Source organism: Stegodyphus dumicola, chromosome 9, assembly GCF_044657685.1.
Source record: "Stegodyphus dumicola isolate Sdum_Otavi_A_Nest chromosome 9, ASM4465768v1".
NCBI lineage: Eukaryota > Metazoa > Arthropoda > Arachnida > Araneae > Eresidae > Stegodyphus > Stegodyphus dumicola.
The window spans coordinates 132,120,759-132,264,937 of NC_140776.1; the positions used below are offsets into that span (position 1 = coordinate 132,120,759).

Below are 144,179 nucleotides of genomic sequence, written 5' to 3' on the forward strand. Positions count from 1 at the left end.
TTAAAATTATGCCTACAAGTTTTATTTTCTACTTGAAGTACTTTTATCCCTGCCCGAATATTTTCATATTCATCTAGTTTTTCAGCTAACTCTTCAGGATTAATGAATTTAGACCAATCATCAATGAAATGGTCTCGGATAGCAGCGGGGACCCTCTTCTTTAATTGATCAGTAATAATAAGTTGTTTTAAAGAGTCAAAATCTGTTATATTTAATCCAGCAAGCCACTCTTCAAAATAATTTTTTAATTCAAACGTGAAGTCCTTCCACGTATTACGCAACGTTTTAATATGATCAACGAACTTTTGCCGAAACTCTTCAGGGCTTAACTTAAATTTTCTCAGTAGCAGTTGTTTAACGTACTTATAGTCGTTAGCTTTCTCTTCTGATTCACGGGCAATTAATTGAGTTATTTCATAAGGCAATAGACCCAACAGCTGAGAAACCCAGTTTTGTTCTTCTAACCCAATACGTCGTGCCTGTCTCTCAAATAAAACTAGATAAAAACTTATATCACCTTCATTCAAATCATACTTATGCATTAATTTATTCATATCATAAATATTACTTCTACTAACATTAGAAGGAACAGAATCATTTACATTACTACTTCTGATTTCCGCTTCTATTTTCAATTTTTCAAGTTCAAATGCTCTTTGCTTATCTTTTTCTAAAATTTCTAACTTTTCCCTGTCTAAACGATCATTCATAATTCTATCTAGCATTTGTTTAGTAAAGTCTTCATTATAATTCTTACTATTCAAAATCATATCTCTTAAGCCTACAATTTTAATATCAGAAGGGACATCTACATCAAGTTCCAAAGCAAGTTCTTTTAAGTCACATTTCTTGCCTCTTGCCAAATAAGCCATCTTAGACTTCAATTTTCAAATAATAATACAATAATTATACTTAAGTTCTTTCCGTTTAATACTTAGACATAACATAAACAGTTTACAAATTCACGTACCTTTCTACTTTCAGTTTTGGCGAGCTTCCGCATTCAGTTTAAGCTTAGCGTACGTTAAGGCAATATGTTGTTAAATCTAGATAATAATTCTAGTTTATCCCACTTCTGAAATGTTAGCAATTAATTAGTTCCTTTATTAAAAACACATTCCGTCAAACATTAATTGTTAGTTACTTGCTTTATTCAGAAACATTACCGTCAACATTGCTGCTCAAAAAACATTACATTTCAAATTATTATCGTTCTGAAAAAAAAAAAAAAAAAAAAAAAAAAAAAAAAAAACTGTTGTTGCCAATCGGGAAAATACATTTTAACTAAAATTAATACGTTGCGTTTACAGATGATAAATCATATGCGAATCAGCTGTGAGACTTAACTGTTAGATAAACTGGGAATCAGGGATTATTATGAGAATGATTTGAAGAAATTCACGATTTATTTCGTGTGCTAAAGTAGAAATTGCTAAATATTCCAGTTCTGAGTTATTACCAGCCATTATTAATTATTATGCTTTGTGTACTATTGCTTTTGCTTATTTTCCATATTAAATTCTTTAATTCTTCCTGCTGACCTGGACTCATTATTTAAAGAAACATCAATAATCCTGTTCCTCGCAACAATATTATATCCAAATATGTGTTATGTTTTACTGTTTATTGGTATGAAGTAGATCTGAATTTAAACTAATGAAACTGTTTATAAAAATAAATTAAACATATTATATTACTAATTTTAATTCAAACAGAGAAGCTGATGGCTGTAGACTTTTTAGAAAGAGAAAAAAATCCCATTTTCCTAATGATAAACTTGTCAATCCTGCAAAATTATTGTTTTCCTACGATTTATAATAACATTTGAATTATGCGAGAGCAAGCCTCACATTTTGCATATAGTATTTTGAACTCTGCATATTTATATATAAACAATGCGTAAATATTTAAACATAATGTTTACCAATAAACTAATTTTAATATTTATTTAAATAGTTTTCCTGAGTTAACATTTTATATAATAGTTTTGGAAAAGAAATGTCCTATAATATATTTTCAAATTTTCATTGGCATGATATTTTCAGTATTACTCCGTAATATAAGTTTCTGAAACATAACTGATTTTTTAAAATTTTTGTTTGAAATTGCTTCTGCAGTTCATAAAAAGTTTATGAACGCTCAGAGAAAAAAATTCAATTTTTGGAACTAAGCTTATATCTTTGAAAAATCTAATAAATAATAATATGGCTTTATTGAGGGTCGAAACAGAATTGCAACTATTGCATTCCACATTAATATTCTTGTTTTATGAGATTAAAAAATTATCGGGGGCTACTGACTATTTTTAACTTCGTACTTGGTATTTCCATATAATTGTTCCTATTTTTACTTGAAGTTCTGTAAATATCTTACTTCAAGTCCTACATATAGGCGCTGTGATTGTTTAAATCACATGCAATCAGAGATATTATAATTTGGTAAGGATATTCTTTGCATTTTATTGCATTGAACTCAAAACTATATACATTTTTGAAAAGGTTTTTTACATTTAATGTATGCATTTTATTCTAAAGAATAAATAAAAAAATTACTTCGAATGAACGTAGAAAAGTATTCTTTCTAATCAGCTAAACAACGAAATCCATGTGAAGTCATCTATTTTCAAGATCTTGAAATTTATCTTAGAGCTTAAAATTGCATTTAATTCATTCATATATATGTATTTCATCTCGTCATCTCTTAAAACGCAAGGCTGCTAATAAATAAGGTTAACTTTCTGGCTAAGAAATCCGCTGTTATCAGCAGTCACTTAATAGCTAAAAACATCGAACGAATTCAAAAATTTCGCCTATCTACGTTAGACTTTTCGAACCATTTAGTAAGTTATTTTTCAGTTTTATCTGATAATATAAAGATCAAATTTTTGATTATTAATTTTATTATTAATTAATCGTCAAACAACGATTTGTAAAAACAAATCAACGTTGAATAAAATAAAATCTACATAAAATTGTAATATATTTTCATTTAGGAAGATATCAAAAATCAAATTTCATTATTTGAACAACATATAAAACAGAAAAACCAGATGAAATTAACCCTTAAATTCTTAATTAAATTCATTATTTTTGAATCATTTAAAATGTACTATTTTCTGATAAAAGGGGCTTAAACTCGCAAAACAGGGAAAACGAACAGGAAATCTCCATAATATGTCCCTTTATCTAAACCACAATTTTTTATCAGCATGGAATCTCTAAGTGTTAGCTATAGTGCCACAATAATCTAGAAGTCCTTCAGCTCTTTTTCAAAATAATCGTAGTCATATTACGTTTCAAAGTAAAATTATTTAGATTAAATCAAATGACAATACTGAAAGCAATCCATGAACATTAAAATTAATTCTTTCAGGAAAGTCCCGCTCTCAAGGTTAGGGTATAATGATCTTTTAGGTAAAATATTAGAATAGAAAGTTTATTATCCCTGTCATTATACTGATAACACGTGGCAGATATTACGTAAAGTATTTAAATGTTGGAAAATTCGACCTAGTCGACATTTTTAACTCTTAAATTATTATTGAAACACAGCAGCCAATCGAATATTCTAGTTTTCCCTAAATTTATTTCACTCATAAAAACCAGTCATTTCATTGTTGAGTTATCTAGTATGTCTTCCAGCACTGGGAATACTTGTGCTTCCCCAATACGGAACTCCTTCAGACATCGAGACCGTGATCTTCATTTGTGATACATCAAGTTCTTTAAAAGCATTTCTTATGTTTAGAATATAGTTAAACAATATAAATTGTAATATCAGGATTCAAGCATTTGTTTCCTCAAGTGAATGCTGACATTATAGACATAATAAAATTAATGAAGAGCATTTTTTAATTATTACGTAAAATGCAGCTTAAAATTATTATTTTGTTTTATTTGATGATCTCTTGTCACGGAGCTGAATCTCAAAATAAACTGGATGAATTACCTGAAAATGAGATCGTTTACAAAAAATGGAATGAATTAGACAAAAAGGTTAAATCGTTTGTGAATTATGTCATGAAAATGGCTATGCCGACTGTAATCAGAGCCACAAGTGAAATGAATCTGACTTCAACATGCATGAAACAAGGTTTCGAATTCGCTATGGGTCTTCGGAATCTCAGAGAATGGGCCATTGAATGTAAGTACGATTTTCAATCTTCTATAAATTTCCAAATAATGGAATTTTTTATTTTGGGCTAAGGAAAACTAATGTATAAAAATAACACTTTAATTTTGAATCTACCAAATATTTAACAATAATATAAGTAAAAATATTAATAATAAATAATAAATCTTTTCCAAAGAAAAACCTTGCATATGCTTCAAAATAAAATTTGTCTATACATTGTTAATCTAAATACTAGAATTGGGATGAATCCCAATTTTTCTTGAATATGGATCCTAAATATCCTTCAAAGCTCTCGAATTTTAAAATCTCGAGACTCTCGATAAATCTTTCATATAAGAATAATAAAGTCACTGTTTAATGAAAATAAAATTTTAGAGAATTTAAGATCGAAACTCTTTGTGTTTTATAAATAAATAGCATTTTCTCCCTCTTTCCCGCATGCCTTCGTGGTATAATTGGAAGCAGGATCGAAGCGTGTTCGGGCGGTCAGTAGTTCCAATTACAGCGAGGGCACTGCACGTCATTGTTATAACCTAATAGCTCTAAAAGAGTGTAACTGAAATTTAGTGAATAATATACATTGTCAAATCTTGAGATTTATTCTTTCATAAAATTTACAAAATTACTTGAATAATATTTCAAATCTTATAGTTCTTCCTGATTCGTTTTTATCAAGAGTAAATGTAAGCAAGTATTTACATAATAGCGTTATTTTAAAACACAAACACTGATTTTAGAACTCTAAATTCTGATTGGAAAACCAGCACTTTTCTTCTTTTCCATGTACTCACTTATTAAGTTAAAATAAAATTAATAATTTCAAAATTTGTTTTAAATTGCTTAAGGAGTTTTAGGTTACGATTTGAAAGAGAACAAAAATTCATATTTCTTATGTTTCTGGAAATCTTTGGGATTCTAGGATACAAGTATCCCGTCCCTAAAATCATTCAAAATCTGCTCGAATGCGAACTCACAAGTAATAACATAAAGTTTCCTCCAGCATTTACAGCTTGAATATTTAATAAAGAAACAACCAGGTTTCTTGAGAAATTGCTGAATTAAAATTTTATCCGAAATTTAATTGAGTATTATGGTGAAACTGAAGCATACATTTACAAATAAGAATACTGCTTTATTGGACAGTTAGAAATTAAACAAAAAGGAGAATTTTATTTATTATTACATACAAATTATTGGACAATATACACTGTATAATAAATTTCTTATACCGTAAAATTTACTGAATATATTTTTGTTCAAATTACGTACGGAAAAATGATTGCCATTACATTTTATTAGGAGGTTCCTATCGACATTTGTGTGATCTGAGTGCTATTTAAGGAGTATTTCACAGAAACTTCTACCTTCTATTATGAAAGTTTATTTATTTTAGGGTAAGTGTGATTTACCTAATGATAGATATTTTATGCACTTAGCTTCGTCATCGCTTCCAAAGAATGAATAATATTTCTGATACTTACAAATTAATTCATCTCGAGTTTATTATGAAATTAAATGAAAATCAGATGAACGATAAAGCAGTTGATTTTGTGCAAAATCTTCCAGGTTATGTGTCATCAACATTTCCATTTAATTATCTTTAGTTACGAGACATTGAGTCATTTGAAGACAAGCTTGAAATAATTAATAACACCAAAGGATTAGCAGAACTGTTCATAATAAATCACAGTTCATTTTCCTCGATTTTTTTATATATGTGTTATCGGCAATGTATTAACCACCGGCATTCTACCATGATAAAGCTATTATTTAAAATTATTATTTTAGCCCAAAGAAGCGTTAGCTCAGAAGGGCTATTAGTCTGGGGGTATTTTTCGTTGAATCGCTGTAAAAGGCTGAATAGCGTTTCAAAGTGTTGACAACAAATATTACAAAGTGTTGACAACAATATTACTCTGTATTATTTTAAAAGAAATTAAATAAAAGAGAATGTGCATTAATGTAGGTACGTTTCTCGCATTGTGAATAAATGACTGTATCTAGAGCCATAAAATTTTGAACAACGTAAACCTCCACACGTACATGATCATCTGGAAACCCGAATTTTTAATTTCGAATATTTTTATTATCTGCTCCATATTTTGTAAAACTTTAACGAATTTTATTATTCAAACTCATCAATTATGAAGCGAGCAATGGCAACACTGTACAGCATCTTTATCTCCAGCGCGTTAGACTGTCTACTTGGAAACTTTTAAGATATGCTGTTTTAAAATGTTTTGTGACATTGTTGTTGAATTTAATTTTATGTAGTTTAAATGCAAAGAACGTGATATTTATACGTGATGCTGCAAAGAACGTGATATTTATAAATAAATGTAACGCAAAATTAAAAAAAAAAGCCTCTTTGGACGTAGTATAAAATCTGAACGCTTTCAGATTTTTTTTTTTTTATTAAATTGCATCCATTTCATCACCTCTAGTAACATGGCCGTGGAAGGCATAACATTTTTGACGAACTTGTGCATGCATGTGCCCCACTGATTTCTTTCAAACACACGCAGTAAGTAGCAGAAACAGAAATGTTTTCGGTAAGCATGTTGTCGCCATATTGCCATGTTGATTTAAACCATCATATATTATAATCTCTTGATTCAAAACGAATTAGTGATATTTGAAACGAATGGAATACTCATTTCACACTTCACCGATTTCTCATTTGGGAATTTGTCCTAGGAAATGTCTGAAATGTTAATCGTTTCATACACTGCTTGCCAGTTTACGGCGTTCTATTACATTAATTTTAAAATTAATAAACACAACTAAAAAAAATTTAAGACTGGGAGAGTTAATAGAGCAGAGGTCCGACAGTCCTATATGTGACTTACCTTGCAGTTTTCTGATGTCTTTGCTTTGTTGATAGCCACAACGATATTCAAAACAGTATTAGCGATTGGAAGGCAGTGACTTCGCCGATGACTAACTTTTGCACTGTCACAAAATCGCATTTTTATGCTTGAGAAGTTTTGTGGCGTGATTAAATCATTTATGACGTCTAACTGTGACTGATCATCTTCCGATCTATCAATGCTATCATTTCTTTGTGATACATGTAAGTACATTTTAACGCTTACTTTTAAAAAATGTAAGTAGATGCAGAAAGATTAGTAAATATTGAGATTCGTGTTTACCTTATACGCTAGTGTTGTCCTTATTTGTATATTCTCAGCATTAAGATAGATCCTGTTTTATATTTTGAGCTTCAGTAGTTTCAAATTAACATAGCATTTCGTTTAATAGAAATTTTAATAACTGTGCATTAAATACCATTTCGTAAACTATTCTTTTATTCTCAATTACAGTATATATAGGATAAACTATATGGGCTACACATTATGGAGAGTAATATATTTCATTGCAATTAATGGCTTGGATCCATCTAGGTTTACACGGAAAAAAATGCAAATCTCTGAATTTCTTATCTTATAAATGAATTCGCTAGAATCTTTTCAAATGTTAAACTCTAATACAAATGCAAAAATTAGATTTTACGTCTTTAAATTTAATTTTCTTTTGTTACCTTTTTCAGTTTTTTTATCTTAAATTTATTTTTGAAGTGTAAGCTGAAATTTGAAAATTTTAGGTTGCAGTCAGTTTTTGCGGTGCTCTCTCCATGAAACGTTTTCTGAGACGTAGACATTGCAAGCATCTGTGTTGTTTCTACACAAATTTTCAATTAATTTGAGCTACTGCTCTCCTCCGGTGGTAAATTAAGTGCCTGAAACAATAGTAATTTGTAATCGTTTTACATATCAGGTGACTTCCAGATCATCCATTTATCATTTTCCGTTCATTTTGATAAAAATTATGACTTGAATTTCGTTGTTATTTATTCACACCGAAGTTACATTGAAAAACAAACAAAAATTGAAATGGAAGATAAAAATCAAAACCTTTTTTACTTCCCTGTACGAAGTAAAAAGGAGGAATTGTAATCGCGAAAATTTTCAGGCAGCATATTTCAACGAAAATATCCATTTTGACCGCTTTCGAATACAATTTAACGATGTATTTGCGTGATATCTGTACGTAAGGACAGAATAAAAGACTCTTTTCCTCCGAAAAAATTATAAAACTGCTTTAAAATGAATTCTGAAGAGAATTTTTGGTGGCGTCTGTACGAACGTATGTACGTACTTACGTACGTACGTATCTCTAACTCAAAAACGAGTAGCCTCAGGACGCTGAAAGTTTGTATATAGGACTACTATAACATGTAGATGTGCACCTCGTATTTTGGTTTCAATCGGTCGCGCCAAACGTATATAAATATATTTATAAATATATCCACTCTTTTACCCAGCTCAGTGATCTCAGTTTCTTTACTCTTATATGTTTGTAAATTGTACATTTTTTTCTTTAAATATGATTGAATTATGTTGTTTTTATCTTCCGGTTAAGGGTTTTATGCCTTTAGTAAATCTGTATGCAATATTTTTAGAATTATCAACAATTTAAAAGTTGTTTAAGTGCCGCTAAGCCTATTTTGATGGCGGCCATTGCTTGTTTACATTTAAAACAGCTGAGTAGTGAATTTGTTGCCAACCTAGAGAAACGTAGCTTCGCAACAACAAAGATAAAAGCCTTCATTTATTATTGCGATTTAAATCATGCTTAATCCTTTATGGAATTTTTTCGAGGAAATTATGAAACCATTATTACATAATTATGAAACCATTATTACCCCAAAGGGCCGGTGCCGAGAAGGGCTATTAGTTTTGAAACGACATTTGCTTTACTGTGCCCTTTTCACTTTGTTGCCAACTAATATTATCGCCTTGTATTTTAACAAAAGAAATGAAATAATGAAGAATCTCCATGAATGCATGTATGTTTCTCGCACTGTGAAAAAACGATGATACATAATAGCCATCAAATTTTGAATACCGTAATCGTCCACCCGAACGTGGTCACGAGGACGCCCAAATTTCGAATTTGTTTTATTATCGGGGCAATGACAACACTGTACAGAAAATAACATTTTTATCTCCAGCCAGAGAAACTGTCGGAAATCCTTAAATATTTTGTGATGTTGCTTTGAATTGAATTTTATGTGGCTTAAGTGCAAAAAACGTGTTATTTAATAAATAAATGTAACACCCAAAATGTTAAAATAACGCCTCTTTGGGAGCAACATAAAATCTGAAAGCTTTCAGAATTTACTTTCTTTAACTCTTTGAATTCCTTTTATTTCTAATTTTTATTTAAACGATTTAATGACACTGTGTTTCTGTTGCAAAAATGTATTACATGTCCAAATAATAAAGTATCAGAGCAAAGAAACTGTACCATCAACAATATTACTTACAGAAATTTCAGGTTTACGCCATAATAAAAGAAAACTTATGACGATTCCTTAAGTAGTAATTGTATAAATTACTTGTTTTTATGAAACCGCAAACATCTTATGGCTAGAATGAATTTATTCTATGTTGTTGTTGAATGTTGAATGCAACTGTAAATACACCTTTCTTATTTGAGATTTTATGTGTAAAAAGCTGTTAATCTTAAATTGGTAAGAAATATTTTTGAAGTAAACCTGCAAGGAAAAAGAAATTACATAGGATTTTTGACTCAATCTTTAGAGTGCTTTGAACAAGTTTTAGAGGTATGCATAGTTCTTTAGTGCTTCATCAAGTAATATATATTATACGGATCTCTTATTTTATACCCAGAAACGTGAGTGAGGTCTACATAATTCACGGCACTGGAGATTGTCCTCCATATTTCTTTTTGACATTCTTTAAACTACAGAGTTAGTTTTGCTATTCTGTTTTAAATATTGCTTTCTAGCAGGACTACAGTACATGATAAGGATTTATAAGCTTGAAGAGGTCTCCTGCAATCTTTATTTGACATAGGCTTAACGGACACCAGTTAGGACATTTGGTCGACACGGACATTTAGCTGACACGGACAGTTAGCCGACAAGACGTTTAGCCGACAGAACATTTAGACGACACGGACAGTTAGCCAACAGGACATTTATCTGGCACTGATAGTTAGCCGACAAGACATTTAGTCGACAAGAACACTTAGCCGGCAGGACATTTAGCCTTCACGGACAGTTAGCCGATAGAACATTTAGGCGGCAGGACATTTAGGTTTCACGGACAGTTAGCTGACAGGTCATTTAGCCGACACGGACATTTAGCCGACAAGGACACGTAGCTGACAGAACATTTAGCCGACACAGAGAATTAGCCGTCAGGACATTTAGCTACGGGACACTTAACTGGCAAGACATTTAGTCAACAGGACACTAAGCCAACGCTGACATTTAGCTGACACGTACCCAATCATTATTTAAAGTTACTATCAATTACAAAATTTCTCGATTTCTCCATAAGTTCAGTATTCTCCATAAGTCATATTTTTCACGTATCAGTAAAATTCGTTTTTCGATTCTTCAAGATCTTATATGTGCTTTTAATTTCTTGTATAATTTAGCATTGTTTGATATGTAGTGTACTGTTTGGTGTATATTGGCCCAAATTGAAAAATCATTGAAATTTCTCGCCAGGGATTATGAATTAATTTTCGAGAGGAAAAAAGAATTTTTTAGCTAAGTATGACGGTCACTTAATTACATTTCAATATGGGATATTCAAAAATTATCCGTAAAGTGTTTTCATTTAATCAACTGGGTTCCTTTGAACACTTTTCACATCATTAATAATTTTTCTTGTTTACTGAATGATGTTAATTTTCCAATCTTGCTCCAAAGCTTTCAAATTTCTAATAACTTTACGTTTCATTACTATTTTACTCAACACATCATGTTTCATTCTTTACCTTATAAAGTCGTTTCGCTCCTCCCACTACTGAAATTTCCTTTCCCTGTCATGAAAAATCTGAATAATGCAGTAAAAAGTATTGTTATTCTTGAATCATACTTTTTATAGAAACATGGCATTGAAGGGTTAGAAGTCGGCTAAATGTCCTGTCGGCTAACTGTTGTCGGTTAAGTGTCTAGTCGGCTAAGAGGCTGTCGGCTAAGTGTCCGCGACCTATTTGACATATGTGTCTGAGAGGCTCGTGCATATGTCAAGATCGGAATATTTCTTCAAAGGCGAGTAAAACGAAATTATGTACGGTAATGTTACGAAATGTGCAGTGCCGGTACGATAGCTTCAATGCAAAGTAGGTTTAGGGTTGCCAGAAAATAGCAAAAGAAAGCAGGGTTGCCATATTTGGTGGAATATCGCCTATTTGGCGACAAAATTGGCGATATGCTATAGACGGAGGGAGAACCTTCTGGAACGAATCCTTATTGGTTTAACCCAGAATGTTCTCGAACACAAGCCGGAACCTACATAAACCCTGATGGTACGCGGAGAGATAGTGCGCAGTCCATCAAGCTGACAGTCAAGACAGTGAGCGAGTTAGTGCATCGTCGAGTTTTACCTTAGATTGTGTTGAGCTCCGGGAGCGACTGAACGGAGTCGGATATTGTACTGTAGTGTATCGTCGAGTGTAACGCGAGTTGTAACATGGAGAGTCTCAAGAGTACGGCGAGTTCTGAGAAAGACCGAGCAGAGTCGGGAGCTGTACTCTGGTGCTTTGCCGTGAAGCTGTCTCCACCGTTATAGCCTAATAACCTGAAGGTTGTGTCGCTGATTGTTCCAGCGTGTGTATAGTAGATCTTCGACGACTGTAAATGCGTTTTTGGAGCTGTGTTGAATAAAACTGGCCAGTAAACTGTGTTTCCATTCTTTATCAAGTGCTGTCGTCGTTATTCACTCGAAATCCACGAACCCGTACTGAAGGTGAAGAGAAATACGTAACAGTAAATATAAAAAGCTATTGTGACTATTTTAATTGACATAATTCTGTCATATAAGTGCATTGAATACATTTTGAAAACAAAGCACCAAATTGCTCATAACTTCAAATAAAAATTAAAGCGTCCTTCTTTATCCTTCTTTCAAATAAATTTTAATGTCGTCTTTTTGAATTCAGTTATAGATTCCTCTGGTAAAGGTATTGATGGTTTACTGGCTGGCACAATAGGGGCATTTGGAAATTATGATGGATGCCTTAATGCGGTTGCCACAAAATCAAATTCCAACGGAGGAAAAGAAGTCTTGTTTCGAGGGCAGTACTGCATTTTAGAAATCAAACCTGTTCTACCTATCACAGATAAGGTATACAGCTTTAACAACAGAATTGAAGGCCTTGTCGCTGCTACCCAGAATGGATCGGTAAGTCGAAACTGGATTTTATATCCACTTCAATTAATAATAGTAGAGCGAAAATAAACCAGCATCGTTAGTAAAATTAATAACTTAGTTCTTACGTTATAGATTAAAAATTTCATTATCTTCGCATTATTCGCAATTTCATTATCATAAATAATAGAATAAATATATTTGGTTTGTTAAAAAATATTAAAATAAAAATAATAAATAAAAAATATTTGTTTTTCTGAAACCATTTAAACTCGCTAATGCTGTATAATTCCTAACATTTTCAGTACAATGATAAAAGTTTGCTGAAGCATTTCAATAACGAGTATCTGACTCTTCTATGTAATAATCGTAGTCCTAAACACGCCATTTAGGGATGCTTCTAAAAGTAATAACTTTTAAAATTTCCTCCACAGTTATTTTTATAGAATATAAGTAAATGTACAGCCTTTCTGCAGACCAGGCATGTTAAATCGTGACTCTTGCTTCTGTTTTCTACCACCCTAGGTTCACTCCGAGAATATAATAAAAAGTATTTAATCGTAATATATTAATAAAATACGCAATTCTACTCATTATTATGGCATATGTACAATTTTGGAGGCTAAATAAGACTCTTGAGATCGTATATTAACAAAAATGCTTTCTCAACCAACATTTAGAAGTTCACAGCCCATTTAGAGATGAAATTAACAGAAATGCTTTGTGTCTCAAACTTATAGTTAAAACAAAGTGTGTATTTCCAAATTGCGCACATACCTGCCTACGTGGTTTGCAGAATTCCGAAATTTTGCATCGTATTTAATTTCCCTGTTCCTTAGTTATATTTAGCGTAAATAACGTTTCTCACGTATTCAGTGAAACGAATCCCCAACGAAACGCAAGTTCAGAGCCATTTATCTGACTTCAAAAAATTCCCAGTGCAAGCAATATATCTCCAGACATCTGAAAACTAGCTATAGAAAAAGGATATCAGGTATTCGCAATAGCGTTATCATTTTAGGTTTTTTAAGGCCACTAATAAGCCAATAAATTTCTCAATTTCTATTTTTCAAGCCACTTAAACTAAAATTGCATGTAACAATGCTGAAGGTATACCAAATGAAAGTACTGATGGCAACAAATTTAGGACTCGCCGATATTAGCATTCCTACCTGTCATGGGAACTTAATATTAAAAACCACGTTAACTGACTTAAATCTTACCGCTGCCACTAAGGTTCTCAGAAAACTACCTCCTCTTTGGCGTAAATCCTTTTAAAAAAGTCTACAATTTGAATAGACTTTGTTTTCGTTCTTTGAACTGCAGCTTATTTCCTTTCTTTTAATCATCACTGCGGTCCTGGAACTGATGTAATGAAGAACAGATCACAATGCTTTTAGTTTTTTTTTAAAACAAAAAACTTGTTTAAATATGATAACTATTTACAAGTCAAATACTCCTCCTGGGTCCGAGCCTATTCGTGTCTCAGCCGGATAAAAATCAGCTGACCCGTCACCTCGATCAGTCTTGAGAAACCTCCTCAACTTTCTTCAATCTCGATCACTCCTGAAGTTCCTGTGTTTCTCTTGTTTACCTCCACACAGGATGCAGCCGTATCATCCAGGTGTTCTCTTTCAACATCCAGTTCTCACGCAGCCCTTTCTCGGAACTCCAGAAACCGCCAGTGAGTTTCCAGTCTTTTTTCCACTGATGCGTGGGAACCTTTCTGGCTACGCTTTTTCCCCGCACCGAACACCTTTGTTGTTACACGATGGGCATGACAACAGATCGACTAAAACTTAGTGGTTAATCATAGGCAGCAGATCTGGTATATCAGAATAGAAACTTTCAGCCGAATTTTGATTCATAGTGTCCTTTTACCGTATGAGAGACAATAAAATCAGCATCTACCTGCTCTCGCCGATGCAGGCCAATTTTAAAAGAAAGATTACAGAGCACAGCATTTTAAAGCATCATTCAGCACAAACTGGCGTTGCTTGCAACAGGGATTATGCTGAACGTTTAAAAAACTTATGAACGGGTTGTAGAGACATTAGGTATTTTGGAAGCAGGAGAGATGAAAAATGAGCAACGCCTTCGCCGGCAATCGAACCACGGGCCTCTCGAATACTCGCGGAGCGTGTTGACCACTACATTACGAAGGCATACTAAGAAGGCTGGACAAATACCTTATATAATCCCTATTACGTAATGCTGTCAATAAACTTCGGGAGATATCCATGGGACTGTTTTATGAATAACTTTGTTGAATGAATCCATTTTTTGGATGGCATTAGTTTCCGGTGTCGCCATGCACGTTGTGATCCGTGTTTGCTTAGTGATAAAAGCGTTCTATGAATTTAATGTTGATATTAATTGAATTTATTCTGTTTTTTGAATAATATCCTAGTAGAGAATTCCTGCTTTAATTCAAGGAAAGTGTGAACTATTATGTCGCGAATTTTAATTATTAATACGTGTTTTAAGTGATCATTATTCTAGTATTTTTATTTGTACTCATGTGTATTTTAATCTGGAAAAAGTATTCTTAAATTATTAAAGCTTTATTTAACTCGTTATTCTTGAGTAGAAAGTGTAGTAAAGGCGAGAGACGGTTGCGAGGAAACATCTGGTTTATTGGTTTATGGCCTTTTACTAACAGTGCATGCAGTAGGGTGTTGTGTTGTCGCCTTTTACTAATGGCGTTTGAAATGAAAATCGTCTTGCTTTCGCTTTGTTATAGTTGCAATTTTTTTTTTTTTTTTTTTTTTTTTTTCTTCAAGACAGTGGGGATTGTTGTAAGCTTAGATAATTGGATTCTCGTAAAAACTAGTTTCCTCTTGTTAGTTGAGGGTTTAGTTCCCACGTTGTGTTTATAGATGTTTTTTGGAGTCCATTGTCAGATTTTCTTGCTTTTGATTCGTTGTAGGGATGTAATTTTCTCAGTACAGATAACGTAAAATTCTGGCATTGGTGTGATTTTAATTTTATGATTTTCTGTAAGCCAATGACATTTTTTTTGGGGGGGGCGAAGAAGAGAGTTTACTTCGGTGCTTTTTCCAGGCTAGATTTCATTCTGATTCTGATTTTTCAGCTAGAAAGTTAAAGGAGAAAAAGAGTGTGGGACTTGACCCCTTGCGGGTCTTGCTCTCGCTAGCGGCGTGTACTACAAATGCAAACAGAATTTCACTGAGAACTGATTACTACTTTAGTGCGAGATGTATGAGCTGCAAAGAGCATTTGACTGAGAGCTGTACCAGTGGGCTCCGGTTATGGTTTTTCTTTTGGAGTCTGATATGGAGTGATTTTGAGCACCGCGATGGGAAAAGAAAAGATCGAGGGGCGTTTTGCCCTGCTGCGCGTTTCCTGAGCAAGAGGGCTTCAGTCGCGTTCTTTTTTCCCTTGCTCTAGTGGATACATTCTTTTCTGTGAGATGTTTAAAAGTTTTGTGTGAGAGATGCAAGGAACATTTTCCTGCGAGATGTCTAGAAAAACGTGCGCTAACTGCAAAGAGCATTTTACTGAGAGCTGATTACTACTTAAGTGCGAGATGTATGAGCAAAGAGCATTTGACTGATGATGCAAAATGCGAGATGCAAAGAGCATTTGACTGAGAGCTGCTTACTACTTTAGTGCGAGATGTATGAGCTGCAAAGAACATTTGACTGAGAGCTTATTACTACTTTAGTGCGAGATATAGAGCAACCTACCAAGAACATTTAGCACAGATTTTCTCTCTTAACCCGAATAACAGGTTCATCTCCAAGAGCCTTTTTCCGAAATATTCAGCATAAAATGTTGATTCGCCGTTTTGATGATTCAAGTGATCGTGCTAAGAACTTGTATATATTCAGCTACCTGTTATTGAATTGAAATAAAGATCCTTCTAAATCGGATTATTGGTTCCCACCTAATGGACAGATAACGCGATTCCTGGCTGTTTGAAGAATTATTAGACTGTACTTTCCACTCGTGATTTCTAATAATTTTAGACGCTTACGAAAGGGTTGTGACAGAAAGAAAATAGGCTTGGCTCATTTCCCTGTGGATTGGACGCAAGGGATCCTGCTACACGGAAAAACTGTCGTCCATCTGCGAGTAAAAAAAAAATTAAGATTATTTTCTCTCTTTTTTTAGTTTTCCCAAACAGTTAATGATGATTTATCTGCCATGGTATATATTGTCGTTAATTACATAAGTTAAGTATTACAGTTAGTAAAATTGAGGGTGATTTATTATTTCATGTGATGGGCAGTTTTGGGATGTTTTAAATTTGTTTCACCTACTGAGTTTGTGAGTCAGAAAATGTTAGTTTCTAATTAATGGAAACCATTTATTTGGAGAATTAAAATATTTTACACCTTCTTAAATTGTGAAAAAGATGTTAATTATTAATTAAATGTTTTAATTATTGTAAGCTGAAATTTTGTGTTAGATGCGATATTTTCATTGTAAAGATATGTGGTAGGGGATACTGATCAGTTACTTAAGTATTTACTACTATATTATTATATTCAAGAATTTAATAAATGTGTTTGATTTAGAATTTTAATTGCACTTGTTTAATTTGTGTGTTAACTTACTTTGGTCTGTTTACCATTTGTTTGAGCCGGTAGGCTTTAAAGAAACATGGAGCTTAAACTGAATTTGGATTATTGATTTTCCTTTTGCATAGGTTACACACAACGCGAACCGAAAATTTAATTTGTACTACCACGTTTTTCGATATGATATATGAATGTTCTTAAGATGATTATATATATTTTTTTTGAGTTTTTTGCCCGGCACCATGAGTCAGTTTGAGTTCAAAGTTATAAAATATTAAAACACCTAATTTTCAGATATTTAACAGAAGCTGCAGATGTCAAGTGTTAAATAAATTTGTTATTCGTTATGCATTATTTGTTATGCATCAATTTGTTATTTAATTAATTATGTGCAGAATCCAAGTAGATAAAATTTATTTCTTTTTCTATAAATGTTGAAAGTATAAACAGATGCTATATTAGTAGACTCACTGTGTCTAATTATTTATATACGTAAATTAAGAACCTGTGCAGAACAAGCGTTGACAGGTAGTCTCGGCGTAGTTCTGATTTTGGTTTATGTTTCCGATACTAGTGGCATCCGCGACAGGACGCAGTGAGGTTACTATTAGAATTATTTATTTGAATGTTATTTTTGTGAATTAATTGATAGTTTTGTTATGGATCCTTTAACTGCAAAATGCGAGGGATTGCGTTCTTCCTTTACCAAGTCTGTTAATGTTTTTAAAAACGAAATTGCTAAGGATGATTTTTCAGCAGGTATAATTAAAGATAAATTTACAAAGTTGCAAATGTTGCAGAAAGATGTTGGGGAACTTAACAAGCAGATTTTGAATTCTATAATTTCGACTGATGTAACGCCTGAAAAAGTTAATGATGAAATGGAAAGCTGGGATATAGATGAAATGGATAAAGCTGGGAAAGGATGAATTTATTACCATTTCTCGTTTAGTTAGTGAGAATAAGTTAGGTGGCTTAGAACAGTAAATTTAGAAACTAGGTCACAATGTAGTGTTTCTAGTAATTCACCTCGTAACACTAGCACGAAAGTGACAAATTTCAGTATCTTGTTATCAGTATAAAGCATGAAACAAGGGACATTCTCCTGCGAAAAACTATTCAAAAGCTGTTAGTGCTCTTAAGGAACGTTTTGGGAATCATGATTGATTAATTGAGGTATACGTGAGAGAGCTTGTAAAGTTGATTATAATGAATGTTAAGACAGGTAGTAGTAAAAAATTACCATTGCCTCAAATTATTCGATAAGATTAAAGCACAGCTAAGAGCTCTCGAATACTTAGATATTAAAACGGAAAACAATACTTGTTGCCTATATCCCATAGTAAAATCATGCCTCTCGGAGGAAGTCCTCAGAACCTGAAAAAGAAGCCCGCTTTTTGGAGAAGTAAACAAAAGTCAGGATATTTTTCGCCTAACTAATTTGATGAAATTTTTAAGATGCGAAGTGAAAGGGAAGGAAAGATTTGAGTTAGCGCGGAGTGGTTTTGAAATTTTTGGGCAAAATGAGAAGTATTGCAATAAGTCGAAAAGGGATTTAAAAGGCAAATTTAAATCGAAACAGTTAACGAATGTCCCTACGGCGGCAGCTTTCTTTACAATGAAAGATAATAACTGTATTTTTTGCAACAAACTACATGATAGTAAGGACTGTTATGAAGTACGCTCTCTGTCGTTAGATGAGAAGAAGAATAAAATTAGGCTTAAGAGGTGTTACCTGAAGTGCCTTTCGCCTGGACATGTTGCTAAGTCGTGTAAACAGTCTGTACGTTGCTATGCGTGTGGTAAGGCTCACACAGTTCCTCTCTGCCGAGATCTCTAGACACACGGAACGCAGGAAAAGGCAACAGAGCTGGATACCGTTCAGGCAACTACGGCGGGACAGATGTGTTCCACGGAGGTAGCTCTCATGACAAAGTCAATGTGTTAGGAAAATCAGACACGAGAGAAGTACATGCCCTTCTCGATTGCGGATCACAATTCTCGATTGCTGATTTGTGCACTTTCAGAGGCAAATCGGTGGTTTTATGTGCCAAGCCAGATAAATCCAGCCTATATACCATCTCTGGGTTGTACCCCTCATTAAATTCTAAAGAATTCATGGTGGGAGGGTTCTAACTGGTTATAGATTCCGAAGAATAGTTGGCCACACCTTGAAATTAAACCCAACGAGACATTAATTCCTTTTGAAATCAGAAAGATAGCTGTAGTATTAAACGTTAGTGTAAGTATTGATACATTTAACTGGTATGAAAAATATTCTAAATTTTTAGCAATTGTAAGAATTTTAGCATGGGTTCTAAGATTCTTTAGAAGCTCTCAGGCAAAATTTGTAAATAGAGCAAAATTCTTATCTGCAGCCGAATTAAAGGATTCAAAAAACACTTTGAGTCTACTAATTCAGCGTGAAAGTTTTTCTCAGACTGTAGATGTAATAAATGGTCTTTCAGTCGTCAGAGACGAATTAGGACTGATAAGAGGGAAGACAATGATTCTCACAAGAGATGATAAATTTGAAATCCAATTCTGCTTCCGTTAAAGCATCATATTCTGCAAAGTCTAGTGCTCGAAAACCATAAAAAGAATTCTCATGGCGGTGTTCAAATACTCATGTCAATGATTAGACAAATTGGATTATTTCAGATAGACAGACAATTAGATCAATAATCAAGAAATGCATTACCAGCAAGAGATTCACAACAAAGTCATCTTCAACCATACCTATTCCTTTAGACAGAGTACGGGACGCTCGAACTTTCGAACACACCGGAATTGACTTGTGTGGTCTCCTTATTCTGAGGGGAAAAGGACGAAAGCCTGGGTAGCGCAGTCTACACATTTGGAAATCGTGACATCCTTAGTGCAGATTGCTGTGCACACGCGTTGAGAAGATTCATGGCTCGACGAGGCCATCTGACCGTCATCTATAGTGACAACTTCACGGACGTTATCGGTGTCTCTGGTGCATTGAACCAAATTGAGTGGTAAAAGGTAGCTGCTCTTGAAACTCTAAATCCGATTAAATGGAAATTCATTCCTTCCCAACCGCAGCATGGTGGAGCGGTTGGTAGGAGAGACTAATTCGCATAGTGAAAAATCTACTTGTTCGAGTTCTTGGTAAGTCGTCTGTTACGTATGATGAACTGCTCACAGTTCTTTGCGACGCATTAGGCACCCTTTAACAATCGCCCGTTAACATACGTCTCCAACCATGCAGATGAGTTGAGACATCTAACACCATCCAACTTTCTCCAAGATGTAAAAGAGATTGGAACGGCACTTGGATAGGAATAAACCGGTAAAGCGTTATTGCCAAGAACTGCGTGAACAATTCAGACGACGCTTCCTGAAAGGATACTTAGGTCTGTTAGCGCAAAAAGCTGGCACATCTGACAAAATTTTCAAAGTTGGAGACGTAGTCCTTGTTCGTTCTGAAAACCAGAAGAGACCTAATTGGCCACTTGCAGAGATTTAAGAACTGTATCCAGGTAGGCACGGTCATATGAGAGTTAAACTCCACTTGATCATCTCGTTCGTCCAATCCAAAAGATTTACCCTCTAGAAGTTAATTCTTCTGGGGATACCATTATACAGATCAACATCCTACTAATGACCCACCAGCAACATCACAGAATGACAGTCCAATTGAGAAGGATGTTTCAACGACTCCTCGGACGTCAACAATCGGTAGAGTAATCAAGATACCGAAGAGACTGGGCTGTTGAATTTTCGAACTTGATTTACCTCGAAGGTGGCAAATCAAGGTAGGAGATAATTACGTAATAGCATCAATAAACATCGGAAGATATACAGGAGACTTTGTTTCATGAATAACTTTGTTGAATGAACAAACGACTTTGTTCATGAATCCATTTTTGTGGATGGCATCAGTTTTTGGTGTTGCCATGCACGTTCTGATCCGTGTTTGCTCAGTGATATAAGCGTTCTATGAATTTAATGTTGGTATTAATTGATTTATATATTCTATTTTGTCCTGTTTATTGAATAATATCCTAGTAGAGAATTCCTGCTTTAATTCAAGAAAACTGTGAAGCTGCATATGTCAAATGTTAAATAAAATTGTTATTCTTCAAGAGACATGTGCAAAATCCAAGTAGATAAAATATATTTCTTTTTCTGTAAATATTGAAAGTATAAACAGATGCTCTAATAGTGTCTGTGTCTAATTATTATTAAGGTTTATATACGTATATTAATAACCTGTGCAGAACAACCGTTCATGGGTAGTTTCGGTGTAGTTTTGATTTTGGTTTTGATTTTCGTTACACACCCCTTTTTAAAGGGCAACTGGGGATTAGGGACCCAATCGCAAAATTCTGGTGGTGCAGAATCAGCGTTCACCACCTGTTAGTTCGGTCGCCACTAAACAGACATTAGGTTTTTTCGAAGCAGGAGAGATGAAAAAGGAGAAACGCCTTCGCTGGGAATCGAACCACGGACCTCTGGAATACGCGCTCAGCGTGCTGACCACTACGCTTACTACGAAGATATGCTAAGAAGGCGAGAGAAGTACCTTATAAGGTAACCAATTACTTTTTTCATTACTCTGATTTATTTTGTCTCCACTAATGAAATTATATGGTTAACTTGAAGCCTTTAGAATAGGAAGACTCCCAGATCTGACAATGTTATAACAAAATGCTTAAAATTCAAGAAAGGCAGACTATTGCTAGATAGCTGAATGAGCGTTATGCCTATATACACTTTACCAAAGATTGAAACTTTCGTCTTTCGCACATATCCGAAACCTCAAGGGCTTATAATCTAGTGAGGAACCGTTGTTCTATCAACGTCTTGCGCCGATAAGGCAAAACACTTGAAAAATAGATTTAAGCAATGCTTAAGCTTAAGCTTAACTTGCTTCCTAGTAAATAGTTTGATTTCAGAAAATAACTTTACATGAATATGCAATTAATCTAAATAAACTATTTCTTAAACTGCTAAATGCATAAATATCAGATGACAACAGATTTTATGATACATGTAATTAAAACTTTTGGGCAGATCTGATATAAGAGTTTCATATGCAGACTGTAATGAAGTTTTAAAGAAATCTCGCCATTTTTGAACGATCAACTAACTTTACTAGTCAAAATTTACAGAATAACTGAAAAACATTTTTAAGCGCATCGTCTGCGGATATTCTTTGCGGATAATCGTGTGCAGTAATTTACATTTCTTAGTGGAATTATGTTGGTAGCGTAGCAACGCAAATACGTTACAGTCTTAAATGCCTTCCCTCACGGGAAACTTTTTTGTTTCAAATTGATAGAACTTTCAAGAAAATTTTCAGTTTAAATGCCTTAATTTTATTTTATTTTATTTTATTTTATTTTTACAAGATGTAACAAGATCTGTAACAAATACAATTAGATACCTGACCAAATGAGTACAACTACTTCAAAGAAGCATTTTAAATAACCATATAAAATGTAATATTCTAATATTACAAAATTTAAACAATGAAGTTTTATACTTCCTAGAATGTATACTTTTAGTTGTGAGATGTTTGGATACAACGACTTAAACTGTCAGCATTTTGATGGCGCTTCCCCTTTCTATGCGCAACTTTATAGTTAAAAGTTTGTAAGATCAAAGTCCATCCTAGTCTGGGAGTAATCTCAGTGCTTTTATCCAACCATACTAGAGGATCATGATCAGTCTGAATAATGAACTTATGAGGTCCATCTAGGTAGAATTTTAACTTTTGCACTTCAAAGACAATGGCAGCACACTACTTTTTGATTTTACTGTACTTCTGTTCAATAGGTGACAATGTTTTGGCTAAGAAGCATTATTGGACGTTCGCCTTTAGCCTTCGCATGTGATAATACAACACCAATACAAATATTCGAAGCGTCGCACTGAACGATAAATGGTTGAGAAACGTTCGGAATGTATAAGACTAGATTTTGTGTTAATCGTTTCTTGAGTTAATGAAAAAGTGTTTTGGCAGTCATCAGTCCAATTTATAGTTGACTAGTAACATTTTCCTTTTAACAAATCTGTAAATGGTGCAGAAATCACAGAAAATTCAGAAATATACCTTCGATAATACCCCGCAAGTCTTAAAAATGACCGGAATTATGTTTCCGTCGTAGGTTTAGGGAAGTCCTTTATGGCTGGGATTTTTATTTCTGCTGGTTTTCTTTGACCTAGATATTTGACGGTTGTATGAGCAAACTGACATTTCGAAGGCTTAATATGCAGTTTAGAAATTTTCATCTTCTCCAAAATAATTTCTAAGTGCTTCAAATTTTCTTCCCAGATTTGCGAGAATACTGGAACATTGTCAATATAGGTTAGAGCAACTTCTTCACAGTTTCTTAATAATCCTGCCATCAAGCGGCTAAAATCATATGGTGCATTTTTTAGCCCGAAAGATAACCTAAAGGGTTTAAATATTCCAAAACTTGTCACAAAAGAAGCGTAACGCTGAGCTCTTTTAGTTAGTGGGATCTGCCTCGAGTAAGATCTAGAACAGTTATATATCTGTTGGATGACACCTTCTCCACTAAATGTTCAGTGTTTGGAAAAGGAAAATACTGTGTCCTAGTTCCTTGTTCAAACTACGGTAATCAATGCATGGTCTTGCCTCTTTTCGAGGAACTTCAACCAGTATGAGTGGAGAGGTAAAATCCGATTCACCTGGTTCTGTTACTTTGAGGTTTACCATTTTTTCTACTTCCGTTTTTAAAATCTCGGTTTGTCTGGCAGACATCCAATAAGGTTTTGAGCATATTGTTCTTTCTGCTTCTAATTCTATATCATGTTCGGTAAGGTCAGTACATCCTAGTTAATTAGAGACAATACTGGAATACTTGTATATTAACTGCTTTAAATCTTTTCTTTGGTCTTCAGATAATAGTGAATTCAACTGAATACCTTGCAAAGCTTCAGACATTTCAGTATCTGAGCTATAATTTAGACTCGGTATTTCATCTTCATAGCCGTTTATCCTGTCTTCTAAACAAAGCAAGTTTATATTTTCTGTTAGTTGAAATATGGTTTCAGAATATTAATGGGGTACACCTGAGTTTTATTTTTCTCAGGAAACTCGACTACATAATTTGTCTCTGATAACTGTTGAACTATTTTTTTCGAGGACCTACCCATTTAACTGATAGTTTGTTTGGTTTCGACGGAGCTACAACTGGTGTAGAGACATTACGTTAATTGGAAAAGCCGGAGAGATGAGAAATATGCAACGCCTTCGCCGGGAATCGTACCACGGACCTCTGAAATACCGGCTCAGTGTGCTGACCACTACAGACCGAAGGTAAGCTAGGAAAGCGGTAGATATACCTTATATACTCCCCTTTTTAAAGGGCGACTGGGGTTTTTAGGGGAACCAATCGCCAAATCCTGGGTGCGGAGAACCGCAACGCTTTTAGTTAGGGCGCCACTGTAGAGACATTCGATTATCTTTGAAGCAGACAAGATGACAATTTAGCAAACGGCTTCGCCCGGAATCGAATCACGGGCCTCTGGAAAACCGGCCCAGCGTGCAGAACCACTACACCACGAAGGCATGCCAGGAAGGCGGGAGAAATACCTTATATACTCCCCCTTTTAAAAGGCGACTGGGTGTTTTTAAAGAGGGGACCCAATCGCTAAATCCTGGGTGTGGAGAGTCATCATCCTGACATTAGTTATTTTTTTGAAGCAAGAGAGATTGAAAAATTAGCAAACCGCCTACGCCGGGAATCGAACCACAGACCTCTGAAATACCGGTTCAGTGTGCTGACGAAATTTACGTTCTACGGCTTTGTTCTGTATAAATATTTCTGGAGAGGCTTTTATCGGATCTAGTTCTGAATGTTCATAGTTCACAGGAGGCAGAATTTCATTTCCAGTCAATGTATCTTTGTCGTTAAGTTCAATTTCTGAATTTAACTCATTTGTTGAGAGCAGATTTTCCGTTTCTTTTAGTCGTAGCTGTTGAGCACGAGTTTGTATGGCGTTTATCTTATGAATTTTATCTAGTTTTGCTTCTTTAAATAATAAGCACACTGGATGTTCTTCCAGAGGTGTTCATATCCACACGGTCTCACCCGTATACATGGAAGGCTGCACATACTTTTGGCAAATTAAATCCAAATTTGCACCGGTATCTCTAAGTATGGACATTTTGTAGCCATTTACTTTACCTAGGCTGGTATATAGAGCCATAATATACTTAAAACTATTTTTGGAAAATTCATTTGAGAGTACAGTTTCATTTGATGTTACAGTTTCTAAATTCTTCTTAAGTTTATTACACTGAGGTCGAAGATGCGAGTAGGATTGGCATTCATAACAACGAGGTTACTCCGTTTCTCAAATTCCCTTTCATCAATTTGATTAGTACATTCTGTCCTAATTATAGGTTTAGGATTAAACTCTTTCGAGATTTCTTTAGGGTTATGTCTATTATGGTAACCAGCTTGCATTTTGTTCACGTTTTGATGACTTTCTTGAAGTTTCAAACCTTGTTTCCCTCCTAAAGCTCTGTTTAATACACTCGTCTAATTTTTCTGCTAGCTCATATGGAGTTTTTAATTACATCCATTGGTCTATGAAAATGATCCTTTACTTCCATGGAAACCCTATATTTACCTTTGCTCATAATCAAATAGTTACCGAGCAAAGGTAACTATTTGATTTTATAGTTACCTTTGCTCGGTAACTATTAAATCTTTCCTATTTTCAAATATCTTAATTTCTAAATCTGCAATTCTCTCCAAAAAATAACTATAAAGTTCATGAGCATAATTTCTCCAAGATTTTTCAGGAGGTTTTTTATGTCGACAAAAGCATTGTTTCAGCTTTTCAGTGTTAAGTTTATATCTTCTTAAGAATAGCTTTTTCACATATTCGTACTTAGTCGCATCTTCAGATGGTTTTCTGGCTAACATATTGAAGATTTCGGTAGGTAAAACACCCAATAGATAAGCCACAAAATCTTTCTTAGGAACCTAAGCCATTTCAGCCTTTCTCTCAAAAATCAATAGTCCCATTCCATCCCTCTTTTCGTAAAACTTTGAACTAATTTGTGACAAATGGATTTTGTTGCTTGATTCTGCTATATTCGCTGATGATTCTCTAGCTCGCATTACTTGATTTTCAATTTCAAGTCGCTTTATTTCCAATTCATATGCCCTTGCTTCTCTCGCTTCTTGAGCCAAGCGTTCTTCTCGAGCCAGGCGTTCAGCAGTTTTCGGTCTAGAATTAATTTAACTTCTTCCTCATCTATTAAATGTTGTTTTCTATCCTTGGCAAGAAATGACATGTTTAGAAACAGAAAAACTCCTCGATACCCTTTCAAAATTAATTTTAAAAGGCTTTTAGTCAATAATAAAATATTCAAATCAACGTGCTCAATCTAGCCTTTTTTACTTCCTTGTACGAAGTAAAAAGGAAGTATTGTAATCGCGAAAAGTTTCAGGCAGCATATTTCAACGAAATTATTCATTTTGAGTGCTATCGAATGCAATTTAACGATGTTTTTCCGTGACATCTGTACGTAAGCACAGAATAAAAGACACTTTTCCTCCAAAAAATTATAAAACTGCTTTAACATGAGTTTTGAAGAGAATTTTTCCATGACGTATGTACAGATACATACGTACGTACATATGTATCTCGCATAACTCAAAAACGAATGGCCTCAGAACATTGAAATTTTGTATATAGGACTGTTATAACATCTAGATGTGCACTTCGTATTTTGTTTGCAATAGACCGCACCAAAGGTATATAATATATTCAAGCTGTTACCCGGTTCAGTGATCTCAGTTTCTTAGATGTTTGAAAATTGTGCATGTTTTGCTTTACAAATGATTGAATTATGTTGTTTTGCAAGCAATATTTGTTTAAATATCAACAATTTAAAAACTGCTTAAGTGCGGTTAAGCCTATATTTTAAATAACATGGCGGACATATTTGTTTACATTTGAAACAGAGGAATAATAGATTTCTTGCCAATCATGAGAGACTAAGCTTCGCAACAACAAAGATAACGCCTTCATTTGTTATTGCGAATTAAATCATGCTTGATCCTTTCTGGAATTTTTCGAGAAAATAAGTGTTTAAGATTTACTTCAAAACTTTTAATATAGATATTTTGCGTTTTTATGTATTTTTGCCTTGTCGCGAAGTGAGAACTGAATTAATTGAATGAGAAATACCGAACGTTTGTGAAAACTGTTTTTTTTTTCTGTTTTGGTTACTTAATTTCTTTTATATATCGTTCTAGATTTATTATAGTATTTGAATAGAACATGTGGCAACGATTAGATAATTCTTAAGATGATATAAAATTTGTGCATTCAGAGTTAAAAAAATGAATGAAATGTAACGCTGTTAAGTGAACCTAGGTCCAGAGTGTCGCTATGGTAAACAAATATAGTGAATTTTATAGAGTGCATTTATTTTATTGTGGTTTATACGCTATCGACGAAGTACATTTAATTCAATCCAATAAGTTTAAATGAAATGCAAGAAAAATGCGTATAATTTAACACTGCGTACAATGAAGTCATGTGGTGTACATATCAGATTTCTTTATTAGAAATTCAAATATGACACAACATAATTTTTTTTTCCTAAATCATTTACTGTAATAAAACTTATGTGATTTCCGATAAGCAAAAATCTGCGAATCTTGCTCTTAATAAATTATACTGAAGTAAATAAAAAAGAATTCAAGCCTCTAACTTGATTCACACAACACAATTCTTGATTTGAAACTCTAATACAAGAGAGCTCAAATTTCATAATAAAAATATTCTAATATTAACGTAGTAAATCTGCCACTTTAATCCAAAAGCTTAAACTTAGAATATTGTTCTATAAGTTGAATTCAATAATAAGATGCAACATTTACATACAAAATGGCGCAGTATTAATTAAAACTTATACTCACAAGTACTGTATTTTCTCTTGTTTTTAAATAAACACTGGTTTCACCTTTCAATCTCAGCGACTACCACCAGGTATTTAATCTTGTATACGTCTGTAATGAAGTTTTAAAGAAATCTCGTCATTTTTGAACGAACAACCAACTTTATTAGTCAAAACTTAAGAATAACTGAAAAACATTTTTAAGCGCGCGCATCGTCTGCGAATAATCGTGTGAGGTAATTTACATTTCTTAGTGGAATTATGTTGGTAGCGTAGCAACGCAAATACGTTACAAGGCATAAATTAATGTTCACCGGAGAATGATTTACATTTGTATTCCTTAATAACTGACCTAAATTTAATTGTAAAATATGAAACCTTCGGCGATGACGCAAACCAGAATCCCTTAGGAGTCTATTCTCGGACCTATAATATACATCCTTCAGGTGTGAACTTTGCTACTTTTACAAAATCTTAAATTGCGTAAATATCTATTAAAAACAACAACGTTAGTATAATACATTAACTCCCTTATGGTAAGAAAACAACAGGTTCATGAGGATCTCTAACTCGAGATTTCACTTTAGTATCAAAAACTTCCAAGTCAGAATTTGTCAAAATCTTGACGCTGCATCAAGAGTGATGCAGATCACACATGTCTAATCCAAAAGGGGGTATCACTATTTCATTTGTGGACTTAGCAATAATTCGGGATAGGAAAGTTTAAAATGATTTATATTAGTATAACAGAAATGCAGTTTGGATGAACGTAGTAAACAAAAGTTGTGCTCAAACTTCTAGAAGCTGGCTTAAAGGTTGTAAAGTTGCGCGCTTCCAACCTGCACGCAAAGTGGTGACTGCTGAGAACTGGAAATAGACCAAAGTCTTTTAAATCCCTTTTTATTCGACTTTAGAAATTACAAATGCGTGCTCTTGACACTCACAAACTACGCCGACCCGGAGGTAAAATAAAAATAAGAAACTGAAAAGAGATAATAACAAGTGACTAACTACGAGGCTCTCTAAACGTGACTAACCTCACCGCGTTCTAAAATACCGATGATAATTCAGCAAACTCTGAATATTACGTTGAAAGATTAACAATTTGCCGAGGCAAGCACACAGGCCGAAACGCGTGGTTCTTCAATTTCTAACTAGCCACCTCCACACTCGTAAAGCACAAAAGCACCCTTTCGAACTCGTTTCCTTTCTATTTAACTCAGAATACTTCCGCTGATAATTTGAATCCTTGCGCGTTCTACTAAAATTTACATACTCTGGCATTGGCAGTTCCAGGGAAAACTAAGGCTTGACAGGAAAGATAGTTTAAACTTAAAATAAATGTTAGTTAAAATAAATATAAACCCTACATTTGCCGCTGCCAAAATTTGGAAAACTTGGAAGCAGGTCCTACAAACGACCTGTTGAAAAGTTTCTACAATTCTGAACTAAATTTTAAGAGCCTCGTTTACATAAAAAAAATCTGTTATCTCACAAAAGGTATAATAAATTTCTGTGTATACTTATTTAATTCTCTCTTCTTACAGCAACTTTTCCTGGACTTCAGCAATCAATCTGTTCTCTTCCTTCCAGCATCTGGAAGGAATAAGTATCAGTATCTTTCTAAATACATTATAATTTACACTTTCTTGACACTGAATAAGTTTTTGTTTTTGAACGATTTATTTTCCTTAGTTACTGTTTAATTCACATTCATTCAAGTATTCAAACATGAATTTAACTTTACCCTGGCTCTCCACCATGTGTGGTGTCAAACGGGAATATTCGTGTTTTAGTATTGCAACACTTTCCCTAACCACAATGATTTATTAGAATTCAACAACCAAATAGACACACCTTACTCGACATTCTACAACTCGATGAGCTACTTTAACATTCTTAAAATTCAAGTGTAGGTGGAGAACCCTACAAAACACATTCATTCTAACTTCCCCCTCATTCATCTTTAGGCAGGCTTTCGCTCTAAAGCATGATTTTATCTACAGTTTAATACTTAAATTTGAATTCATTGCTTTTGAGCATTTACTTTTAGGATCTCAAATTTTATGCTTCTAGACTAAATTCTACTTTTACATAACTTTCAAGTATTTACGTATATTTACAAAATTCTAATACATATGATTTTTACAATTTACCATAAAATGAATAAGAGAAAAATAAATTTTTACTTTACTCATTCTTCGCCAAGCTGGCGGCACTGAAACTAAAGTTCTTATTAATACAAGAATACGAAGTTATTTTTATCCTCGGCCAAATTTTGGCTTTAACATAACAGAATTAGTCTTTCGACCAACAGAAACTGCTTGTTCTTAGATTTTATACTTAAAGAAAATAATACTTTTGCCTTATCTAAATAAAGTAAAACAAAACTAAGTCTCAACCGAGACACATTGATTTCCGTCAAAACATAGAACTTCGCATTTACGCATAACATTTCGAAACAAAAGAAAAAATATTTATAGAAAATTTTAACTTATCTTCGAGTTTTCGATGATTGGAACTCCGACATTCTTTTCTGCCAGAACTGCTCCCACGTTATAAGTTTCATGGACGTCAGTCTTCTCCTTAATGTCCTCCGAGTGTCGTCCACGTTAATTTTTCTTTTTCGCCCTCTGCATGCTGGCCTCTTGGAGTGGTAGTCGTCGGGTTGCTGTCTTTTCCGTTTTTCTCCTGGACGGCTGGTCTTGGCGTCCTCCGGTCTGGAGTCATGCTTGAATTTCTTCTGTTGGTGGTGGTCTTTTCGTTCCTCCTGCTGTCTTTTTATTTTCGGGAATAATTTGAATCCTTGCGCGTTCTACTAAAATTCACATACTCTGGCATTGGCAGATCCAAGGGAAAGTAAGGCTTGACAGGAAAGATAGTTTAAACTTAAAATGAATGTTAGTTAAAATAAATATAAACCCTACAAGATGATGAAAATTTTCATGAAATCTGAGCAACCAAGACTATAAAAAGGCATCGCTTTTCATGTGCTGTTGGAGAAAAGGAGCATTAAAGAATAAATTCAAACCATCGAAAACTAGAAAAATCGTACATGCAAAAACTCTACATTATTCAGTTTATAAATGTTCTTTGTTGCTGGAAAAATGTAAATAAGCATATTATGATAACATTACTAAAGACAGTTTTTAATATTGTTTCCGACTACAACGCTTCAATTCTATCCAACCGACTACCTTACCCGAAAATTTACATATAAAGCGCGTAAAAATTGTTGGTTTTTTAAAATATTAAATTTAATGTTCTATATGCTACTTTTTTTTAAATGGAGCAGTTCGGTTAGGAAAATATTAAGTCTACTATAAATCATTAAACATAAAAGTTTTATGTCACTTTCCGCAAAATTACTTGAACTGAGGCAAACTTGTTACATTTGCTTCATTGTACTGTTCTTGTTATATTTGCTTTTTGCTCATTTCAGACGCTTTGAAAAACTTTAAACGAAAAAATAAAACTTTTGTTCAGTAAATATTTTCGTTTTAAACAGAAGAACATTTTTCTTTAAATTTTCCAATAACTCCATTATTTAATGATTGATTGTTTTAAAATTTTGTTCCTAAACATAACAAACATTTTGCACTGTATTAATTAAATCAAAATGAATACTAAACTAGTAGGTTTATTGTGCATTACAAGTAAATAAAAGAACTTCCAATCTACAGCGTTTAAATTATTTTCATAAAATTTCATGTGATAGATCCATATATATTGAAACTAGTATTTAGCGAAATAAAGTCTGTTAGTTACCTCCGACACATGTAGTATATACATCATTGATAATTATACGAAAATTCCGTAGTGAAGACAGAAATGAAATACGATGAGAAACAGCTCCTTTTTTAATTCACGATTTATGAAGAAACAGGTTTTAAAACAGGATTACGAAACCTAAGTTCGCATTACAAATGAAAGCATTATTGAGAGCAGAGCTTTGAAAATTAGAGACACAAAAATTGGAAAAACACTTGCATTAAAGTTATCTACACTCTGATCCGTGAAAAAAAATACCAGGCGGATCTAAAGAAAATAATTTTAATTTAACTGCTTAAACATTCGCCTTTGATATGTAGATATCTAAATAAAGTAATGACACTGGTCACGTAACGCTGCATACGAAGAGTACAGGCACTCGCCCTCCACGGAGAGCGAAGGTGCACCTTTCACATATAGCTTCAAGAGGAATATTGTAGAATTCACATATACTGGAATTACTACGTTTTCCGTGGAGTTTTCGAGGTACATTGCGAAATAAAATGGGACACTTCTGTATCTCCCGTTCTACTGGATCGATTGATGAAATTCAAATTGTGTTTTTCATGATTCGAAGGCACGACTTACAATATATATTAGATTTATGTGTAACATTGTTCTAACATAGGTATTTTGACGCAAAATCGGACTTCTTTAGAAATGGCATGCCATTAAATTTTTTTACATATTTCCATTCTACGATTCAAATTATGCTTAAATATTAAAATTCGGTACGAAATTTACAGAGAAATTCAAAAATTTATCTTGCCACATTTTTTCAGGTTGCGCCAAGAATAATTCACTCGGAGAACTTCTTAATGTATGGCAACCTGTTTTCCTTTCCCATTTTGCAATGTGCATGAGGGGAAAAAGTCACTTCGTTCCTACTATCAAAATAATTTTAACAAAGTGCCTAAACCATATTTAATGTTATTATCGTTTTCAATAAATATGCCAAATTTCAAAATGCGCCAATATATAAATTCACATATATCTTAGGAAATTTTGAATAAAACACTCTAATGTTTTGTAGGTATGCTTAGAAATACATCTACTTTAAGATAATGGTAAATATTTTACAGGTTATAATAAAAATGTTTTTCGAAAAATTAAAAAAAAAATTAAATATAAATTTACAAAATAAATCATAAAAAATAGGTGAATTTTATTTGGAATGAACCTAAATTTCAAAATGTGAAAGGAACGATCAAATAAGCTTAATAACAAAGAGAGATTAATAAATATATACCAAATTTAAATTAACATTTAGGAGCTAAAAATTCGAGAGCTAATTTTTTAAATTAAATCTAAACTTTAAAAATTAAAACTACTCTTGTGATTTTTTGCAAAAGTTGGCAGTTTAGCCTAATTCGAGTCTTGAAATTGAAATATGGAAAACAATTGGCCAGTCATTTCAGAAGAAGTTCGATTTTGTGTTAAAATACCTATATTAGAACAATGCTATATATAAATCTAATACATAGCCTAAGTCACACTTACAAGAAATGAAAAACGAAAGTTGAATTTCGTCAGTCGGCCCAGTAGAATGGAAGATATAGAACTGTCCCATTTTTGTTTTTGCGCAGTGTACTTTGGTGTATGGCGGAGCTGTGTAATTTGAGTTTTTAGCAAAGACAAGCGTACCATGCGATTGAAATTTTGCAAAATCTCGATAGGCTTATGGAAAGTTTAGCTTATCGACAGTATGGTTTTTCTGCTTATTTAAAGCTTTTTCAAAAGGTTGGTAATCAGGTGAAGACAACTCTTGCAATGTAAGTTTTTCTACAAAAATGATGAAAATGTGAAAACGTCAGTGACTCTGGGCTGCCCGACTATCGACTGACTGTGAGATCAATCACATAAAAAGCTAAAGTCAAATCTTGTTCATTAAATTTTAATGAATGATTTGGATATCATGACAATATACGTATTTGTAGGAACATCATTCTATAACCACACAAAATTTTACAGAAGCGTCACGGATTGGATGAAGGCAATTTCGGAGTTCTAGCGCTGCTATGAAGTGTACGATATGCAGCTTCCCAAAGGAACTTCGTGGAAGGAGATCAAATGGATTTGTAATTTAAATATAACTTTAAGTCACATTACTTTATTTGCATGTCTTGTATAAGGACTACAATATGAATTATCGCCAATTCCGTGTAACATAAATAGGGATGAAGTCATTTATTGACTTTATAATACCTAATAATACCTTGATAATACAAACTTGCCAGATATATCTTTAAACAAATTTGACAAAAGAGCATTTTATGCAAATTATGATAACACTTTGTAAAACACGCGAAATAAATAAGTCAACTTTGCTAGTGTAGAACTTGACCCCGTTCGGCCTACAAAAAAGACAAAATGAAGAATGTTCTCAGTTTTACCCATTTGTTCTGTTTGGAATTTGAGTAATCCCTCAAGAAAAATGCAAATCCGATTTGTCCTGTTGTATAGCATGGAGTGAAATTGTACATGCCCGCCGAGCCTGGAGATGTCTATGAAAAACAGTTCAAAGAGAATGATCTAATCCGAATTATCACATCCCTAAAGTTTCTAGAAGACCGAGAAAGATTTCGTCATATATTGTACCGAGCACCTTGGCCTCCCTTCTTTTAAAATATGGAACGACTCTGACGAAGATCGAGGTAATTTGTAATTTGAATATAACTCATTACTTTAATTTCACACTTCGTACCACATAACCAAAATTCATTTTGACTTCGATATTGTTATTTTGATATATTAAATTGTTCAACCTTTCGTTGTTTTATATATTAATTTTGAAGAATTTTCTTATAATAAGAAAATTGCTTTTATTATTTTTTCAGGAATTTATAAAGAAAATGGCCTCATTAGCTCATACATTTTACGCTGGAAGTGCATATTTTGGGATTTGCGTACCTTCAGGCTGCAATGAAGAAGATGTGGAAAAATTTACAAAATACTGTAAGTATAGTTGGAATTATATTTTCTATTCTTTTACCTTTAACCTTTCTTAAAAGAGTCATTTGTATAATTTCAGTTCTTGATTCTTTCGCCATGAATTCGACTGTGACACATTGCGAAATGAGACAGACGAAGTACAATACCCCTTTCATTGTATCAGTGTGAGTATAGATTTGTTTTGAGTGTATAATTTCATATTGTTGAAATACTATTAATGTTTATCATTAATTTATACAATAAAGCATTCTCTGAACGTTTCTCACTTAAACGTCTTTTACATTATATGCCCTTTCATTTTCAGCCCTGATTCGTTAGTATTTATGCTTACGTTAAAATATTTCGTTAATACAGCGCTTAGCTTCCGTTATATGGAAATCACTCTACTTTTCAACGTCTTCGAGTAAGCTTCTTTTTTATCTTCACAACTAAAATATTTTCTCTTTAAGTCATTTCTTCATTTGGTTAGGATATGAAAATCGTAAAAACGGTTTGGTTTATCTGATTATGCCACAATATGCAAGAGCAACCTGCTTAAGGAAAGAGATGTGTTCCTGGAGCGCTCTCCAATGGAATCTGACTTGTATCCGCATGGCACATAGGTTAAAGCTACTAGTCCGCATGGCACATAGGTTAAAGCTACGAAAAGGCTCATGTAGTCAGTTTAATCACCTGGCTTTGAATTCAAGCTTTCAACGACAATGTTCAGCAACTTTACCGCTCGGCCGCTGGTGGGCACGAACAGAGGCCAAAATCTGAGTATCTCGGATTGGTACAATGGTTGAAAACTTTTTGATGGGCGCAAGAGGATACTAGAATGATAATGCATGAAAGAAAATGATAATGGATAGTTACTGACAAGCCAGATTTATTGAAGACAAATGATTCAACAATTAATACAAAATGATAGCTTCGTCTATGCCAAAATATTCCCGAAAAAAAATCTTATTTCCTTAAGATTGACGGTTATAAATTTTTTATGTTACACAATTTGAGCTCTCCATCTGCTGATTCCCAGTATATATTTCTACTAATTCAAAATTTTATATTTTAATATATCTTTTCAAAGTTTTAACATTCAAAATTTCCACTACACATTTTTATCATTCATTCGGTTTTTTATTTTTAGGGTGGTGTGTGTAGGGGCCAGGCTTTTTGAAGGCATACAAATAGATCTTAATATTTTGACGTTAATCGATAAAACAGGACATTTAAAAAATGCTAACCTTTTTACGTTAATCATGTGCATATTTAACCATTAGAGTTCAAAATTTGAAAAATCTCTCAAACGAAGCGTTTTAGGAAAAAAATGGCAAATCAAAGTTAATTGAACCCAAAAAGAAAAGCAAACCCCATTATGCATGTTTCACTTGAAAACCAAAATACTCTTTTAAAATGAAAAATTATACATTTCATTTGCTATTCTTATTCCTCTTATAAAATATAAAACTGTTTTGTATAAAGCATTTTTTATTTCAATTTTCTTTTAAGTGTAATGAGAGCAGTTTTCAGATGTAATAAACTGCTGATGACTGACTTCTTTTATATCAAAATAAGTGACTGTAATTGTGATTAATGGTTCCTTTTATCTCGGTCATCCAACTCTCACAAAAGGATCAGAATCTAACACATCTTAGTTATAGCACAAAGAAGAGAGCCAGAACTTACAATTTTTAGCGTAGCGAATGATCGCTTTCTGAGGAATGGGCCATAGATGTCCTACGTGTTGGTATATTTAATAAAGAAATCTAGTTTAATCTTGAGGTTTAAAATTTGGTACTTAATATGGAGCAGGAAATGCTTTTCTGTTACTTCCTGATTAAATAGTTAAGTACTAAATGGCTTCAATACAGAAAAGATTAGTCTCGATAGCGTAAGTGAAAATGTTTGAAGAGGTTACGTATAATGGCTGGCCAATTGCTGCTTCTAATTCTGCCAATTGCTCCTTCTTATTTTATTATCTATGAATACACAAGCTAAAGCTCAAAATCTAAATAGAACTTTATTAGCCTCGCCCATCAAAAAGTTTTCAACCATTGTACCAATCCGAGATACCCAGATTTTGGCCTCTGTTCGTGCCCACCAGCGGCCGAGTGGTAAAGTTGCTGAACATTGTAAATGCAATTAAAATGGTAATATTTTAAGCTATGAAACGTCTCGTCGATTATCAGAAACAACGGCTTGCTGGTAAGCTTAAGTTACAACTTAATTTCAACAAAATTCTTATTCAGAGTTACAACATCTTTTGAGTCGTACCTGAACCCGCTAACTCTTTAAGACTTGATTGAACTAGGCCAACCTTTCTTAAACTTCCAATTCTTAAATTTCTATGCGACGAACGGTTTTCTCCAAAAAGAATGCAGTACACGGACCTTTAAGTTAACATTACGCAATAGTTTTACGTTTGACATTTCTTTGGGCGCAGTATGCGTGTCCGAAGTTTGGAAAACTCTGCATATTAAACTAGCTTTTGCAGTTTGCTTGTCATTGATGTTCAACGTCTCATACAGCGTGAACTATGGGTTTACTTCTGTATGGTAAAAGGTATTTTTTTTTTTTGCTTATCTTAGGCAGTATGATACATTATTAAATTTTTGTGACTTTATTATTGCAACACCATAGAGGTCAAGTTCTTTTTACAGAGCAAAATATATGAGGGCTAACATTTAAGGGGACATATGGTTTTGTGGAGGATTTTATATTGGAAACATCCTTTTATCCTCAATATAGAAGGAGAAAACCCCGAAAAACATCCATGTAGTCAGCTTTTCTGCCTACATTTAAACCCAGGTCGAACTACCAGAATTTACCAGCCTTAACCCTTCGACCTCTAAGGGTATCGGATCCGCCGCATTATAATACACCATAATTCCAGTCTTCAGAAGTTATGTAGGTGTCATTCCTTGAATATATTATCACTGGTTATAGTTTTGTCTTCGAAATAGCTATCTTCGTGTGCAAAATTCTAAATAGGGCTGTAATTGTTCTGGTAAATTTTGAAAATAGCAATTTTGAGGGATAATACTATGGCTGCTTCTTTTGGAGGTATTAGTTTTAAGGAAAGATGCTAAATCAAAAGAAATCCATTATTAAGTTAGGAATAATTTGACGCTGGGTTTAAATATTTCAGACCATTGAAAGCAAATTTTAAATTAATGATATAATTAAATTGCGTATTTATTATTAGCATTATATTGTCAGCATTTATAAATCTCTCTCTCTCTCTCTCTCTCTCTATATATATATATATATATATATATATATGATATTTTAGCAGTCGGGCACATGAGTGACGAAGCTTGGCATCAGAGTCCAGGCGTTGTCTGGCTGAGTGGAATGCGGCAGAATGATGGCACAGAAGGATTTTGCTTTTCATTGCACATCTTTATACAATTTGAATGGCTGATAGTTTTTCTTTTAGATGAAATTCTCCTAATTACATATCAAATAATATTTTAAAATAAATACGATGAAATCTAGGCTTTTCAAAGAGAAGAAAGATGAGACGCTCAGCAGCATCTACCTTAACACCAGCGGGAGGGAGGAGCTTGGAGCGAATTCTCTATTTATAGAAGCGGTTACGTAATAGGCTGGAATGTTCTCGAAAATACTGGTCTAGAGCGAAAATCCTGAAATGCAGAAAGTTAATGAAAGGTTGCTGGTTCGCATAGAGCAAAGTCGTCCTGTTTTTTATATTTAACATATATATATATGCGCCATTGCTGCAAGGAAGTTTGAATTTAACAAGCATTCTCTATTCGTAAAAAGCAAATATAAAGTTAACAAATTTAAATGGAATTTAATGCAAACAAATAAATGATTAATTATTGTTGCGAACTAATTTACAATATAATTTCAATTCTGAGAGCATATGTAAATCAAGTGCAGGTATCAAAATCCATGAATAAATATAAAATTCCAAAAATTATTTAATCCTAAAAAAATCATTAATAAAAATGCATAAGTGAATGATTGTTGAGCAGGCAGGAGACAGATTTATCAAGAGGAAGTTGCCTCCAAACTTAGCTCTTCAATCATTCAATTCGTGTTTCGTCCTCCATGTGGACAAGGGTAAAAGTCAAAACCAAAAGAAATTCCAAATGTGGTGAATTACTAAAAAGAAATTTAGATAAGTGGAATTTTGAGAAATTAGCAATTAAAAGACTAGAATTAAAATAAAAAAATTAATAGATAAGAGTAGGAAACCAAAATTGTAATTTAATTTAAATTTAATTTAGTACCAAAGTAATTTAGAAACTTTTGTGTACAGAAACTTCCCCTACACGAACTATGCATATAACTCAAAAAGAAACTAGACATTATCTATAAAAAAATAATACATAAATTATATTTAAATAATACTAAAAAGGCAAGTAAATAGTAAGTTTTAATTTAATTACCAACTATATTTGTTTTGTGTTGAGTGGAGAAGCATTGCTAAACTAAGTGATGTTAAGTAGTGAGTTCTGTAAACCAGCGCCCTCTATTTTAAGTTTGTAGAACACACTACTTATGTAAAGGTATATATATATATATATGGTGGTTTATAACAGTTTGAAATGACAAAAATTTACAACATTGTTAATACCATTTCAGTGTCAAGAGGACGTTTTCATTTTGCTATTATTTCCCATAAAAAGAGTTTCTTGAGAGAAGAACATAGTCTGCAAATTAAATGATTTGTCTCTTTAAAGCAATAAGAGAAACATTTTATTGAAATAACCTGCCGAATTCATAGTTTTATCAAATATCTTACAATAGTGCAGTTTTCTTTTAAGAGTTTAAAATACAGTAATACGGTGATTATCCATAATTTTCAGAAACGGCAATTTACATATATGGCAATCTGCGTAAGCACTTATGCAGATTCTATATGAAACTATAGAAATGGTTGCAATAAACTTCGACTGCAACTGAGAATCATTCTATTATAAACTTGGGTGACCAGTGACCAGTGGAAGCAGTGGCATTATCTTTAAACACTAGGCATTCGATTTGGACTCAAATTCCGACGAAAAGGCTAACATCTGGGAAGATTTTACAGTTTTCCCTATGCGCAACATGGATAAAATTCATATTTTAATAAGGAAGCCCTTTACGAAAGCATCTCTCTCCTTAGACAGATAAACTTCACAATATTTGCCTTAAACAAACATACCAAATCATTAGAAATTTGCATCAAATGATATTTAATATTTTACTATGATTAGGTAATTGTACTGAAGAAGATGGAAATGGAATTTCTACCGATGCTGAAATGAAAGTATTTGTAATACAGATGTATAATATTAATTCATTAAATTTACTTCTCTTATGATTTAATGATATGAATACATGAAGAGAAACAAAATTTATATTGTTGTTCAATCTAAATACAAACGAAATACACGTTGTTTAAAATCAATAATATTTATTGATTATTTCATAAGCTTTGACTCGAACAAGTGATGCCTACTTTGCCATTCCTTCTGCATAGGCGGTCATTCTATAATTGAAGTAAACATTTTTCGATGTTTCGGAAGGACGTTTTAATATCAAGGAAATGCAAATAAGAAATTTGATTTCAAAAGAGGTGAAGAAATTAAATTTCTTTACAAAAGTTTGAATTCTTAACACAAAATTTTGGGAAGCGTAATAAATGTTAAGGTGTTATACACTGAATTGTGCATTAAATTAATATTCATTTGTTTTCAAATAACTGTTTAATTGTAAATTTCAGGTTCTTTTATTCTTTGGCTGCTTTTCTGGTGATTATTGGAACAGCGCTACATTTTTATGCAAATAGTAAAAAAATTAAATTTCAAAGTAAGTATACATGAATATTGCACAACAAATTTTGGAACACGAGTGTGTTACTAATATTGGACTAAATTTTAAAAGCATTCAAATCGTTGCACTTTACAATGTTATTTATTTACAGCTTTGCATTGTTTTTGCAATATTAAACTTTCCAATGTTAAATGCCTGCTTTAATGCATTTAATTATAACTGTGTAATTTAAAACAGTAAATTTTTATTATTTTATTTTATACTTTGTCTGAAAAACGGGAGAAGATAATGAGAGAATAAAATCTCTTCATCTAAACATAAGAAAATTACTTTTTTTAAATCGGAATATAATTAATTTCAATTCATTTAAATGTCAATTAAATTTGAAATATATTCTCATTCATTAAACCCATTCTAGTGCTAACGATAAACTGTGGATTTTTTTAATTTATTGAATATATTACTATTAGCACCTACGCGAGATTTAAAAAAAAATAAGGAATTTTTTAAAAGATGTCGAATCTCAAAAAATGCTAATAGAAAATCTTAAAAACTTTACTTAGAAAACTAAAATATCGATATTTTAAAGAACAATATTTTACTTTGATTCTAGGTAGATAACAGCTAATTATTACTAGTTAATTATTAATAGTTACATTACATAATTAGGTTTCCTTTTTAGATTTAGATTGACAATTATATATTAGTAATTCGCAATTTGTAGCTGCATTGTCTTTTAGTGGTTTGTTATAATTACTGTACGCATTAGAATATAATATTTAATATAATATATTATATATTAATAAGGATATTTTTTATAATTAGGTTAGCTACTAATTATGATTTTAGATCTCTTATTTATGATGTAGCAATTTGTTTGAAAGAAATCTATAATAAATTTTTATTCCGATTCAGACAAGAGTTTTGTTAAATTTTGGTTTAAAATTTTTCTATTTGTTGGTGTAAGGAGCAAACATTTGCGATAATTAGTAAGCCCATTAATCAAATATTTTCAAAAAAAATAAATACTGAATAAAAATGTATCTATATTGACTTTTGAAAAAAAAATATGTAGACTATCTAATACCAACTGCATATGTAAGAACAATTTAACGAAACTCTGGTGGTAACGGGAATAAAAATTGATTATAGATTTGTTTCAAACAAATTGATACATAATAAGTAAAAGTAATCGTACTAAATTAAAATAAGTACTATAAAACCGAGCTTATGTAATTTGGATCAATGAAAAATTTTGAGGGTTTTCTTTCTCCTGTTTTGACAAGTAAAGATGATTTATTGCTTATCTATGATATTAACAGAAGGATTACCTGACAGCTGCAATAATTATTTCTTCCTAAAGAGGCTGCACATAACCTCTAGATAGCTAGAGATTCCATAGATGATATTCAAAATAGTTCATTTATGATAGAGTTAGAAATTTCTCATTTTCGTTAGAATTTTGTGAAAAACATAAATTAATCCTTATATATAGAATTAAGATTGAATTTTTTATGCATTTCATACCAATAGTTTAGTATTATTCGAAGTTGTTTCGCAGTACACTTAAGCCTAAATGACGTTTACTATTTGTTAATTTCAAAACAGATATCATAGGGAAGTTCGTACCGATAATAGAGATATTGTTTTATTCTGCAATCAAATTCTTGAAGGCGTCATGGCAAATAGGGAGGATAATGCATGTGATAGGAATTGAAAAGAAAAAAGTGAACTGCATCATCTGATTCCTAGACTTGCAATAAATTTTAGTTTTTATGTACTGGTAATGAAATACATGATTAAAACATGTCCACTTTTAAATATTTTGCCTTACTTTCAGCTTCCCAACTGTCAGGAAAGTCATAACTGAAATTCATGTAATCTACTATTCTGACTATATTAATAACTGAAAGTCATGTAATCTACTATTCTTATCTTAAGGAAAATGAGTTTGAACCTGGTACACTACTTTTAATTTTTGTTTCGTTAATACGGTAAAGGAAAGTGATTAATTCAGCTCCTCAGTATTCTCAGATAATAACAATAAAGCGGCTTATACCAAAATTATTATTTACGATGCCAGTTTTTGAAAGCTCCCATTACTTTTCAGTTATCCAAACCTGATTAGCAGAACCAACTTCAGGTTTATCATGCTGCAATAATCCATGTTCTGCACCATTTATTTAACTGTATGCAAAGATTTTTTATATTATTTTATTTGCATAAGTTGAGGTAATCACAATTGTACTGCATTTGTTAACTTTCTTAAAGACTATTTTGTTAGCTAATTACGTATTTTTTTACAGGTAAAACTATGCAGGCCCTGTTGGCATTTTCTTTTGTGACGAATTTCGGAAAAGTCTTTAACATGAAAGTCTCTGATAAATCTCTGGCTTTTTTGAACGGATTGAGATTTCTTTCCATAGGATGGCTGGTTTTAGCTCACGCCTACATGGTTGCAGTGCTTACCCTGCCTTTTCAAAGTGAGATTGCATGGATATACCTGCTTTGAAATTTATATCTCATAACTTGAAAAAAAAAACTGTATGCTGTTTTTCATGTTTCTGTAAAAGTTCTTTCGTCAAAAAATTACAAATGTAACACACAGAATGAAATGTCAGGAAGAGTCATTACGTAAGCTTAATTTTTTACTAGATAATTTGAAATTAGATTAAAAGAGTTCACTATTTTTTGACATAGTTGTTACTGTGTATAATGCAATTGGGCAAGAATTTCAACTTTATCTGGTTTCTAGAAGAATGTATGGTATTTGGCTAACAGTAGCTATTGTTGCACCACTCCTTTATCTCATTACATAAATTAGACATTTTCCCACCAAATGCATCCTTCAGAAGTGTTTACGCGCATCCAAAAATAATAAGAATGAAAATATTTCACGTTAGTATATCGCTACTGCAGATCTGCATAAGTTTAGGGAACGTACGCCTGTTTGCCAAGCGGCAGCAATGTAATTAAAGTGGATTGCTTTCTTTTCTGGTGTCAGAGTGTTCCTGCTCGCAGCGTCATGTGATTTTTCTAATGTTCGCCACGAAGAACAAACATTGCATGTGAAATTTATATTTTATGATGAGATTATTTATTAGTCGGAATGATCAATGGCAACATACGTTATTTATCAAATTTTCCTAGTATATAGAGGTATCAATTGAAGCTTAATTTGAAATATGTGTTTAAAGTAAAATAAATTTAAGAGGGCAAATTTCTAATATAAGGTGGATTTATTAATAAATACAATTTATTAAATGAAATAACGTAACTATATACAAATTATATACAAATTTGAGCTTCATTTCCTTTATATAGTTTGCCTAAAATTTGAATAACAGCTCAAACGTTTTACTCCAGAATCTTTCCAAATCAAAGGCAGTGTAGTGGAAGAGGGTTATTTCAAGAATAACACAGGTAAACACGAAGGGTGGAATGTTAACAGCTCTCATGAAAATTAAGAGTTTTTCATACAGAGCCACCAGGTGATATTGAGGATTCATGTCTACCGAAACTGTCATAATGGCATTTTTTTAAATAATTCTTTCTGCTAGAAGTCAGTAAAGCTAATGCTTTAAAAATATGAATTAAAACATTTATCGAAGAATTAAGCCAGAATTTAAAATATTTTAATGACTTCAAATGGCGAAAATTAAAGTTTTCAAACCTTGAAGAGAATTCGAATGTTTTTCAGCAAAAATTGCTTATCTTGATTTAGCTATCTGCATATTTTGGTTTAGCTATTATAAAAATTTGTATAAAATCAACCTGAAAATAAATAATCCGTATTGTAAAGCAAATTAAATAGCTTTCCAAGAAACAGAGCTACATTTTCATGAATTAATTTACATATGTTTTGTTGTAACTCCATTTGTTAATCATTTTAGGCTTCTAAGGATGCATACAGTTGAATTCATTTTAATCGGCAACAATGATCACCGATTCTGCATAAGAGTATTTTTTCGGCTGAATCACTATACATTTCGAAGTCCCATTTGGTCATGTTTTGTAATGCCATCCGTACAAATTGTAGCATGCGAAGTTTACCCATTATGTTTTTTTTTTTTTTTTTTTTTTTTTTTTTTTTTTTTTTGGTCTCTAGGCCACAATTCAATAAATAATATTGAAACTCGTACAGATTACTTAAAATTAAAATACATACACGTGATTTTATATTTCAGAAAAACAAATCGAAGAGTATAAACATAATAATATTTTTAAATAATATTTAAAAAACTACCATATTTAATTTCACATCAAAGTTAGGAACATTTTAGTGTTATGCCTTATTTTAAAATTGTTTTCGTAATTTAAAAAAATCCAATGTATATGTAATGAAATTTCATGCCATCATGTACTGATATTGAAAGAAAAAATAATATCACTAGTAAATTAAACGCGATTCTCGCATGAAGAACATGTTGTCCAGTTCTTGCTTATTTTTACTCGCATCGCATACAGAAACAGACTGAAAAATCCAACCGCAATTAATCCGAGAAACAGGAAATAAAAAGCTAGCCTAGGAAGCCAAAAAATACGTTACGTAGAATTCTAAAGATTTGTTTTCATAAGCATTTACCACAAGGTTTGCCGGGAAAGCATTCAGATGACCATTAATCATGCCGTCTGATCACATAAATTTTTAACAGTTATAGATGCCCATTCTTGGCAAAATTTATGGAAGTCTGCAGTCCATCTCCAGCGTTCTTCTACGTAACTTTCTTACTCTGCAAAAGATACTGTCTTCATCTTCTTCCCTCCCTTCCTTTTCACCCTCATCTTTCTTCTTACCCAGTTTATGTCCGATTATTTCGTCGTATTAAGAGATTATCTTAAGATCTATTATTTCGTCGTCATCTTTAGAATGAAACAGAATTGCATGCATCCACCCAAATCTAAGTTTCGTCTTTAGCAATAGGAACAACCTTCTCCAAACATGTGACCAATTCTAAGATATCTACCACAAGCGTCGAACGTGTTTTAAAAGTAACAGAAACAGTCATTCATCATCTACGAACATGATTATAAATCATATTTTATGCTAGCAGCGACGTAAAGGAATGTTCTTTACATCTTTCCAAGCAAAAGACAAAGTAAATCTAGAGTTTTCCAATGATAAAAGTTTTTAAAACTCATAGAAATTACCGACTTCTTAATCGTTATATTGTAGATAATTCCTTGATCCATTGGCTGGATACCGCTTGTTACGTTGGGATTCAGAGACATAACATTTTTATTTATTAACATATTTTACAAAAACCTTCAGGCATTTAGGCCCTTACATTTTATCTCTTCAGCCTTAATTTCTGCTTTAAATTCAGACCATCAAAGGTGCCATTATTTTGATATTGTCGGTAAATCGGGTACAGGTTGCGACATTTTACTATACAGGATGATTCAGAATTCATCATCAATATTTGGTGGGGAGGCAGGGAATACGAAAAGAAGGAGATTTCACATAGGAAAGTATGGTCGCAGGCGAACGCATGGTGGTATAGAGGGCGCTGTGTGTATACAGCTTCCATACATAAGCACAGCTGTTGACGCGTGCAGACATCAATGTATTCTGTGTCTCATGTATTGTATCAATGCATTGCATGTATTTTGTCCTGTATTTTATCAAGTATCATGCTTTTACTAAGCTTTCGTTCACTGTCTGTACACCCTGTAGTAAGTATAGTATCTCTAGATACCTCAGTATTCCCAATATACAACACCATCACGCATTGGCAATATGCTTAAGTTTATGTATTGAGTGAAGAGTATTGGTATCTAATTACGCCTTATGTTTATGTGATTAATGTGTTGTTTTCGGTTTTTTTTCTTTTTTTTAATTTAAGACCCTTTCTTTTTATGTCTTGCACTTGACTATTTATGAACTGCAATGTAACACAATCACTCATCTGCTCTTGTTGTACTGTAAATACTTTTATTAATTTAAATAAAGTTGCTGCTTCTACACAGGGGAAGGCGTGGGACATATGTCTGTTTACCACTGTTAAACACCAGGCGTCCCCGTCTTCCGTCACCTGTCACCTGTCATTTGACTAGGTAACTTTGCAGAAGTAACATGAACCGGTATACGTGGAATGAACTTGCAGATATGCATGTAAATGCGAGGCATATTCCAGAAGATCCGGTTCTCCATGCAACGCCATTGTGAGTCATGCATTCTAGCGCATGGTCAGCAGTTCGAGCACCTCTTGTAAGTATGTAAAACCCATGCAAGGAAATGTTACATGTAAGATAATAATTTTTTTTTTCCTTACTACTTCCTTTTCGTGTGATCATTCCATCATTGGACTGGGGTCATTTTGCCCTACTACATGGCCTATGCGCCCATGCATTCCTACGTTTAATCTTCTTTTTTTCCTATTCGCTCCCTCCCCACCAAATATTGATGATGAATTCTGAATCACCCTGTATTTTGACGCTCATACAGAACCATTTTTCACTTACTGTAAATATATGATGAGATCACTTGAAAAAGTTACGACTACGCTAAGAATTTCCCAAAAGGACAAATAAATAATTATTGAAGTATAGACTTGATTTTGTAGGATGGTACAGCAAAGAACTATGTCCGTGATATAAAGCACCTACGAACGGCCATGAGCAAGAACATGCCATGTATGTAGCAGGCATTTTCTTCTGCAGTCAGCTAACATGTGTGTTTAAAGAGCTTGCTGCTTAAAATGGCTTTCATAGTCAAACTTCTCGATATGTGGCCATCATTTCAATCTGCATTACATAGGCTGAAGCCAACAATTTAGTTCTTTTGTTTGCTACAATATTGCTACACAGTTTTTTCAATGAAAGTAATACTTGACCTGTCAAACAAACAAGTACCTGAATTTAAGGAACAAGTGGATCAATCAGTCCATAAAGACCAATTATAGAATGAATTTCGCAATCGAAGTGGAGTTTTGAGATTTAGCAAACTATTCCCCCCAATGCACAAATACCATTCTCATACATATTCCTTTTGTGCGGAATAGCATGAACCTGTTTCTCTACTGTAACATAAGTAAGGTAACGTAAGATAATTTCACGCCAAACTCGGCTAACAATACAGTCCAGTTGACTATAAATGGAGTACCTGGTTTTTGGCAGTGGTAATCAGGTATTGTCCCCCATTCATCAATAACTAGATTTACTTTAATTTTAAATAAATATAATCAAAATAATTACATTTTTCAAATCACAATACATAGTTTTAAAAGCATAAATTTTGAAGCATATGTACATGGTTGAGTATTAGAAAATAAAATAAGCTGAGTGTAACGTAAGCTAATATATTAATTCCTGCATATCTGTTTATAGCTTACGCATACTTTCGCATGTATTGATAATAGTAATTTCAATATTTATTTCAGGAAATTTCTATTATGTGTATGATATCTTTGACAAATATTTTCCTCACTTGATGCAGCAAGTTCTTTCCAACAGCACAATCTCAGTGGCTACATTCCTATTCATTGGGTAAGTTCTATGTCATTCAAAACGAATATTATAGAAGAAATAACCGAATATTAAGCTCACACAGGTAATCAAGCATATAATCATAGCGCCAATGAAAAATTTTAAATTAAACAAAAACGTATCCTCTCCTGCCTAATTTATATCAAGCATATATTTTTAACAACGAATTCTAATTAATTTTAAATATATATTGACGTGCTACAGATTTATTTAATGCATTTGCATGCAAAATTACGCATGAGTAAGTAGTAGATTAATAATAATGTTAAAATATCTTGTATATAATTTAGAAAATAATCTTATTATGTGCTATAACTTCTGGAAGCTATAAAAGCTGCTAAAACTCATTAATTAGTTAAGCTTAAATTCTTATAACGGGCAAATAATCTGTTAAATTACATCGGGAATTTTTGTCATAACAAAACAAACAGAGTTTAGTAAATATATTTAATCAGAAAGTCCGATATTGGAACAAATATGTTAAGTCTCTATACTATATTAATTTTAGATGCGATATAATTATCTATTTGAAATGTTAGAATTACGTTTAATATAAAAGTAAATATTTAATATTTTAATCATATCTTATTTAGATGTGATACTTATTTTGGGATAATACTAAATTATTCTTCACGAAATTAAAACTCCGAATGACTAGAAAATAGAATTTCCTCTATGAATGAAATTTTTAGTGTATACTGAATGTAAACATTTAAGATTCATTTGAGAAATAGAATTTAATACTGTATTACCAGTTATCTCTATAAACGATGAAAACGTAAGTATCTGTATTTGGAATTATCAAACAGAAAACACTTACTTATGAGTTTGTAAGGAATTAAAAGTTATTAAATATGTCTTAGAGACATTAAAATGAGCTATGGTTATAGACTTTTATTGTTGCTTTGTTTTTTTCTCACTACACACATCCTAATTTTATAACAGTTATTTTAAGTTTATGAACCTTCTCTTCTAGCTTCAGTAATAATTCACGATAATTTCATGGTGATATCTCGTCTGTAGTCGCGAAATTATCACCCTTTGGAGGCGTGACTTAATAAGTCTAGCTCGGATACTATAACTTGTGGGGGACCGCACATATGAATTTCTTTTCTTTGTGTGGTTTGCTGCAACTTCTTCGAAAGTTATAATAGTGAATTTAGTTCTAGTCTGTGTGTTCTAGGGTGCAAAGAGCTTCTCATGAAAATATTATTCAGGAATTTAATTTCTTCTTTAAATGCAATTTTGTTTAAAATAAACATGTATAACTTGCATTTTAATGTACTTTAACTGGATTCATTTTCTATACAAGCATTAACATATCATTTAATAATTTTATATCAATTATATGTTTAAAGCTACTTTAATGACTACATTCAGCACTTGAGAATAGAATTCTCAGATTTTATTATATGGCTTAGTGCTTGAAATCATTTTTAATTTTAGGGGACTGCTCAACTGTTATCTGAGAGTGAAAGAATTGGAAGTCACGAAAAGCCAATCAAACATATTCCAGTACATTGCTTTAAGACTCTGGAGGTAATTTAATTACTTTTAACGTTTTTATAACTTTTTTCCAAAATGTGAGTAAATGTTATCTATCGATAAAGAGGAAGTTTAAAAGAGATTGTGCAGGATTAAATGTCTATCAAATGATTAGTCATAGTCAGAATGCCATAGACCCAATTTAAGTGACAAATAAAAGAAAGTAGGCTACTATACAGTGGAACCTTAACTAGGGACAATATTTTAAAAATATTCTAAATTGAAATTTTATGCCAATTTAATAAAAAAAATTTATGAACAAAATGTAATTCGATCCATGTCGAACTGCTTCAAAACAAAACCAATTATTCTTCAGACGTGCGGCAGTGGCTGAAAGGGTAAGAACTGTTGGAAATTGATAGTTTAGCCAGCTCGAAAACGGGAGAAAGATCCGGCTGCATGGGAGTGTCCGTAAATTTTCCCAGAGGTAATGTGAAAATGAGCCAGGTTCTTTTAGAAAAACTTCCAACAAGGTATCCCTGCTTTAGTCAAATAAGTTCAGTGTGCTTTGATATAATCTTATGAATCCAAATTCACTCACAGGAATCAAAATTAAAAAGTTACCATTAACTGAAGTTTTGGAAGAATTTATGCTAAGAAACCTCTACTCATGATACGTTTTAGATCATAAACTTCTAAAAATGCCTTTTATGTGAGATCAGAATGAACGCAGAAGCATATGACTGAGTCATTTCATAATGATTTGAACTAAGCTCATTAAAATGACAGATTGTGAATTTAGTTTTGGGAATGCTTGCATGAATTACTACGCAACAAAATGCAGGGTTGTCATTCCCCATGAAAGTTTCGAAAGGCTGCAGAAAATCATTCTTTAAGAGGCTTACACATGAAGACAATGTTGCATTCATGCTGTTGAATTCATCCCTTTATGGAGAATGGTTGACTATGCAGTCTGCTTCATCTTATCAAAACTTGAGGAATTTAACTCATACTCTCTTGGCATTTTATCACACAAAGTTGTTTCTACAGGTCAGTGAGTCTTCGGGGCACCCACGCAGCATAAATTTAGTAGAGTTCCTTGCCAATAACCGTTTCAATTTGTACGTCTTATCGACTATGCTTTGGTTTGTCAGTATCAAGTTATGCAACCTGCTGTACTACGGCTTCTTTCGGGCCTCAATACTGACCTTACACTATTCATTCCTTTCATTTACCATGCGAAAAAGGTAACGCTATTCATTATTCCTTTCATTTCCCTTGCGCGAAAAGCTACTAATTGTTTTTGAATCCATTCTGCTGATTGCCTCTTTTTTCTAAAGAAAGTGTCTAGTCCAGTTTTAACCATTTGCTTCACCATCCAGCGCATCACGAATACACTTATCAGCAACCCTTAACCATCACCTGAAACTAACCAGTGCAGAGCCAGTGGTCCAGTGATTGAGACCGCTGAAAGTTGGATTTTCGATCCCAGGCGAACGGGTTAGTTGCATGGATTAGTTGCACATTTCACTTATTTTCCTATGTCTAAGTTTAATACTAGCTCGTTTCCCATAGAAGGACCTCCATAAATGCATCTCGAATGTAATGTAGATAGCCCTAGTGTACTTCGCCATATTCAAATAACCCAACTTAAAATAACCTGAAACAAACATCGTCGCGACGTTCAACCCTTTGTTATATTGAAACAGCTTCGCAAGTGCATCGTGTTTCTCTTAAAATTTCTAATATTTGAAGTTTATATCTCGTGATTTAATATTTTATGCATTGCCAACAATTAATAGTTTTATTCATAGCACTTTGACAGTTTTTTTTTGAAGCAAAATTTATGTATTGCTGATCATTATTATATTCATGATATTTTGACAATTTTTCTCCATGTATAATTTATGTATTGTTTACCCTCTCCCATCCGAGAAAATGCATTATTTTTTATTTACAAAATTTTTAACCTTTAGTGAGATAAAGAATAGCTTACTGAGAGAAGCTTCATTTCTATGAAGAGGTTCTTATAAAAAGTTATAAAATTTTATCATAAGCAAATCAAATAATAAAAAAATTTCCATAGTCCATACAATTGGAACATTGGATCTGTAACATATAATTCAAGTTATAATTTAATCAGATAATCTTTTTGAAGCAGTCTTCATAATTAATATTAACGTTAAGTGTAATATTTCGTTTCTCCAAATAAAATGTTCATTCGAATGTATATTTATGTACATGATTCGACTGATAATGTTAGTATCAGCAAGCGATTGCAGCTTTTAATTCAATATCTATATATCCGGGAGCTATTAATCAGTATGTATTAAATGGATATGACAAATTGAAACATGGATGTGGTTTTGTATTAGGAAATATCCGTCAATATAACGGCATGTATCTCAATTCTGATTCCTGCGAATGCTCGGCAGTCTTACATGCTAATCCACAATAGTTTTTAGGAAGTTCAGATTTTTGCCTATTTCTTTTTTATAACAATTTTAGGTATCTTTTTACATCATTATTTTATTTTGTTATATTTTTATATTATACGTTTCTGTCTATTTTTTCCGCTTATGACGTTTGTGGTTATTTTATTTTAAAATTTTAATATCGATTTTAAATTAACCACAGCAGCCACACATCTTCATCGTGTCATTTTCTTTGATAACTGTTAGCTTCCCTGTTCTAAACATATAATATTATGCCAAAAAAATCTCGAGTGTTCCAGGTTAGTGAGTCTTCGGGGTACCCACGGTGCATACATTTTAAGCATTTCAAACGGCCTAATGTTAGTTTCACTTTGTACCTCGTATCGAAAATAATGCTTTGGTTTGTCAGTATCAAGTTATGCACCTGTACAGGGGCTCGTTGTGGGCGCCACTATTGATATAACACTACCTTTCACTTTCCATGGAAAAATCGTAACACTAATCTTCATTCATTCATTTCATTTCATTCTAAGCCACTAGTTTTCTTTGGGATCCATTCTTCTGACTGACTCTTTTTTCGAACGAAACTGTCCGCTCCAGTGTTGATCATTTGCATCACTCTCCGGCGCATCTCGGATGCATTATCAACAGCCTTATGCACCCTGTCGTGTTCTGCGTTCGTGCTGGGACCACTGCGATCCATTTTACGACAGTGAACCAAAGATAGAGCCCTTGTCCCGGAGAACTTGCGTCCCCCATTCAAAGATTAGAGACTCAATCTCTAGAAAGCAGACCATTATGGAACCACCACCAGCTTGAACAGTGCCTTGCTGACAACTTGGGTCCATGGCTTCGTGGAATCTGCGCCACACTCGAACCCTACCATCAGCTCTTACCAACTGAAATCGTGACTCATCTGACCACGCCACGGTTTTCCACTCGTTTAGGGACCAACCGGTATGCTCACGAGCCCACGAGAGTCGCTGCAGGCGATGTCGTGCTGTCAGTAAAGGCACTCGAGTCGGTCTTCTGCTGGCATAGCCCAAGGAAGACAAATTTCGCCGCACTGTCCTATCGGACACGTCCCTCGTACGTCCCACATTGATTTATGCGGTTATTTGACGCAGTGTTGCTTGTCTGTGAACATTCGCAACTCTACGCAGACGTCGCTGGTCTCGGTTGTTAATTGCAAGTGGTCGGCCACTGCGCTGTCCATGGTGTGATGTTATGCCTGAAATTAGATACTCTCGGCACACTCTTGACACTGTGGATCTCGGAATGTTGAATTCCCTAACGATATCCGAAATAGAATAACCCATGCGTCTACCTCCAACTACCATTCCGCGTTCAAAGTCTGAGGCCATAATCACGTCAAAGCCTCTTCACATGAATAACTTGAACACAAATGAAAGCCCTGGCAAAGCACTTCGCATTTATACATTTTCTACGCGATACTACTGCCATCTGTATATTTGCATATTGCTATCCCATGACTTTTGTCCCTTCAGTGTATATGATGGTTCTAATCAATGTGAAGACTGATTATTTACCCAAAGAATCGAAGCTGTCTAGACACAAATCCAGCCATTAAATTCCAATCTGATAGAACCCCGGGTCTCATCCCATAAATGGTCGGTTCCGTAAATTCTGCCAGTCGATTCCAAGGAATGTTTTTCCAGCACTGTTGACCTATGCCAGCCGGAGCCAGTTTGATAGTTTCCAGCGGGCGCCACAAGGAGGCCGATGCTGAACTGAGAGAGACGAGGCTAGGCCTTCATCCCTCGGCGTCCGTTCCCTAAGATCAGATACCGGGTCTCTTACCGCCAGCGGTCGGTTCCGGATATTTGTCTTTGGGTATGAACTTAACCATCATCTGAAACTAACGTCGCCCCACCGGTGACTCAGTGATTAAAACCGCTGAAAATTGATTTTGTTATTGCAGGCGAACGGGCTGGCTGCATAGTTACTTTTCATGGTTTTTCCTATGTCTAACTTAAATACTAGCAATTTTCTAAAGGCATCCCAACCTTAATGTATGTAGCCCTAGTGTGGCTCGCCATATTCAAATAACCTAACCTAATCTGTAAAAAACATCGTTACGACGTTCAACCGTTTGTTACACTGAAACAGCCTGACGAGTCATCTTTCTTTTAAAATTTCTAATATTTGAAACTCTATATCTCGTGGTTTTATTTTTGTGCAATGCCTATAATCACACAGTTTTATTCATAAAATTTTGACAGATTATTTTCGAGCAAAATTTTATGTATTTGCTGATCTTCCTTCTATTCATAATATTTTGACATTTTTTTTCAGAACAAATTTATGTCTTGGTGACAATCCTACTTCCCTAACTAAACTGGGATGTTTCTCCTTACCTTTCTAGAGGTTCTTACAAAAATTGTATATTGTCTTATTAAAAGGAAATCAATCAAGTAATAAATTAAACATGACCAAAAATTCCACAACTTGGACTTTGGATCTATGACTGTTTAAGTGATAATTTAATCACATAATCCTTTTGAGGCACTGTTTATTATTAATATTAATCTAAGTGTAATACTTCTTTTCACTAAATAAAATGTTTATTCGAATGTATATTGATTATGTATACATAATTCGGCTGATAGTTTCCGTACCAGCAAGAGATTGCAGCTTTAAATTCAGTATATATATATATATATATATCCGAGAACTATCTCTCAGTATGTATTAACTGGAAATGACAAATTCAAGCATGGATGTGGTTTTGTGTATTAGAAACTTTCTGTCAATATATCACCAAAAGTACCCCAATTCCGATTCCTGCAAGGGCTTGACAATTTTAGAAGGTAATCCAGAATAATTTTTAGGGAGCTGAAATTTTTATCTCTTTTCTTTTTCGTATCAGTTTTAAGTATCGTTTTACACAATTATTTTATATTGTTAAATATTTTTATACTATACCTCCCTGCCTATTTTTCCTACCTATGACGTCTGTGGTGTTTATTTCAAGTTTAAATATCAACTTCAAATTAATCAGAGAAGGCGCATATCTGTATTGTGACATTTTTTACAATTGTTTACCTGTTCTAGACATATACTATTATGCCAACTGAATTTCGAGTATTTCAATTCTAACGCGAAGAATCCTTATATGACGAATTGTATTGAATTATTTATAAGCACACTACGGCTATACAGGGTGTCCCAAAACGACCGCATAAACTCTGCACAGCTAGATTCCTCGTTGAGAGTACATAAAAACTGCCCAAAGAAGCGTTCCTGTACGATCCATAGTTTACGAGAAAATACGAAAAACAAAGTATGACGTCACTGTCTTTGCAAGAAAAAACACTTTATTGAACATATCAACAGCAGTATATACACAACTTAAAGCAGATGTTCAAAGTGTCCGCCATGCATGTCGAGGCAGGCTTGAACTCGTAGTGGAATGGCTGCCATCACACGTTACAGCATCGCAGGGTTCACCGAAGTACGAGCAGCATGCAAACGAACAACTAAGTCCATTGGTGTTGTCAGTACGTCTCGATACACCAGTTCCTTGAGATGGCCCCATAGGAAAACCTCCAACGGTGTAAGATCTGGCGAACGTGGCGGCCATAGAACCGAATCCCACATCCGATCCAGCGGCCGGGGTATTCCATATCCAGGCAACCACGTACAGGAACACAGAAATGCGCTGAAGCCCCGTCATGCTGGAACCAAAGTCCCTGTATTTCCGCTAATGGTAAGTCATTGAGGAACTCAGTTAAGACCTCATTGAGAAACACCAAGTACGACTATGCCGAGAGCCGTTCAGGCAACACATATGGTCCAAGCAGGCGATCCCTGAGTATGCCGGCCCACACGTTAAGAGACCAACATTCCTGATGTTTCTGCGGCCGGATTGCATGTGGATTGATCTGGAACCACATATGACTGTTGTGATGGTTGATTATTACCCAAAGATAATTATTTACTCATCACGAGTGAAACATGATTCATCGGTCCACAGGATATGTGCAATGAAACCATTATCTGTGTTCTGTTGCTGCAACAGCCATTCACAGAAGGCCACGCGTTTCTGAAAGTCGTCTGGTTTTAGACCTTGCACGGTTGTGTACCGAAATAGGTGTAGCCTCTCAGACCGTACAAGCCTGTGCACAGTACTTTTACTCGAAGTCATCTCACGGGCTAATGCGCGTGTGCTTACCTCGGGTGTCTCTTCTACCCGCTGCAGTATTGCATCCGCTTGTGCTACCGTCAGGCCGCATGCCTGACTCGATATGCGCGGCGAACGTTTTAAACATTATCGTCTTGAAAGATATGCCAATACTGTTGTTGATATGTCCAATAAAATGTTTTTTCCTTGCACCGGCAGTGACATCATACTTTGTTTTTCGTATTTTTCTCGTAAACTATGGATCGTTCAGGAACGCTTCTTTTGGCATTTTTTATGTACTCCCAATGAGGAATCTAGCTGTGCCGAGTTTATGCGGTCGTTTTGGAACACCCTGTATGCCTAAGAGAAGAGCTGAAGCTTTTAATGATCTTAGTTCAAATCATTATTGAATGACTCAGTCATATGCTTCTGCGTTAATTCTGATCTCACATAAAAGGCATTTTTAGAAGTTTATGATCTAAAACGTATCATGCGTAGGTTTATTAGCATAAATTCTTCCAAAACTTCAGTTAATGGTAACTTTTTAATTTTGATTCTTGTGAGTGAATTTGGGTTCATAAGATTGTATCAAAGCACACTGAACTTATTTGACTAAAGCAGGGATACCTTGTTGGAAGTTTTTCGTTGAGGGCTTTTGAAAACTCCGAAACGTCCATGCAGCCAGGCTCATTCATCGGTATCTGAGGCTTGTCAAACTATCAGTGTTAAGCTATGGTGGTGGAGCTGTAGATGAAAGAAAACATGCGATGGAAATATATTATCAGTAATAACCAACCTAATGGTAGAAGAAGAACTGATGTATTATTTTAAATAAAATCGCATGTTTTCTTATTTTAAAAAAATATATGGTAGCAGAAACGAGCATAATTATTGTTAGATATCTCTACCAAATATTTAGAAAAGTCTCTTTCAGCTGAAGTCGAAAATATATTTCATGATCAGAAGATGCCAATAGTTCGTTAGCTATGTATTGGTGGATACCAATTAGTAAAGCAGGATTAAGCATCTGTAAAATTCAATCCATTCGCTCATTGGATTGGTTTTGTGAAATATTATTTTTTAAGAGACCTGGACACTTGTTAGTAATGGGAAAATATAACGCTTACTTCGGTAATAAAAAAAAATGCCATTGGTTATTCAGCCTTCCAACAACACAGAGTGCTGCTCATTGTGCACCAATGAGAGCAACCGCGTTACACCTATGAGAAAGGGACGCTCTAGCTCAGTTTTGATTGATAACATTTCTCCGAGAATCTTCTATCGTTCTTTCCCTATTTACTGCTTCTCTAATAAATTGTTGTTCAACTTCCAGTTTTTTACCTAAACCGACCAATAAGTCTTTACCTGCTTGATGAAAAAAACTGGCAACAACAGGCGCACCTTTTTGCTTTTATAAAGAACCTACTTATTCAACAGCCTCTCAAAAGGACTTCCAACTCGACAGTATTTTAAATGTCCTTTACTTCAAAAACACTGTAAATTTACAAATAATCATGTTATCTTCAGAATACAAACCCCTGCCGAAGACTATGGATACGCATGCCAACAAGACAATGCCTAACAGCAAGATAGAGTTTTAAGAAATATTATAAATTCTGTATTGGCATTGCATATTTTTGACAGTTTAAAATTTAGTCCTTATGTTTTGAAATATAGTCTATAAGTTTTGTACTTTTAGCTGTGATGATTATGCGTTTTAGAATTAAAAATCTCTTTTCATCTGACAGGACATATCCCGTGTACATCTACTCCATTCTTTTGACTCTGCTGCTATATCCGTTAGGAGACGGTCCAATCTACACAGCAGTTGGAGATGAATATATGAAAGCTTGTTATACGAAATGGTGGAGGAATCTTATTTTCATAAACAACTTTTATCCTTTAGGTGAATCAGTAAGTAACAATATTTTTACTATAAGTTTTGATTATGGCCAATTTTTTAAAGATTGATCTTTTATGTCTCGACAGGTTTCAAAATACAAGATGCGACTTTTTGTACATTTAGTTAGAAATTAAGGTAATATTCTTGAAGATAATTTCCAATATTTATTAAACTGTTAATTTAAGATAGTGCGCACATTACTGTAATTAATTTAAAATTATATGCCCGTAATAATATGCAAATAATAAATTTTATTGTCAAACTTAAAAAAATATGCATATTAAAATTTTTAATTTCTCGAGAGAGAGAATGAGAAAATAATTTGTTCACATAAAAGTCTCTTTACAAGAGAAAATAAAATCGATAAAATACTACATTTGCATTGGTAAAGAATTTGTGTTGTTGACGGTATTTATCTTACATGTCTGACACTAACATCAGATAAATCTACGAATTTTGTCGTTGCCAAGAGCCTCAAATTTTGCGTTGGCATGAGCCTCCTATAAGTAGCAGTATGAATTTAACCAGCGCAACGCGATTTTGAAAGAGAATCCTGCGGAGGAGCGGATCTTCTATCCAACTTCACTTTCTACCAACCTCTGGAGAGGACTTTAAGCTCTAGAGATCTAAGTCTTTCAAGTGCCCCTGCTTCGCAGATACAATATGCACTTGCAGAAAACTACACTTTCTCTGGAAGTCGAGCTCAAGATTGACAAGATGTTTTCCCTTGTCAGTTTACTATAAAAAAAGAAACCTGAATGAAAGAACCCTCTCTTTATATTATAAGGTATTTCTCCCACCTTCATAGTATGCCTTAGTGGTATAGTGGTTATCACACTCGGCATGTATTCGAGAGGTAGCAGTTCGAGTCCCAGCGAGGGCATTGCTACTTTTCATCCCTCCTCCTTCAAAAATGCCTAATGTCTCTACAGAGGCGCTCGAACAGGGATGGCGGTGGATGATGATTCTCCACCACCAGGATGTGGAGAGTGGTTTCCCTAATTCCCAGTCGCCCTTTAAAACAGGGAGTATATGAGGTATTTCTCCCGCCTTCTTCGCATGCCTTCGTGGTGCAGTGGTCACAACACTCGGCGCGTATTGAACAGGTCCGTGGTTCGAATCTCATTGAGGACACTGCTCATTTTTATCTCTTCTGTTTTAAAAATACCTAATGCCTCTACAATGTCACTGCGAGTATATTAACTTTCAGTCCCATCTGCTAGTGTTGTATAAGAACAGTAATTTCAGAGATTATTTTCGTATGCACAATGGTAAATATTGCGATTAACATGAGTACTTATTTGAAAAAGCCCACAAGCAACAAGACAGCGGAGAATCCTTGATTTCTCTTTTTGTTTTCGTACTTCAATAGGTAGATTTCCTTTTGCAACTTCGGTCCAAAGTTTTCAGTTCTTTCGAAGAGCATAACAGTAACTTGGCATAAATGATCTTTTCAAACATTTTATCATACTTATCATCTCGAAGTCACATTGTCCTCAAAGCTCAATATTCAATTGTCATTAATGTCGTTAAAATTGAAAGAGCATTATTGCGATAAGGTTAAATAAATCCAGCAGTCTCCTGTATCTAAATATTTAAAAAATCTGATGTGTACACCACGTGTCTTCCTTATACGAAATATTAAACTATCCGCATTTTTTCTGCATTTCAGTTAAACTCATTGAATTGAATTAAATCTACTTCGTTGATAACGTATGAACCACAAAGGAATAAATGCACTCCTTAAACACGAGAGAAGTCGCGCGGGGCACAGAGTCACCCCATGCGTCGAAAATCAACAATCCTGACCGGAAATATTTCATGTTATTGAATCATCCTTCTAGTATCCTCCTGTCTGACAGTCCCCTTGGAATGTGTAATATTATTTTTGCTTGTTTTTCTTTCCTGCGAGAGAAGCAATCGTTTCTTGGAATCCTAAGGGAATTGGGTGATTCAGTCACCCCGTGCGACCGTTACTGCTTCGAAATTTTTCATTAGTAGCAGTTTAGCTTCGTGCTCTCGAGTGTTTCCGTTGTTGATCTGTTGGATTATTTGATAAATAATGGCTTACAAACGTAAATTTACCGAATATGAAAAAGAAATGGAACATTTGAGTAGATGAAGTTGAGTCTTCTGAAGAAGAAATTGATCAAGAAAAGTGAAAATGAATCTAATGAAGAAATGTACAGTTCTCACGACAGCGAAAGTGAATTTGAGTAGAATGATGAGGACGACGGAAATCCTGATTTAGTAAACAGTATTTTGATTAAAAAAAATAACACAGTTTTTCAGAAAGGAAAACCAAATCAAAAAGTGAAAACGTCTTCTCAAAATATAATAACTCATTTACCAGGATCAAAAGGAACTACACGCAATATAACGAAGCAACTAGAAAGTTGGGAATTGTTTTTCAATGCTAAAATGATACGATTCATTGTAGAGTGTACAAATATTTATGTTGAAATAATATCGGTAAATTACACCAGAGATCGAGATGCCAAAACGACATATGATGCTGAAATTAGAGCACTTTTTGGGCTTATATATCTGTGCGGCTTGCGTAAATCGTCACGTACAAATACGCAAGATTTGTGGGCAACTGATGGATCAGGCATTGAAATTTTACGGAACACAATGTCATATAAAAGATTTAATTTTATTCTCAGGTGTTTACCGTTAGATAATGTGACCAATCGTGAAGCTCGCAAAAAATTGGACAAACTGGCGGCTGTGAGAGAATTTTTTGCCAATTTCAACGAAAATTGACAAAAGATATGCACTATTGGTGAATATGTTACGATCAATGAAAAATTAGAGAAATTTCGAGGGCTGTGTTCCTTTCGTCAATATATACCTAGTAAACCAGCGAAATATGGAATAACAATATTTGCCTTAGTAGATTCAAGAAAATTTTACAGCTATAACATGGAAATATACGCAGGACAACAGCCAGAAGGTCCTTTTAGAGTTGAAAATTTACCATTTGAAATTACAAAACGCCTGTGCACCCCTTTGTTTGGATCAAGCAGAAACGTAACAATGGATAATTGGTATACGAGTTATCCTCTAGCAACCGAGTTCGTCCAAACAAAAACTATGAAAGTTTATTCTTCTATATTTGGGTTCCAAAAGAACGCGACACTAGTATCGTATGTCCCTAAAAAATCCAAAATGTGTAGTTTTGTTATCTACAATCTATCGCGATGATGCCATTGATGAAAGTGAGGATACTAAGAAACCAGAAATAATTCAATTTTATAATGCAACAAAAGGTGGTGTAGACAAAGTTGATGAAATGTCATCCTTATATTCGACAGCTCGAAAAACCAACAGATGGCCGATGGTTGTTTTTTATTGTGTGTTGAACGTCGCTGCAATAAATGCCCGAGTTGAGTTATTGTCAACAAAGATCGCTCCTTTACAATATCTAAGAAAAAAGTATGCCAGTGCTTCCTAAAGTGCTTCGTGAAAGCATCAATAATGCGACTTCTAGTGGATCAGAAGAACGCCCACCAAAGAAAGCAAAAGTCGACAAAGGCTGATGTGCTATGTGTCCAAGGTCCAAAGACAATAAAACTACAATTTCTTGAAAAATATGAGGTAATTTTTCATGTAAAATTCATTCTTCCTATGTTTGCCAGAAGTGTATGTCTGCTTCTGATCCCTGATTAGGCATGTAATTATTTTGAATGGAATTTTTTCTTAAATATTGAAATAAGTTTTCTTAAGTATAGCTTGTGAATGAAATATTGCAATTATTGTTTATAATCAAATGGTTTCTTATAAATTATACAACACATTTTCCTAATGAAACTGACTGGAATGACCCAGTCCCCTCACGCGATCTCCAACGTCAGTGTTGGGTGCGCGCCTTCTGCCGGGTAAAATTCACTATATTTATTTACCAGAGCGACACCCGGCGAGAGGTTCACTTAACAGCATTAAATCTCATTCATTTTATAGCTGAGAATGCACAAAAATGCTATTATCTGAAGAATTATCTAATCGTTGTCACATGTTCTCTATTCAAGTACAATAATTAAACTAAAAGGATGTATAAATTAAATTAAACAAATAAATAGAAACGGTTTTTCATAGATAATTTCGGCGCCGCTTACCTAATGCGCATGCGCTACTCATAAACATTCTTCTCTGTCCGAGACAGACTGGCGACAATATTTGCTGCTAATGAGAAACACATATTTCCTCGAATTTCACATTCAGTTCACACTTCGCGGCAAGGTAAAAATACGTAAAAACTCAAAATATTTTCATTAAAAATTGAAAGATATAGAAAAATATAAAAGACAAAATACATTTAAAGCAATTTAAAAAAAAAAATTACAATTAAAATTATTCTACGCGAAAGCAAGCAATTCGGCGAGCAGGCTAGAAGACAGAATTTTTGGTGCACAAAACTAAAAGTTTCCTTTTGGGCCCACTCAGCAAAAAGGTACTACAGATGCAAAAAAGATGTTGTATTGTTCCTTTTCAGACACAATAATAAACTGGTGAATCCGAGCAAATTAATAATATATAAATCTAATAGAATATTAGATTAATTAAGTGTAATGATATGGTTTCTCATGATATACATAAGTAATCAAGAACTCAGCTAAATCAAAGCTTAAGTTAATCCTAAAAATTAAGCGCAAACCAAATTAACATTTTTGATCGTAATTACGTAATAATGATGGCTTTTTTTTTTTTTTTTTTTTTTTAAAGAAAATGATCGAATGAATGACAATAAAAATACAAAAGAACATAAATAATATACAGTAACCAGCAATTTACAACTTAGAAGCCAAAAATGAAGTACAATTATTACCTTCCTTCTATATAGCTATAAATCCTATCCTTCTCTCTATTATTTAAAATTCATTGCTATTGTTCTTTTCATTTCATTCTTAATTTTTTTAATTGCAATATATGCTTACAAAATTAATACTTCATTGGAAGTAAGTTATGAACAGTGAATAGGAATTTACCGTGAGGAACAATGCTACTATAGGATGTTAAAGATAGGGGTACCCTACAAATGTTTCTTTAATGCATCGACCACGTGGTCAAATTGATTCCTAAGAAATACATTTTTATGATTACACACTTTTAGTAAATGGCGAATAATTAAAAAAACTAATACAGGCCATTCAGCCAAATCATATTCTTAATTACTACCATAGAAGAACAGGAAAGAAACAGGAAAAACGTAATTTTACAAACAAATTCTGCAGGCCAATTAGAGTTCAAATTTTTGTTGATTATTTTCAAATTTCAATTCATTAAAAAGTTAGTGACATGCTATTAGGACTCAAAGAAAATTTTAGCGTAAATTCATGGAAAAAGGAAGGAAAGGGTATTTATCACTTAGCAGTCCAAAGCCGGAAGCTGCGCATTTGGAAGTCTCAATTTAAAGTCCCGAAACGGTGCTCGAGTCGTCGGTGAATCCAGACATATACACCATTGAACAGTCTCACAACCCGGAAAGACGCATTCAGTACTGCAGAGGACATTATCGCTCTTTCGCCTTAGATGCATCTGGATAGAACAGTTCGCCCATCAAAGTGCGGAACCAGCTTTCTTTCACACGAGGTCATGAAAATAAAGTTTCCGGTTCACAAAGAGTAATATCACTGAGACGCAATCTTTGTATGCAGTCGATAACCTAACGCAACTGTTATCAGCGACCATTTCCCAGTTGGCGGAATTGAAGACGAAAAGCCTGTGCGACTCGGGGAGGAATAATCTGCCATTATCCTTCAGGAATGAAATTGACTCCTGACAGGAATTTCGTAAAAAGAACAACGTCAAATTCGTATAGTCGCAGGAAGGATATTAAGATATTTCCATGTCTCCTCTGGGCGCGAAGCAGAGTGGTCGCAAGGAAAACATCAAAACCTTTGCATGTTGCCTCTTGTCGCGAAGTAGCGTAATAACGTGCACGAAGAAATAGCAACTAGCCCGAGGGCGTGTCAGCCAAAAGTGAAGTACTTAATTCCAAGCTCCTCTCTGATCACTCAAAATTCCCGACACCATAATTTTCAGGCATTGCGCCCGCCTTAAGGACTAAATTTCCACGTTTCCGCCAAACCGCACAAAACAGCCTATTTGATCAAGCGAAACCAGTCAGTACCAGGAGCCAAAGTGGACCCCTTGTTTCGGGAAACTTGTTGACCTTTACTCGTAAACAACTATTAACCCTTGATATTTGTCCACGTACTCCTATTTCCTTAGCAACCCAAAACAAAGAACTTCTTTCTAAAACCTTCGACATGAAATTCAAGCTTTGAAACGAGAATGACGCAGCAGAATTTCTCTCTTTTCCTGAATCTTTTACAAAGAATACGAAGTTTTTCCGGTTAAATTTAAAAAAAAAAAAAAAAAAAATATCATTGGTCTTCCAAAACATAAAATTCAAATAACAAAATATTGATAAATTAAATTACTAATTCAAAGAATTAAATTAATTTTGATTTTTCTAAATAAAAAATAATTAAACTTGAACTTTTCTCAACAGAAAAATATAGAAAATTATTAGTCTAACAAAGAATTAATTCATTATTTTGCTAAGTTTCTGATAAAAACAAATATAACTGCTATGGATGGAAAAATTAGGCTTAGCAGCACTTAAACAATTTTCAAATTGTTGATAAGCGGCCCACCAGCGGCCGAGCGGTAAAGTCGCTGACCACTGGTAGTTCAGTCCGAGGTTCGAATCCCGCGAACGGGCTGGCTGCGTGGGTGTTTTCGTGATTTTCCCCATGTGTAACGTGTATACGAGCCAGTTTTCCTTAGAAAGTCTTCCATGAAGGCATCCCTTCCCTTAGGCAGATAGCCCTAGTGTGCTTTGCCATAATTAAATACACCAGTACACACCAAATTGTTGATAACTCTACAATTATTTCATGCACGTTAACTAAAGGTATAAAAACCTTAACTGGAAGATAAGAACAACATAATTCAATCACTTAAAACAATTTTCAAATTGTTGATAAGCGGCCCACCAGTAGCAAAAAAATGCGCAATTTACCAACATATAAGAATAAAAAAACTCAATTTTCAGAGCCGAGTAACAAAGTGAATATATACATATATATATGTAAACTTTTGTTGCGGCCGTTTGCAACCAAAAAGGGAGGTGAACAAATTAATGTTATCAACTAAAAAAAATCTCATTTGAATCCATTTTAAATCAGTTTTATAACTCATTTGGGGGAAAAGAGTCCTTTACTCTGTCCCTGACTAGAGATGTCACGCAAAAACATCGCCAAATAGCATTCGATAGTGGTCAAAATGGATATTTCCGTTGAATTATGATACCCGGAATGTTTCGTGATTACAATACATCCTTTACTTCGTACAAGGAAGTAATTAGCAAATTTTCTTTACCGTCTCAATTTAAGTAAAACAATAGCTGCAACTAAACGAAGTTTATTATTACAATAATACAAGTAATCGAATGGTTACTGAGGAATTGAAAAAGAAAAATCTGTTGCAATTAAATGAAGCACTAGATTACAATATTTCGAGAAATCAGTGCCGTACTGGCTAATAATAATAATAATAATAAAAAAAAAAAAAAAAAAAAACATAGTTTTTAATTCATTTGAATAGGTCATATAAAATAGAGATACAAATAGATAAAATAATAATATCTGGAAAATAACTTGAAACAGGTAAAATAATGTGCAGAAATTATACAATATTAAGTTCATTATATAATAAATATTCTATACGTTTGTAGGATCGCCGCAGTTGGTACCCTTCTTGTATACTCTAATTAATACACTGACTACCAATAAGTATCTGGACACCTGTGATAGAAAAGAAAAACTAACTTTATTCAAAATCAATAGTTGGTAGAGCCTCCACGAGAGGTAATTACAGCGTGGACCCTCCGGGGCATAATATCCACAAGTCGCTGTGTCACAGCTAGTGGTATTTTCTTCCACTCGGCTTGGAGAAGAAATAGAAGTTCCTTCACCGATATTGCACGGGTAGTGCACCCCTGAATTCGGCGATACAACTTGTACCAGAGGTTCTCGATAAGGTTCAGGTCTCGACTCTGGGCAGGTCAGTCCATTCGATGAACTCCATTGGCACCATACCAAGCCTTGGTTAACGTCGAAACATGACAACTGGCATTGTCGTCCTGAAAGTAACAGGGGTTCAACCCGTAAAACTGCCACTACGTAGGAAGCACATTGTCATCCAAAATAGTGCAATAGCCATCGGAGTTGAGCTTACCATGAATGGGGACCAAGGCTCCCAGTCCATACCAGGAGAAACACCCCAGACCATAATTCCACCTCCGGCGAACTTGACTGTTGGCACAATGCATTCTGGCAGGAGACGTTCTCCAGGAAGACGCCAGACCCAAAACCTGCCATCCGAACGGTAAAGGGTGAACCTTGATTCGTCACTCCAAAAAACCCGTTTTCACTGATCTACGGTCCAATTTAGATGTGCTTTGCACCACATTAACCGAGCAGCGCGGTTGGACTTTGTGATCAAAGGCTTATGGGCAGCAGCACGACCATGAAAACCAAGCAAATGTGCTTCCTTACGGAGGGTATTCATTGAAACAATACTCCCGGATGCCTGTTGAAACTCCTTGCGGAAGAGGGCCATCGGTTGGTTGCGGTTCTTCCGAATTTCTCTGGACAGCACTTGTCGGTCTCTATCTCCCAGTTTCTTTGGTCTGCCGACTCAGGGCACATTCCGACAATCACCGCTCACCTTCCACTTCTTAATCACATAGGCCACTGTCGATTTTGGGTACTTCAGATAGCTAGATATGTCGCTTAAGGATCGTCCGCATTTGTGATACCCGATAAATTTACCTTTCTCGAAATCAGAGAGCTCCGAACTGCGAGGCATCTTGCATGCGACTAAAGCCCATGCTGTTTCCTACACGATATATACCGGCGGAGTTCGTGACGTACCTTAGGACCGCAGATATCGCCATTTGCATAGGTGTCCAAATACTTATTGATAGTCAGTGTAGTTTTCTCATTTAGACACACAAACTTTATTTCACGACACAAAAATCTAGCACAGACAACTTACGCACGACAACAAATTTTACGCAGAAAAACAGGTGTTGCACTAAAGCAAAATACTTTAGTCTCTCTCTCTCTCCTGTTTCTGCATCCTCCTCTCAAGATTGGGTTTATACAGCAATTAATCCAAATCTGAAATTCATAAGCGACAGGTGTGAAAAAACTTATTTACTCCTAGCGAATGATGCATAATTCAACAAATGAGTTTTACCAGTTATTTAAACATACAATTCTTGCCTTTAAAAATATATTAATTTATATCATATTATATGAAAAATTCAAATTAAAATATGTAAAAGAAAGTATTACATTTAAAATATTATTAACCCTTTGACTGATCATCCCGAGATTTCCACAGGCAACTCAAATGTAGCAAAATTTGCTCATCCCGCGATTTCCGCGGGCATATGTTTTTCTTCCTTTATTCAGGAGCGCATCCCGTTTTTCGCCGTTTAACCATTGAAATAAATTATATTCAGTATTAGGCGTTTAGTTTACGATTTGGCCAACAGATATCATTAGTAGGCCACTAAATTGCGGCATTTGAAAACGGCATGTGGTAATAGCGCTCAAACTTCACTTTTGAGGCTTTTTCTTACAGAAATGGCTGCTAGAAAACGTTCAGGGATTATCTTGAATGTTTAATTAAATTATTTAAGTATTAATTAAATTTATTGATTAGATTGATTATTAATTAGATTTATTGAATCTGGTGCAAAGACTGTGAAGTTGGACTTTGCCTTGAACCCTGTTTTGAACTCTGTCTTACTAAACTGCATTTCTAAGGTATTTTTCCCTCATCGGTTTATATTTTCTTAAATTTTCTACATTTTACTTTTTTATATATGCAATAAATAGAAATTAACTGTAATTCGACTGACATTTATTTAAAAAAATTTTTTTTTTGTGATAATATCTGAAATTGGTTTTTTTGGCAACTTAGTTTCTCATGATGAAAATCTATATAAAAAATATTTTCTAGAAACAAAAAGTTCATTTTTCATTTCACCAATATATATAGCTTTTAAAATATGAAAAAAAAAACGCAATTTTGGAAGCGATTTTGGTCCACAAATTTAGCAGTCAGAGGGTCGATTAACTCAGATTAACAGAATCAAGAGAATTAATCAAATTTCTAAATCTGTTAAATGAATTAGCTTAGTATACAAAATCTTAAATCTTCGTCATTTATATAAAAAAACTGTAAATATATTTAGCTATCAATATATTTAGCAAAAAACTGAAATGAACAAAAAATTTAATTCAGTGAGAGAAAATATTCAGGAATAATTTATAATGACGGTTTTTAATTTGGAACAGCCTTTAGCAAAAACTATCTAAATCAGGGACAGTCATTTACGAAATATTTTAATCAGGAACCATTCTAGACAAAGCAACCACACTGGAAAACATCGACCCTGGAAAATGCGATATGAAAACATCATATTTTTACAAAATTAAAGACCATCTCAGAAGCTTCGACGATTGTGGAGTATTCCTTCTAATAAATGTTAAAGGGATATTTATTCGACCTTAGGGCCAAATATTCAATTCTCGAACTCTTTTAATTCCTCAAATGTAGGCCAACCCTGTTATTGCATTGCTAACTGATGGCTCACATAGCTTATAGGAAAAGGAATTTCCTTTTTTCTTTGACATAAACATGCATCGACACCAATTAATGATCACAAGTAGTTGTCCAGCCGTGGCGGATGCAAATTGTGCGTTTGCCAACAAATACCTTAATTTAGATCTTTGTCCATGCTAATTGCTCAGGACTTCTCTATTTCTTTATAGGTTGCAATTATATAATTTGCAATAATATCGGTAGCAATTACATGAGCTCCAGAAGACTTTCGAGGTGATACATAGTTTTTGCAGTATCGAAATTTTGGATAGATTTTGAGTCAGATTCCTGGTTCCCTGATCTAATTTTGTCACATAGGAATTTTATTTGTGGATTTGCAATAGGGCAATTTTTAATTCAATAGGGAAACATTTTTCTTTCAGTTTTAAAAATATGATGTCTAGATGAAATAAATGTGTGTGTTAGTCATCTGAAAATACCGCTGTATCGTCAATATAAGGACAAGAAAATTCGGTTGATCTTTACAATATGGTAACTGGTAGTTTGGCGACATTTTGGAGGCGATAAAGGTTACTACCTGGGACTTTGGTAATAATGTGAGCAGTACTCAGTTCCGATTACGCATTATTTTGTGTGGGGGAAATGAGAAATCATGGGATATGTCATGTGATATTAATGGACGAATTACGGTTCTTTAATCGGAAAAGGGGGGAATTTGGACAAGTATCTGTGGATGTATATTATTTTGTATTAAGCTTCATTGTGTGTTGTGTGAAGTAGGGTTGAATAATTTTGGGATTGTATGGCGCTGTCTAAAGTGAATTGTAGATGTGATAAAGAAAATTTTTTTTTTATCAAATTCTATCAAATTCGGAAAAAAAATCGTTCAGTAATTTTATTGAATCCATAATAAAAGTGTATCCACCATGTAAGGAAGATTCGGAAGAAGATTAGGTTAGTTAGACTTTGTTAAGAATGTGAGTAGTATTCAGTTCTGATTACGCATTATTTTGGGTGAGGGAAATGAGAGATCATGGGATATGTCATGTGATATTAATGGACGAATTACTGTTCTTTAATCGGAAAAAAATCTGGCAATTTTGTATTTGGCTTTATTCTGTGTTGTGTAAAATAGTGTTTGTGAATTTTTGGATCCCATGGCCGTAACTAAAGTGAATTCGAAATGGGTATTTAGTGCTATTGAAAAGGATAGTAATAAATGTTTTTTAAGGTTGTGCGAGAGAGAAATAAAGATGTTTTATTATGTTATTTATTTTACCTGGTATCTTGCTTTGAAAGATAAGTATGCTTTTAAAGATTCTGAAACAGAAGGAAGAAAAGTGTATCCGCCACGTAATCAAGATTCTGAAGAAGATTAGGTAAGTTAGTATTTTTAATTATTTGAGGATATTATTTTTATGCATTGTTGTAAATGTAAGGTGGAAAGGAATTTGGTATTATTGGGAAAATTGTTATTAGCAATGATTTAGTTTAAAGTAATTAGGATTGTAAGGTAATTTTTATTAATTTAATGTATGTGCTCATTTATATTTTAAGTAGTGTTTTTGAATTTAATTATATTTTAATGAAAAGATAGTTATTTTGTGAATTTTATGTTTGTAGGAATTTGGTATATGTTTAAGTTGAAATAAACGTGCATGGAAATAATTTAAATATTTGATATTAAGTATTTGTAATGCTTGCGGTATGAATTCGTTGGTGACGTGTATAATGTAATAGATGATTTAGAGGTAAAAGTTTTTGGATATTTTATTTATTTTATATGTGGAAATGTTCATATTTGTAAAGGGTAAATACTTTTTCTCGATCAGGTAATTTCATATATGTTCTTTTTACCGAGTTTAAAGATTGAGAAAATTGTCATGTATTTTTGTGAAATTTTTGTAATTTATGAGAAAAAAGCAGTGTACATGGATATAGTGAAGAGTGTGCGCAATGCCATTTTTGTGCAATTCTGGGATGTTTTTTTAAGTAAAAATAAGTCGGCGTGTACCAAGGTCCGTACAGTGAAAAGGTTTGCGCATAAGAAGAAAAACGCGTTGAATGGTCAACCACATCGTGACGTCACAGGGAGACCTCTGTTGCTTTCTCTCATACTACGAGGGTAGAAACTACGGTAGGCGCTTGAAACGAATTTGCGCTTATTTGACTGTTCTTATTTGCTAGGTGTTTACATTAAAATGTTAAAGAAGGATATTAACTAAATCATAATTTAACATGTATAAATATTTAATAAACATTTTTTATCGACATACATACGACTTTTGAAATATATATTTAAAACTAAACGTACCGAATAAATACGCAAATCAATGAATGAACACTAACCTGAAAAATAAATTTGCATTGTACATACCCTTATTTCTTTGACATATTTTATACTTGAGCGTATAATTTTTAAGACAGTATATAAAGATATCTTATAAAAATAAACTTTGAATAATTTAAACCGAGGGCAAATTAAGTTCAGAACCCAAATTATGTGCTGTAAATTGCATAAGTTTAGTGGCTATATTTATTAAATTCTAAACATAATCAAAGTTAATTCAAATATCATACTGAATAAGGAACTGGCACATGAATTCGCAAATGCTATTGTAAAAAAACAAAATAGATTTTTGTAGTTGCAGATTTTTTTATGTCACAATTCGCTTTTTCAGAATCAAAAATATTTTTATTTATTTACTTTACATTATGAAGATGTATTATATATATACATATAATATTTTACACTAAGATATATGCATTTATATATATATATATATATATAATATATACAAATATTATGAGATGAATGTTTAAAAAAAATATATCAGATAATACGTAATACAAAATATCTTTTTCTTTCCAAAAGTAACCAGGTATTTGCATCTAAAATTTAGCCTAGTTACGTAATTTGGATCAGTTCTGTTTAATAAAAAATATTTCTTTCAACAGATATGCTGGATACACCATTTTTTCCGCAGCTAAGCTTTGCTTGAAGAAAAATTTTAAGTATTCCTTACAATGGTTAGGCTAAAAAAATAGCGCACCTAAGATAACAAAACAAAAGATAGCTCGATTTATATTCAGTTAAGGAATTAATTTTTTGATATTACGAAATTATTTTCTTCAATTTATTTTTTCTTTTTCGCGTTATGTCACAGATTTCGTCGACTGAATTTAGTCTTCTTTTTTGTGCTTTCGAATATTTTTTATTAACTAATTTTTGATTTAAAGTCCTTAATCGTATGAAAGTTCGAATTCTAGCAAAGAACTTAAGTAAGTTTTCATCTGTGTCGGAAAACTGCTGTTTAAGGGTTTTGACAAAGTCCTTTATAATATTTTCTCCCTTTCTTAAAGTGGAACCGTTGAAAATTAAAAATTGTTCTTCCATTTTATGGACCTGCGTTTTCCATTCTTCAGAGGGTTGAATTAGTCCTCCATGAGACAGATGTTGTATCACGACAAAATACAATTTGGATCTTCTTTCAGTTTATACGTAAAGTCCCCAAGATTAGGGTACTCGATATGATGTTTTTTGCTATCCACCGTGCAATATAACTTAAACCATCCTTTTCTGTGATACTCATATCCAATTTTAGTTCGGATTTTTCAGATGGGCAATCGATATATTTTTCAGTATCACTGTTTTCTGAATATGAAAATGACATTTTGTCATCATTTCCGACAACAACTTTTACACCAGCATGCCGCAAAACCTTAGAAATTAGATAATCATCTTCTAATCTGCCTTCCGTATTTGTGATTCCGCGGGCTCCAATAAAACCATTCTTGCCTAGTATCACCGTACGTAAACGATATAAAGCACTAAGAGGAGTAGGATGATCATCTAGTCCTCCTCTGCTCCTTAATTGCGAAAATGTATTTTCGAGAGCGTCTTGATTTAAACGATGCGTTAGAATGTATGATCGGTTATATTTTTCTCTGACATAATGCAAGAGACTTTTTAACGATGTGCTAGAAATTATAACACCTTTTTGAAATACCTGCAATGACTTTTTTCCAGTGCACCTCATGTTCTTCACAGTTTTGCAAAAATTACCTATTGCTGCATCCTGAGTTGTTATATACTTCCCGTAAGCACTTTTACACGGAAATCCAAAAATTTCCGGAATATAACTATTGAAAATATGAAACCAGTTATTTACTTCTTTGATAAAATGTGCTAAATCACAACATAATTTAGGATCCGACCCAGGCTTGTATCTCTCTAACGCAGCTGCAGTTGATTCTGAAAACAACTGTGATGCTAGACGTACATTTTGTCGCTGAGATTTTTCACATAATATGTGAGTTTCTGTCAGTTTACAGCAAACTTTATATTCACCAGCATTAATTTTAAGTAATTCCAAAAGTGGAATTTTACTTATAATTGAGTTATCGCTTAAGACAAAACCGGTATCTAAAAGCCAATTGCGAATAAGCTTCAGAAAATGCGGCGCATCTGCAAAAAAAATAAATATTTTCATTTGTAATCGGATGCATACACCATGATTTATTTTCGTTTATTTGCAATGTTTTCCACAGTGCGCGGTTAGATCCACTCATATCATTCACTACAGCCACAACTTTACATCCAATTTGATGTAATTTTGAAATCACGTCAAAAAGAATGGCATCTGTCATCCTTCTATCGAAGTCTACGAAGATTGGTTGCTTCCAGTTATCAAAAAGCCCTCGCGCTAATATAATTTGCATTTGCGAATACGAGCCAATAATTTGGTCGTGTTTTTTATCATATTCATATGTAGTTTTAATTTTCATTTCATCAAACGATAAAACTACGAGACATTGAAAATCTTCCTTACCTTCTCTAACTATTTTCATCATTTTTAAAGCATCGTCTAAAGTACCTTGCCGCAGTTGAAATAATGATGCCCAACGTCTAAGAGTAGCTAAATGTGAAAGAGGATAATTTAGATGTTTCTTAAGATAAAGATATGCCTTTCTTCTTAAATAGCGTAATGTGAAAGCAATTGACAATGTTTCGTCATCCCATCTCACTTTCTTTTTCTGATGAGTTAGTAACTTTTCCTGTGATTTAGTAAAAGTTCTTTTTACAGCACTGGAAAGTTTTTTATATTTAATGTCATTTTTAAATTTCTCTCTTCTCAACTGTGACACTTCCTTTTTCAAACGCACTAATTGTTTCCTCAGGAAGCAAATTGTATCATTGGCGGATTTTAACATTTTCTGTAAATTGTTAATTTCATTTTCTCGCTCTATGTTTTCTTTCAGTACATCCAGGTAGGAAACGTTTTCTAAAACCGTCTGTTCCAGAGCTTCACCGCCGTCATTTTGTACGAATGTTCCAACGTCATTTCGAGAGGGAGCTTTTTCTAGCAAATCAAGGGCAAGATGGTGACTTAAACGGCGTCTTTGTCGTGAATCACGTTCTTCGTTAAGAGGATCTTTTGACCATATAAATACCGACGGAACAGCCGTTTTCTCCAGTATCTGAAGTCAAAATAAAATAGCTATTAGTGCATTTGTGACATAAATTAAGAATTAATTAATAAATAGATTCAGCTCCTTATTTTAACCTTTATTATATTTCAGGAAATTATATCTATTTATTTCAGTTAAAATACGGCTCAGGATTCTTAAACCGTACAGCTCTCTAAGAGGAAAAATTTATTAAAATATGGACTTCAGTTATGTTATAAAAAATAACCTCTACAATTCACTTCTTTATTGGCTAAATAATTTTCAGTTATTTTAGTATTTTAAATTACAACTTCTGAGTGTGTCTTTAAAAACAATAATTGAAAATAATTATTTTTGATTCAAATGAAATTAAAAATTTGAAAGAACGAAATTTTGGTCTCTAACCAAATAATAAAGATAAAAGCTGAATCTAAATTAATGCATAAATAAATACATTTCCGTATGCAATTTACAGAAGAATAACGAAGTTATGCATGAAAGGACTAAACAGAAACACAAATTAATTACCTTTTTATGTGGCAAGCCCAGTAACTCTGCTTGTAAATCTCTCTTATAGGAGTCTGCAGTAAAATGGGCAGAACATATCCTAGAAGAGTTTGCATTCCATTTATCTTCTCGACGGCAAAGATTTATCCACTTCCTTCTTAATGTAGGATCACTTGGAAATTTGTGATAAACTATGCGCTCAGATAAATTTTTAGTTTTTTCTAAACTGTTGTTGCAAAGAGCAACGGCACATCGCATTCCAGGCATCTAGTAAAATTGAACAAAAGAAAGAATCTCAGAATCGTTTTTCTGCACTGTAAGCATTCCATAATATAATATAAAAATATTCAGTAAATATTTTAACCTTTTGATATAGAAAACTATGTTACATTACATTAATATGTATATATGTAACTTTTTAAACATTTTTTAAAAACATTTTTTATATACTTTTTTATAAACTTTTTAAAATTCTTTTTTGCATTTAAAGAATTATTTGAAATTTATTAATTACGAATTTCACCTTTTGGTCTTTGTGAAAAGTAAATTTCTTACTTTATGTCTTTACTGATAATTTTTTAACAACTTAATGCGCGGAAATACTAGACATGTTTATATTTTTTTTTTTTTAAATTTTGTAATTTCATATATATATACACATTTTTGTAATCTTTATCCTGTAATTTAAGCTGTTTTGGCACAAATAGATATACAAAATTCGTCTATAAACAAGCTTTGAACTTAAGCTTGTTATTTTACAATTAGTACTGAAGATAAAATATTTTATAGCATAAAACAGAAGTGAATATTACGTAACATTAAAATAAAACAAAAGTACTGAAATTTTACTAACCTTGAAGAAAATATTCTCACTGACAGGAAACAGAGGACTTCACAGGAGTTCAGCATTCGAAAGCAATGACTTGGCGTTTCCCTTAGACTCGTATATCACGTAGGCCTCGTCTGGTCGCCCTGTGACGTCATACGTTGAGACTTGACGCATGCGCTCTATGCCTCAGTTTCCGAATGCGCGAACCTTTTCACTGTACGGACCTTGGGCGTGTACATGGTTTATGTGTATGTGTTATTTTGAAAAATGCGTAAGGAGGATGGTATTGTGCAGTTTTTCCTAATTTTGCAGTGAATATTTGTCATGATTAAGCAGTTTTGTTTGATAAAATTTCTAGCATAAGTGTAATTCGGCTAGTAGATTGTTGGAAGAAGTGTTCAGGAGATAAAAAGAAAAGAAACATGTCTTTACTTCGTGAAGACAAAATGGCGGCGGGGGGAAAAAATAGAGGGTTGCTGTAGGAGAGTTGGTCGCCAAATTTTCGCCAAAAAATCGCCAAGTTACCATAATGTAAAGATCAACCGAAAATTCTATGTGATCTGATAATTCTCTATTCGTTACATGTTGGAATGTCGCCGTAGCATTTTTAACTGAAAAGGCATATCTTTAAAACAGTATTGAGCAAGATGCATATCTTAAATGATGTCAAATCCCAGCTTGATTTTCCAATGATATAGCCCAATAACCTTTTAATAAAAGCTGTGGTAGTTATGATGTTGGGTTTTCCTATACAATACAAGAGTTTGATGGTATTTGCCATTTGTAAATCAACTGCTTTAATTAAGAGCTCTAAATCAATACAAATTCAATTATCTTTCTTTCTCTTATCCAAGCTACAGGGTAGGCATCAATCTGCATCAATCTCCTTTATAAGACCTTGATTTATCAGTTCGTCAGTTTGTTTTTCAACTTCAGGTTTAACAGACTCGAGGATTTTCTAAATGTAATGTTTCTTCCTTTCTTTTTCTATCAATCTAATTTTTGGCTCTCCAACCTCATCTACTTTATTAGGAAACAGTATTTCATAGTTAAATTATAAATCTGAATGATTTAAGTCAGTTTTCTCTAAAGTAAGTTTTTACCTTAGAATTGGTATAGATGTTGGGTAGATTACTCTCAATTCTGTTTAATTTTCGAAAATTAAAGAAATTATTTGGATTGTTGGGTGGAATTTTCTGATTTTATGTACATGCGAATGCCTTATTTTTCCGTTTAAAAGTTTTACGTTTTACGAATAGGATTAAAACGAGAAATTGTTTCGCCTGATCCAGTCGATTTTTCGCATAATTTCGTATTTGAATCAAAAATTAGTAAATATACTTGATCACCAGTTTAAAAGCTCTTTGAATAAAATGCCACTGTTAAGATATTCAGCATATTTTTTTCCCTTCTGCGATTATTGATGCTACTTTCTAGCCTCTTTTGAATTTATTTTCAACTCTTGAAGGTAATCTACAACATTTATTGGAAATGAGAAATCTTGGTACTCACTTTTGCCAATATTTATTGGTAAAGAGATTTCTCTCAAACAAATCAAATTTAATACTCTCAATGAACCTCTATGTTCTCTTCCTTAAAGTAATTTGAAAGAAGACGCTTCATTCAGTGAGCTAGGAATTTCTCGATATGCGATTAGCAAATACGAAGTATTATTTGTCCCAGTTCTTAAAACCTTTTCTACGAATAGTAGGTGAAAAGTGAAAATTAACATTTTATCATTGATAAATGCAATATTTTATATCTTGTTTTCCAATGAAGAATTTAACAATCAAGTACGGCCGCAAACACTTAATCCAAGGTTTGATTCAGTAAAACAAGTTATAACTTATGTGTTTATATGTCTACGAACTTAATTATCGTACACATATAAACACATAATCATATAATTTTTTATATGTCCTTATATTTCCACTCACAGTAATATTTCTCACAGTAATTTTCACTCACAGTAATATTTCTCACAGTAATTTTCACTCACAGTAATTTTTATATGTTCACCCCCAGTAATATATTTAATTCCCAATATACATACAAATAATGGTAAATAAGGTAGCTTTTTTACCTTCGTGTAATGTGATTCAATTCTCTTAAAATTCTTTAATGAAGGCATGCTTGCCCCTTAGGCAGATATTCCTCGTATGCTTCACCGTAATCCAATAATCAGCCTAACCAAACAGTCTAGTAATCAATTGTGAGTTCTTAATTACACATTCTCTTTTATAACATTTTAATTCTCACATTATTACATTATAGTATATCGTAATCTATCAGTTAATGTTTGAATTAAATGCTCCATGAAGTTCCTAATCACCACCTTTTCTTAAAAATGTCTTAATAATGAGTAAAGCGTCATTTGATTTAACCCGCACTCTGATACGCCAGTTTGTTGATTTAAATTGCCCATATTTATATTACATAATGTATCATCAAAAGAATTCTAAGAACGCAGCAACTTCTGTTTCATCGTAAAATTAATGCTTATTTGTGTGACTGTTATTGTTTGATTAACAGAACGTGATGAATTTTTCTTATTTATTTATGTTTTAGTTCCCGTTGGTGAAATGACCAAGATTTTTGCGTTTTCAAAAATATTTTAATATATTGATGTTTTACTCTGAAATGGATTAGTATTCATTTATGCTGAAATCTTAAACTTATTTTATTTCTTTCCAGTGTATGGGTCACTTTTGGTACATGGCAACTGATATGCAACTCTATTTAGTTTCTCTAATCACTATTCCAGTGCTTCTGAAGTAAGTAAAATAACTTACTATTTTTTTGAAAAGATAATATTCTTGCTCGCTTACAAGGTTGTTTTCTCCTGCAGTAGAAAATTGTATCTCATATATATGTTATCAAGCGTGAAAGCTTGCTTTACCAGTTGACAGGAATGATAAAAGATGAAAGCTTCTTCAGCAAGATAACGTGAAAGATTTATTATGAAGGTTTGATGTTAAGCAACATGAAAAATAAAAGCGAAAATTTGTCTATACCAGGTGGCAAGAAGGATTAAATCTTGCTATGCGAGGTAACATGAAACGTTTTTCTTCTTTTTTTCCACTGGTGGGCATTTAGCTATCCAGCACTGACCACTCCTAAGGCCAGAATGGTGTCCTTTTTATTGTGGAGGCATCTAATAGGCGGCACCGTTGCCTCCTATGAAGGGACGGACAGTTACAACCATGTCTTCTGCGGAATTCGAACCCGAGCTCTTCAGCACTGCATTAGGCTTCCCTGACCACTATACAGTTTGGGCGGCACGTAACATGAAATATAAAACGATGAGCATTATGTGCGCCAGATGACATAAAAAAAGGACAAAAATTCGCTGTGAGGCATTTTGTGTATTTTATATCGCAGAAATCGACGAAAAAAGTTGTCAGTTCCGTTCAATGCGTGCGTTAAATCTGTCTAACAATCATGGAAAACTGTACTTCAAGAATACATTTAAGAGAATATGACAAATGCTTCACTAGAGCGATCGGTACATAGTAATAATAAATTCCTAGGAGTATAAACAAAAATCACAAACATTTGGACATGAGGACATGGAATGCTAAGGGCATAGTATCATCTTGAGTAATATGATATATGCAACAATGAAGAATGGAAGTTCAATAATAATCGAGGGCCACCAGCGGCGGAGCAGTGAAAGATGCCAAACACTGAGAGTTCATTCCAGGGCTCGAATCCCAGCGAATAGGCTGCGTGGGCATTTTCATGGTTTTCTCCATCTGTAAACTGGATACAAGGCAGTATCCCTTAAAAGAACTCCAAGGAGCATCCTTCTCTCTTCGTGTAGTGCCTAATGGCGGAGCCGTAAAAAATAAATTAAAAAAAATATATAATATATCGAATTCGTAACTGAACTTAACACCAGAATCTTTCTTTTTTTAACCATAGAGTGATATATCGCAAGTTTTACAGAGTACAGAAATACTCTTTCAAGCGGACAGAATGGATCTCATATTTTGAAATATCTGTATAAGTATTCTAACGAGGTTCACGAAAAGAGTGTGCATTTTTGTATTTAAGCTGAGATGAGCTGAAACAAATTCAGCGTATATAGGCATAAGTACTGCACGTAATTAAATGTGGATAATTGTTTGAAATCTTTAGAATTAATTGTTCCGTGTCAAACATTCTGAGAGAGTACATAAACAGTAAAATCAAGAAAACAATACCCATTTAAATTTACCGTAGAATTAACATTATTACGATGACTGCAGGAGTTAAAGCAACAACAGTCAGCGTAATATTCATAAATCTGCAACACTAAGTTTGAAGGTTTAAACACTTTACCTACAGAGTGCAAATGCCGAAAAAGAGAAAAGTGACAAGCTAAGCTAAGCTAAGGAGATAAGAACGACAGAAAGGAAGTTAAGCTAGTAGCGCCCTCCATTCATGAAAACTTAAACCAACTAATTCCTGAAATAAATAAATAATTTCTTTAAAAGTTGAGGGTGACTGGAATTGAGATCGTAAACTAGAAATGAACTGAATGTGAAATACCTTTGGAAATCTAACTCGCTGAAGAACAATTTTCGGAATAATTCTGAATAATTTTGGCTGCCGAAAAATGAAAACTGTACTCTCTGACCAACAGTGTCGGACAGAGTATTTAAGTGTTTCTGTTTCTCTAACATATCCTTCATGCTTCCTAGAGCGAAATTTTAAGGCTATTTTGGTTTCCGATATATTTAAACAACACTAGCAAGAATATTGTATGTACCCTAGTAGTTCATATTGAAATGGGCTTTTTAGGCATGGAACTTCCAATTTTATTGACAGAAGAGAAAACGACCTGAAAATTAAATGTCTGTAAAATACGCGCAATTTTATATCTAATCGATGGAAAGAATGGAATGCTACCTTAATTCTAATAATCACCCAAAATGAAAGTGTTCTTTTTGAGTGTTGACATAAGAATTTTTTAACCACTTCGTCAATAATGTTAATTAAAAAGCCTCTGTCAATCGCAACTGCATTTAAGAAATTTAGATCTGGATTCAGAGCTGATTTAGAGGAGGAAATCTGAAGTGCACAGAAAATGAGGGACTAAAATAAAGCCTAACTTGTGATTAGCCGAATGATGAAATTCGAAGTATAGTGCAAAGCAAATAGATGATAGTTTACTGTAAACAGTAGTACTGAGGTTGAATATGTTGCATGTGATCCATCGAGAAACAAATCGAACTGGACGTCACAAATTTAAAAGTAAAATGAATGGCAGAGTGAATAGAACTGTTTATTCAAAGAACTTTATTTTCAATCATATTTATTACCGTAAAAGAGACTAAAGGTATCGCCAATGTAGATGTGATTTTTTTTACGTGGCTTAGTAGGAACTGTGAGGATTTATCGCACATTTTATTTTTGAGAGGTGCGAAGGTAAAAGGTCTTTAGGGATCAGATTACATGAGCCTTTGTTTAAACGGTTAGTGCCCATAGGTATGTTTTTTATCGATGGCGACTTTCTGGGCACATTTGTCAGCTTTTGATATCATAGTTAGAATAAATTTCGCGCAATGTAGCTTCTTCTGTCTTTTTTAGATTAAGATTCAAAGGTTTACTGTTGATTTCCCATTTGTTAATTTGTCATTAGAAATTATATACTGTTAAATTTCACGCATACGTGTAGCTAAAAATTTAGTTTTTAGATTTTTGGCTTTGCCAGTTAATAAAATTTTCGTCATCAGGAATTTAATACTATATAAAAAATATAAGTATTTTCCCTAGTAAATTTAGAATACTTTCTTTTGATGTGAAATCATTATTCACCAATATTCCAGTGGAAGGTTCACTTAAATGCCTAGAAACAAGACTTCAAGAATTTTATTTCTCCTGTATCGAAACTAATGATTTAATTTCTCTTAGTCATTTCTCTGTTAAAGAAACACAGTTTGTTTTTGAAAATAAGTATTACAAACAAACTGAGGGATTAGCCATGGGAGCTCGTTTTAGTCCTATCCTTGCTGATATGTATATGTATTATTATGAATCAGAAATTTAAAATTTTCTTTGTGTGGTTCCACTACGTTGAAGATACCCTTGATCTTCTTTGGAGGTAGTAAAGATGACTGAAAGTATATAGTTTCTTTCAATAACGAATTTCATTCATTCTACAATTCATTTCAATTAAGAATCTGAGATGTCCAGTTCTATTTAGTTTCTCGATATCTGGATCACACGCAACATATTCGACTTTAGTACTACACTTTACTGTACACCGTCATCTATTTGCTTTCCACTGCATTTCGAATTCTATTTCGAATTTCCGACACTATTGGTCAGAAATTTCCGTTTTCCATACTCTTCAGCTCAAATTATTTAAGAAACCTCATCCTTTGGCGAATTGGATTTTCTAGAGGCGTTTCACATTCATAACACTCTTCTGTTTCTAGTTAACGACCCGAATTCGCTATCCGTCTTTATCCTCATCTTTTAGGGAAAATATTTCATAGTTGATTTTATTTTTCATCAATAGTAGGTGTCTGTAGCTTGACTTCTCATTCTTATCGCATTATTCTATGTTATATTATTTTATCACTGCATTGTCTTTCATCATTTGCACTTCTGCAGCTGAAAAACGAAGACTCTATATTTAAATTTTCGAAATTAGTCCTGCAAATTAATGAATATTTTACTGATTCTTGTTATTTTAACAAGAACTTCTCCAATAATAGTTATTCAACGTGTTATTTTAATTGAAATTATTGTGATCATTTTTATACTTCATTTTTCATATTTAGGCTTTTCGAATTTTATCTCATATGTACACATAAAGTATTTTTGTAGATTGCTTATTGACTTTTGGAGTAATAATCGCATCTTCTATTGTAGGCTTTACTAGGGGACTAGCTTCTATTTCACAAATTTTAATTGAAGAATGTCGCATTTACAAAATACATAATGATAGTGCGCAAGAAAGCATTGATATATGCGCGTTAAGATTTACCGACCTCATATATAAGAACAATGATATGCGCCGCCCAACCGGGATAGTGGTTAGAAACTCTGACTACCGTACCGAAAGGCCCGGGTTCGTATAGCGGAGAAAGCATGGATATTTGTAAAGGTACATCATCTGTGTGGCAAGGGAGCATTCTAAATATGCTGCAAGCCGAAAGTCCTCTCGAGAGATCGTTGGTAAGAGAAGAGGTGATGAGAGACCCTAGCACCCGTCCTCCGGGGTACCATCACATCAGATTGGGGGGGGGCGGAACTCAGCAAAGTCAACTGTATAGTGCTTAGGGTCTGTCCAGCGACAGGAACAATCTTGCATTCCTTGCCACGATGAATTTCACGGGCTTGTTCTGATGGTACCGACATATAAGTGAAATAAGTCGCAACAACACAATGATATACTGTACGCATGACATTCTACATTTGTAGCCTATTTTCTCTCTCTCGAATGGTATGGAAGAATAGATTATGGTATTTTTACCTAATTTTGAATACGATTCTATGACGGAGACATCAATGTACCTGTACGTAATAGGTACAGGATGAGGAAAGTTGGGAACATAATCATCCACGTAGGCATATTAGGCATCTCAGGGTCTTGCTAACTGCTAAGCGTCAGCCTCAGTTTTTAATTACGAGGTAGAATAACCCGAAAAGCAGTCCTAGGGTCTTCTAACCCTGTTCCTCTACCAATAACTTCTCGAGAGGATTCCCGCTTCCCGTGTATTTTGAGTATCCTCTTGCCACACAGATACTACACTCATGTCCATAAATTAAGGATAATTCAGAGTAACGCGAAAATCGAACTCTAAAATAAATATATCACCGTAAAATCACTACACACATCTTCATGAATCATACGCAAATTTTAGGAAATAACCAGATGACACCGATGGTACGTCACAATGACGAGAGTGTAAGAGAGTGATATATAAGGAATACAGGCAAAGAAATAAAATTGTTCGCAGGCGCTTTATAAGCATTTTAGTGCAATAACCGAATAGTTATGACACAAAGGACGCATTTGAATGATTTTTTACGTGGTAGAATTATCGGCCGTCTGGAATGTGGGCGCACCCAACTGGAAGTATCAGACGAACTTGGAATTGCCCAGAGTGCAATTTCCAGGCTTTGGCAACGATTCCAAGATGATGGTAATGTGAGTAGACGTTACAGCATAGGTCGCCCCAGAGTAACAACGCCGAATGAGGACCGGTATTTGGCAGTTACTGCCAAAAGAAACAGGCGGAACACAGCTTCAGACCTGTCTCGTCAGCTCTCTTCAGCCACTGGTACGACGATTTCAAGGCAGACCGTGTACAGACGCTTAGGGCAGATTGGTCTATATGCTCGTAGACCTGTCAGATGCGTTCCACTTACTGCAACTCACTGTCGCCTGCAGTTAGCCTGGAGTAGAGAGCATGCATTGTGGACATCGCAACAGTGGGCTTGTGTGATGTTTTCCGACTAGTCAAGGTTTAGCTTGCAGTCTGATTCTCGCCGGACTTTCGTATGGAGAGCTCCAGGTACCCGTTACCACCAAGAAAACATCATTGAACGATACCGTTACGGTGGTGCAGGAGTGCTCGTTTGGGGTGGAATTATTCTGGGTTCCAGAACTGACCTGCATGTTCGAATTGGAACCATGACAAGCCAAATCTATCGGGATGTCATTCTGGAACAACATGTACGTTTGTTTCGGGGCGCCATGGGCGCACAATTTCTGTTTATAGATGACAACACCCGTCCTCACCGTGCAAACATCGTAATCGAATGCCTTCAATCGGAGGATATCACCCGTATGGACTGGCCAGCATTCTCACCGGACCTGAATCCAGTCGAGCACGTGTGGGACATGCTTGGCTGACGAGTTGCAGCCCCTCAACCTCCTTCTACATGTCTACCGGAACTTCGGAGAGCATTGCTTTTTGAGTGGTGTTATATCCCCCAAGATCAGATCGATAATTTGATACTCAGAATGCCTAGGTGTTGTGCGGACTGTATTGCATCGTCTGGGAGACATACAATGTATCAACAATAATACCAACCATGTAATATTGGTTTTTTGTAAATAGGTGTTTTTTGTAATTTGCTCCAGGGAGAAAAATCGCTAATTTTTTTAATAATATCAAACATATAGCATCTTTTTTTTGCTCTTTACCTTTTGTTTAATAAATAAGCTTTACAAATAAGTCAAATTTGTTTTGCTTCTAACACTTCGTTTGCCTGATTTTGCATTATCCTTAATTTATGGACATGAGTGTATATACTTACAAATATCTTTGTTTTCTCCCGGGTTCAAAACCGAGCCTAACGATACGGCAGTAAACGTCACTAGCCACTATTTCGTCTGGATGGCACCCGTATACGATAATATCTGTTTCAACGGTATCAGTAAAACACGTTATGTTTGAACTTAATGAACACAAGTACCACTCGGGTTCACATCTCGGCTAACAGGTCAGCTGCACGGAAGCCTTTATGGTTTTCATCCATTTTTAATCTGAATACGAGCAAGTTTTCATTCGAAAGACATGAACGAAGACATTCCTCTCATTAAGTAGATAGCTCTTGAATGTTTTCCTGTAATCTACACAATTCAGTGCTAACAATAAAAGTTTTTCTTAATTTTACCTTTTCCATCCTCGAAAAGGGCAGAAATAAAATCCTTTAAATGAAATTTATGTGAAATTCTTAATATAGGTTTTCATTTTGTGGCTAATTTTCGAAAATCCCGCTTTTATTTTCTGACGATTTGACTTTCATTATTTTACAATTTCAACATCTAAATGTATACCTATTTTGATATTTTCACAAATTATAAAACAAACTCTTTGCCGTTTTTTAAAACAAGAATTAAAAAAATACTACTTAAATGATGTTCTACATTAAAAATGCTACACAAATGTTAAATCACAGGCGAAGTTTTGCTTCTTCTTCTGCGTCTCGTAATTCTCTTAATTTGTGATGATGTTGATACGTCTATAGTTTCTCTAGTATCGATGTTACTTGTTTATTTCCCTTTGTTTGCTAGAAAGAATTACTTTCAAAGCAATTCAGTTTGATACTAAAATATTCTACCATTTCATAAATTCTCTTTTTTCCCTTTTTATAGATAGAGTTTTGCATTTGCTGTTCATTTCATTTTATTAGTTTCAGAAGAAACATGATTTAAAGACTGATTGGAACTTAGAATTTCTATTTGCAAGCAAATATATCATACGAAATGAAAATATTGTAAAAAACAGAAATGTTTAATTTTTAGATTTCATATGTTCATATGCATTTTTCTCGGTATATCATTTTAAAATCTGATTTTCTTAATTTCTTTGTAAATGCCATATTACATTCTTTTATGGGACTTTAAAATGCTAACGTCCAAAAATGTGGATTTTAAGGATAGGATAGGTAACACAAAGGTGACTCCGAAAGAAACAATAATAATTACGCTTTAAAGAAAAATGACCAGAAGTTCACTGTGAAAATATTCTCAGATCAAGAACATAAATGTTTTATCGATGATAATATATCTAAATATGAATGTAAAATTAGAAATAACACACTTTAACGTAAAGCTGCAAATATAATAACAAAATAGGCAGAAGTAAACTAGAACTAGAAGAGAAACACGCTAATGTGACAATCAAAATCGTAAAAACAACCTTGTATTTAGCGTAGGTATAATGAAACACTCAATCGATTTCGAGGGCAGCTAAAGGTCCCTCCTCATCAGGAGAAAGAAATACCTAGAAAGAAGAAAATAAAGGAGAAGGAGTCTCAGAAACACGTGGTCCTTATCAGCAATGCACGTGGTTATAAATGGAATTTTAATCAGAGTTGCACTGGCCGCCTACTTTTACTGAGCCAGGCTATCTGATCAAGCATAAAGGACAAGAAAAATTAGCGAAGTTAAAATAGGGAGCGAGGGGCAAATGCAACTTCACGCTCAAAATCTTTACTTCAAATAATGGAAAGCAACCACTAAACGGATTTTTATACCCCCTGGTAGTACCAAACGCGAGGAGGTATCGCCATCTATCGGCAAAAATAACTGAATTAAGATAGTAGAATTTTAAAGGCATTAGGAAGGACTGGATTGGACTTCAAATCATTAATTAAACCTGCTAAATCTTTGTGAATGTGAAAAGCCTCAAGAAAATCCAATTCACCTATGGAAGAAGCCTTTTGGATAATTTTTGCAGACCCAAAGTAAAAATTATGGTTAAATGTCCAACTATGATACGCTATTGAAGACTTGCTAACTTCGCCTTTTCTGACATAAGATTCATGTTCCTTGATACGAAACTTCAACGCTCTTTTTGTTTGGCCAATATATCTTAAACCACACTGACACGATATACTATAAATTCCCCAAGAAGGCAGAAGAAAGGTATTATTATTCATTTTTTTAAATTAATATGATTTATAACATGTCAATGACACCAAAAAGTACAAAATAAATATTAAAAGGGTTTTACAATATAAGCTTTAATTAAAAAAAATTATAAAATAGTTAAACTAACAGGAAACAACATTTTATCCTATAATTTGATGGAAACAATAGATTAAATAATTATGCATTTATCTTCTATTTTATATCATAAATAATACAAGCATGGAATCCTAAATAAAACGTAACAATCTAAATGTATTGTCAAAATTCTAAGTCATTATCTTTACAAAGTGACATGAAAATTATTTAAACTTTCGTTCCCTTTGAAGTATATGATATTTTCCTTTCATTTTAGTTTATTTACTTCATGAGTTTTAATTAAAAACTGATAATATCAAAACATATTTTTAGCCCAGAAGGGGCTATTAGTCTCGAAATGAAATTTTGAGTTACTTCACTATAAACGGCTTATCACTTTTAAATTGTTGCCATCAAATATCACCGCCCTGTGTTATTTTTAAAGAAATTAAATAATGACGAATCTTCATGTGTGTATGTTATGTTTCTTGCATTGTGGAAAACGGCTACACCTCCAGCCGTCAAATTTTGAATAACGTAGTCGGCCACCCAATAAAGTTGGCCAAGTTGGTTTATTATTTATTTCACATTTTGCAAAACTTTAATGTGCTTTTCATTATCAAACTAGATGATTTAAAACAGCGTAGTTGCAACACTACAGTTCAAATTAAAACATTTTTTCCTGCATGCGGAAAATTTTTCATTCTGGTTAGCATTCGGAAAAATGCAAGATACTTATCTTTTAGTTAAAACACTCGGCGCTATGAAAGCATTGCTTTGTTGCGGCCGGAATTTAAATACTTTTATCTTCGCTGCCGAGTGGTATAATTTCGAATGTAATATGGAAGATTACTGAGAAATAGTGTAAGCTATTTAAAAGCAATATACACAGTTCTCGAGAATATTTTTTTTATTTTATAATGTGATTGATTTAAATAAATATGTATTAAAATATTGAGATGTGTAATTAAAAGCTTTTAACATTTTTATGAAATTACACCAGCTGCACTCATTAAAAACATAATATACATTTTCTTTTTAAATAACTGCTTTAGGCAGTAGCCTGGTCAAATTTTTAAAGAAATAATATAGCAAATATAAAATTAGTACGGCAACCTCTAACACAATATCGGGAATTCTAAAGATATGCTGTCTATAAATATTTTGTAATTTTGGTGTTGAATTGAATTTTATATAGCGTGAGTGCGAAGACTATGCTAGTTATTAAATAAAATTTTAATACATGAAGTTAATAGATAAAAAGTTAATAAGAAAAAGAAAAAAAAAATGCTAGCCATTTTACTAAAACTGAATATTGACATGATGAACGGAGAAAAGACTGACAGAAAGTAGAAAAATGCATGACAACACTTAGCAAGCCCTTCGTCGGGAGCTGTAAACATATGCTGCTATGCAGATTTTAAAAAAAAAATGTGATTTTATTGTCGAACAGCATGTGGCGCAAGTGCAATGAAAACCATGTTTAATAATAAAGCTTAAAAACAAAACAAAAAAGAATAAGGGTTATCAGAAGAGAATGCATTGGTAGACCGAGAGCGTAAAAAACCTTAACAAACACTTTTGGGCGACCGTTAAAGTCTTAAACCTTTCAGATTCCTTTTTTAACACTTTTGTTTTATTTAATTTCCAAAAGTGATAAAATGTTAATAGATTTTATATGATTTTTTTTTATTTTTGTAATTTAATTTTTTTCCTCTTCTTCATGAAATCTAGTGCGAGTCCTGAACATCTATTTCTTCCGAAATATATATTTTAACAGCATTAAGGCACACTCTTTGCGCTGCTGTGCTGAAGCTTTAATATATGATAAGGTTCTTGCTTAAACGTAATATTAACTGAACTGCGTTTGAATTTACAGGCGGCCTAAGTATGGAGTACTACTGAACTTGCTGGTTGTGTTGATGTCTGTGGTGTTCACAGGTGTTTATACATGGTACTGGAACCTTACACCCTCTTTTGTTGTAACTCATATAAGCAGAGAGTAAGTATTTATATCAACTGCCTTTTCTTAACAGACTTAAAATGTGCATTCGAAATAATTAGGTCGTTTTTCTTATTCAGCGTATCCATTAAGATAATTTAGTCAATAGACACTCTAGACGAGTTAATGTCTCCTTCTGAGGAATCCAGTTCGCTCAGCTTTTCAGAAGCTGAGTTTTATATCTGTTTAATGCTATTATTACTTGTCTTGAACTGATTGTCGTTATCACTATTAGAACGCAGCATTATTAACCCGTTTTCGGTTTTGACAGCGCCAAAATCTCTCCACTCGATGACATTTGGTATTAAATTTTTATTTTTCGCGGACTTCAACTTCCCATGCTTTGCAAAGTCTGCATATGCAATTTGGTGTCATTCCGTTCATTGATTTCAGCTGCAGATGCCTTCAAATAGGGAAGGTTATTTTATAAGCAACCTATATTTATTTTACAGACAAATGATCAAATTTTTCGTACAAACTCTTTCGAACTGTTATCCACCAAACACGTATAGGCTACGTATAGCATAAATGACTGTTAAAGGAATACTAACAAATAAAAAAATAAATTGTATCTAAATAACTTTAACTATACTTGTTCGGCCCTTTCCTGCTGTACGTACTGCAGTAAGCTTACCTGCAACAAAAGGCAAGTTTTAAGACTTATCTGCAGCTATTAATGAGTAAGATTAAGCGCATTGGCCTTTCTTGTTGGTGTGCTAATCAGCAGCAAGGCGTAACAACTGCATGCGGACAAAACAGTGATCATAATATATTTTTGTTTACTATTAGCATTTCTGACTTACTTATTATAATCAATGTAAGATTCCATGTTTCATTTCTTGATAAAAGTGGAAAACATAGTAATCTCGAATATCAGTGTGCAGTACGTATGTATATAATTTAATACTTCATACAAGGAAATCATGTGGTGTGCACATGAGATTTTTTATCTCATATTTCTATATAATGAATTTAATACTCAAATTCCTACGTTGTTAGCATTCGCTTTTAAGTCATGGCGAGAAAAATGTTCTAAATCAGTCAGAAATTAAAATAATAAAATTACTTGTACAATAAGATAAGTAATTTAGTTCTTTATTGCTTTATCTCCAGACTGAAAACACAAACAGTTCAGACAGTCACATCAGAAAGTTTTTCATTTAAACCCTTTCAAGCCAACTCATCAGGAAACCAAATGTTCAGCTATCATTATATCCTTGTTGTTGTAACTTATCTCACTTGTTTGACAGTACCATCTGAATAAGCCCACGAAATTAATCGTATCAGGGAGAGTATGACTGCCCTTGCCATTAGCAAGAGCCTTGAGCACCATACAGATTGCAATATGATTTCGCTCAGTTCTGCTCCCAATTTTGTTGGAGAACACCCTAGGATGACAGATCCTACTGTCGCCAATCCCCGTTTCCCTACCACTAACCTCTCAAAAGGTCCTTCGGATAGCCATATATTTAGATTGTTCTCAGCCGCAAAGACACTATACGTTTGCAAACATCCATGCCTTCTCCGGGATTCGAGCTTGGACCCTTGGAAACCGCAGTAGTCTTCCCTAACATTATACTGTTTAGGAGGCTGATCATATCCTTAATCACATTCCCTTAAAACTAAATACCAACAGTGAATGTGGTCTTTGTCTATACAGGGATATTATTATTGCAATAAGATAATTTGAAGTTATAGAAATAATTATGATATTTAGAAATGATATATATAAAAATGATTCAACTCATTAAATTTTACTTTAACATTATTAAAATCCGCCATTGTTTGAGTTTGCCATCCGCCCTATGTTTTGAGTTTTTATCAATATATGACCAAGAATAGCATTATAGCAAAAAGTATTTATTTAAATATTTATGCCATTTTAATTAAAATAGTGTAATTAAAAATGTTTTACATCTTTTATTACTTTTCTTACGAATTACGATCAAGGTAAAGAAACTGTTACTGTGAATGTGCCATTCGTCGCTGTATTTGCAAAAGTTAGGCAATGTTTTTAGTTGATTGTATGAAAATATAAATGCGTTCTTATAAGGATATTCTTCTTTCAGGGAGTTTCAAGAATTCTGGAGGGTGCACGCTCATCCAGTGATAAATGCTTCACCATATTTTCTTGGTGTTCTAGGAGGATATTTTTTAGCTACGAAAAAGGCAATTAAAATTCCAAAGGTATTTGTATATGTTTAGAATTTTAGCATTTACTGTAAGATTGCATATCTCCTTTTACTTGTTTTCTGTATGCATTCCCGCTTAAACAGAATTTGATAATCTGTAGATCTTTTGATATATAACTATCTTAACTTTAACCGAGCAAAGTTTTGATGCAATACGAAAAAACGGAGGTATTATTATCTAAAAGTTAATATTTTGGAATATGTAATTTTTCAAATTAGAAGATCTTTAAGTCTTTGTACATATATGAAGCCTGTATTATATATCTCACAAACTAGAATTGATTAACTGCCATATTACTGCCATATAACTTTGCTGTATTAATCTATAGATTATTAACAGAGGCTATGTATATCGCCTTTGATAGTGTCTATCTGAATATTAAATATTTAATACTAATTTAACTACTCGATGCTCAAGGCTTGGAAATATACAACACAAATTTAAATAAAAATGTTTTAACAACAAAACTGGGACTTTTCAGTAAAGAATTGTACCTCAATCAGTTGCAAATTTGCAATACAGTTTGTGTATTATGTTTCGCTAGTTACAACAAAACATTAATTGAGTAAAACTAAAATGAGACTTTTCTCCTTCTATCTCAAATTTTGTAAGTAATTACAATATTTTGTGAAATCTAAACAACTTAATGCAGGTTTAAAGTGAAAGACAGTAATCCAATCTGCAGTGTTTCAACTACTGCAAATTAGCGTCCAATTAAAGATGACCTAATGCTCAAGACAGGGGGAAAATATTTTCATATATGATGAAACCTAATCAAGTTTATGTTGCGTCTTATTATGTAGATCCTCAAAACTATCCCGATTAATAGATCCTACGGATATTTAACATATCATTGTCTTCATAGAAACATTGCAAACAAGCGTTTATGAGAATTATATTCATGAAAGAGCAACGGAAACTTGTATGAAAGTTAAAAAAACTTAATATGATCCAAATCATTTACTCGTCGATTTAACTGAGCTAATGCAACATATGCAGGATAAAATTTCTCTAACTGTTATTGATTCCCCTCCCTCACTGTGACTAAGAAACTTCATAGTTTATCATGAACTTAGTGCAGTTTTACATAATTCAGTTAATCACTCACTATGCGTTTTATAAAAACTTGTATAACAAACGAAAAGAACTTGTATGACTATGGCCCAATAGTTGAACATACTTTTAAAAGATTTCGAACCATTTCAATTATAATAGTTCACCCGAAAATTCTGATCCTTTCCCAAAGCAAGGAGAAAAATTCTGATTAGAATCTTGTACCTTAAATAAAGAGAATTATATTTTGTTTAAAGAACTGAAACCGAAAGTGAAAAATTTAAATTCTTCAGTGAAAAAAGTAAATCAAAATTTTACCTTTAAACATACATCATATAAACCAAGAATTTTAAACTTTAGTGAAATTATAAAACTTAGGTGAACACATTTTATTAAAACTCACAATAAGTAATAAAATCTTTGATCACTTTAATTGGACCTCAACCGAATCCAATCCAACGCTCATTGCCACATGATGTATACCGCTGATGAACAAAGACAAGTTTCGTGATGTACACTGCTCAAAAAAAAAAAAAAAAAAAAATGGGACAGTCCTATATCTCCAGATCTACTGGGCCGATTGACAAAATTCAAATTGCGTTCTTCCTGTCTCGAAAGCGCGACTTAGGATATATATTAGATTTATATATAGCACTATTCTAACATAGGTATTTTGACACAAAATCGGACTTTTTCTGAAACAACATACGAATTTTTTTACATATTTCGATTCTACGACTCAAATTACGCCTAAATATGAAATTTTGTAAAATTTGGAGCGAAATTTACGGAGAAATTCACAAATTTATGTTGGCACTTTTTTGTCAGTTTGCGCCAAGAATAGTTCACTTGGCGAACTTCTTAATATATGGCAACCTAGTTTCCTTTCCCGTGAGAGGAAAAAAAGGTCATTCCTTTTTTCCAAATAATATTCTTTATATTATATTTTTAATTATAACTTATTATTTTAAGCAATTTTTTCTTTTTCGAATTTAATTTTAATTGTTTAAGTTGCATGGTTTTTTTCGAATAACTGTTTTAAAAATTTATACTTACCTATTCGAACTGCGTAAATAAAGGTGCAGCGTTTATTTTTTTTCAAATAGTTTTCTTTATATATATATTTTGTCATACTTATTATTTTAGGTAATTTTTAAATACTTAACTTTTATTTTAATTGTTTGTGTTGCATTGTCTCTTCAGATAATTGTTTTAAAATTTTCTATTTATTCCTTAGAATTGAGAATTTTAAATATATTTAGTTATTAATATAAATTTTCCAGAATTTGATTTTATTTATTTGAATTGAGTTTCTTTAGGAGGAATACTTTGTAACCCAGACTACGATGCGTTTGAAAACTGCATATATTAAAAGAAAAAATACAGTAAAGCACAGTTAACACGCCTTTCAATGTTCCGTTCAGAAAAGATATATATAAATAAGAGAGACATTTAACTTAGGATTGCGACATTTTAACTTAGGATGACTTGCATACACTGCTTTAAACAGTTTTATCATTGTGCCCATTGCTTTACACAATTTTATCCTACATTTGGCTTCTTAAATGTTATTCATATTTTAGTCAAATATTTTATTTTTGAATTCGTAAGAATCAAATATCATAAGATTAAAAAGTTTTAAATTAAAAAAAAAAAAAAAAAATACAAATACTAAATTTTACAGTAAAATTTATTTTTTCTTATCTTTTTCTTCAGGCATTCTACTTAATTCTTGCTCTTTTTCTTAAGGCATTCCGCAAGTATATTAAAAAACATACAAATTTTCGAAATATCTTGATATTTCTGACAATCATTTTAAATAAAGTTATCGCCTTCCATTTCATAAAGGCCCACAAACGGCCGAGCGGTAAAGACGCTGAGCACTGGTAGTACGGTCTGAGGTTCGAATCCCGCGAACGGGCTGGCTGCATGGGCCTTTTCGTGGTTTTCCCCATGTGTATCGTGTATGCGAGCCAGTTTACCTTAGAAAGTCCTCCATGAAGGCATCCCTCCCTTTAGACAGATAGCCCTCGTGTGCTTTGCCATAATTAAATAATCTAATCAAATCCTTAATTAAATATAATTCATTTGTAACTTCTACTAGAGCTGACGGTAAAAATTGAAGTGCAAATAAATAATATCGTGTGCAATCTTGATTAATAAAAAATTAAAAATTTTGCATAGAAAAATATTTGCATTCAGACAGAAAGTTTTTTGAAATATTTACAATTACTTTATAAGAAGGATTTATTAATAACCGTAATACATAATTACTTATTATATTACTGATAATTAGGATTTAGTTCTTGACAATTACATTCTAAATTAGAATTTTAAGGATATAATGAAAATACGCTACGCACAAAAATACATTTTAGGATAAAAAATGAGTTGAACTTAAAAAATGAGTAAAACTTCTTAAATTCATTTAATAAACATCGTATCCTCGTTGTTAATTGAATCCAGAATGTTGTGTGTCGTTTATATAATTATTCTTACTTGTCCACAGAAGCTGCTGACTTATCCAGCCATTAAGTAGCTGCAGATAATTTCTACATAACAATTGAACTTCCACTAATTCAGTCTCTAGAGGGTTGTATGTTTATATCATAATTTGACTTATATAAATGATTATTCTAAATCTTATGCTTCTATCAGGGGCGTAGCGAGAGGGGGCAAGGGTGGACATCTGTCCCCGGGCGCAGAATCTAAGGGGCGCCAAACTGATGTTATGACATTTTAGAATTAAATGTTTTCTATCCTTGGCAAGCAGTAGGGGGCGCGAAATCTTCAGTTGTTCCTGGGCGCTGAAAACCCTAGCTACGACTCTGGTTTCTATAAAAATATACTGTGCTTTAAAAATATGGATGATCGTATCTGCCGCTCTTTCAGCCACTTCAAAACCAACAGTTTGTTCAGAAATAAATTATGCAGTTAATGTCATAAAATATTTTCATAAAATTCAAATAAACATTAAACGAAAATTCTCAGTTTTAGACAATTCGATTTAAACGAAGTAAAGTAGCAGACGATAAAACGCCGAAGGTAAAAATTTACTCTTAGAAAGATGTACTCTTATTTTTTTAAAAAAAGGAAGAAAGAGAGAAATTAAAAAACATTGTTAAAATTTGAATAACATCATCTATAAATTAAAAAAATAGCTTTTCATATAGTATTAATAAATATTTATTACGCCTTATTGAGGGAAAATAATTCTTCGTAAAATTTTACTTGAAATTTAAGGTTAAAAATAGCTGTGGCAATTCAGTCTAACAAAAATCCATAGACCACATTTGGCGTTATTATCGCTCAAAAAAAAAGATGCTAAATTTCAAAACGCGAAAATATGTAAATTCGTGTATATCTTAGAAAATTTTGAATAAAAAAGTCTAATTCTTTGCAGATATGCTTAAAAATACACCTACTTTATGATGATGGTAAAAATTTTATAGGTTATAATTCAAATTTTTTTTCGAAAAATTTATAAAAATTATTTAAAAATAGAAATTTAAAAAATAAAATACAAACAATGGGTAAATTTTATTTGGAATGAACCTAAATTTCGAAATGTGAGATAAAAGATCAAAAAAGTTTAATAAAAAAAGAGATATTAATAAATATTTGCCAAATTCAATTAACATTGAGGAGCTAAAATTTTGATAGCTAATATTTTAAAAACTAGTCGTAGGATTTTTACAAAACTTGGTATTCTGGCATAATTTGAGTCGTAGAATCGAAATATGGAAAAAAATTGGTATGTTATTTCAGAAAAAGTCCGATTTTGTTTCAAAATACCTATGTTAGAATAGTGCTATATATAAATCTAATATATATCCTAAGTCGCGCTTTCGAGACATGAAAAACGCAGTTTGAATTTTGTCAATCGGCCCAGTAGAACGGGAGACATAGCACTGTCCCTTTTTTTTTTTTTTTTTTTTTTTTTTGAGCAGTGTACACTTCAATTATGCGTTATTTTTATTATACTGTATTGCAGTTATGGTATGCGAACAGGCTTTAGTTGATAATGTCTAATAACATATATCAAAACAATTTGAAATTTTATAAATTTGTGCTCGGAACGGAATCTTTATTTAATTTGCAGATTTGGCAATGCGTTGGCTGGTCTCTGTCTACTGTGTTATGTTCCTGTGCTGTTTTCGGAACTAAGAAATGGAATGCTGGCCTAGAACCTACTGAATTCGAAAGAATTATGTTCCCCTCTTTAGCAAAGACAACATTCACTGTTGGTATAGCTTGGATAGTTCTCTGCTGCGCGACAGGACATGGAGGTAATATTATTATCTATATTATACAATAGAAGGCATTAGAAAAAAGTGAACAAAGAATAAATGAATAACTGTGTTGTGCTTTAAGATAAACCAATTATCTTATTTTTTATTTCAAAATAATAGAAAGAATGTCCAAGCTTTTACTGTAAGTATGGGTGGATAATCATGACATGAATTTGTTGAATACTACTGATGAAACCGCTTTCAGTAATATTTATCCATGGAAAGATCGCGATTGCTCATAAAAAAGCGCACTGTAAACATTGTTTTAATCTGCTATAACTGCAGTATAATTTTTAGCAATCTTTTAAGCAAAATTGACACTTTTTGTCTTTCCGAGAATCGCAGCTTATATGATCCAGGGCAGGTGGTTGGAAGCAGAGCACCACTTTAATATCTGCAAGGTAACCAATGGAGCTCGTGCAAATGTGTTGATAGATTGAACTTTTCAACCAAACTCAACTTTCATATGGAGTTTTCAATAAAACTGTAAAGCTACCTTAAATACATTTTCTGTTAACACTGTTTAAAATAAGCTCCATCTTTTCGATAACTATATTTTGTATAGCTCTAAACTTTGATAACCTAATATTTTAAAGCTTCATTGATACCTCATTGCATTACATAGGACGACTTTAATTTTATTTTTATGCATTTCTATGAACTATAGTATTTGTGTGGAATATTGTTAGATATTGCTACGATATTGTTAGAAGACACAACACACCACTGCATATAAGGCACATTATTTCGTTTGAATACTATTTTCAATTTAACATAATTGAAGGAGCAAACTTATGTATGACCTGTTTTATACATGTTCCTATGACAGGCACAATATTCAGGATTACAGACTTTCATTTTTAATTATGCATAAATATGTGATAACCAACCGTCATTAAGAGGAACACGTATTACTGCATATGTATTCCACACCCTTTTTTTTAAGTTTTCAAGGAGTACTGTTCAAGCGTTTGCATGTCTTAGCGCAAATTCCTAGGTGTGATATACTATGTATAATATAGCTGATAATATCATGAACAGATTAATCATCCTACTTTTTAAGTAAAAATAATTGTCTTAATCTCTTTTTTATTATTACATGATTTTATCAGAAACGGCATTTTGTTTCATTTTATAAATATAAAATGAAACAAAATATATATATTTTCAAATACATTTAATTTTGTATCAGTAATGACTCATAACACAAGTTTATGTTAATAACAGAATCTTTTTTCTGCACAGATTGGTAAGAAAGGAAAATTACAAATTGGCCAATACAAAATTCTACATATATTCTTACACATTTTAAAAACATCCCAACAAATTAGTTTATTACATTTATATTAATTAAATGTTTAATTTTTTAACTCTTAATTTATTTTAAATCTACCGAACTGTTTTATTATCAGAATCTGATAAATCACTGAACAAATTTTTCTTTGTTCGGATATTTTTAGTCAACGTTACTGAAGATTAAAAAGCTCTTTAAATTAAATAAAGATATGCCAATTTTTATTATATATCAAAAAAGTTATGACATGCATAAGTAGTATTCATCAATTACCAAAAGAAATGCGTTCAATTAAAACTACGTTTATAAAGAAATTGTTAGTGAGCCATTCTAGTAAATGTGTTGTTCTAAATTTTGAAAATAAGTAATAGGAAGAACACTTTAAATAAGTCTCATATTTTGGCAGAACGTGAGTTTCCTTCTGCCTCCAAATATAAAAGTTTTCTTTCTAAAGATCTTTCTATAAACTGTGGGTAATTAATTCCAGGCTTTCTATACGCACAGGTAACATAAGCAGCCATTTGAGACGCTAATTTTTAGTGGATTCCAAGGCTACGTTATTCTCAGAGGCGTCAACTGGACATAAGTATATTTGGATTCGAAATAATGATATGCTAAATTTAGGCCTTACGAACAGATCTGCTGTTTTGGTGTGCTGGACCTCTTTTCTAAGATTAAACAAATGAATCAATAAATACTATGTTTAGCTTATATATTCCGCTGACTGCAGCGACTTCACCAAATATATTTGGCCTGTACAAGACATTAAGGTTCACAACATTTAACATATTTTTATAGTAAAAAATTTTAAAATCTTACAATGCAAGAAAAGTATTGATTTCACTTCTCCAAGACCAATTATATGCGCCCTCATCAATACGGATTACTCAGTCAACGCTTCCCAGTTAATGCCGTCGATTCACTATTTAAACAGGCAAACAGTAATAAAACGAATCAACTACATTTAATACTCATGCTCCTACACCTCGTCAACTTCTTTGGCCGTGAATATTCCAGCCACTCAGAGACATCAACTGCCCTAAAAGCATCTTTGTGCTTACGAAAGAATTACTCTACAACCGTAGGAATATCGTTCTGAATAATAAAGATGAACATGTCCAGAGGTTGTCCACGGGGATCCAGCCTGAGTACAGATCTGTAGAAAATTACATTGAACAGAATCATCAATTTCCTATGGCCTCCTCGTTTCAAACATTTTAGTTATGTAGATGATGTAGATTTTTCGATAAGCTCTAAAGAACAATATTAATCAAAAGCTTAATATCATCAAAACCCAGTGTCAACCAAAGAAGCTAAAATTTTTACCCCTGAAATTTCAAGCACTAATCCTTTTTAAATGATGTAAAAAATTGTAAAAAATATAACTGAAAATTGACAACCGTAAAATTAAAAATGTTAAAATAATCAAATATCTTAAAATTACAGCTGATCAGAAATTCTCTTAGATTTCACACCTCAAATCTGAATCTCTAAGCAAATGGAATAGCTACAGCTTTACGTCCTATGCAAGATTCCGAATGGGCCTTAAATCCCGGTATAACGAAGAGGTTAAGTAAAACGGTTACCTTATAAGGTATGTCTCCCATCTTTCTAGCGTGCCTTCATAGTGGTTCTGCACGCTGGGCCGGTATTCCAGAGGTCCGTAGTTCGATTCCCGGACTCTACAGTGGAGCCCTCATATTTCTTCAGTAGAAATATTTCTTCTGCTAACATTTGCATATTTGGGGAACGGGGAGATCTAGACCCTGTCTTCTAATGCTTGGAAACTTGGAAAGTATTTTTTTAACATAAAAGTTACTGAAGTTCTGCAATATAACGAAATCGAGTATTTTATTTGCACGGCTCTTGAAAATCATATGTGTCAATAAGAGTTAAATTAACTTTGCCCCACGTTCTATTATGTTATCTGACAGAAAGGCATCAGATCAACAAACAACCGTCTCCAAAATATAGCATCAACTAGCAAATTAAAATAAATTTATTCCATCTATTAATAGTTTTTATTAAGAACTTTGCTTTTGGAAGAGTGAGGAATAGCAGCTTCCAAAATCTTGAAAAAAATTCAAGCACTAAGTTTTAGGAGACATCTAGGAAGGCTCTTTATGCATTATAAAACATCAATCAGTCTTCATATATTCTAAGAAAAAATATTCTGAAAATGAAAATTAAAAAAAAATTAACGAAAAATGGCTGCAATACTTTCTCAATTAGTTTGATTAAATTATTTTCTTTTTGAGCAAATGGCCCTTGTTTGCTCATGTTTTTGGTTAATCAAAAAGAAACTCAACAGAAATTCATCCGGGCGTTTATTTATTTATTTATTTATTTATTTATTTATTTTTTTTTTTTCATGAGCTGGACTAGTTCCGCCTCCTCGCTCTGGTCTACTATTGTTTTTAAAATTTGAAAATTCAAACTTCTCACATAAACCTTATCATACCTGACTAAAATTATCCTCTGGCTATATAAAATAATTACGTGTGTAAACGTGTTATAGTCCCAAAGATTCTTTAGAAAATTTATGTACACAGAAATTTTACTTTTCGAATTTGTAACCAAATCTGAACAGCTCGAACTCACTTGTGACTTAGCGGTAAGGAGGGGCAAACACTGGAAATTCGACTTATGTTCAAACTCTGACGCATAGACTCTGACCCATGTAATATGGGAGTTTCTGTGATTTTTCCCATGTACAACGGGAATGAAATTCAGGTTACCTTAAAAAAACTTTCTGAAGGTGTCTCTTTCCATACATGCCATTTCCTTATGTTTTCCGCTGTATTCAAATTAACCTAACAGACTAGTTTACTTGTACATGGTTTCCATTCTCCTTTCTATATGTGCAAACACATAGCAGTAAAGATTTCGGGAAAATTTTCGATTTAGTGGAGCAAAGAACATGGTTAGGTCAGAATATTTGAATATGACTAAACACACGACGCTGTTTGCCTAAGGAAAGTGTTTTCCTTAATAGAGGAGTAACTGCGGGACTCCGGCTCCTCTTCTACCATGCAGCGAGCGAGTTCTTCTGACTTTGAAACCGGATCGAACTGCAATTATTCAGTGGTCTTAGTCGCTCAGCCACTGAAGAGGCTAATAAAGAACATGGAAATAAGCTTGGATATCTTCAACAACCTGTCAAACTGTCAATTCCTAATAATACAGCCTAGCTGCTATATGCTAAAGAGAAGGGGTTGGCAATCATTTTACTCCTCGAATGTAATGATCTAAAATAGTCATTACTATTCAAAATAAATGTCTAACGATATATTTACTGATTAAGCAAATACACTCATGTTTGTGAAAATTGCAACACCAAGAAGGAATCGTCATAATTGAATGCAATTTAATACACAGTTGAGTGGTAGTGGTACAAATAAATGATTAAATGTTCAAAGCAAACAAACAATAACAAGAGATCAGAATCAGTATTTTGTGTGGCCACCACGCGCCGCAATAAGTGCTGCTACACGACGTGGCATGGAGTCAAACAAAGTTTGAATGTCTGACTGAGGAAGAGCATTCCATATCGTTTGTACGCGTACCCAAAGTTCGTCTGCAGACGCAACAGGACGAGGATCACGAGCAAGACGCCGACCAATGACATCCCACACATGTTCAATTGGCGACATATCCGGGGAACACGCAGGCCAAGGAAGAAGCTGTACCTGCTGCGCTGCAAAGAAGGATTTAACAATCCGAGCAGTATGAGGGCGGGCATTGTCCTGTTGAAATACAGCGCCTGGCAAGCTTTGAAGGAAGGGAACAGCTTCGGGCTGTAGAACTTCACGGATATACCGGTTGCTGTTCAGATTGCCCACAATTCGTAGCAATTGAGATCGTCTATGATATGCTATGGCGCCCCAGACCATAACTCCGGGTGTTCGTCCACTGTGGCGTTCGATAATGCACTCCGGAAGGTGGCGTTCACCGGCATAGCGTCTGACACGAATGCGGCCATCATGGTACCACAAATTAAAGCGGGATTCGTCAGAAAACACGACATGCTGCCAATCAGCACGCCAGTCTCTATGCTGATTGGCCCATTGTAGCCGCAGGCGGCGATGGTCGTGCGTTAGGGGGATCCTGTATAAAGGAGTCCGTGCGCGCAGTCCACACTGCAGCAGACGTCTACGAATTGATGAAGCACATAATGAAACACCTGTAGCTATTGACCACAGTGCTGCCAATTGTCTAGAGGAAGCTGTACGGTCCGTCCGCGCCATGCGGACCAAGTGTCTATCATCGCGAGCTGACGTCACATTTCGGGGTCCACTCCCGGATTTCCGAGTTGTCCGACACTCGTCCGTCCACTGCTTCCAAACGCGCATCACTGTGCTGCTGTTACGCTGCACACGAGAGGCTACTGCACGATACGACAATCCAGCTTCACGAAGGCCGATGATTCTCCCTCGTTCAAACTCTGTAAGTTGTTCAAATCTCGCTCTCTTTCGTCGACAAGGCATAAGTACAGATTGAGTTAACGTTTACCACTAGCAGATAACCACCGATAACCATACACGCCTCGCTACAGCCGTCTATTTATTCGGATCCATCCGCCGTTCAGAGGGCGCTGCTCAGCATACGCATGCGCTACGGATTTGCAATTCTAATCATTTGCATATCATGCGCTACTTTGCATTTCCTGAAAATTTCAGCTCACTCGCGTAAGTCCTTCATGGTGTTGCAATTTTCACAAACGTGAGTGTATTAATTTTGTTCAATCAGTAAATATATTGTTATAATCAGTAAATATATTGGAAAAATATCTTATATAATATTTTTAAGGTATTTCTCCCGCCTTCTTAGCATCCCTTCGTAGTATAATGGCAAGCACACTCGGCGCGTATTCGAGAGGTCCAAGGTTCGAGTCCCGGCGAGGGCACTGCTCATTTTTCATGTCTCCTGCTTTGAAATAACCTAATGAATCTACACTGGCATCCTAACTAAAAAAGGTGGTGGATGATTGAACCAGGATTTGGCGATTCCACCAGGTTTATGGCGATTGAATCCCGTAACCTACAATCGCCCTTTAAAAGGGGGAGGATATAAAGTATTTATCCCGCCCTCTTAGCATGCCTTCGTGGTGTAATGATCAGCATAAACGGCGAGTATTCGAGAGGTCTGAAGTTCGAGTCCCAGCAAAGGCAATGCTCACTTTTCATGTCTCCTGTTTCGAAATAACCTAATAACTCCACAATATAGTATATGTATACGTAAAACTCTATAAGCTAATTTTAAAGTTTATTTGTCCATCTCAGGTTGTGATAAATTTGGAAGACTATACTGAGTGAATAATAATTCTGTAAAATAATTTTTTTCTTCTTTTTTTTCCTTTAGGTGTTGTGAATTATATCCTGTCATGGCCTATATGGATACCTCTAGCTCGGCTGTCATTTCTCATTTATCTCACTTCTCTTATTATACAGTTTATGTTCTTAGGGTCTTTTAGAAATGTATCGGATATTTCTAACATAATCATAGTAAGTAATGTCAGCATTTCAAAATACAGAAAATAAGATAACGGAATTTTTTTTTTTACTTTCGCTTTTGCTTGTTTATTTTCTCATTGTGGAATGAAATTTGACTTATATATAACATTTAACGCACTGTAATTTAATACAAAACTCCAAACAAATTTCTATAAAGTATTTATTGTTCCCTCTTATGGATTTACACTTATAAAAGTTATTGACACTTCAGAGAAATATTTGCTGCAAGCCTTGTTCACAAGCGATTCAATGAAATAGATGTACAATTAAAAATAAAAGATTTTGCCTGTTTGTGTATCGTATAGCGCAGAGGAATGAGGCATCTGATAGCGCAGATGAAAGAGGCCTCTGACGTTTCATGTTACTCGAACAATGAAGATGTACAGCTCGAAGTGGTTGATTCTAAATTAAACTTCGGTTTGTTTAAATTTAATGGTAATCGAATTTTGTGAATTTACATATCTCCGCTCGACGAACAAATTAATAATTTCACAAGTTTGCCATTTGACCGATAGGACAGGAAATTCAATCTTTTAAATGGCGTTTATTCCGAATATATAAAGTGATTTACTGATTTTTGATGATTGTTTTATAATTCTATCAATTTTTCAACCATTGCACATATGCTATTTTCAAATTTTACATCAAAAATTGTGTTTTCTAAAGAACATTTATATTTTGTCGGACACGGTATATTTAAATTTATATCGATTCTTTACACAGTTTAGAGCAAGAAGGATATATAAAGTGTTATTCAGCCGATTGTCATACTTGCTTTCCTTATACATTATGCAACTTCTGTGCAAGAATTTCAGCTGGCAGTACTTCATTTTATGTCTCGTCACCTCATACTAGAAAGAAGAAATAGAAAGGCTTGTGATCTTAAGTCATGTGACTAAACCTGAAACCTCTAGGCGTCCTCTGATATATATATTGAGATGCTAAGTGGATAAAGAAGGAACTACAGAAATATTAATTTAGAAAATATAAATATAGAGTGATTACATTAAAATTAGATTTCTCTTCGATAATTTTGATTTAAATTGTCAGCTATATCATGGTTAGCTGTCTCATTTTTTTATCAGGACCTGTGTATTTAATTCGTCTTTAATTTTCTAAAATATATGTTCGCAATAAGTGCACTGTTCTCTAACTACGCTCTAGTATAAAGAAGAAGGGAAAATAGAAAGCGAACCAAGAAAGAATGATTCGAACGGAATTATGCCAACTGTTAACCGGCTTTACATTGACTTATGGAGTTGGTGGTTGATCTAATGTGAATTTTCTTGAGAAATTCGCTGTAATTGTGTAGTTAGATAAACATCCTAAAAGCACCGGATACATCACTGGACACAAATGTGCCGTTCACAAGTGATCTGGCAACTTAGCAACTCAGGGAGATGTTTGACAAGCATGAAAGCAATCAACAAAAATGATTGCTTTGTTCGGCCGGATAATGCTGTCTGGAGTACTATGAAAGGAAGGGCAACACAATGGGCCGCAGAATATCCTTGCCGTAACGTTGTGCTGTATAAGTGTCATTTAAAACAATCAAGGGATTTGACTATAAAATGAAGTGACAAACCGAACCATAACTTTTCTTCTCTCACTGTGTGACGGACTACAGTCAGAAAGCAGCCTACCGCTATCCTGAACGTCTCCGAACACGTTTTCGCAGGCCATCTGGCTCATATCCAATCAGGATTCATCGCTGAACATAATTCTACCATAATCAATGAGATTCCAGATCGAGCGATCCGGTATCCCAGAAAATGCAGTTGGCAGGAGATGGTTAGTTGGCACACTTCACGACAGTAGTTATCTAAGCCTCTTTTGAACATTGCTTGGAGGCATTGATATCCCGGTTACAGGTTGAATCATTGAAAATGACTAATCAGGCACTATAAAATCTACTTTGACGATCGCCCTATCCTCATATTCTGCCATCTTTCTAGATAGAACGCAGCCTTCTCGACACTATGTTCTGTAATGTTTCAACCATTTATCAGAACATCATCAAATGGCGATATCACACCGACCCAAATGTCTGGAAATACTTCTGTTTGATCTCGCCTATTGCACGTCCTTTTTCAGCTAGGGACATATGCTCATACTATGCTCGAATCTGTTTGCAAAGCTTCGGTATAGTCAAAGTCGGTAGACTAAAGGAATTTCGAATGGAAGTTATGCCCTAAATTTGGATGTTTTTCTCCTATATACACTATCTGTGTTCTCAGTTGCTATGCTGTGTAACATTAGTTATTCATATGATTGTCAAGAATTAATAATTTTCATTTAGATTGAAATTTATTTACTAGTGAAATTTTCATACAATCAGATTCTATATTTTTGCTGTATCCCTTTTTCCCTACGCTATGTAATATTAGTTATTAATATGGTTATCAATATTTATTAATTTGCATTTAGATAGAAATTTATTTACAAACGAAATTTTCGTACAAAAGACATAAAATATTGGTGTATTGGTGTATCCCTTTTTTGTCTTGCATTTCTTAGATTTTAATACACGATTTTATAATTCGTTTAAAGCTGTATAACAGTATTTTACCTTTTCAGAACATATTTTATATTTAGAATTGCTTCGTTTTTATAAATTGTGAATTTCCGAGTTAGTTTCGAGCTGTCAATTTTCGAGTACGAATGGCAGAAATTTACCAGGATATATACAAGATATACTCTTGAACTTTAAAATTGTATATATAAAATTTTTAAGTTCAAGAGTTGTTCCTTTCTGAAAATTTAAGGCCGTATACACGGAGAAGAGACAAACAAATAAATTTTTATACGATTGAAATGAAATGTCTGTTTGATTATAAGATTAAATAACGAGTACTGCCATGCAGATCGTCATGAAACGTTTTTATCAAAACTAATTTCTTCAAAAAGGAGGTCTAATTCTCTTATCACAATTTTTAGAACTCGGGTTCTAAAAATTAATGACAGATTTCAGTATTTGAGCATAGCTAACTCGTAAGATTCTTTGCATAAAATAAAAGTGAAAAATCTTGTTATGCCAACTGATCCTTTTTGTGACTATTAGATTACGCTTTTATTGTCATAAATCTTTTAACTTTTTTCTGAAAGTGGGCGATAAGTTTCATTTACTGCTACTGTGTAATCTGTAGAAAGCTAAAACTGTATATATCTCAGCAAATTTTTCTCGCACGGAAGTCAAACACAGGGTTTTCCATTTTTCAGAACGATTAGCTTGCGTAGCTAGTCGCAAGGGATCACATACCCAAAGATCATTTTAATATGGGGAATCTATCTGAAATGGGAATCACATAATCCTAGAATTAAGAAAATTATTTTGAACAGTGTGTTATTGAAATGATTTGTATATATAAACAGAATTAAATATATATATATGTATGTGATTTACATGTACATATTTGTTTCGTTATTGTGAGTTTTGATCAATATGACTGCGTTTACACATATATTTTGCTTATCGAGAACAATTAATTTTATTAAGCAGATTTAAAAAGTTATTATTCCTATTTTGTTTCATTAAAAGAAAAAAAAAACATTAAACGTAAGTTAAAAAAGTATTGTTATTTATAAATCATATTTTAAAATTTGTTATTTTGAAGGAGTCCAGTGATTGATTTCATTTGAGTCAAGAAAATCTGTAGAGTTTTATCCCGTTTCCCTTTGTTAAATTTAAATATTATCATGATGTATTTTCTGTACACATGGTTACGGGTCGCACAACCTGGACTTAGGTTTTGTGAGCTACCGATTCGCACAGTGTGAACTTCTGCTATATGAAGTTTCACTTCAGTGGCTATACGATGATAGAAATAACGAGCCCTGGAAAGCCCATTATTGAATCATATTTCATATAATGTCACTTGATGAAATCCTCTGTGCTGTCGCTACGGTGGCATCGAAGTGTCTCAGAGAAATGATCAAGATACAGGAATTTGCAACAAATATCCTAAAAACCCTGTCATAGAATATATCAAACAATAAAGGCATGTAGTATTTTTCACAACAACTGTTCTCAGTTTAGCTTCTGTGTTGTTTGTCTTTGTTGTTTAAAACATTTCAGTTTTTAATCATTTACATATTGTTATATAGAATTTTTTGGGCAGCAGCTTTGCTTGTTTCATTTGCCCTTTGGGAGAGACTACATTTCATTCAATGATATACATAAATAAAAGCGATTTGGAAACCAACCTATAGCTGAAACATTGTAATATTTTACCGGGATACTTAAGAATTTTTAATTTATCCATTTTCTATGCATAATATTCTGTTATAAATATTTATATTACGTATAGATTTTTCTAACATATGTCTAAATATATATGTAAATAACATATGTCTTGTAAAACTTATATAACTTTATTAATAGAATTGGATTATCAACTGATTGATAATTTCTCACGTCTAAACTCAACTGTTTATGGAAAACTAGCTTTAGTTTAAGGGGTATCATTAACCCCTATACTGACAATGTTAAACTAGCTATTTTCGATGTAGCTTTTCTTAAAATCTGCTGTAGATACAAGCTTGAAATTTTTTCTGTAATTAAAGTATGCCTATCTGATTATACTGAAATGAGCTTTTGAAACATTTTGAATTTTAGAGTAAATTACAGGATATTTTGTTAGGCATAGTAAATTTTAGCACTTTTCTCACACAAAAAAATTTTAAAAATGTTTTTTTCTAAGTTTATTACAAAACGCTCATTTCAGTAAATATTAGGAAACGTAATAAATAAGCCATAAAAAGTTTAGATACCTGTGAGCAGTAGTTCCTGAGAAAAGGTACATCGAGTATAAAAAAATCACGTTTGGAGAAAACGCGTTTTTATGTAAAAATCCTCATTGATCAAAGCAGTAGATGACAAATTAAAACTAGATTTTTTTACAGTTCTAATTTTCATAGAGATTAAAGAATGGTATTTTTAGAAAGATAAAAGTGTAGAGAATTTGAAATGTAAAAATCCGAAATCACAATTTTTTTGAAGATTTGGGGGTTCCAACTTCCCTTAAAACATTTTCAAAATGATTAACTAAATGTGCATTTATTTAGTTCAAAATGGTTTACTGATGCACTAAAAAATAACATTCTTTTAACTTTACAGGTATGGCGTTTCATAGGTGATCTTTTCGCATCTGCCGTCATGGCATTTATTGTGACCATGCTTGTTGAGGTGCCATTTCTGAATCTGCAAAAACTGGTCTTCTCTAAAGTAAGAAAAAATATTCAGAATTCTGCGACAGCAAATGGCAACTGTAAAGACAATGAGCATGAAATGAAAGTTCCAGATCAAGCTAAGAATGGTACCCTTGATATAGAAAATACCGCACTATCTGTTAAAGTTTGAATGGAATGCGAAAGTACTTAAAGATATCTTAATACATGTAGTATTTTAATAGATAAGATTAAATTATGGAACAATATTTTTTAAGATCTGTCCAAAGAGTTTCTTTTAAATACAAATAAGTGAGAGAATGGGAATTCAAGCAGAGAAGCAAAAGCACTGAAAGAGATGGATTTTTCAGATTTGTTTTTCTACTTTTATGTTGTACGAATGTATTACTTTGCTTTACTGTTTCTTTGTAAAATATATTCCTGTGTTTAATTTGTTTTAGGATTGAACTTTCTGGAACTTTAAATTTCTATAAATGGCTTGTTATTCCGTTTTGTAATTATTACTTGAGCAAAAGTGTTCATTGTAGAAGGCCAAAGAAACTGATAACATTTAATGACAGCTTTATACATCGTCTTTAACAGCATACATTTTTCTTTAACAAGATTCTGGTATTTAATGTAAAGCAATTTTTTAATTCCAGTTGATCGTCACTGGTATGTGAATTAAAGACACACTTTTGTGAATCAATAACAACGAAAACATAATTTTGTCATCAAAATCTAATATTATAATTAGTAAATTATTTTAAATGTATATACCAAATTTTAAAATGTTTTGCAAAACAAAACATTTGGGAATATTTTCTTGACCTGAGTCTAGGAAAGAAAAAGTTATTCTTTAAAACATGGTAAACATCTTATTGTTTAATTAAGACACAATAACACGCCGAAACAAATATTAATTCAGAAGTCAAACAACAAAAATCAGCGTTATATTTTCAAATTTTCACAGGACTAGTTTCTATGGTTTTAACGAACCATCATCGTCAGTTGTAAAAACTCAAAAACGTTTTTTGAGTCAGCAAAAATCAGCAAATAGCACAACAGAATGCAATTTAAAGTCCCTAAATTTTTTATCATTTAAGAAGTTTTGTAAACTTTGAAATAAATGATAATCCGATGGTACATGGATGGGGCTATATAAGGGATGCGACATAATTTTTCCCACCAAAGCTCGAATAATTCCGTGCGTATGTCCAAAGATGTGTAAGGTCTCGCATTGTCGTGGAACATGATTCCTTTGCTACTTGCCAATTCTGGCTTTTTCCGTTTGATTGCTTCCTTCAGTTTCATAAATCGTTACCAGTAAACAAAAAAACCAAACGATCTGAGCTGATCGTTTGGTTGCTTGAAAGCAGCTCAAAATACAGAGCACTTTTTTTAATCCCACACAATTGACTGTATGGTTTTTTCTATTGTAATTTAGCTTTCGATATGATTTGTGCTGATTCGGCACGCTTGGGCCATGATTTGTTTCAATCACTGTTATCGTCGACGTCCATTTTTCATCACCAGTGATAATTCGATTTAAAACAGAACATTATGTTTTGTTATATAAACAACATAAATTCATACTTAATAATTACAAATGAACATCATATTTGTGAAACAACTAGAGAAAAAGTTCATTCTGTGTTATGCGGTAGATAACTGTGTGTATAAGTCACTTAACTGAACATATCAATCAATATTTTGACAATAACATACTAAGTATTGTGGGCAGTCATAGTGAAACATAAAAACAAAATATGTAAACAAATCAATAATTTCCAGGAAGTTGCGTTGTGTTAAACAAAACCCATTCTATGTTTAAGGTCCAGTGTAAAAGATAATTACAATAAATACAGACAGGAGAATAAAATCAACTTACGTTTATTTAAGGTAGAAAAATATTATGATTACAAAACATAAAAAGAGAGTCATGACCTCACTAAACATTACAATTAAACGTGTTGGCTCGATCAATTAAAGAACTAATGTGAAAACAACAGAAAAGGATGTCATACCCTTCTTTAACATATTAGGGATCCTTCATATATTTGAGTTTTATTAGCGAAACTTATTTCTCGGAGAAAAACTTGGGATAGTATCTGAAATTAGAAAACAAAAAGAGTTAAATTGACGAGACTCCACCAAGCTATTGGTTCGGAGGCCAGGCTTCCCTCCTATTACTGCTTCCAACCAGCAGGACACAGGTCTTCGGTCCACAGGCCATCATGACAGCGTAAATTTTAGGATTTTAGAAATATAGGTGTTGCAGCCTCTCTTCGGTGTTGGTTAATTTACGTTGCTACGTCTAAGATGAGGCTCACCTCCGAGCTGCTCGTCCAAGTTGTCATCTTATAAGTTCTCGTGAAATTTCCTTTTTCCGTCTCTCTTCTGTCGTCTCCGTCACTCCCTGTCTCCTCAAGCCTCCCGAAAAACACTGCGCAGCCGTTTTAGTAGCTGGCGCGTTTTTTGAAAACTTGGCGTAGATGGTGACTAGCAGGAAGCCAAAAAAAAAAGCAACCCACACTCTAGATCTTCACGGAAAAGGGTTTCCCGACTACCAAAAGGAGCCGTTTCTCGCCATTCCATCCATTCCATCGTTTAACTTCCAAGGCCACGCCAATGTGTCATCACAAATGCAGGCGGAAACAAGGGGGAAGAAACTAGCCTCGCTCCAGGGCCCCAGTCGATAATGCAGGTCTTCTGTCTCAACGTATATTTCCCCCCACCATAAGTATGCTGTAGAACATCACCCTGCTAGCCTGGTCCAGCAAAACAGGGTCCCCTTTTCGTGACAACCACATGGTAAAACTATCAAACACTTTCGCCCCCCACACATGGTGGAACGCTTAGCCGAAAGGAATTTTGGGGTGCAGTACAATTGCTGATAAGAATTTCCGCTGAAGGAAAGAGGGCAAGGGGTGAAAATCTCTGAACTAAGTTAATACAAAAAGACTTTGGTAAATTAAAAAAATGAAGCTACTAATTACACACCATTATAATACATAATAAAAATGTCAGCACTGAAATAATTGTTTCCTCAGCCACCAATTTAGACTAAACACAATTTATCCAAAAGAAATACAAATAGAATGAAATTATTTTTCTTCTACCGCCAGTCAGAAAGTATGTATTCGTTTAACGTTAAAAGAAAGAGGGATACCAATTAAATTACTCAAAGTTAAGAAAAAAAATTAACACACAAAGGTGCAACAGCAAAGTTTTAAAATAAAAAATAAAGTTAAAAGTTAAACAACCTTAAGGGTCAAAACAACTAGAACAAAAACAAAAATCTAAGTCCCTAAACTCAAATTAAAATTAAACAACTTCAACTCAGAACTTTTAAAAGCAACCTAACCAAAAACTTTACAAAGTTTACAAAAGTTACAATTTAAACTTACAACCAACCTTAAACAACAAAAAAAATTAGAACTTCAATTACAAATCAAAACTGAAATAAGGAAAACAACTTAAGCTTAAAAAAAAATATATAACGATTAATACATAACAGTTTGAAATGCGCATCACAAATATTGATTAAGTAAATTTCAAGTAAAATTCAAGTGGAACCCAAATGTTGAATGAGCTTCTTAATGAGGACAAGATATCTTAAGTGATTTTCAATTGTTGTATGTGATACAATTAAACATTTTGCAGTCTCTAGCTCAGTTATATGACGATTCATTTACGGCTTACGTTTCTATTCAATTATGGCTTTAATTTTGTTATCATCACCTTTAAAAAATAAGCTTCAACTTTAGTCAATTTCAAGGGAAATTCTTCAGAAAGAAATCTTTTAACCCAAACCTGACACATACATTTTGTTAAGCAATTATCACCATAAACTTCACACATCTTTTTGCGAGGTTCAGCCGCTTCTTTCAAAAAGCGGGACTGTCCCGAAAAAGTTGAGACGTGTGGTCACTTTAGGCTATGCGTTACTAGATAAAAAATTTTTCAGCATCACCTGGTAGACAACGGCGGAGTTAGAGTTTCTATCTCGAAAACGATAAGAGATAGGAAGAAAAAGTGAACTGCGAAGTTGTAGAGCATCGTCGATTTCGTAAGAAAAGATACCTCGAGGACATGAATATTAAGAACAGATCGTTTTAAACGCGCATCTGTTTGTTCGCGATTTCCGAAACTGTGACGTCACGAAACAATCTTAGAAAGAAAAAAAAAACAACTAGTTATCACAAGCTACCTTTACTTTCAATGTTTTAAATTTCTCTCCATCAGCTAAAATGCACATCTAGACCCTTGTTAGAACTTCATGTTGCACATTGTAGCATAGCGGGTGACAAGTTTGCACAAGCATCTGTAATACGTCGTTGAAGGTCCTGCAATGTTTGAAGGACGTAGAGGGGTCGCATACATCTGATGCTTAACGTATCCGCACAGTAAAAGTCCGCAGGAGTCAGGTGAATGTTGAGGCCACTCTTCGAAACCACCGTACCCGATTATTCGTTCTCTGATTTGCTCCATCAGGTACTGCTTCACTTGAGACGTCATGTTGGAACCATCCATTCGGGAGTTAAAGCAAAAGCAAGTTCTTGAAAAAATCCGGTATTATGTCTTGCAGAAATTCTAAATATTGTACGGCCGTTAATGCACCTTGATAAAATATTGAGGCGCTTAGCCTGTTATTATAAATTCCACGCCATACATAATCGAAAAGCGTATATGAAGTCAAACTTCGGTAGACAATGAGGATTTTCCAATGCCCAGTAATGGGTGTTCTGCCTATTGTGCATTTCATTCCGAGAAAATCATGCCTCATCCGTCCACATTATACCTACCAAGAATGTTGGCTGGACCTCTATCTGATTCATGACGAAGTTGTACCATGCGAAACGTCTCTTGGCATCACCGTCCAATAATTCCTGGTTAGGTGTTGGTTGATATGGATAGCACTTAATTCATTTAGGATTTCCAAAAGTAACGTTTTAAGAGGCCACACTTTACACTTGTCTCTCTGGTGCTGCTGTTTGAATATGTCAGGCCGTATGATAAGGTATGTTCCGGTTGCACTTTCTTTAGCTGGTCTGCCGGATGGAAGTCTGCTAGTCAAGCAGCCTGTCTCTATTCACTACTTGTAGGATCTGCAACCGCTCTGCTGATCATTCCTTGCGCTCACATTCACCGTAAGTAGAACCATCCCACAATATTCATTTTGTGTCATCGCTCCATGACCATGAGATTTAACATACAACCACGAGGAGACATCCATTTTATAGCTGTCTCAGGAGAACATGTGTGATGTTTCATCCACTATTTGCATAATGCACAAATTCGCACACCAAGCTCAAGTTGCGTTAAATTGATACGTTTGTTCGCGATCTATATGTTATCTACTCTCTTTATCAGTACAAGAATGCACCCGCGGAGTTTGAACCACAATCCTCTAGTATGTGATTTACAAGCGACATCACTATGCCGCGATAGGGGCATGTTTTTCATCCGAAAGATAATATTTCTTCCTTTCTTTCAAGTTTCGTGACGTCACAATTTCGTAAATGCGAAGAAGCAAATGTGCGTTTTCAGCGTTCTATTTTTATCATTCATATTCACAAGCCTATTCGTACTAAATCGACGATGCTCTACAACTTTGTAATTGGCTTTTTATTCCTGTCTCTTATCGTTTTCGAGATAGCGATACTAACTCCGCTGTTTCCCATCAGGTGGTGCTGAAAGCTATCTCATTTAGTAGCAGCGCATAGTCACTTTACTACACCACTTTTATGAATATAGCTGCAGCCGTTCGGCAGTTAAACGGGTGGTACCGGACTTTAGCGGGCACCCTGTATATATATATAACTTGTCACTATCCATTACAATTAAAAAGGAGTTGCCCAACTAGATATCATAGAACTCCCATATACAAAATTTTAACGTTCTACGGCTAATCGTTTTTAGTTATACGAGATACGTACATAAATGTACGTACGAGAGACGTAAAAGTACGTACACAGATTACGAATCTAATTTGAATCTACTCTAAATGCATTTCGCAATCCGTTTTCGAAAAACGAAACCTTTATTCTGCCTTTACTTATTTTTTATACTGTTTGTACAGGCAAAACAATTGTCCAAATGGGTTTGGAAACCTGTCAAAATAGATATTTCCACTAAAGTACAATCCCCAAAATTTTTTGCGGTTACAGTACGTCATTTATTTCAAAAAAGGAATAAAAAACAGATTAAGAAAAAGAAATTAGTTCGTTCTAAACAAAGATCTCTTATCGTAATGAATAAATTGTTGAAGTTTTACGAGACAAGGAAACTTCAAGAGCTTAGTACTTTTTATCGTGTCGCTAATATCCTGAATTTCAAACACATGTAATTTTCTGAATTTTTATAATATAAAATAACCCGAACTATAAATAATAGTCGATACTGACCTTGACGCTTGATTATGCTTCTTTTCTGGATAAATCTTAAATGTGTGTGAAAATTACTCTATCTTTTCAAGGAAACTCTTAATAATTTTGAGATTTTGAAATACCAATAAAAATAATATAATTAAAACATTCTTAAAATTTAGAGAAATTTTAATATAATTTTACTAATTATTGTTTTTACAGAAATGGTCCAAACATTTTATATATCAAAGTAAGAAAATAATTAGTAAGCTAATAATTCCTCAGTTTTCGCGAATTCTAAACGATTCCCGTTTCTCTGGAATCTTCGAATCTTTCTTCTATTTGTTATAAGGTGTTTCTCCCTTCCTTCTAGCATGACTTCGTGATGTAACGGTAGCATGCTCGGCGCGTATTCGTGAGGTCCAGGGTTCGAGTAACGGCGAGGGTATAGCACATTTTTTACTTCTCTAGCTTAACAAATAGCCTAATGACTCTACAGTGGCGCCCGAAGTAAAAGGTGGTAGATGATAATGCGTCTCCACCAGGATTTGGCTATTGAGACCCCATACCCATTAGTCCTTTATATAAAAAAGAAGTATATAAGACATTTTCTCCCTTCTTTCCGCATACCTTCATAGTATAGCACTTTCGACTCCTGTCGAGGGTATTGCACATTTTTCAACTCTCCTACTAAAAAAAAAAAAAAAAAAAAAAAAAAAAAAAAAAAACTAATAACTCTACAGATTAATAAAACCACAGGAAAAGTACTTTTGCTCATTATTAAAATTTCAAATTATAGCGCAATTTTCCAACCTACGCGTACCCAAAATGTATTTATAAATAAAGCATAAAAAACGACTATCTTTAAGAAAATAGAAATACAAATGCATAGTGCATAAAGTTTAATTTAATTCCACATTTTTGTATGCGTATCATTTGTACAAATCTGAAATAAACGTTATAAGTAAAATACGCAGTTAGATATTTTGAATCTGAGTTCATTTCCACAATATAGCTTAAAAATGATTAACAGTTATTTTATTTGGAACCTTAATCAAAAATTCTTTATTATGGTATGCAGGATAGTAAAACTTTTATGTTAGAGGATGATCATAAAAACTTTAACAATTAACCTAAGTTGTAGATAATAGCTCAGGTACTTGTAAATTCTTATAATTTATACACATTACTACGGATAAAAAATCAATAATTTAATGTTAATTTTGCTTCAGTTCAAAAATTTGACTTTAAATGCGATTTAATATTAAATTTATGTTAAATTTTTAATGTTTTAATGTTAAATTTTTATTTTAAATTTAATAAATTTTTTCAATTTGATTTTAAATGTGGAGTCAAATGAGTAAGTACTCAAAAAGTATTTACTGAGCGATTGTTGCTCCATAATATTTAAAGTAATATTTATCCAACTGTCCCTTATTACCTTATTAAATCATTTTCATATATATATATATATACATAGAAATAGCAGCTTAGTCGCACAAACTAACAAATAATTATTAACTAATTAAATGTGGTAGACAGCATATTGTAGCATTACCCTGTTGTTTTTCTTCAGATTCTGAAACGATGTATGGATTACTCATTTCGTATTACTTAAAATATTTTATAGGTAAAATAACTTAAGTAATGTAAAATAAACTCGATTTTCACTTATCACTTCAAAATATAAGTTTAGGAACTTGAATTCGTTTGCCTAACTTATATATATATATATATATATGCAATTTTTCTTTTATTTTTGTCATTTTATGACGTATTTTTTACAATATACCGTGAAGTTTCAGCATTTTAGTCATTCTTGTTTTCCTCTAGGCCTACTTATTATATGGATTATTTTCCGTATTTTAATGGATAAAATGTCGTAGGTCAAATGTATTAAAACTAATTTTGAGAATATACAGATATCTTTCCTTCCTAAGAATTTTACCTTCCTACAACAATCATGGTATAATTAAAATATAAAATCTTTTGCTGTCAATATTGTTTTCCAAAAAGAGCGCTTAAAATGTCAAGAAGTATTTTTGTTTTCTAATTTTTGAGAAAATGGCCTGTCATATCATTTGATTACATAAATGTTTATCATACTACATTTTATCATTTTTGAATTTATGTTTTGTCTTGTCTCTGTCAATTAGCTTTCCTTTCCCCTTTATAACTTTTTATCTTTTCGAATGCACGAAACACGTAAATTAAAATTATTAATATTCTAGATTCGTAGTAAACTGAGATGGGCTAAGCTAAAAGGATGCTTTGCATTAGAAGATAGATTAACATCGCACCATCAAAGAATAAGAGGAAAATTTAAAAACATTTCTCAATTCTTAACTGCTATGGTTTGGGAAAATTTCCTTGCCATATTCATGGAAACAATGTAGGCTTAAAAAATCTAGATTTGCTAAAATAACTTCCTTATCGTAGCATTTCTCTTGGCGTCATCATTCTACAATATTTAAAATTTAAATTTACTTTAACATAATAGAATTTTTAAATAAGTCTTATTTTGAGGAAAATCTTTTCATGTAAGAGAATCAAGAGAAGTGCCGATTACAAGGACCCTGGAAACAACAGTTCAATTTGTGACATTATGACAGATTGAAATTTCACTCCCATTGTATTCGTAGAGTTTCATACTAAGAAGTAATACTTTATTACAATCATATTGTGGGGTTCTACTATTTTATCTAACAACTAAATGTGGCGAAACCTAGTGAACAGCTAAGCGAATAATCACTTCAGTTCAGTAATAGAAACGTAAACTTGAAAAGGGTTAATTACTCTTTATTGCTCATAAAAATGAAAAATTGGCCTCTTTCTCAGGGCGTACAGCAAAGGCTCCACTTGAGCTTGAACTCAAAATAGTAATAAATAAGAACTTAACTAAAGAGATATAGCCGAAGCTATCACATTTTTAAGTACTTGGCCCCTAAATATCTAATTTAGCTAGCGCATTTTTAGTTACCAAGGGCCTGTAATACGGCCGAGCGTAGTAACAGCTTAGAGAGACGTAGCCAAAACGCAAACGTGTGTTATGATGTTTTTTTTTTTTTTTTTTTTTCCCCTTCTAATTTACCTAAGTTACCAAAAGGGTACCCTACTAATTTACCATAACACCAGAATACTCTTACCACAGAAAAATACTAGTAACAATAAAGTTGAAAATTTTGCGTTGTGATTATTCCGGATTAACCCTTAAACTTCATTTGAGTAAAGACTGGTAAAAATCATGAACACACAAAATAAATTTAACCATTGAATGATCTAGAAAAACTTATTTATTTAACTATTAATGCAAATTATATATATATCCATTAGTTGAAAAAAAAATCAAAATATATTCAACAAAATTTGTACTATTGTTTTACACATCCAACATTTCTGAGTAATTATTTTTTTAACATCCTTGTAATTACTATTAAATTTAATATTGTAAATCTGGTAAAACATACCAAAATAAACTATAAATTTAAGAACACTACCCTCCCCGGGGAGAAAAATAAAAAATAAATAAATTTAACAAGTTACACTTTCCACTTCACACAGAATTCATCAATACAAAAAAAATATTGCTTAATATTGCACTCAATACCATCATTTAAATACTATTATTGCACATAATAATTTTTATTATTTAATTTTTTTTCCTTTGATTAATTAAATATGGTTTAACCGGATAAAGATAAGTACTGACACATTTACACTTCTACAAACAAGTTCGTCCTGAGAGAAACAAGAATGCTCTAATACAAGCACTATTACAAATCATCCTCACCAATGAGTAATTCAAAAAAAAAATTCAATTAAATAATTTCCTGAAGAACTTAATTTTCTTAACCATTAAGTTAAGTTAAAATGATTTTAATAAGGTTATAAATCTTTATTCAATTTAATGCTTTTACTTAATTGATACACCAAAGAAAAATGATTTCTATAGAGTTAGGATAAATTTATCAACTACAAAAAATTTAAGGTTCAACAAATTAAGTTAATTCAATCATTTTAACTGCAGAAATCTATAATATTTAACTAACCAAGAATTAACCAAAAAAAAAAAAAAAGAAAAGAAAAGAACTTATCTGTTCGCTGAGCAGCAGGAAAGTCAAACAAAAAAAAAAATATCCATTGAAGCTCATGAGGAATGCTGGCAGCCTGTTGAATGGAAAAAAAAATGTTCGTCGAATGTATGGAGTCATTACGGTAGCTAGAAGTTCTAGTAGATTTTAGGATGAACAAATGAGGTTCCGATACGGTAAGATAAGTGAAATACAGTTCCGGATGTGGAGATACGAGAAGATTATGATGAACAAATGAGGATCTAAACAGGCCAAATAATTGAATACAGTCCCGGATTTGGAGATACGAGGAGATTAACAGGAACTAATTTTCAAACCAATTCCCGGACATCTTCAGCGGGAAATGACGAATCAAATTCTAACAGGTTCCAAAAGCAACGGTTGTAAATTAACGCTCCATTTCAGAGTATAGCGACAATAGCTGGGAGCACGCATCATTTTTCTAGAAATTTACTTCTGTATATTTTTCTTGAGTTACACAAACACACACAACAAAAAAAACTGATGAAAGAATTTCGAATTTTTGCGAAGACATAGATGCCCATACCTACGGCCCGCGCTCAAAGTGCTTAGCCAAGAGGCCCGTAGGTCTATAGGGGCGAAGCTCCATTTTCTTCGTCGGAGTCAGCTGTCGCCTCGGGCAGCATCAGAAAGCAATTCAAAGGGCAAAAGAAGTGTCAAAAGTGACCTCGTCCCTCAAAACAACCCGTTAAAAGGGAGAGCGCCAGACTGCCAAGTTGGCACAACCTACTATTCGCCGAAAGTTAAAATAGTTGCAACAACAGCATACCCTCATGTTATCAAACTCGCCAAATCCACTACTTTGAAACCTCAAAAAATCTATGTCGCCAAACCCTCGCCAAATAAACACCACCTGTGACAGGGGAAAATTAGGAATTTCAACAACCCTGCAAGGGGTCCCAACGAAAGAACGCTGAAACTCGCAAAAAGTGACTTTTCAACCGGAAAGAAGGCATTTCATCCCCCTTTAACCAAATCACAAGCAAACGAAGAAAAATCTACTAATTAAAGCTCATAACTGAAATGCAATTAAAGTTAGAAAAACGAAAGTTATGCCAAATTAAAGAGCTAATTTTTCTGCAACTAATGATATTAAATACTAAGAAATCAAATTAATTTTTGACATGAAAAACTGAGTTTATTACGTGAAAAAAATTCACTTATCCATTGTTTGCGTGTACAAGATTGAAGACGCAGTTCGCGTAAACTCGGAAAGCCAAAATATATTACACTAGAGTTAATAGGCCCAAAAAGAATATAACCAAACTTGTGTAGCTCAAATTTTGAATAATTACAAATTAAAATTTTGATTTTTATGAATCACTTAAATTAAATTAAATTCGCTACACAACACGTGTGCTACTCAGAAACTCGGAGGCTCTCTCTCGAAATCAGTGGAACTTCGACTTAAATCCTAATCTTACTCATTTGCATTAAACGAGATTCTAAAAACACATTCTGGTAGGGAATTGTAAGCTGAAATTAGGAGGGATAGGAAAGGATCTTTAACTTAAAAATAACTGTTAGAAACTTAGGATAAATCTTACAATATATTTGGGTCATTGCCGCCAAGTCGGTATAGTGACTAAGGGAGCCTAGTGCGATACCAAAAGGCCCGGTTTTGAATCTCGGAGAAGGCATGGATGTAACTTATCTGCCCCTTCATACGAAGTAACGGTGGCGGCATATTAAGTTCCTCGATAATAAAAAATGACCACCGCTTCCGGGTTTTGTATTCGAGATATTCTAAAAGGGCTACTCCAGTAGTAAGAAATTAGCTCATTTAATAATGATTTGGACTAAGACGCGTAAAATGAGATAATATACACTAACTATCGGAATACATACATGCATAGTTTAGCTAATTCCTACTAAATGCATGTAACTTTCCTTTCCTCGAAAATTTTCGAATGACAGCTACAAACTATTGTAGGCTCATGTGGTAAAGCCTGGAACTTAACTGACGCGTGAGTATCACACGTCTGCCTGCTGTATATGGTTTGCCAATGTTGGGCTGTAAGAACGTTTTCAGCCGCTATTTTCCTCTGCGTCGCTGTTGAATTAGGAGTTTCAATGTAACCAAAACATTAGAGTAGATGTCACTGTTACTAGTCTGCCTGTTGTAAAGCTGAAAGATCAAGTGTATTGTGTATTCCAGAAATATTTGAGTATTATGGAGTTTACTTTTCCTGCGAAAGATTGGGCCGTGTTTTTTTTTTTTTTTTTTTTTTTTTTTTTTTTTTCTGAGAAAAATATGACTATATGCGTGTTTTCTTTGACTGATTTTCATCTAGCAGAGTATCACAGGACACAGGCTCTTTAACAGTCACTAATATATGTAAAAATATTTCACAGCCTTAACTGAACAGATTCATGGCACATTTATCACTCGTTGTTGCTTCTGTAAGTTGACTGTTCAGCACACATTGAGCAAAAATTGCTTAAATTTGTAAATACTCATGGGAATTCACATGCAGAATGCTTTTTCCAGAGCCCATTTCTCTATGTAGCTCATCGGATGTAGTGCTTCAAGTTTATCACTATGAAACTGGACACTTCCTGTACTGCGGCTGATGTACACTTCACTACCAGTATATCAAGTCTCTTTCGTTTCGTGTGTTGAAACGTTAAACCAGCAGAGCTTCACGCAAGAGTTTATGAGCAAGATACAGCCACTGTTTGCCTGTGAATTTTTGCTGCTGATTGTCCTGTTTAGAAAGAATTCCTCTGGTCCAATTTTAACAGTGCGCATCCCTCATTGCACCACGTATACATGTGTTTACAATACTTTGTACAGTGCTAACAGACATCACCATGTTTTTTATCTTTTTGTTAACTTTGAAGAGTAGCTCGAGGACAGATCATTATGGAACGTACTAAATATTTGCAAGGTATAAATACAAATATTATGAAAATGAGTATACATAAACAAACACATGTACCAGGGTACACAAAAATAAGGTACATTAGTTGAACTTAAAATATATCACTAACAATGTTACGATGTAATGAGAATTATGGAAGATTGTCTTCGGTTGCATAATAAACTTATCTACAAATTCATGATAATTGAAAATATTCTAAATTTCTCTAAAATCAAAAATCTTCATTTAACAAATGTATTCCAGACAATATCAAAATAATCGACTCAATCGTTTTTTGATTCCATTGGAGATTTAATAAATGCTTTCAAGCCAATATCATTTGTTGCATACAAATATTCTGCATGAGCGTGAGAACTCTCGTAGTCTATAGAATAGGAAGTGAATACTTGTAATTTACTAATTTTGTGGCTTTTTATTCAGATTCTCCCTCTTTAATTTTTCTGTGGCCTTCATAGTATAAATATTTCGGACTTCTCTTAATATCAGCATTTTTCTTCGTTTAATGTCTGAAAGTACGCATGTTGGAGATTTTCTCTCAAGGCTTGCATCATTTACATTATCTGCAATTACATGACAACGGGTTTTTCTGTAATCAGACTTGATTTAGTTTCTATCTAGTTAGGTTTTTTTAAGTTTCTTATAGTAAACTCTATATTTTTATCTGGGATTAAAACCAGAAATTACTTTCAATGTGACATCACAATCAAGAACTGAACCAAGTTTTCTTCGATGCAAGTCTTCAAATGCTTTATATTTATAAAATAATTCTCGGAAATCTGAATAAAGGAAATTTTTAGACTGCGTATGTCAGTCCCATATTCAGAATTCGAGACATCTTCTTAATAATTAGTATTTCTATTCAAATAAAAGCGATGAAAGTTGTTTTGCTCTTATCAGAAGATAGTATTTTCTCTTGCGTTTGAGAAATACTTATTCTTTTCTAACATTCATTATGAAGAAGCTCGTTTTTATACAGCTGCTTTTAAACCTCACCAAGAAATGAATGAGCTAAATGTGAGCAAAGTGTTCATGAATAACGTAAAACGATGAGAAAAATGTTATTTCATTCCTCAATTATCGTACTATATCTGAAATAAACTCAACAGTTTTACTTCATTATGCGAAGTAAAGGAAATATTGTAATTACCAAAACTTTTGTGTATCATATTTCAGCAGAAGCATCCATTTTGACCCTTTCCAAATCCATTTGTGAGATTTTTTTTTATGCGTGGCAACTGTACATAAGGAGAGAAGGTTGTTTTCAAATTGCAATTGAAAGGTAGGTTCAAACGGAAAGTGAATTCAAAAGGGATTTTTTTTTGTGACATTTGAACATCCATATGCGAGGCCCGGTGGCTCAGGGGCTAGCGCATAGCGCAGCAGCAGCCAGGTCCGGGGCTCGATCTCGGGCTGGGCAGTGTGTCCTCAGCCTTTCATCCCTTGATTTCCATCGCTTGGGTCGATAAAATAAGTATCAAGTTTGCTCGGGGACTAAACACTGGGAGTCCTGCGACAAGTTGACCGCTTGTTCAGGGCATATGCTTACGCACCCCAGGGCCCACGGTCAAGAAATCAGATTTCGGGCACTGCAGGCCTTGGCTCATTAGGCCTGTTACGCCACTGAGTTTAGTTTTTAGTTTTTAGAACATCCATATGTTTAAATGCAATTCGCATAACGCAAGCACTATTAGGCACAGAACATTGAAATTTTGTGTATGGGACTGCTATAACATCTAGTTTTGCAACTCCATTTTTATTCCCTTCATCAGGACCAAACATATAATATATATGTCATATTTACTCCTTTCTTACCGGATTAAAAGTCCTTACCCGGGCTTTATTTGCGCAGTCTTTGATCGCAGTCATATACTTAAACATACAGAAGTGTTTAAATGATGTAAATTTTCATGTTTTGTAAATGTCAAATTTAAAAAGAAATTAATATAACTATCGACAAGTAACGAAATATAAATAATAAATATATGTACTTGAATGCTGTCTTCCGGCTCCTATGCATAAATTTGGGAGTTTTATACTTGTTGTAAAGTTAGAAGAAGTTGGCCTCCCGGTACGAGAAAAACTGAGCGGGATATTTAATTTCAAAATTTTGCAAAATGTCATTTTCAAATTGCCTTAAAATATGGGTTAATTAATTTAGATTAATTCGAGGAAATAATTTTAAATTAAGTTTAGTAAAAAATGTCTATAATTTAATAGACCGTACAAGGAAGTCATATGGTTTTTACATCATTTATTTTGTAAAAAACGATAGCTGTTATTAGATAATTACAGATTTTTAATATATCTTAACTAACAAACCATTTTGGTTCTTCAAACATTTTCAACTTGGGTGAAACATATGCACATTACAATGCATTCATAAGCTTCTCTCATTTTACATTCGCACATGATGTCTTAATCAAATCAAACATAACCAAATAAATATCTTGAAGTTTTATTCAATGTTTGAAATCTAAGTCAATCTAAAACAAGCAGCGTAGCCACACGCTCAAAGACAAATCACGCTTCTTACTACTCTTCAAAATTCAGCACTTTTAAAGAAATTGCTTAAAATATTGAAAAGTTAGTCTAAAATTCAAGTGGGGAATTTTATTATTTAATCACGAAAAAACACATTTTGTTATTTGCCTTTTTATAGAGTCATCTATTTATGATACAAATGAGAGCAATTAAGGAACCTCTATACAGATAACTCGTTAAAATGTTGGAGAAAAAATGATGACAACCCAGTTTTTCATGGGATTAACCACTCGTTTATCAGTGGCCCATGTCACTAAATTTGACGTTTCGCACAGTATGCCAGTCTGCATACCAATATTTCTAAACTCATAATTAATGAACTCTGCAAATCTGCATTAATTAGTTTCAAGACAGATCTTTGCTTACTTAGATCATAGAATGGTCCGCCTGGTATTTGGTGACTCATTCCGGAATTCCATATATCCCACGTGCACAATCATTTTGACTTCTTAAGATAAGTCTGACAAAAGAAACTTAGGAAAACACTTTTCATATTATTAGACATAATTGTTTAAAGCGCTGGTATTGGTTTTTAGTCTAAAATGCAAAAGGAAGAGTCTAGAAATGGAAAAGAAGATCACGAGACAAAATTATTTCCTTTTCTCCTATTCACGGTTATCTAATATTAGCTAATATGAGTGACACATTGCCTTTTTTCCTGTATTTGTCAAACAAAATGAGATTCGAAATCACGATTATTATATCATTTCATTCCAAGTGGTTGCCGAAAGATAATAAGGAAATTTTGTAAGCGAAATGAGAAAAAAACTAATATTTTTAATATGTAAGAAAAAGTGCATTTTCGTGATGCCACACGTTATTTAGGAAAGAGAACAATGAGAAAATACAAAAATGATTTTTTGTTAAACTAATAAAGCAAATAAAAATAAGCATTATACATGATTTGGAACTTTAATAATGAAGTTGTCTTTATAATACTGTAACGTACTGAAAAGGCAGATACTGAATTAAAAAATTTAGTTTAGTGAAACGTTAACATGAATGTATAAAATTTGTAATAGCATGCCTAATTAAGAAGGAATTCCAAGAATAAAACTTTTCCATCATTTCATTTTTGAAGTTCATTGTCAGAAACACTAATTAAGGGGATAAGAAACAGTAATTTCATTAATGTTCCTTATTAAATAGTACATGAATAAAACCTGGTTCTCGAACAACGATCGGCAACGCGGCGCCCTCGAAGCGGTTTTAAAGTGATCGTCGTTCAGCTGTCTAAATTTTAAATTTTAGGTATCTGAACAACAAACCCTTAATTTTAATGAAAGACTTCAGCAAGCGTTCATACTTTATCTTCCTCATTTTAATAATTGTATGAACAGCAAAATGAAACTTTTACCGAAATCTGAACATTTGCAAAATCTAGATGATTATGTGAATCAATTTCAACTGCTGAAAACAAATGATTTCGCAATTATCGAACTATTCTCTATCCCCACAATCCTTGTATATTCAGTCCAACGATGGAATGCTGCACTTTTAATCTCATTTGATTCCAGTTCTCATTTGATGAACTAATATTTCGATTGTAAGCAAAGTACGCATTTTTCTGTTTAAATTAAAAGATGAAAAACACAAGGAAAATAACACGCCGAACAAACACTAATTCAGAAATCAAACAACAAAAATCAGCGTTATATTTTCAAATTTCACAGGACTAGTTTCGATGGTTTTACCGAACCATCATCCTCAGCTGCAAAAGCGCAAATGAACGAGATAAGATATAATGATAAGAAAGCCTGGACAGGATATAAGCTACTGCGCCATCTGTTGATGAAATCAGAACTAAAAAGGCAATTATGGATTGGAATTAGGGTCGTTAACTAGAACAGAAAGATTTCTTTTTGTATGTGAAATGCCTCTAGAAAATCCAGTTTACCAATGGAAGATGTTTTTAGAATAATTTTGGCAGCAGAAAAATTGAAAGTGAGATTTTCGGACCCACAATCTTGGGCAACAGAAGACATCTGTGTCTCCGTTTTTCTAACATATGCCTCATGTTCCTTAACGCGAAATTTCAAGGCTCTCTTAATTTGGCCAATGTAAATTAAACCACACTACTAGCAAGGAATCCTGTAAATACCCCAGGAATTCATATCCGGAATGGGGTCCTTGACTGTGTAAAATTTCTGCAAAATACGTGCAACTTTATAGCTAACTGATGGAAAGAAGGGAATGAGAACAGAATTTTTATAATCTCCTAAACTAAGAGTGTGCCTTTTGAAGTGTTGAGATGAGAATCTTTTAATTGCTTGATTAATAATTTTGGGTGAAAAGCCCTGTCAATAGCTATTGCTTCTAAATAATTTAGTTCTTCATCAAGGGATAGTTTGGAGGAGCAAACTTGAAAAGCACGGAAAACATAGAAATAAAATGAAGCTAAATTTTATTTAGTCGGATGACATGATTTGAAGTGTGATGGAAGGCAACCCGATGAAGGTTTACGGTAAACCGTAGTACTGAAAATGGATGTGTTACGTGTGACCAGAATGTCGAGAAACGGAAGAGAATTGCATGTCTCAAGCTCAAAAGTGAACTGAATAGCAGGATGAATGGAATTCATTGTTGAAAGAACTTTATTTAAATCATCTTTTTTACTTTCAAACAGGGTAAAAGTATCGTCTACGTAGCGAAACCATACCGGGAATTTAAAATTTCAAACAATTTTGATTCATAATAATGCATGTAGATATCAGCCAGCATGGAACTGAGGGTCTTCTCATGGCTAATCCCTCAGTTTGCTTGTAATATTTATTTTGGAAAACAAAATGCGTTTTTTTCAAACAAAGTGAGAGAAATTAGCTCATCAATTTCAAAGCAACAGAAATAAAATTCGCGAAGTCTGGTTTCTAGACATCTTAATGCACCCTCCACTGGTACATTGGTGAATAATGATTTCACATCAAAAGAAACCATGAGTAAATTTCTAGGAGAAATTTTTTAACCATTTTTACAAAATCTATTGAATTTTTTATGATGTAAATGTTATTGTCTAAGAGAATTGAAAATATAGAAACTAAATATTTAGCTAATGGATACGAGGCAGTACCTAAATTTGGTACAATAAGGGCGGAAATGAATACCACTTTTATGAATTTTGGAAAGAGCATATAATCTGGCACAATTCGCAACAGATGGGATAAGCGAATGTTTTAAGTTGCTTGAAAGGATTTGTGAAGATTTGATCGCAGTTGTTATTTTTGACTGGTCCGAAGGTGAAGAATGTTTAGGGATCGGTATATATGGTCCTTCGTTTAACAGTTTAGTAACACCATCGATGTAAGTGTTTTTATCCATGACGACTCTCTGGCCACCTTTGTCGGCCTTTGAAATAATAATGTCCGGGTTAGAATGAATTTCGCGCATCGTAGCTCTTTCTCTCACGGTTAGATTTGGTTTCAAAGGTATATTATTGAATTTGAAATTATGGGCGATAATATGAATAATCATTTCCTTCCGTGAATCTGAAACTTTACTGAACTTGAAAACTTTTTTGATAGGCGCCAAAATCTTTGGAATCGAGGGTTTAGAAATTTGTGAGAAGTTAAAATTATATTTTAGAACAAACCATTGCAAAACAAGGAAAATTAACAACTCCTGTCAAGGAAAATTATTTTGCAATGATTTGTTCTAAGGAAATAATTTCGTTTCAATTGGTTGCTATGTGTAGACAATTTCTTTCAGCTGCATAAGAACAACCGTTTTCTTGCTTGACCAGCAACACTTTTGAACAACGTGGGTATAGCAACACTTTTATTTGGATTAACAAACCAAATTGTAAGAACATTACAACTTTTAGAATTAACATATATTAATTCTGTTTTGACATATTTACATTTAAACTTATGATTATGTTGTTGTTGTGACTAATCTCGATTGTCTGATATTAGGACAAGCCCACAAAATTCATGATCGCCTGCCGTTGGCAAGATCCTTGGGCACTATACGAGTGACAATACGACTTTGCTCAGTTCCGCCCCTCACTTTTGAAAAACTTTTAACCTTGGGTGTATGGGTTCAAGGTTCTTCCATCCCTCTTTCTCTACAACAAACCTCTCGTCGCATATTTTGATTGTCCTTCGTCGCACAGACACTATACATTTACAAACATCCATACCTTCTCCGAGATTCAAACTCGGGTCCTTACGTACGGCAGACAAAGACTTTTATTTGATATTTACTTTTATTATTGCAATAGTCTCGTCATGCTTCCCCCATAATGGCATTTCTGAAATATGCATTCGTAGCCAAAAGACTGGCTCCTGTGCAAAGCATTCCCTCCGTCAACATTACTAACAAATATTATTCAGCCAGTTCTTCTTTTAATGAGTTACTTTATACTTTTGCGTAAACAAGAGAGCCATTCTTGTTACTGAACGAACATTATTTGACATATCGAAAAATTTATTCCACTAGGAACTCGTATGATGTTCTGCCACGCAATCATGATAATGGGTTCAACTTGAATTATGCGGTTAGTTAAATGTGAAAGTGTAAAGTCTATTTAATTATTTATGTGTTTGGTTCTTATATAAGCAGTGTACTTCCTTGAATACGAGATAATCAAGTTCAAGTTAAGAGTCCCTTCGTGTATGATTAAGAGGTGAAAGGTGCCATTGTGTTAATCTAACCAGTTATTATGATTTAGATCTTCACTGTCATGTTTTCTTTCTATTTCCCTTGGAGTTTGGTGTTCTTTGATGGTATAAATTAAGTCGAAACTCCGTTCAAACGTACAGCGAAATCTAGCTTTGAAAAGAATTGTAAAGGTTTAGAAGCTTTAACAACCTTTTTATTAAATTATAATTGCAATATAAATGCATGCCGCGTTCTTGACAAAAATCGAGCAACCACTTGAGGCGATATAACTTAAAGTAACAGTCAGTTTCGAGGTTTAAAGCTTATTCTGGTAGTCAAAGGCTATACAACTGATTTAATGCGAAGCTGACTCAAAATTCTCACCCCCATGACAATTTAAATTCCGGCAACTATAATGCAAAGCCGAAGAATTGTAATCGTGTCAGAGCAAATGAAGCCTAGTCACGTGGCCTCGAGAACGGGGAACACGCACTGTCTTACAACCTGAAAAACCTCAAATTAAATGCTCTTAATATGATTTGCATTCTGGTAGAGAAACAGAAAGAAAAAATGACAGTAAAGATCTAAATCCTATAAAAAAAGGTTATAATAATATAATGGAACCAAAGTGATGAAATCTCTGAATGTTCTCTAAAGCGAATGGTGATGAGTAGAGAGGACATTAGCCCATATATAACTTACCTGAGAAGTTCACTACACAAAAAAAGTAATTTACAAGAAGGCTAATTTTTTTAAATAATTCACATCGAAGAAAGAAGAAGCACATTTCTCTATTTCTTGAGGAAAGAATTAAATTATTTTTTTAAGAAAACAATAATTGTCCTCTAAACAAGGAAGAGAAAAAAAAATGTTCTTCTGTTAATGACTGTGCAAAAAATAAGTAATTTGATTTATTTTACATAGTTTCCCGAAAATCTGAAACCTTTTAAGGATATTAGAATTCTTGAAAGCCAGGAAGTATGAGAAATGAACTCTGCTTTAAAAAGTGAAGTAAACAGTGAAGAAAGCACGAATTCCTTACATCCTCTCTCACTTAAAGGACGACTGAGGAAAGGAAATGATTGACTCGGTGATATTAGGATGATGAAGAACTATTATCCATCATGTTTCTAGAAGCGCTTTTTTTTCCAGAGCCATAGCATTCGATAAATTTTGATCTTGCTCTTCGGAATTAGAATCCGGGCCTTTCGATTGCTAGTCCTACATATAACAGAGAATTCCTACATATAACAAATAAGCTACATATATATAACATAGAGCTCCCTGTGAGCAAGACGAAAATTACTTATATTCTCCCCCACTTAAAAGAGTAACTGGGGAGAACGAAATAAGACCCACTAGGCCAGATCGATATGGTGATGAATTACTGATCACCACATTTGAATTGGCAGACTTGTAGAGACATTTAGAATTTTTAGAAGCGAGAAATGTGAGAATCATTTACAGCCTCGCCGGTATTTCAAACCACTGGTTTATTATTGTTATTGGTAGCGTTTACACTACAACATAACATGCGGGGAGAGGCGCTCTTTATGCTCCTTTTATTAACCTGAAAAAAAGATGGAAAAAAAATTCCAGTTGAAGGAAGTTAGTCTAGAATATATAACTTGTATAAAAATAAGAATTATTCAATTAATCATGTATCAATAAATGGAAATAATGCACAGTCTGGGTATATTTAAATTATATTTTTGCAAACTGGTAACGACATCCCAGAATTCTAAAGGTGTAAAGCGTTGGTTATTGTTTTAAAAATTGTCGATATATTGGTGTTTTTTGTCCAGTAAAGTCATAACTTTGTATACTGATAGTTTTGATAGTTTTTGATAACAGAATCATAGTTTTGTATCCAAGTAATGATAATTTTGAATAATGAAGTAAGAAACTAACAAATTATCAAAAGTTTGATTCCCAAGCAAGAAATTATTAATAAATAAAACCATATTACCAAATAAGATATTATCAAGTAACAAAATATTAATTTATTGCATTGACTGAGGAAGTAATTCTCGATTTACACATTGCAGTCGTGTTAGGTTGTAGGAGAAATGAAACAGTAAAGTAACGAAAGCTGCTTTTGAAAAGCTGAAAATAAGAAAATAAATAATAAATAAATAAAAAATAAGAAAGCTTAAAATAAGAAAAACTATTGAATTAATAAGCTGTAGCTCAATGTTTTGATTATACAACAAATTTAACTGGTTTATTTTGTCTTAATGTACTTCGACATTAAAACTAAAAGCTACGCTTTTTTTTCGTGGAACGAAAATCAGCGTTGGCGGTAAATAAAAAATAAGTGCTTAATAAATACATTGTGATAAGTACGAAATAAATATGAAATAAGTAGGAACTGAAAAATAAGTACGAAGAAGGATACGTTGTTATAAGGACGAAATAAACGTGGAATATGTACGAAATAAATATACAGTAATAAGTAAAAAATAAGTAGAAAATAAAGAATAAGTATGCAGTAATAATTATGAAATGAGTACAAATCAAAAAGGAGTACGCAATAACAGGTATGAAATAAGCGCGATATAATGAAAATGTACAATTGCGCTATCGAGAATGAAATGTTTTTGACTGTTTGTTGACTGAGTGTACTTTGTTGTGAAGAATAACTGCTTGCGTATGCTGAACTGATTTTTAATTTCTTTTAATTTTTACAATTTTTTAATATTTCTTTTAAATATTAGAGCAGTTTAAATATTAAAGTAGTAGAGAAAAATCCAAACCGTTGGGCATCACAGGATAGTACATATGGATAATGCTGTTAATATAATAAATATATAATTCGCTGCCTATGATAAAATAATGACTATATTATAGTACTAATACTCTAAGTTCTACATGAAATAAGGCCACCGGAGGCATCATGCAGAACATCCAGGAAAAGTTGCGAACATAAGGACATAATGTTTCTACTTTAATGATATAACCGCGACCCGCCAAGTCTACCCTATTAGTATTAAACATACATTCGCATTCAGATTAAGAAAACATAATTAACTTCGAGAATCTTCAAGGACAGAAGAAACAGGAAAGCAAAGCTATTCCTATTTTGAAAGTATTGTACATCTATTATTTAAATGTATTACGTGGAAACATTTGAAACTTGTTTTGGGATACGTGAAAAGAAACCTTTTATTTCTCGAAGGTTTACAAAATCTCTTTCAATTTAGAGCAATGAACCTGCCGCAAAATGACGCATCCGTGTCTTCCCAAAAGAGTTTACATCACTTTCATGAACACGTCTGAGGAATTTATTTAAAAAGATTTATGAACTTGATAAAGGAATAATGTAGTTTTGAATTGAGCAGATGTTCCTAGGATAGCTTTTACTGGATCGGCTCTGTTTGGTATGGGTACTAGTTAATAAAGAAAGGCATAGTAAAAAGATTCAAGTCAAACCATGGAAAGTTTTATGTCAATGAAGAGTAAAAGGAACATGAAGAAAGATCAAACGTTCCTTAACAATTGACAGATAATCTATAAACCAGCTTGATGAAAAAGTATTTGGAACTTGGTTCAGACAGAAAAATAGAAGTTATTTACAGATGACGGGAGTACTTTCAATAACTTATTACGCAAAAGCAATAGCAGATAACATAGTTATATTAGATTCACCTGAAACAAAAAATACCATTTTTGACTTCATACACTAAATGGTGTAACAAACATATAATTGTCGGATCTGATGTGCTGGAAGAAAGAACACTGTCGACCTAGATTTCTCAATGATGCATACAGATTTCCTATGATTTTGCATAAATTTAGTGGGAACATTTATGAGTTTTTTGGCATCCTTATAATTGTATACAATTACGAAAAAAATCTGTAGCTATACAGCTAACAATTAGATATTACATTGGCGGAAAAAACTAAAGAAACAACTGTATAAACTCATGTAACTTGAATGATTTTTCAGCTGAGAGCATGACTTGCACAGAATCTTTGTTTGACATGCCTAACACAATGTTACAAATTTTGTATATATGTAAATAATTTTAATGAAATTATACATAAACACTAGTATATTTTAGATAACGTAACATGAAAGGCTTAAGAGTGTGAAACTTTGCAGGCAAAATAGGATTACAGGGGTAAGCCTATTTAAGATTGAGGTAAAAGCCAAGCTGCCAATTGTTTTGAAGACAAATTTCTGTCTAAAAATTTCGAAAGAAATCGCCAAAAGTCACCAAACTTGTCAACATTTTGGTTCGATCTCTGTGTAACAGTAACTGGTCCGATCCCTATGTAGCTGTAACTGTATTCGGTCCTGTAATTGTTATTGTGTGCGTCTTCCAGAAATTTCGAGATTATTATTAAGTAAGATCTTATGACCAAATTAGATATTATAAAGTAACAAAATATGAATTTATTACATTAACTGAGGAAGAAATTCTCGATCTTCATATTACAGCCGTGTTAGATTGTAGCAGAAAGAAATGAAAAAGTAAAGAAATGAAAGCTGTTTTTGAGATTAGAAGTAAGAAAAACTGCTGAATTAATAAGCTGTAGCTTAATATTTTGATTATCCAAAAGATTAAATGACTTATTTTGTCTTAATGTACTTCCACATCAGGACTAAAAGCTACGTTTATTTTTATGGAACCAAAATCAGCGTCGGCGGTAAGTAAAAAATATGTGAGCAATAAATACACAGTAATAAGTACAAATTATATAGGAAATAAGTACGAACTGAAAAATAAGTACGAAAAAAGATTCGTGGTAATGAGGACGAAATAAATAAACAGGAATAATTAAATAAAGAATAAGTGCGAAATAAGTACGCAGTAATAATTATAAAATGAGTAGAAAACAAAATAGGAGTACGCAGTAATAATAGTAGGTATGAAATAAGTGCGACACAATGAAGAAGTACGATTGCGCTATCGAGGATTAAATGTTATTGACTATTGACTGAGTGTACGTTTTTGTGAAAACTTATTCAGCGTATATGCTGAACTGGTTTTTAATTTCATTTAATTTTTACAAAACATTTTTTTTTATTTTAAATATCAGAGTAATTTTAAATTTTAAAGTAGTAATGGATATGCTATATATTGAAAAAATATATAATTCGCTGACTATGATAAATTACTCATTACATGTACTAATACTGTGAGTTCTATATGATATAATGCCACCGGAGGCATCATGCAAAGCATTCAGAAAAAGTTGCAAACATTAAAACGTATATGTTTCTACTTTAATGGCATAACCGTGACCCGCCAAGTCAACCCTATTAGGATTAAACATGCGTTCCCATTCAGATTAAGAATACGTAATTAACTTCGAGAATCTTCAAGGACAGAAAAAACAGGAAAGCAAAGCTCTTCCTATTTTGAAAGTGTTGTGGATCTGTTATTTAAATGTATCACGTGGAAACATTTGAAACTTGTTTTGGGATACGTGAAAAGAAACCTTTTATTTCTCGAAGGTTTTCAAAATCTCTTTCCATTTAGAGCGATGAACCTGCCATTTAATGACGTATCCGTGTCTTCCTAAAAGAGTTTACATCACATTCATTAACTCTCCTGAAGATTTTATTGAAAAAGGTTTATGAACTTCATAAAGGAATGAAGTAGTTTTGAATTGAGCAAATATTTCTAAATAGGAAAGCTTTCACTGAATCTGCTCTGTTTGATATGGATATTAACTACTTAATAAAGAAGGTCATCATAGTAAAACGATTCAGGTCAAATCATTGAAAGCTTTATGTCAATGAAGAGTAAAAGGAAGATGAAGAAATATAAAAAATGCCTTAACAATTGGCAGACAATCTTTAAACCAGCTTGATGACAAAGTATTTGAAACTTGGTTCAGTCAGCAAAATAAAGGCTATTTGCAGATGATGGGAGCACTTTCAATAACGTATTATGCAAAAGCAGTGGCCTGAGTTATATTCGATTCGACTGTAACAAAAGTGCTATTAATTAATACTATACTATTTAATGCTTTTGCAGCTGAGAGCATGGACTTGCACAGAATCTTTGTTTGGCATGCCTAGCATATAGTTACGAATTTTGCATATATGTAAATAATTTTAGTGAAATTAATCATAAACTCTAGTATCTCTTACATAATGTAACATGGAAGGCTTAATAGTTTGAAACTTCGCATGAAAAATAGGATTACAGGGGTAAGTCCATTTAACTTTGAGGTAAATGATAACGCCAAGCTGCCAATGGTTTGACGACAAATTTCTTTCTCCAAATTCCGGCAAAAATCGCCAAAAATAGCCAAACTTGGCAGCCTTTTGATTCGATCTCTGTATAACAGTAACTGATCGGATCCCTATTTAACTATAATTGTATTCGGTCCTGTAATTGTTACTGTATATACCTTCCAGCAATTTCGAGTAATCGAACGTACTGGAAATTTCCCGGTCGAAGGGAGAAAACTACACAAGACCGGAGAGATCATCTGTCTTCAGTTCAGTTAAGAGTTCAGTTCAAAACTTAGCTCGAAGTATTCAGAGATCATTTTGCGAGCTTACGCATTTGCGGCTTTTTGTATTTGCCTTGTGTTCAACGTTATTAGTGGTTTGAAGTGGTAACTACTGATTGTGCTCTGTCATACTGAAAAGAGCTGTAAGAATACTTCTGTGCAAAAATTTGCAGAATTGTAAAAAGGATTTTGCAAAATAAATTTCATCAAACTATCATCCGTTCTGTGTGCATTTAGTCCAATACGAGCCCGTACGCACATAAAGATATGTTCAAAATACGAAACTGCCTATTTATTGAAAATATAATATTAAATAAAAACATAGGAATTGGTGATATAAAGTGATTTAAGAAAAGGTTTCCTTTGCAGGGTTTCAGAGATACATATAAAAAGTACACGTAAAATATTAGCAAGGTGAGTAGCTACAATTGACAGAAATACATTTTTATAGTGATTTCCCATGTGCTATATTAGATTGTTGATGAATTCTTGTGGTATCGAAGGGCATTCATTAAGTACAGCTTCTTGACACTAAGGGATGCAAAACAGAGTTCTAGTGAGCTCTATACATGTTCCATGGAATATAAATCCAAAGAAAATCTTTCACAATGGCTTTTAGGTTTATTAAATGTGCTTTTCTCCATCCCGATTGAAGCACGATTGGAATCACTTTCAAACGAAAATGTGACTCATCATTTAAAACAACTTCGACTCCAAAGACAATGATATCTTCCCCACTCAACTGGGCGCATTTGGCAGCCCCACTTAGTGGGATTCAATTCATGAATATTACGTCATGCAGCCTTCTTTAACAGTCTCTTACTCACAGTATATCTGAATAATCGAGTTTCTGTAACTACAGAAAATTCCCTTGTAGTCTGAGCTGACTTCAGTTTTCATTCATTTTAGCAATCATTGCCAAATAACGATTCTGTTAGACTGGTGTGCCACATTTTCGACTTGACCTAGTTGTCCACATACACCAGCACTGTCTTTAATTCGTTCAGATTTCCTAACATATGGCTTTTGACTGCTTTTGCGATTTTTGCAGAACTGTGTCGTTGTCTGCACGGCTTCTATTCTGCCAACTATACTTTCACTATCCGTCAAATATCTTCTCAACGACGTGTTCTGCCTTCTGTGATAAACATTTTTCTCAGAATTTGAAGCACCTTTTGCACACGTAGCAAAGAAAGCGGAAGTAAACTTTGTATATTTCTATGTCCAAAAGATGAACCTCATTGGAATAAGTAACAACATTGTTCTTGAGCTACTAGCTAAGTTTCATTTCACTTCAATTAATAGATTCAGCATAAAGCATCTGTCATATTTATTCCTTTAATTTTCTCGCCCGTGTATGTAACAAGCAAAAGAGATTAGAAATTATACAGTCTAGCCTCATTAAAATTGCCCGTGTACTCCTGAAGAAAAAGGACGCGATAAAGAGCAATCACTCTAAGGAAAATAATTTGAATATAATCTTATCAATTGGAAAAGTGTACAGAGGTCGTTTAACTGCGTGACGTCTATAATGAGAGGTCATCTGTCTGTTAAAACAAGCGTGGACTGTATTTCTATGTATGCAAGTTAGGTAAATTTTTGAAAGAGTATGTCAAACAATGTATTGTTCAGGAATAAATTTTATATGTGTGTATTTAATTATGCATAGCAAATCACACAAGGGCTATCTGCCTAAGGGTAGGGATGCCTTCGTGGAGCACTTTCTAAAAGAAACCGTTACACATGGGAAAACCACGAGAACACCCACGCAGCCAGCAGGTTACGTTAAGTTTTAATCAAGGTTTATGCACTAGTTTTCAGCATTATAAAGACTCTCAAATTTGCCATTATTTATAATTTTACCTTTTTATAAAAATGAATACCTTAGATCTTGGCGCCCGCATGTCCAGAAGTCTCCCAAAGATATCCAATAAACTAACCTAACCAATCTTTGAATTCAAAATTGCCATTTTCGCAATCACCTTCTGCCTTCTCTATCTTTTAAAGAATTTCACCTTATAAAGGCAGTTTCCTGAATAGTTTTAAACTTTTCTTTGTATTTTCAGCACTTTCACTAATGTCATAGAATGTTTAACAGATTCTTTTCCGTTCACTCTAGCAATCTGATCAGAATCGATAATACATGCGTTGTAAATTAAAAATGTCTTTCACTTTCCTCTGGCCTATTTTTAGCTTGATTTCTATCCGAATCGATTATTTCTTTGTTAGGTTATGTTATGTTAAAATTTAAGCTTATGATTGTTAAAAGAATGAAATTTAAACACAAAATCTACATAAATGGCAGAGTAGTACTTATCCGATATTTACATTAGTATCACCTGCAATGCAACAATAATACTAATTTAACTTCTCTGACTTAGCTTTTAGTGCTTCATAATGCTTTCCGAGGAAAAATGTCAAAAATACTTATAATTTCTAATTTCTAAAATTTGCCTCAGACTTATTAATGTTCATATTTAACAAAGTCGAGAAATTCCACTTTATGAACTTCATAAATCTTAAAACAATTTAGAATTTCCCAATTTCAGTAGCAGTAAATTTCTGTTATTTAAATCTGAACCTAAAATTCTGTTGAACGTTCTCACTGGAAACATTGGAAATAGTTTTATTTACAATCTATTAGAAATATTCATCAAAATATGAACATGATTTCTATTCATCCGAATTTCTAATAGAACATCGAGGGGTTCTTGAGATTTCGTCTCATACTTTTCTTTGTATAATTAGTTTTTTCTATGTTAACTCCTGAAATAAATTCACCCTCTCTCTTCAAGTTTTTTTTCCTTGAAAGGATTCTATAAAAATGAACTGTTATTCAAATTAATTTTGTAAAATTATACTGTAAAAAAATTAAGTTAAAGATTAAAGAGTTTTAGTTATTTATATGTTAATTATGGATAATATTTATTTCGATTCACTGTGGATTCATCAGATTTTCTCATTTACCTTAAGGTATTTCTCCCGCTTGCTTACTTTCGTGGTGTGGGGGTCTGCACGCTGGGCGCGTATTCCAGAGGTCCGCGGTTCGATTCTCGGGGAACCCGTTGTTAATTTTTCGTTTCTTCAGCTTCCAAAATACCTAATGTCTCTACAACCTTATTCTCTTATCACTTCAGCATGTACGAGATGTTATTGAAGCGGCCATTTTATGCTATGGGACTGAAGATAAATAATGCTATAAGATGACTGTAAAAATATGCATCACTGCATAAGTTCATTGATAGATTATGTAGAGAAATTATAATAAGAAACTGTAAGTCAAACACTCCGTTGTACATAGTTACATTTCTTTCTGTTAAAACACCAATACAATATACTTGGTCCTCGTAACTATTTTATGGTTCTAGAATCTAGCATTATATTTTTAAATGCTTACTTCAACTGTCGTATTTACGGACTGCTTCAATTTTAAAAGTCAGATTATACTGGACATAGCACAATAAAATTAAATGGCATTTTACGAATTTTGCAATTCCTTCACCAGACTTCCATTTTAAAAATTACTAGAGTCAAACACAGCTATTTCAATTTATAGTCTGCAGTTATAAGCGACATATAAGAGACGATGTTTAAAAATGTACAGTAAAGAAGAGAACGAAAACGAATATGATGGGAAATCAATCTTCTTTAAATCAAAATACAATACAGGGTGCATATCATCTTGAAAGAATAATAGTGAAGGTTGTATAACCATTCTGTTTTTTAAAGCTATGTACAGTAAAATATGACCTAATACTTCTTCATTGAGAAATACAGAGTTAACATCAGTTCAATAGTAAAGTACGATAGAAAATCTTTGAGCGAATAAATATCTAGATTTAATATTAAACTTCTTAATTCGCGTAAACTAATCATTTAACAACTCCCTTTCAGGGGGCTACCAAAATGCTCTAAGTCAAAAATTTCTTTTCTAGAAAAATGGGATTCCGCTTTTTGGAACTACACGTACTAATTGAAAAAGCGTTTAGGTCATCTGTTTGAATCAATTCACTTTTTTCATGTACGATTACGATGAAGATCATCTTATATTCTATATTTGCCATCGCACATCTAGAAGCTTATAGCAATATTGTAAAAAACTTGTAAATTACTTGAGTAAAAGTTTTTTCGGCTTACTAATTGCATTAAAATCGTATGTGTCATAACGTAAGGATATCATTCAACAGAGACTATTTGGAAAAATGAACTTCGAATTGTTCCAATTTATTTATTAGTCGGCACCTCAAGGCAACTTGAAAATGACATCAAACAACCAAAATTCTGAAATTAAATATATCGATTAATTTCGTTTGTACCGAAGTCAACCTTCTGTTTTTCCTTCCTTGTACGAAGTAAGAAGGAAGTACTGTAATCGCGAAAAATTTCTTCATTCTTATATGTTTGCAAATTGTGCATTTTTTGCTTTAAAAATGATTGAATTATGTTGTTCTTATCTTTCGGTTATGGTTTTTATGCCTTTACTTAATCTGCATGCAAGAATTGTGGAATTATCAACAATTCAAAAGTTTTTTTTAATTGCGGCTAAGCCTAATTTTTGTTTAGCATGGCAGCTATATTTGTTTACATTTGAAACTTAGCAGAATAGTGGATTTTTTACCCATCTACAGAAACTAAGTTTCGCAATAACAAAGTAATTTCTTCTTTTATTATTGTGAGTTAAATCACGCTACATTCATTCTGGAATTGTCATTTAAGATACTAGCTTGTTTTTCATAGAAACTGTAATTGTAATTTTAAATTAAAAAAAAAAAATAACTGTGAAGTTCCTTCCCCTGATGAAAGAGGAAGAACGGAAGTGACTTACCCCGGAAAAAACCGGTCGAGGCAGGCTGGTGGGGGGAAGAAAGACTGGAAGGAGAGGGCACTGGGAGTTGGACTGGCGAGCATGCCGTGTGAGAACGTAGAGAAAAGAAATATGTTTTAATTTCTTTTGCGCGCCTTGTATATATATATTGTATATAGTTTATGTTACAGTGTACTCGTTGTATGGTGTATCCATAGTGCAGTTTGTGTAATAAATTAGTGAAGAAAATGTCAAAGCGGACAACTGTTATTTTCCCACTATGGTAAGTTTACACAGAAGAACCCACCTCGTGTTTGAACGAACGCGACGCATGACAAATGTCGCAGTCGTACAGGATAGTGGGAAAAAAGAAATCACCAAAAATACGAAGGAAGTAAGATCGTAAAAAGTGATTTGAGTGAACGTGGTTTAAATGAAGGAAATAAGTCACGAAAGCAAGGAAGATGACAAAAGATGGTCATGAAAGACGGAAAGTGGCACGCGTAAGCCTACACGTGCAAATAAACGAAAGGGTGTATGAAACCTCGTCGTGTGAAAAGTGATCATCAGTATTACCGTGGTGATATTATTAAGTGAAATGTTCGTGCAGTGTTGAAACAGTGGCTGGTAAAAGTGATCATCCGTATTACCGTGGTGATATTATTAATTGAAATGTTTGTGCAGTGTTGAAACAGTGGATGGTAAAAGTGATCATCAGTATTACCGTGGTGATATTATTAAGTGAAGTGTTATGCAGCGCGATGAGGAAATTGTACAGACTTGAGCACAACTCGTCATTTTCTACTATCGGGATCAAAGGTAAGTCCCTCTTAATTTCTTGGGAAGCACAATATATAAATGAAGAGAGCTCCCTCCCTATAATTACTATAGTAACGGAGAAAATTAAAATTGTGTTAATGTCGGTTAATAACATGATGAGAATGCCAGGCGTTAAAGCCAGTAGACACTTAGAAAGTATATTTTATATGCAAATAAGGAATTATGATTAATTTTGTTATTAAGGAGATAATGTATGCTAAATGAATGTTAAAATAGTTGAAAAATATGTCAGCAGAAATTTCGAAACATTTAATTGTGTGCTCATGTTACTAATTAAGGTAGAAATTATCTATTTTTGTTGTTGCCGTGTTTTGGCAAAATGTTTTAGTCATTAAAGTTAATAGGTTGATTAAAAATTAATTAGTTTAAGGATTTGAGAACAATAAGTAAATGTTTGTTTCATTTCCAGAATATGTAAGGTATTACGGCGTAAGGCCAAAGTATTCAGAACTATTTTTTTGTACTAATTCAAAAGCTAATATAATTTTTGGTATTTATGTGTTAACAATATATGGTGAAATATATGTTAATAGAAATATATGTTAATAGTAATATGAGAAAGGTATTCATGATTGTGTTCACTAATGATAATGTTTGCTAAATGAATAATGGTAGTATTCAGTAGTAGTGAAATATGTATGTTTGCCTGTAAAATTAAGTGTTATTTATGTGTTGTATGGGTAAAGCTGTAAAAAGAAATACCAGAAGTTAATATGGGTCCTAAAAGGAGAAATAGGGTGTCAGAAGAATCTGATGAAATTATTAAGAACATGCAGGCTCAAATTAAGTTAAAGGAAATGGAGCTGCAGCTAGAAAGGTGTAAGTTAGAGGCAGATGCGGCTAAAGACCGATTAAAAGAGATGGAATTTCGGGAAAGACAATTAGAGAGAGAACACGAGATAAAAATTAAAGAATTAGAAATTCAGAGTAGGAAAATAGATAAAGGAGGAAATAAATCGGGCTCAGAGGATGAAGGGGTTTCAGATGCTGAGAGCAAGGGAAATGATTTCTTAAAACATTTAAAAATAATGAAAGGAGTTATGATTGACCCGCCATCTAAAGCTGAGGAATGGCCGTTCTTTTTCCATCATGCGGAAATGATGTTTAATCTCTATAAAATTCCTGAAGAACATAAGGGGAAAATTATTTTGCAGAGTTTAAAAACTAAAGTTAAAAGTTTGATTTCAACTCTGGGTGAAAGGGATTTGGATAATTATATTAAGATTAAAGATACAGTATTAAAAGAATTCCAGATTACCCCATTGCAACATAAAAAGAATTTAGAAAAATGTGTAAAAAGATATGAGGAAACGTATACTCAGCACATAGCGAGGGTTGAGGCAGCACTTGATTTCTACTTAAAATCCAGAAAAGTTAAGACTTTTGATAAATTAAGAGAACTATTGATTGCCGATCAAGTAAAAGATCAATTACCCGCAAATGTTAAGGCCCATATACTGTTAAAAGAGGTAGAAAACTGGTTATCTCCGTCAGAGCTTGCAAAGGATTTGGATAATTACGTTGCAGCAATGCCTAGAAATTGCAATACGAGTGCTCAGGAAGTAAATAAAGTGGGACCAAAACAGGAACCGATAAGACAAGGGGAAAAATTAGGACGAATAAATAAGAGTAAGGGGAATTTCAGTTCTGATTACAGGGTTGATAAGGAGAAGTACAAAGGGGTAAAAACTTTAGAACCTCAAGGAATGATGCAGGCAAATAAGAAAGTTCTAAAATGTTTTCAGTGTCAGGGTGAAGGACACATAAAGCGTTTTTGTCCAGCGATAAACCTGATAGCGAAACCCAAGAGAGGAAGCGAAAAAGAGGATACGGATGAGGTGGAAGCAAAGGGATTAAATAAAATATGCATAGGGTTGAAGTTAGCTAACTATGCAGAAGAAATTCCGTTAATTAGGGCAAGTGGGGAATTACCTAGGATAGAACTACAGATAGGCAACGCTAGATTCAAAGGAGTGATTGATAGCGGAGCAGAAGTTACTGTAATCCGGAAATCGGTAGTTCCACAGAAATATTTGGAGTCTGGAGGGAAGATATGGTTACAACCCGCCGTGGGACCCCAGGTAGAAGCCCAATTAGTTACAGTACCTATCAGTATCTGGTCAGGAGAAGAGGAGGTACAGCCTTATGTAAACGTTCATGCAGCAGTAGTGCATAATTTGAACGAGGAAGCGCTGGTGACACCTCGAGATTTTAGACTTCTCAGGGAACAAGGAAATATTTATTGGGGAGAAGATAAGGAAGAAAAACTAGTATTGGGAGTTGGTCAGGTATCGAGTAACTTGGACGGAAGGGAATCGACAGAAAAAGCCAGTCACGAGGTCGAAGGTGAAACGGAAATAGCTTGTACTACGCCGTTGGTAAGGAGTAAAGATGAGGGGGAAGTAGAAGTGGGAGGCAGTGAGCAAGTGTCAGCTGATAACGCACCCTTATCGCAAACTCAACGTTTTAGACAGGAGCAAGCGGAATGTATTTCGCTGGAAAGCGCGTTCATGGATGCACGTAATAACAAGAATGGGTATTGGCTGGAGTCAGGAATTTTGTACCACACGGGAAGTGTCAATGGGCAGCGATGTAGTCAGTTAGTTGTTCCTCAAAGCCGCAGGAAAGAAATTGTGAAGTTGGCTCACGAAAGCTTACAAGGGGGGCACTTCGCAGCAAAGAAGACAGCGGAAAGGATTAAAATGTCGTTTTGGTGGGAAGGATTGTCAAAGGAGGTGCGGAAGTGGTGTGAAGCTTGCAAGGAATGCCAGCTACGAAGGAAAGTTAAAGTGAAGGATAGGGCTCCAATTACAGCAGTAGGGAGGCCAGAACTTCCATTTCAAGTGGTTAATGCGGACGTTTTAGGGCCGATTGAGCCGAAATCTTCAAGAGGACACCAGTATGTGTTATGTGTTGTTGATCAACATAGCAGATGGCCGGAGGCAATTCCACTAAAGGCGATAACAGCGAAAGCTACATGTGACGCTTTCATTGATATTTTCATGCGAACAGGAGTTCCGAGAATGATAGCCATGGATAACGGAACGAACTTTAAGGCTAAGCTAACACAAGAATTTTTAACTAGGTTAGGGGCCTCGCCAAAATTTTCTACGCCAGGGTATCCGCAGTCAAACGGGCTAGTGGAAAGGTGGATAGGAACAATGAAGTCAATGTTGCATCACGCGATAAATACTCAAGGAAGAAACTGGGATAAGCAGCTACCATATTTGTTATGGGCTTATAGGGAGATACCGAATTCAACTACCGGAGTCTCACCATTTTTGCTGATGTATGGTCGGGTGCCAGTGGGGCCACTGGCGATACTTAAATCAAGTTGGGTAGATGAGACGGTATTACCACAAGGAGTTGGGGAATCAGTTACTGAATATTTAATTTCTCTTCGA

General features: G+C 33.5%; 2 protein-coding genes across 3 annotated transcripts; one reads left to right on the forward strand and one right to left on the reverse strand.

Moving 5' to 3' along the window:
* Nucleotides 1-3,114: 3,114 nt before the first annotated feature.
* LOC118201132 (nose resistant to fluoxetine protein 6-like) lies at nt 3,115-108,660 on the forward strand. 2 transcript variants are annotated; one of them, XM_085824129.1, is made up of 16 exons: nt 4,087-4,143; nt 5,434-5,528; nt 12,118-12,359; nt 34,406-34,523; nt 34,600-34,684; nt 40,240-40,325; nt 42,596-42,772; nt 47,672-47,777; nt 49,224-49,316; nt 57,590-57,755; nt 77,876-77,955; nt 88,519-88,641; nt 90,711-90,828; nt 95,990-96,176; nt 102,835-102,977; nt 108,103-108,660. In XM_085824129.1, exons 4-16 carry the CDS (start codon nt 34,421-34,423, stop codon nt 108,343-108,345), a joined length of 1,710 nt encoding a protein of 569 aa, XP_085680255.1. In that variant the 5' UTR covers nt 4,087-4,143; nt 5,434-5,528; nt 12,118-12,359; nt 34,406-34,420; the 3' UTR covers nt 108,346-108,660. The 2 variants fall into 2 exon arrangements, with proteins under 2 accessions (XP_035229059.2, XP_085680255.1); XM_035373168.2 differs by lacking the exon at nt 5,434-5,528 and having other exon boundaries at nt 3,115-4,143.
* LOC146995489 (THAP domain-containing protein 1-like) lies at nt 65,213-74,633 on the reverse strand. The gene is made up of 2 exons (XM_085824130.1): nt 74,374-74,633; nt 65,213-66,938 (listed from the first exon to the last, which is right to left on the reverse strand). The coding sequence occupies exons 1-2, from the start codon at nt 74,617-74,619 to the stop codon at nt 66,810-66,812; spliced, it is 375 nt and encodes a 124-aa protein (XP_085680256.1). The 5' UTR covers nt 74,620-74,633; the 3' UTR covers nt 65,213-66,809.
* Nucleotides 108,661-144,179: the final 35,519 nt, after the last annotated feature.

Coding starts and splice junctions, on each gene's coding strand:
- LOC146995489 (XM_085824130.1), bottom strand. CDS start 74,619: ATGCCTGGAATGCGATGTGCCGTTGCTCTTTGCAACAACAGTTTAGAA. Junction 66,939..74,373: donor TGGGCTTGCCACATAAAAAG/GTAATTAATTTG, acceptor TATGAATTTCAG/ATTTGGATTAATTGCTGTAT.
- LOC118201132 (XM_035373168.2), top strand. CDS start 3,867: ATGCAGCTTAAAATTATTATTTTGTTTTATTTGATGATCTCTTGTCAC. Junction 40,326..42,595: donor TAAAAAAATTAAATTTCAAA/GTAAGTATACAT, acceptor ATTTTTTTACAG/GTAAAACTATGCAGGCCCTG. Junction 96,177..102,834: donor CTGCGCGACAGGACATGGAG/GTAATATTATTA, acceptor TTTTTCCTTTAG/GTGTTGTGAATTATATCCTG.